The 143,856-nt window shown below is 43.2% G+C and overlaps 7 protein-coding genes and 1 pseudogene across 20 annotated transcripts in view; 5 read left to right on the plus strand and 3 right to left on the minus strand.

Annotated features, from left to right (window-relative positions):
* Positions 1-10,084: 10,084 nt before the first annotated feature.
* LOC120020210 (chromodomain-helicase-DNA-binding protein 8-like) lies at positions 10,085-38,496 on the plus strand. Its single transcript, XM_038963719.1, has 39 exons — positions 10,085-10,146; positions 10,843-11,110; positions 11,198-12,224; positions 12,384-12,653; positions 12,771-12,881; positions 12,997-13,490; positions 13,591-13,705; positions 13,970-14,191; positions 14,278-14,346; positions 14,466-14,521; positions 14,665-14,782; positions 14,927-15,010; positions 15,201-15,338; positions 15,429-15,550; positions 19,318-19,561; positions 19,745-19,921; positions 20,628-20,870; positions 20,987-21,146; positions 21,378-21,588; positions 27,900-28,095; positions 28,225-28,395; positions 28,506-28,799; positions 28,887-29,107; positions 29,268-29,470; positions 30,765-30,921; positions 31,000-31,089; positions 31,170-31,273; positions 31,406-31,529; positions 31,665-31,740; positions 31,838-32,112; positions 32,305-32,534; positions 32,680-33,348; positions 33,449-33,561; positions 33,980-34,207; positions 34,419-34,514; positions 35,215-35,358; positions 35,494-35,598; positions 35,706-35,810; positions 37,440-38,496. The coding sequence occupies exons 3-39, from the start codon at positions 11,301-11,303 to the stop codon at positions 37,782-37,784; spliced, it is 7,704 nt and encodes a 2,567-aa protein (XP_038819647.1). The 5' UTR covers positions 10,085-10,146; positions 10,843-11,110; positions 11,198-11,300; the 3' UTR covers positions 37,785-38,496.
* A 1,631-nt stretch (positions 38,497-40,127) lies between these two features.
* On the plus strand, positions 40,128-40,535 carry LOC120019814 (annotated as a pseudogene).
* A 351-nt stretch (positions 40,536-40,886) lies between these two features.
* LOC120020211 (TOX high mobility group box family member 4-A-like) lies at positions 40,887-50,070 on the plus strand. 6 transcript variants are annotated; one of them, XM_038963722.1, is made up of 10 exons: positions 40,925-40,956; positions 42,330-42,389; positions 42,582-42,647; positions 42,785-43,081; positions 43,210-43,464; positions 45,676-46,080; positions 47,945-48,025; positions 48,142-48,894; positions 48,982-49,136; positions 49,312-50,070. In XM_038963722.1, the coding sequence occupies exons 1-10, from the start codon at positions 40,951-40,953 to the stop codon at positions 49,367-49,369; spliced, it is 2,136 nt and encodes a 711-aa protein (XP_038819650.1). In that variant the 5' UTR covers positions 40,925-40,950; the 3' UTR covers positions 49,370-50,070. The 6 variants fall into 6 exon arrangements, with proteins under 6 accessions (XP_038819652.1, XP_038819653.1, XP_038819650.1 ...); XM_038963724.1 differs by lacking the exon at positions 42,330-42,389 and having other exon boundaries at positions 40,887-40,956; XM_038963725.1 differs by lacking the exon at positions 42,330-42,389 and having other exon boundaries at positions 40,887-40,956; positions 42,788-43,081.
* A 1,931-nt stretch (positions 50,071-52,001) lies between these two features.
* LOC120019970 (E3 ubiquitin/ISG15 ligase TRIM25-like) lies at positions 52,002-60,435 on the minus strand. Of its 2 annotated transcripts, none has more exons than XM_038963380.1 (8): positions 60,345-60,435; positions 59,871-60,152; positions 56,172-56,489; positions 55,071-55,163; positions 54,898-54,982; positions 53,021-53,110; positions 52,829-52,888; positions 52,002-52,722 (listed from the first exon to the last, which is right to left on the minus strand). In XM_038963380.1, the coding sequence occupies exons 2-8, from the start codon at positions 60,138-60,140 to the stop codon at positions 52,190-52,192; spliced, it is 1,449 nt and encodes a 482-aa protein (XP_038819308.1). In that variant the 5' UTR covers positions 60,141-60,152; positions 60,345-60,435; the 3' UTR covers positions 52,002-52,189. The 2 variants fall into 2 exon arrangements, with proteins under 2 accessions (XP_038819308.1, XP_038819307.1); XM_038963379.1 differs by having other exon boundaries at positions 59,871-60,155; positions 60,345-60,434.
* A 427-nt stretch (positions 60,436-60,862) lies between these two features.
* LOC120019797 (zinc finger protein 773-like) lies at positions 60,863-62,927 on the minus strand. Its single transcript, XM_038963211.1, has one exon. It carries the CDS (start codon positions 62,839-62,841, stop codon positions 61,951-61,953), a length of 891 nt encoding a protein of 296 aa, XP_038819139.1. The 5' UTR covers positions 62,842-62,927; the 3' UTR covers positions 60,863-61,950.
* Positions 62,928-65,865: 2,938 nt separating this feature from the next.
* On the minus strand, positions 65,866-82,029 carry LOC120019796 (calsequestrin-1-like). Its single transcript, XM_038963210.1, has 11 exons — positions 81,701-82,029; positions 70,999-71,092; positions 70,417-70,517; positions 70,144-70,255; positions 69,884-69,957; positions 69,647-69,777; positions 68,346-68,391; positions 67,591-67,645; positions 67,366-67,466; positions 67,177-67,251; positions 65,866-67,055 (listed from the first exon to the last, which is right to left on the minus strand). The coding sequence occupies exons 1-11, from the start codon at positions 81,935-81,937 to the stop codon at positions 66,789-66,791; spliced, it is 1,293 nt and encodes a 430-aa protein (XP_038819138.1). The 5' UTR covers positions 81,938-82,029; the 3' UTR covers positions 65,866-66,788.
* A 3,784-nt stretch (positions 82,030-85,813) lies between these two features.
* LOC120020212 (DDB1- and CUL4-associated factor 8-like) lies at positions 85,814-112,594 on the plus strand. 6 transcript variants are annotated; one of them, XM_038963728.1, is made up of 13 exons: positions 85,814-86,057; positions 88,643-88,713; positions 104,455-104,544; positions 104,735-105,372; positions 105,538-105,678; positions 106,494-106,588; positions 106,756-106,866; positions 106,993-107,123; positions 107,250-107,357; positions 107,632-107,762; positions 107,946-108,065; positions 110,238-110,354; positions 110,460-112,594. In XM_038963728.1, the coding sequence occupies exons 2-13, from the start codon at positions 88,677-88,679 to the stop codon at positions 110,565-110,567; spliced, it is 1,827 nt and encodes a 608-aa protein (XP_038819656.1). In that variant the 5' UTR covers positions 85,814-86,057; positions 88,643-88,676; the 3' UTR covers positions 110,568-112,594. The 6 variants fall into 6 exon arrangements, with proteins under 6 accessions (XP_038819656.1, XP_038819658.1, XP_038819657.1 ...); XM_038963730.1 differs by having other exon boundaries at positions 88,643-88,692; XM_038963729.1 differs by having other exon boundaries at positions 88,662-88,713.
* Positions 112,595-128,592: 15,998 nt separating this feature from the next.
* LOC120020214 (heterogeneous nuclear ribonucleoprotein C-like) overlaps positions 128,593-143,856 on the plus strand; it is a 24,461-nt gene continuing 9,197 nt past the window's right edge. The window contains exon 1 of one of the 3 annotated variants that reach the window (XM_038963735.1): positions 128,593-129,044. Coding sequence is in view for 2 of the 3 variants with exons in the window: in XM_038963733.1 (XP_038819661.1) it covers positions 142,576-142,580 (5 nt within the window). In the remaining variant the exon portion in view is untranslated. Of the gene's footprint in view, positions 129,045-142,433; positions 142,581-143,856 lie in introns of those variants that run through there. The other 2 variants (XM_038963733.1, XM_038963734.1) reach the window with 2 other exon arrangements.

Here is a 143,856-nt window from a genome sequence, read left to right on the forward strand (position 1 = left end):
CACCACCAGAGTTGGCATGGTGGCAGGGCATTGGCAAGGGGGGAGAGCATAAGGATAGTGAATAACGGACACTCCTCATAGGGCTACCAGTCGCGCACAAACAGATGGAAGCTTTGGCGAGCACACAAGCACGTCTTTGCCGGACTCCTGTGGATCAAGTGTGGTGTGCTGTCACAACCAGTCATTCACGCTTCCTTAATTCATGACAGACAGACAGACAGACAGACAGTAAGACACAGAGTTAGAAAAGCTAGAGGGCGCACTTGAAAAATACTGATTAGCGTGCATATAAAGTAAATTGGGTGGGACTGACCTTTTTCAAGACAATGTGGAAGAGTCTTGCGAAGTAGGCCTATCACCTCCTCTGTAGGTAGCAAAAATTTGCATTACAGCTTATGCTTTGCCATTCCCGACAAGAAATTGTTTGTAGAGCAGTGGCGCTTTCGGATGAAAATGATCAATGACATTGTACTGATACTAGGCCTACATTATATTTCCCTAAAATCAAATATCATCTTTAAATTATGACATTTGGTCACATTTGGCTACAGAGGGTAGTGCGTACGGCCCAGTACATCCCTCGGGCTGAGCTTCCTGCCATCCAGGACCTCTATACCAGGCGGTGTCAGAGGAAGGCCCTAAAAATTGTTAAAGAGTCCAAACAACCAAGTCATAGACCGTTCTCTCTGCTACTGCATGGTAAGCGATACCGGAGCACCAAGTTTGGGACCAAAAGGCTTCTTAACAGCTTCCACCCCCAAGCCATAAGACTGCTGAAAAGTTAATCAAATGGCTACCAGGACTATTTGTATTGACCCCCTTATTTTTTTGCACTGACTCTCTTGCACAAGCTCGATGTACACTTACTGGACTCTAACCACACATTCTACACTGACGGATACACACACACACATACACACACTCACACACACACACACGCATATTGACGTCACACACACACACAGTACATTCTTGAAAGTATTCAGACCTCTTGACTTTTTCCACATTCTGTTACGTTACAGCCTAATCCTAAAATTGATTAAATTGTTTCCCCCCTCATCAATCTACACACAATACCTGATAATGACAAAGCAAAAACAGGTTTTTAGTCATTTTAGCAAATTTATTAAAAATAAAAACCTAAAATATCACATTTACATTTAAGTATTCAGACTGTTTCCTCATAACTTTGTTGAAGCACCATTGGCAGTGATTACAGCCTCAAATCTTCTTGGGTATGACACTACAAGCTTGGCACAGCTGAATTTGGGGAGTTTCTCCCATTCTTCTCTGCAGATCCTCTCAAGCTCTGTCAGGTTGGAAGGGGAGCGTCGCTGCACAGCTATTTTCAGGTCTCTCCAGAGATGTTCAGGGCTCTGGCTGGGCCACTCAAGGACATTCTGAGACTTGTCCCAAAGCCACTCCTGCGTTGTCTTGGCTGTGTGCTTAGGGTTGTTGTCCTGTTGGAAGGTGAACCTTCGCCCCAGTCTGAGGTCCTGAGCACTCTGGAGCAGGTTGTCATCAAGGATCTCTCTGCACTTTGCTCCGTTCATCTTTCCCTCGATCCTGACTAGTCTCCCAGTCCCTGCCGCTGAAAAACATCCACACAGCATGATGCTGGCACTACCATGCTTCACCGTAGGGATGGTATTGGCCAGGTGATGAGCGGTGCCTGGTTTCTTCCAGACGTGACACTTGGAATTCAGGACAAAGAATTCAATCTTGGTTTCATCAGACCAGAGAATATTGTTTACCATGATCAGAGTCCTTTAGGGGCCTTTTGGCAAACTCCAAGCGGGCTGTCATGTGCCTTTTACTGAGGAGTGGCTTCCGTCTGGCCACTCTACCATAAAGGCCTGATTGGTGAATTGCGGCAGAGATGGTTGTCCTTCTGGAAGGTTCTCCCATCTCCACAGAGGAGCTCTGTCAGAGTGACCATTGGGTTCTTGGTCACCTCCCAGACCAAGGCCCTTCTCCCCCGATTGCTCAGTTTGGCTGGGCAGCCAGCTCTAGGAAGAGTCTTGGTGGTTCCAAACTTCTTTTATTTAAGAATGATGGAGGCCACTGTGTTCTTGGGGACCTTCAATGCTGCAGAACTTTTTTGGTACCCTTCCCCAGGTCAGTATGGAACGCCGTTTGGGTCTTTGCGTGTCAAAAAAGACATCAAATAACACTATTAACGGTTAAATAAGCTTTTAATTTGACATGTCAAATAACACAATTCTATTATACAATGTTTTGTGTGCTGAATTTGCACGTGCAAGCCAAGCGCCACCACTACTATCAGTAGCACTGTCAAAGCTGTAAAAAAAAATCTGCAAACAAGCACACACTGGCCACGAACAATGTGTTTACGTTGGTAATAAAGCATAATTTGTTGGACCGCTACTTCTGGGATAGCTAGGTAGCTTTAGCTTGGTACCTAGCTAGCACCAATACAACCTGCCTGAAAACAGTGACCAGTAGAAAATGCAGTCATTTTTATTATTCTTAGCAATGATTTAGGAATCCTTGTAAGTATTAGCTAGGTGGCCACTTGTTGTTTGCCTATTGACATTTAACTTTAGTTCATGAAAATAAATAGCTAGCCAACAACTTAATCCTGTTGGCCAAAACTAACATTATAAACAGCCAGCTAGCTTCATCTGGCTAGTGAGGCTCAACCGGACCGGATTATGTGTTGTGAAGTGTGAGGATCCGTGTTTATTGCGCTATAATTTAATATTAGCAACTGTTGGTCTAGGTTCCTGTGTGTGTGCTGGAAGTAACATTTTGCCCCAGATAAGTGTGCTGAGAAGCTGTGGTTAACCTTGAGCGAGAACAGTATGCTTTCTATGCAGGTGCAAATAGCTCAAACAATGTAATAGAACTGTCTGAACTCAGTCTCTAGGGTGTGGGAGCGTAATCTACACAGCAACAGCGCCGGACACCAAGGAGCGCCAAGAGGCTGGGACCAGCCTGAGCGCCGGCGATAGGCTGAGCAAGTTTAAACCCCGCTCAGCCTCTACTGTGATAGGCCAACAGACGGGTTGGAACTACGTCTATCACAGTATAAGAACAGCTGTTTACTTACATCCTGCCAGTTCTCTGTTCTACCCTGAGAGGTGTTACAGTGAACCCGTATATACGAAAATTGCATTTACCATTTATCGCTTGAGTTTAATAAAAATACTTAAAGTATATTCGGTGACTCTGAATCACATTTTGTCCTGATACCAGATTTGAATTGACGCAAATCCCTTATAGAAGCTAGCCACAATAAGGATTAGGCACAATAGTGGAATTTGTGGTTTGCCTTCAAAATAAACGTACCTCTTTGAAAGTGATGCAGAAGGTTAAAATTGGCGGAGTCATGCCATATTTAGACTAGATAATGTAAAACAATGTTTGAATGTGAAGCAATTAAATGGGGTATCAGTCTACTCGGTGACACCCACAGAACATAACTGTGAACTCTTTACGCAAATATTAGCGTTGTAGCTCTTATCGCGTGTGTGAAATCACCTCCCCAGTCAGCCTATTGTGTGTATTGACATTCATATTGCACTGTACAGCTTTACTTAAGGATTGGGGATCAATTAACTGATTGGTCAACAAGCTTATTTGACACGTCGTATCTTTTTTGACACGGAAAGACCCAAACGGCGTTCCATAGGGCTGTTCCTCGACACAATCCTGTCACGGCGCTCTTTGCTCTGACATGCACTGTCAACTGTAGGACTTTATATAGAGAGGTGTGTGCCTTTCCAAATCATGTCCAATCAATTGAATTTACCACAGGTAATCCAATCAAGTTGTAGAAACATCTCAAGGATGATCAATGGAAACAGGATGCACCTGAGCTCAATTTCGAGTCTCATAGCAAAGGGTCTGAATACATATATAAAAAAGGTATTTTTTATACTTTGGCAAAAATATCTAAAAACCTATTTTCTCTGTCTTAGTATGGGGTATTGAGTGTAGATTGAGGATTTTTTAAATTGAATGCATTTTAGATTAAGGCTGTAACATAACAAAATGTGGAAAAGGTGAAGGGGGCTGTATACTTTCTGAATGCACTGTATATTCACATTCCTTCACACTCTTCACATTGTTGCTTTTTTTGTTGTTGCTATTTTACTATTTTCCTTTAGTTTATTTAGCACATTTGTATTACTTTTTATAAACTCTGCATTGTTGGTTAAGGGCTCATAAGTAAGCAGTTCACGGTAAGGTCTACACATGTTGTATTTGGTGCAAATCTCTATGATATATGCCACAAGATCAAAATATAATATTTTTATGGTGACAATTTGGTCAAATTATTGCCATTCAGTTCCTTTTAAAATATAATTAGGGACACACTCTATTGGGAGAATAATAAAGGAGCCACATCAATATCTCCTGAGATGCGATCATACCGACTGCAATAAAGACAACCTGGAACATGTCCACAAACACACAGGGGGCTAGGTTACTTGGTTAAAAAGCAACCAATCGTAGTAACGCATTACAAGTAATCCAGATTACGTCGTTACGTAATCAGGCCATTGCAGTGCGCTTTGTCTGGGGTGTATTCATTACGTCTTGCAACGGAAACTGTTTACAGTTTAAAAGAACCAAACAGCACCAGATTAGACTACATCGGGTGCAAACGGAACAAACAGGGGGGGACCTACCTGAATTTGTCAAATAGAAAGTCTCGTTTTCGTTAATAAAAACTTCCGTTTGGAGTAAACTGTTTCTGTTTTAACAAACGAAACGTTTTGCAACAGAATTGCCGAAATGAATACACCCCTGTTTGAACGCTTGCAGTCTCGCACTAAATACGACACATTGCGCGGATAATTTCTTAAAAATGGATGCCGGTGCTCTTGCCACATCTTTCCATGTCTGGCAATATAGACAACATTTCATTTTCAAGGAATTAAGAGAAAAAAATATGACCGTCCAGTGTGTTCTATGCAAACCCAAAATCCGCATGTTGTCTACCTCCAAGAACTCGACATCAAATCTGAAGAAACATTTGGAGGTGAGTTGAATGCTTTCAATTAACATGTTCTATGGTGGGTTAAAAAAAAGCAGGTCGTTTGTAAAACATGTGGCCCGTACCAACTTTATAAACCACCTCCGGCCTAGCTACTAACGTTTTTTCACAATAAAATAATGACGGCTTTACTGTGTTTTGATTGGGTGCTGGTACATTTCATCGAGCCTATACGGACATTTCATTGGTTCCCTCATGCGTCGCCATATTCTTACCACACTAAACCTTACCATAACCATTTTACAGTTCAACGTCAATTGAATCCCAAGGATACTGTATAGCAAGTACCAAAAAAAGTCACTTGGAAATGAAATTCTAACATTTTAATTGAAATTATATTCAAACATTGCAATGCATCGTAATTTTCACCTACTCGAAAACTGCAACAACAAAAAACACAAAAACAGCAACAACAAATACATTTTTTGGGGGGGAGGGGGCAGTGTCTCAATACAGAGGCATGTATTCATCACGGCAATTCTGTTGCAAAACGTTTCTTAAATGTAAGCAAACGAAACGGGGATGGACCTACCTGAATTTGTCCAATAGAAACTCACGTTCCGTTTTGCAATGGTTTGGTCTAATGATTAAACCTCTGTATTTTGTGACTAGAAAAAGTTGAAAGTAAAGGGATAACCAAGTTTCACCTGACCTGTTGTTTCCTATTAGTAAAGATGAAGGAGATGGAGATGAGGCGAGGAAGCCACATAAGGCTATTGAGATGCACCCTTAATGAAATGTATATCATGGACATATGGGGTACTACTACTGGTGGTCAGTGTAACTGCCCTCTCAGCCTTGTAGTTTTTTGAATGGGCTTCAAGCGCCAACAAATTATGAAAATGTTCTAAATAAAAATAATCGCCGTAAAAGGTACAAGTAAATTAATCTACAAATATATCTTAAAGGAGCAGTTGCCACATCAATTTTTTGATTTTTTAAATTAATGATATGTACCCATTGATTCTTGAAGAATATAACTTATAAATGCCTCATAAGCCTAGTTCAAATGTTATACTCCATCAGAACCTGAAATATAAGCTTGTTTTACGCCAATGTTTGTAATCAAAGTAAATGTAAACAAACACTACATAGCCTCAACTTGGTTAAAACTATAATGGATGGCCAGTCCTCACATTCATAGCTCTGTCTATGAATTTGAGAGTGGTTACATTTCTCCAGCCCTGTCTCTCAGATTTTTACAGAAACAGGGGTGGGGAGTTTGCTTTGTTGTAGTTTCAACTGCTGATTGCCCCTTTAAATGAAATTTGATGATATAATCTTAAAGCACATTCAAAAGATTATGGGACAGTATCTGGCTCTGGTACATATGACAATAAATAGGTTGGGTGTTCTAGGGATGTTCTGATATACCGTAAATTAAGGTGTATTAATACATTCTTTTTTTTGACTATTTCAGAGAAAGCATGCAATCATGTATCTGAAGTCGCCTAAAGGTGAGATGGATGGACCCAATGGATCACCCACAGACTCTCCTAAGGAGCCACGCTACAAGAAATCCAAGCTGGAAAACCTTGTCAATCAAATGGCGTCACAGCCAAAAGTGAACACCCTGGTCTTCAACTTTATGGTGGAAAATGTCCAGTCGCTGTCTGTCTTGGAACAGCCTGCTTTCAGGAAGTTGATTGAGGGCTTAAGTGGAGGGAAGATGTCCATGACCCGAAATACTTTTATCAATGGAATTATGATGGCATACTCCAAAATGAAGGAGGAGCTAAAGGAAAAGCTGAACAGTGTACAATCTGTGTGCACTACAGCTGATATCTGGTCAGCTCACAACAGAAGCTACATTGGGATGACATGTCATTGGATTGAGAAGAATGAGCTGGAGAGGAAGTCTGCTGCACTTGCCTGTGCCAGAATACGGGGCTCGCACACATTTGAAACAATTGCAGCCAAAATACACGAGATTCATTTGGCTTACAATATTGAAAACAAACTTCAGGCTACAGTCACTGATAATGGCAGCAACTTCGTCAAAGTCTTCAAAGAGTTTTCAAAGGGGGACAATGAAAACTATGAAGATGACATTGTTGAATTTCAGGATGTGGGCACCATACTTGACGGAGCAGATGAGGCCATGCACCTCTTTCTGCTGCCGCACCAGAGATGTGCATCGCACGCATTGAATCTGATTGCCTCCCACGATCTAGCGCAAGTTCTATCACAGGGAGAAACTGCCCAAGTGTACTGCAGCGCAATGGCCAAATGTTTTGCCATATGGAACAGCATCCACCAATCCCCATTGGCTATAGCAGCAGTGGAGGACATAGAGAAAATGAAATTGACTGCTCCTTCTGTGAGTCGCTGGATTTCTGAATACTCTGCAGTGGAAAAGATGGTCTCTCTCCCTGAAACAAAACTAATGGATGTTTGTGACAGCTTTGGGGTCCCAAGACTGCTATCTTATGAGATAGCATTTTTAAAAGAATACATAAATGTCTTCAAGCCACTTGCTTTTGCACTGGAACTCTTCCAAGGAGAGCAAAAATGTTTTCTTGGACTGGTCATACCTACGGTACTCACATTGAAGAAAAAGCTATGTGAGAAGAAAACTCTTGCACTTTATCTCTTGGACGTCATCAACCCTGTTCTAGACGCGATAGATTCCCGTTTCAAACAGCTCTTTGCCAGTCTGGATGCAAAAATGGCGACAGCAACTACACCACAATTCCGTTTGTGGTGGCTACCAGAAGCTGAGAGGGAAGACATGCATTTGATGCTGGTGGCTGAGGCAACCCGTTTGGAGCTGACTGATGGTGCGCCAATCAGCAGCGACAGCGTGCAGTCAGAAGACGAATTCTTTAGTTTCGGACCTGGGACTGGCAACAGTGACGCAGAAGAGGAAGTCCGGAGGTACCTCGAGGGAACCAGCAAAAATCTCAGTTGCCTGAAATACTTCCAGAGAGTGAGAAAGCTGTTCCTCAAATTCAATGCCATCCTACCCTCAAGTGCTCTTGTGGAGCGCCTCTTCAGTCATAACGGGAACATTCTCACCCCTAAAAGGAATGGTTTGACTGATGATCAGTTTGAGCAAGTTCTCCTTTTGCGGTACAACAGCAAAATATGCACTCTGGACAAAATATTCCCTGGGTAAAAATGTAAAGGGATTTTTTCACAGATCATGTATCAGGCAAAAGAGGGTGGTGGGAGGAGCTATAGGAGGACGGGCTCATTGTAATGGCTTGAATGGATTTAATGGAACCGTATCAAACACATCAAACATGAGCAAACCACGTTTGACTCCGTTCCATTTATTTAATTCCAGCCATTACAAAATCACTCAGTTTATAAATATATTATACCACGGGTATGACAAAATATTACTTTTTACTCTTCTAGTTACGTTGGTCACCAGTTTATAATAGCTACAAGGCACCTCGGGGATTTGTGGTATATGGCTGTATCCAGGCACTCTGCGTTGCGTCATGCATGAAAACAGCCCTTAGCTGTGGTATATTGGCCATATACTACACCCCCTCGGGCGTTGCTTAAATATATACTTATTCAAAATACTGAGTTATGTACTAGTTAAATGCAAATGTCTACTTTTCTATTTTTTTTATTAAAAAAAATTACACAATGCTGCTAGCCTACTTTTTACACGTGATTACATAGAAAATGAGTCTAACGTAAATAAAATGGAACAGGTTAAAATAATTCTAAATATGCTTCTTTGTGATTTTATTAAACATGAGGTTCAAGTTTTTATTTGAAAAGAAGTCAAGTAATGTGTATCCAGTAACGGATTTTGTGTTTTCCTACTGTACAGTACATGACATTGGAGACCTCCAAAACAGAGGAACAGGCTCACACTCACAGTTCACCCACACAATCACCTCTAGGCGGCAATGTTGAGTTGTTAAATCTAGTTTGTGTGTGTGATTATATTTACTCTGTTGTCCACCTATCTTTAAATAAAGGTAAAATATATATGTTTATCATGGATACAGTATGTTTTAATAACATTGTATCCTCTTCATCTCTATAAGGTGCCTCACTGGCAGCATAGGAGTAAATGACCCCTCACAATTACCTTTCAAATGCCATGTTGTCCAGTAACTGCCTCCTGAGGAGATGATGTCCATACCAGAAAGACTCAGGCCTTCATCTCACTTTAGCCCAATTAGAAGAGTTTGTGTATGGCGCTCTCTTTTTAACTTTACACTGGGTATTGTCTTGTGTGTTTATTTTTGGGGTACACACAAACTGAACTGGCACACTACCTACTAAAAGAGGCCTCCTACTTTAAACTAGGCAAGTCAGTTAAGGACAAATTATTATTTTACAATGACGGCCTACCTTGGCCAAACCCTAGCCGGACGACGCTGGGCCAATTGTGCACCGCCCTATGGTACTCCCAATCACGGCCGGTTGTGATACAGCCCGGGATCAAACCAGGGTCTGTAGTGACGCCTCTAGCACTGAGATGCAGTGCCTTAGAACGCTGTGCCACTCGGGAGCCCCATAAGCCATGGTGCATTTCAGTTTTGATTTAGCCTGTAAAAATGCCTATGAAAATAAAATGTTTTTTAAAATAAGTATCTCTGGTCTGGGTATAGCTACAATTTTAAAGATGGGTTAAACAATGTGTGAGTGAGCAAACATGGTCTCCTTTTTGTAGAGTCTGAAAATGTAAGACTATGAGGTCACATTGTTTGATGGTTTGCAAAAAAAACACCATAGATAGAGAAATGATTTATGGAATATATGACATATCTTAAAATCGTACTCAAGTTTAATTAACATGCGGTAAACTCAGCTGCTGGTTTGACAGCAACATCCAACGTGTAGGACTGCTGAGCTAAATTGTCCCAACTAGGCCGCATTTATTGTTTTCTCAACCTAACTATGTCCATTACTGTCTTCCGCCCAGGATTTCGTTCATTGGATGATGGACAATCCATTTTAGCCAATGGCTTGTAGGGATGCTGTCGGCTAGTGTACATTCAGACCAATGATAGGCAAGTGGGTGGTATCCGAGGGGTACACTTTCAACGTTTTCGCTGGCAAGAACGTTAGTTCCTGCTCTTTCCTGGCCGTTTCCTGTAATCGTACAGTGTTGTGAGACGGAGAAAGCCATGTGTGTCGATGCAAAGGTAAATGTAGCACCCCGAAATGATAACTGAGAGAGTCGAGGCAGTGGATGGTTATTATGCGGTATTTTTTTTAAATGAATAACAGACGTAGTCCATCCCAAATGCCATTGCGGCCTTACCCGTGTCTGATCGTAGACAGGCTAGTATGGTTATTGTGGCACGTTGCTTTGGTTTGGTCCGGTTTGTTGATGAGATTGAAAGAGTGGATGGTATGCAGTAAATTATGAAGATGTTAGCTATTGACTGACATATTGCAGTAGTTATTTATATACCTTTTGAAATAGATGTTAATCCCAACCCCGCTTTATGTGAGTTATGCAATGCCAATAGCCATTCAATGCTAACGTTGTCTCTAACCGTTTTGCCGAGAACAACACAGTCAGAAACGTCTGACCATGTATAGACAGATGGGTTTCTCCCACTTGCCATTTAAACTATTAATTTCCATACAAATACTGCTTTTAAAATGGTCTATGATCATAATGAAGGCATGTTTGATTCAAGAAAAAACAGAAACCACAAGTTTGTTGTTATAGGTAGCTAGATGGCTAACTAGTTAACCAACTAGTTAGCTAACGTTACTAGCTAGCTACCACATGACAATTCAGACCATTTCACCTCACCAAGAGAGCAGTTTTAGCTTAACCACTTTTTCCTGGTTAAGCTAAGTCTTTATCTTCTCCTTTTCTGCTTTAGGAAAGAGACCTCAGCGAATGATCTCGCAGATGGGCATCCATCCCATCATTACACACAGCGCAGAGGACAGAAATAGGCACTGAAAACAAGGAAGAGGAAAGGGGTGAGGAAGAAGTGGAGAAACAGGGGGACTCCTCTTCCCTGAGCGTCTTTCTCTGGTATCTAGCTCATTTCCCCCACCATCTACACCACCACTCCAATATTTGTCATTGGAGGATACAATTCAATTCTCTGCACTGGACTGAAACCACAGAATTAGTCAATTTTAGTAAGTGAATTATATGTTATTGATATGCGTTCTCAGAATAATATTGATGATCTTGGATTAATAAAAAACTATTTTTTGTTTTTCCAGTAGTTTTTTTAAGTGCACATTCTGGGCAGATTTACGGATTCCCTGTCTTTCTGACTGAGAGCAAGGCTGTTTTGTTCTCTATATCTTCTGTGGACTGGGCAACATGGCAGACCCCATCATGGACCTCTTTGATGACACGCCGCTGTTCAACCTGGATGCTCTGCCAGGCGATGCCTTCACCCAGGGTTCCTCAGACCCTGTGGAGGAAGCTCTGAAGCTGGCTCTGGGGCAGATTGAACCCCCCTATGAACCCACCCCAGCTCTCAGCATACCAGCTCCAACCATCCCAGACCCGGTCCCTGTGCAGCAGCTGGCCCCAGTCCCATTCGCCCTCCCTCAGACTGTTTCAATCGCTTCAACAGTACCTCAGACAACACTCTCTGTAGCCAGTAACACTAGTCGGGCTGCCACAGTCCTGCTGGGCTCACCTCTGACTGTCAATAGCTCTGCTGGCACCACACAACAGATCACAACACAACAATTCACCACACAGCAGCTCACACAGATCGCACAGCAGCTTACTCCTCAGCAGCTAGCTGCCATCACCCAGCAGGCCGGAGGGCAGGGAGGCTCCAAGATCGTCATCCTGAAGGGACCTGGGGGGCATGCACAGGTGCTGCAGACTGTTCCTGGGACAGGCTCCCAAGCGGGGAAGGTCACCTTTGCCAGGGTACTGTCTGGAACCCAACTTAGGCCTGGCATGCAGATACTGTCTGGAGGAACGGTCCTGAACCAAGTGTCTCCTGGGCAGGGACAGGTGAAGGTGGGGACTGGGATACAGAGGCTAGTTCAGTCGCCCAACAGACCCCTGAAGCAGGTGCAGTTGATCTCCATGCCCCAGGGCCAGACGCAAACTGTCCAGATGCAAATACCGCAGGCCCAGCTTGCCCAAGCGCAGAAAATCCAGCTACAGCCCCAGACACAGGTGCAGCTACAGTCTACCATGCAAACACAGGTTACTGCCACTGCTACAGGCACCACTTCAGTCCGACCACAAGGGGTTACCCTCACTACAGTGCCACAGCAGGTAAGACTGCCCTTTGACCTGACCATCAGAATGATCAAATGCTTTGTTTTGAGTAGTCAGGAATACAGTGACCTGGTCTCCACCTCAGGTCTCAAGATTGTACATTTGTAATTTAATCAACATCTTCTCATTTCTAAATGATAATTGCTCTCACCTCAGGGTGAAGCTAAGAGGATCACCCTGGTGCTGCAGCAGCCCCATGGTGGCACGACCCAGGGGGGTGCTGTGACGGTGGGTGGGTCAGGTCAGCTGCAGCAGGGCCAGCAGCAGAGGCTGGTGTTGGGTAACCTCCCAGGGAAGCTGGTCCTCCAAGGGGGTCAGCTGGCTGCTCTCACCCAGGCCAGGGCAGGGCAGACGGGGGCGCAGCCTAAAGTACTTACCATCCAGCTGCAAGTGCAGCAGCAACCCAACCAACAGGGGGTACCCAAGGTAAGGAGGAGTGGCTTGAATTAGTAATTACAAAATGATCCTCATTTAACTAATCAGAAATACTGACCTGCTCTTTGAAGACTTTGATCTGTAACTTGAACTGTCTCTGTTTTGCAGTTTCAGCTGGTGTCTGGAGGGCAAGGTAGCAGCCCACAGGTGGTTCAGATCTCCCAGGGGCAAGGTGGACAGAGACTGGCCATGCCCCTCAAACTGCTGCTGCAACCACAGGTATACACACACATGCCTCATGTATCAATATATGTAGTCCTGAATTGCACATCTCACTAGTCAGTGTTTTTTTTTTTTCCTTACTCTTAACTCGTCCATCTCATCTCTTCCCCAGATGAGCTCCACCTCCACAGCAGGCGGTACTGTCTCCGTAGTGAAGGTCATCAACACCTCGGCTGCCGGCTCTGCCCCTTCCACCACCACCACCATGGCATCAACAGGGATACGGCTAGCCAAGGCCCAGGAGCCTGTACGGCGTGTGGAGACCCTGGGCAAGCAGGAGAAGGCCAACCGCATTGTGGCCGAGGCTATCGCCAGAGCAAAGGCCCGGGGAGAGAGGAACATTCCACGAGTCCTCAACCAGGACGAACTGCCTGCTGGACAGAAGGCTGCTGACAAAGGGGCTGCTGCGATGACCACTGGCACACCTGGAGCTAAGAAGAAGGGGGGAGGAGGCGGGAGTAAGAAGAAAAGCCCACCAGGGACAGGGGGGAAGGGCATAGCTTGTGCTGAGAAGAAAGGCAAGGCCAAGGCAGCAGGTGGAGCTGCTGTAGGGACACCTGTAGGGGTGGCTGGAACCAGTGGCAGCAAAAGCAAGGCAAAGATCAAGTAAGTTTGTTAGGAGCAGTTCTGTCATTTAATTTTGAGTGTAATATCTATTTTTCCGAAACTAACCATCTTTCTCGTCCTCCTCTCTCTCTCGCCCCAGTACGATCACTCTAGTGGGGGGTAAGAAGAGGAAGAGGAATGCCTCCTCAGACCACTCTGATGGGGAGTTGAGCCCTGCCTCTCCCTCTAAGGCCCTGGAGGAGGACATGTTAGCGGTGAGACACATCCCTCCTACTGACAAACCTACACACAACACAACCACTTTCCCCCCCCACACACAAGCATGACGCTACACTACACTACTGTATAGTATGATCTCTTTTTCTATCACCACTTTGTAAATGGCACTTCAATAAACGCACATCCCTGATTCGACGTTTATGAACATAATACGTTCAGTGTTGTACTGGCTGTTTGTGTTAGACTTCCTGACTGATGTCTGACTTGTTTGTATGTCGTCCCCCCCCCCCCGCCACCAGAAGAGGCGCTCTAACCGTCAGGTGAAGAGGAAGAAGTACACGGAGGACTTGGACATCAAAATCACTGACGACGAGGATGAGCCGGAGGAGGACGTGGACGTAACCACGACGGCAGCGGTGGCGTCCATTACCGGAGGGGCAGCGGGGCAGCTGATGGGAGAGCAGCTCAAACAGGAGCTGCAGTTGGACGGGGACGGCCTTTCCAGCATGCAGTTCTTTGTGGTGAGTGGGAGATCTCATCAAGTTTGGGCTGTTCTGTTTTGTTTATCACATGCAAATGACAGCTGTATAACACACATGTATCACAGGAAAACCCCAACGAGGAAGATGCAGCAATTGTAGACAAAGTCTTGTCCATGAGGCTAACTAAAAAGGAGGTGAGTGTGCTTACTGTGCTATTTATTACTTATTTTAATTGTTAGTATTTATCGACTTTGCTCATTTTAAGAAGTTGCAAATCATTATGTATCTTTGTTCCTCTCTCCATATTTTAAAGGTGTCTCCAGGACATTATATAAATGCTGAGGAATTCTTTGTCAAATATAAGAACTAGTAAGTGTCACTCCTTTTGTTCGTTACACTTTGGTGTGCTAATCCCTGATTACGGTCTATTGACTAAAATACTGGTGTGAGATCCATTAAATTGTTTGGGGTATCCATAGCTAACTCCTAAACCCTCCTGTTCCCTCTCTCAGCTCCTACATGCACTGTGAGTGGGCCACTCTGGAGCAGCTGGAGAGAGACAAGAGGATCCATCAGAAGCTGAAGAGATTCAAGATCAAACACGCACAAATGAGACTCCTCTTACAGGAGGTAAGGGAATGCCCATGGCCTCTTTCACAGAAAAGCAGTAGCCCTCCAATTGACAAGTAGATGAGAATGTGTATAGAGATGAACTCCAGGGATCGTAGTCAGTGTCTATTTTGTGTCTTCTCCTTTCTGTGCCCCTGTCCCCAGGAGGAGGAGGCCTTCAACCCAGACTATGTGGAGGTGGACCGTATCTTGGATGAATCCAACAGTGTGGACAAGGACAATGGAGAGGTGAGAGAAGTCCATACAATGCCTCTGATATCTGTGAGGATGCAGCACTCCTGCCTGACTAAATTCTGATTTCTAAAGGACAAATCTTGAAATCTGTTCTTGTAAACCATGAATTTAAACCACGAATTGATCTCATTGTGAAAATTCAGAGTCAGGATTATTTCTCTAAAAGTGTATTGTATCTCCTCAGCCGGTGGTGTATTACTTGGTGAAGTGGTGCTCTCTGCCCTATGAAGACGCCACCTGGGAGCTGAGGGAGGACGTGGATGAGGACAAGGTGGAGGAGTTTAGGAAGATCCAGGACCGCCAACCTCAGCTCAAGAGAACGGTGAGTGTCAGATGCGTCCCATGTGAGTGCCACTGCTCTAGTCTCCTATGTCATCATTCCTCAGTCTAAACCATTCACTCCTCTCATTAGCCCCGACCCCAAGCGGCTGCATGGAAGAAGCTGGAGGAATTCAGAGAGTACAAGAGTGGGAACGTACTTCGAGAATACCAGCTAGAGGGAGTCAACTGGCTGCTCTTCAACTGGTACAACAGGTACTGACATTTCTTTGTGCTTTTGAATGCATTTCATATCCCATTATTTACATACATACATACATACATACATACATACATACATACATACAACAGTACCAGTCAAAAGTTCAGACACACCAGAGTTTTTCTTATTTTTTTACTCTTTTCTACATTGTAGAAAAATAACATGTGGAATCATGTAGTAACAAAAAAAGTGTTAAGCAAATCCAAAATATATTTGAGATTCTTCAAAATAGCCACCCTTTGCCTTGATGACAGCTTTGCACACTCTTGTCATTTTCTCAACCAGCTTCACGAGGTAGTCACCTGGAATGCATTTCAATTAACAGGTGTGCCTTGTTAAAAGTTAATTTGTGGAATTTCTTTCTTCTTTAATGTGTTAGAGCCAATCAGTTGTGTTGTGACATGGTAGGGGTGGTATACAGAAGATAGCCCTATTTGGTATAAGACCAAGTCCATATTATGGCAAGAAAAGCTCAAATAAGCAAAGAGAAATGACAGTCAATCATTACGTTAAGACATGTAGGTCAGTCAATGCGGAAAATTTCAAGAACTTTGAAAGTTTCTTCAAGTGCAGTCGCAAAAGCCATCTAGCGCTATGATGAAACTGGCTCTTATGAGGACCACCACAGGAATGGTACACCCAGAGTTACCTCTGCTGCAGAGGATAAGTTCATTAGTTACAAGCCTCAGAAATTGCAGCCCAAATAAGTGCAAGTAACAGACACATCAACATCAACTGTTCAGAGAAGACTGCGTGAATCAGGCCTTCATGGTCGAATTGCTGCAAAGAAACCACTACTAAAGAACACCAATAAGAAGAAGAGACTTGCTTGGGCCAAGAAACACGAGCAGTGGAAATTTGTCCTTTTTGTCTGAGTCCAAATTTGATATTTTTGGTTCCAACCGCCATGTCTTTATGAGATGCAGAGTAGGTGAACAGATGATCTCTGCATGTGTGGTTCCCACCGTATTTAGAATTCAAGGCACATTTAACCAGCATGGCTACCACAGCATTCCTCAGCGATACGCCATCCCATCTGGTTTGCGCTTAGTGGGACTATCATTTGTTTTTCAACAGGACAATGACCCAAAACACACCTCCAGGCTGTGTAAGGGCTATTTGACCAAGAAGGAGAGGGATGGAGTGCTGCATCAGATGACCTGGCCTCCACAATCACCCAACCTCAACCCAATTTGGGATGAGTTGGACTGCAGTGAAGGAAAAGCAGCCAACAAGCGCTCAGCATATGTGGGAACTCCTTCAAGACTGTTTGAGAGAATGCCAAGAGTGTGTAAAGCTGTCAAGGCAAAGGGTGACTACTTTGAAGAAGATTATCAAATGATGTAAAACTTTCTTGGTTATTACATGATTCCATATGTGTTATTTCATAGTTTTGATGTCTTCACTAATATTCTACAATGTAAAAATTAAGAAAAGTTCTTGAATGAGTAGGTGTCCAAACTTTGACTGGTCTGTCTACTCAGCAAAAAAAGAAGCGTCCCTTTCTCAGGACTCTGTCTTTCAAAGATAATTAGTAAAAATCCAAATAACTTCACAGATCTTAATTGTAAAGGGTTTAAACACGGTTTCCCACGCTTCTTCAATGAACCATAAACAATTAATGAACATGCATCTGTGGAACAGTCGTTTTAATACATTTTCCCCTTTTTTTCAATTTCCGCCTGAATGACTAGCCCAAAGCCTGTTGCTCAGGCCCTGAAGCCAGGATATGCATGTAATTGGTACCATTGGAAAGAAAACACTTTTGAAGTTTGTAGAAATGTAAAATAATGTAGGAGAATATAACACAATAGATATGGTAGGAGAAAAACCAAACATACTTATTTATTTTGAGGGACCATCCTCTTACAAATGGCAAGTATAAGGTCACACTGAAAATTAGCTCCCTGGATGCAATTCCTATGGCTTCCATAGGTTGTCAGCGGTCTATGTTCAAGGTTTCAGGCTTGTAACGTAAGAAGCGAATAAGAAATAACAGTTTTAGTAGAAGGACACAGTCTTGGAAATTCGTGTTTGCGCGCGCCATGAAGACAGGACACACCTGCTAAAATCGGTTTCCTATTGAACATACTTCTTTCCGTAAGACATATTATAGTTTAATTACATTTAGGGTATCTGAGGAGTGAATAGAAATGTATTTTGACTTGTTGAAACAAAGTTTAGGGGTAGATTTTCGGATTCCTTTCTCTGCATGTTGAACGAGTGGATTACTCAAATCGGTGGCGCTAACTAAACTGACTTTTTGGGATATAAAGAAGGATTTTATCTAACAAAACAACACTACATGTTATAGCTGGGACCCTTTGGATGACAAATCAGAGGAAGATTTTCAAAATAAGTGAATATTTAATCGCTATTTGTGAATTTATGAAACCTGTGCCAGTGGAAAAATATTTTGTGGTGCACCGTCCTCAAACAATCGTATGGCATGTTTTCGCTGTAATAGCTACTGTAAATCGGACAGTGCAGTTAGATTAACAAGAATTTAAGCTTTCAACTGATATAAGACATTTGTACGTACCTAAATGTTTATGTCTAGCGGGACGCCTAGCCCTAAAAGGTTTTAAGACATTAACAGCTTATAGACGGTAGGCAATTAAGGTCACAGTTATGAAAACGTAGGACACTAAAGAGGCCCTTCTACTGACTCTGAAAAACACCAAAAGAAAGATGCCCAGGGTCCCTGCTCATCTGCGTGAATGTGCCTTAGGCATGCTGCAAGGAGGCATGAGGACTGCAGATGTGGCCAGGGCAATAAATTGCAATGTCCGTACTGTGAGACGCCTAAGACAGCGCTACAGGGAGACAGGACGGACAGCTGATCGTCCTCGCAGTGGCAGACCACGTTTAACAACAGGATCGGTACATCTGAACATCACACCTGCGGGACAGGTACAGGCTGGCAACATCAACTGCCCGACTTACACCAGGGAATGCACAATCCCTTTATCAGTGCTCAGACTGTCTGCAATAGGCTGAGAGAGGCTGGACTGAGGACTTGTAGGCCTGTTGTAAGGCAGGTCCTCACCAGACCTCACCGGCAACAACGTCGCCTATGGGCACAAACCCAACGTCGCTGGACCAGACGGGACTGTCTAAAAGTGCTCTTTACCGACGAGTCGCGGTTTTGTCTCACCAGGGGTGATGGTCGGATTCGCGATTATCGTCAAAGGAATGAGCGTTACACCGAGGCCTGTATTCTGGAGCGGGGTCGATTTGGAGGTGGAGGGTCCGTCATGGTCTGAGGCGGTGTGTCACAGCATCATCGGACTGAGCTTGTTGTCATTGCAGGCAATCTTAACGCTGTGCGTAACAGGGAAGACATCCTCCTCCCTCGTGGTATCCTTCCTGCAGGCTCATCCTGACATGACACTCCAGCATGACATGGCCTTTTTGGAAGAGTGAGGTAACATCTCACAGCAAGAACTGGTGCAGTCCATGAGGAGGAGATGCACTGCAGTACTTAATGCAGCTGGTGGCCACACCAGATACTGACTGTTACTTTTGATTTTGACCCCCCCCCCCCCCCACCTTTGTTTAGGAACACATTATTTCATTAATGTTAGTCACATGTCTGTGGAACTTGTTCAGTTTGTCTGTTGTTGAATCTTGTTATGTTCATACAAATATTTACACGTTAAGTTTGCTGAAAATAAACGCAGTTGACAGAGGACATTTCTTTTTTTTTTGCTGAGTGTGTGTGTGTGGCAATGTATTGAAACATCTTCTCACCCTACAGGCAGAACTGTATCCTGGCCGATGAGATGGGTCTAGGGAAGACCATCCAGTCTATCTCTCTGCTGTCTGAGGTGTCTGGTGCCGGGGTCCAGGGCCCCTTCCTGGTCATCGCCCCCCTCTCCACCATCACCAACTGGGAGAGGGAGTTCGCCACCTGGACCGACATGAATGCCATCGTCTACCATGGCAGCCTGGCCAGCAGGCAGATGATCCAGCAGTATGAGATGTACTGCAAGGACGACAAGGTGTGTGTCTGTCTTGAATTCTGTTTGTGGAACAGAAGAATGGATTACAGTGGTTGAGTCCTAGTGTTGTCCTGCAGTAGGACCTGTCGGAAGACATTGATTCTCTCATGTTCAGATTATAGGATTCTTGGTACATTGTCATCTAGCTCTTCTAACTAGTGTTGTATTACATTTTCTCTGTAGGACCATCTGATCCCAGGGGCATATAAATTTGATGCCCTGATCACCACGTTTGAGATGATTCTGTCCGACTGCCCTGAGCTGAGGGAGATCTCCTGGCGCTGTGTGATCATTGACGAAGCCCACCGCCTCAAGAACCGCAACTGCAAGCTGCTGGACAGCCTCAAAATGCTGGACCTGGTGAGTAATCATGGGTTAGAATCTAGCCCTTAGTCTATCAGATCCATGCTAGCCGACATCCGCGTAACGGTTGTTTTGGCGTGTCGGAGGTGGAATTGCATTAGATCTGTCAAATCCACAAGCAGCTCCTTGTGTTACCTTATTGCGAACACTGCTATTGGATGCAACCAAACCACCCTCAACCTTAATATCCAACATCCCATGCAGAAGTTAATGCAGCCGCGTAACAAGTTCAAACACTCAAATGTGTGATGTTCTATTGCCTACTACACCTCGATTAGACTGATAGGCTTTAAATCTCCCCCCATCCAAATTGACAAGAAAACATGCGTGAGCTTGTTGTTATTTCCGCCATCGATAGTGTTGACTATCGGCGTATTAAACTTTTAACGCAGTAGGGATAATAAGGAAGGAAGGGAGTGGTTGGTGACGCACGAGCAGCCGCTTACTGATTTGTCAGCTCTTACCGCGGTGGCACCATCAAAACGTCCGCCAATGCAGATGTCCGCCAATGCGGGTTAACGCTCGATCTGATTTAAATTGAGGCCTAAGGGACAGGGTGACAAATGTATTACTTGTGATGTGACAACATTGATCTTTTGTGTTAAGGAAGCGACAAAATAACTGCCTCTCCTGTTTTGCCCCTCACCCCTTCTTCATTCTCTCTCCTCCTCCCCACTCTGTTCCTGTCCTCCTTGGTTCTCAGGAGCATAAGGTGCTTCTGACAGGCACTCCCCTCCAGAACACAGTGGAGGAGCTCTTCAGTCTGCTGCACTTTCTTGAGCCAGCTCAGTTTTCCTCAGAGTTCGAGTTCTTACGTGACTTTGGAGACCTCAAAACAGAGGAGCAGGTCCAGAAGCTCCAAGCTATTCTGAAGCCTATGATGCTGCGCAGACTCAAAGAGGATGTGGAGAAGAACTTGGCACCAAAACAGGAGACCATCATTGAGGTAGGGTTTTATGCATAATATTGCACCATATAACCAAGGCGACCTTGTATATGAGCATGATATTATTTTTCGTAATGGAACATAACCATCAAGCTCAATACACTCTATCTACACAGGTGGAGCTGACAGATGTGCAGAAGAAATACTACCGGGCCATCCTAGAAAGGAACTTTAGTTTCCTCAGCATGGGGGCAACCAGCAACAGCAACGTCCCCAATCTGCTCAATACCATGATGGAGCTACGCAAGTGCTGCAACCACCCTTACCTCATCACAGGTACCTCACATCAACACTACACTACACGTCAATACCCTTCCTCCTCCAAAAACACAACCCCAATTAGCATCTCCTCTTAATGCAGCTAGCCTGCTATCACCTGAGACTTACCACAGGTTCTGTTGAACTAACATCAGTACAACCCATCACGGAAAACTCCTGTCTTCATACCTTTCCCAGGATGGTATGGTATGCCATGTTATAATAACCCCCGTCCTCTATTCTGTCCAGGGGCGGAGGAGTCTATTGTGGCTGAGCTGAGGGAGGTGTACGACCCCATGATCCCAGACTTCCACCTGCAGGCCCTGGTGAGATCTGCAGGCAAGCTGGTCCTGCTGGACAAACTGCTGCCTCGCCTGAAGGCCGGGGGACACAAGGTGCTCATCTTCTCCCAGATGGTGCGCTGCCTGGACATCCTGGAGGACTACCTCATCAACAAGAGGTATAGTCGGGTTAGCTGACAATGTCAAGAAAACGATGCCCGCAATTCAATGGGGCAGATATCTTAGTGTTGTGATTCTGGCTAGCCAGATAGCTAGCAACAATGACAAGAAGCTGCCATGTTGTGAATCATAAGTGGCTCGTTTCAGCTAGTTTCTAGGTTGTTCTTGATACCATGTCTTGTTTTGACTGATGTTTATGCTAATAGGGCTAGAATTCACTAGCTAGCTAACCAACTGTAATGATGTGTTTGAGACAAATATGCATCACATGCGCTGAATGTGTGTACAACAGGTGTAGACATTTACATTTGAGTAATTTAGCAGACGCTTTTATCCAGAGCGACTTAGTTAGTGCATTCATCTTAAGATACCTAGGTGGGATAACTGAGAAATGCTTACTTATGAGGCCTTAAACAACAATGCAGTTTAAAAATAATAATTAAGTAAAAAGTGCTAAATAAACGAAAGGAAAAATGGTAACACAAATAACGAGGCTATATACATGGGGTACTGGTGCAGAGTCAATATGCGTGGTACGGAGTATACGATGTAATATAGGTAATATGTACATGTAGGTAGAGGTAAAGTGATAATAAACAGAGTAGCAGCGGTGTGTGTGAAGGATTGTGTGGTGTCAATATGCGTGTGTGTGAGTTGGAATGTCAATGTAGTGTGTGAGTGTACATCGAGTCAGTGCAAAATAATAAAATACAAGTAGTCCGGGTAGTCATTTAATTAACTGTTCAGCAGTCATGGCTTGGTATGGCAACTGCTTGGCATCTGACCGCAAGGCGCTAGAGGGTAGTGCGTACGGCCCAGTACATCACTGGGGCCAAGCTTCCTTCCACCCCGGAAGCTGTTTAGGAGCCTTTTGGTTCCAGACTTGGCGCTCCGGATCCACTTGTCATGCGGTAGCAGAGAGAATAGTATGACTTGGGTGGCTGGAGTCTTTGACAATTTTTAGGGTCTTCCTCTGACACCGCCTGGTATAGAGGTCCTGGATGGAAGGAAGCTTGGCCCCAGTGATGTACTGGGCCGTACGCACTACCCTCTAGCGCCTTGCGGTCAGATGCCGAGCAGTTGCCATACCAGGCTGTGACGCAACAATCAGGATGCTCTCGATTGTGCAGCTGTAGAACTTTTTGAGGAAATGAGGTCCCATGCTAAATCTATTCAGCCGCCTGAGGGGGAAGAAGTGTTGTCGTGCCCTCTTCACTACTGTGTTGGTGTGTTTAGACCCTGAAAGGTTATTAGTGATGTGGATTCCGAAAAACTTGAAGCTCTCGACCCGCTCCACTGCCACAGCCCCGTTTATGTGAATGGGGGGTGTGCTCAGCCCTCATTTTCCTCTAGTCCACGATCCGTTCCTTTGTCTTGCTCACATTGAGGGAGAGGTTATTGTCCTGACACCACACGGCCAGGTCTCTGACCTCTTCCCTATAGGCTGTCTCATCGTTGGTGATCAGGCCTACCACAGTCTTGTCGACAGCAAACTTAAGGATGGTATTGGAGTCGTGAATAGCCACGCAGTCGTGGGAGTACAGGAGGGGACCCGGTGTTGAGGGTCAGCGTGACTGATGTGGTGTTGTCTACCCACCACCTTGGGGTGGCCTGTCAGGAAGTCCAGGATCCAGTTGCAAAGGGAGGTGTTCAGTCCCAGGGTCCTTAACTTAGTGATGAGCTTGGAGGGCGCTATGGTGTTGAACGCTGAGCTGTAGTCAATGAACAGCATTCTCACATAGGTGTTCCTTTTCTCTAGGTGGGAAAGGGCAGTGTGGAGTGCATTTGAGATTGCGTCATCTGTAGATCTGTTGGGGCGGTATGCGATTTGGAGTGGGTCTAGGGTATCTGGGATGATGGTGTTGATGTGAGCCATGACTAGCCTTTCATGGCTACAGATGTGCGTACTACGTGGTGTAGTCATTTAGCCAGGTTACCTTGACGTTCTTGGGAACAGGGACTATGGTTGTCTGTAGGGTTGAGCGATGTCTGGAATGACACATCGTCCCATCGACCTGTCCAAACATCGTTGATATACTATTGTATCGTCTTTATTTATCCGGGGCAGGGGGGAGCACATCATTCTGTTGCCTAGCAACACATTAAACAAGCTGTAATGCAGCCTGTCATACACAAAACACAAAAATAAAAGATTTTTAAATTGTTTTAAAGTCTAATCATTAGACTACGAGGTGGAAATAATTTTACCAATGGTGTGTTTTGTGTGCAAATAAATATAATGAACAAAAATATAAATTCAACATGTAAAGTGTTTCCTGAGCTGAAATAAAAGACCTACATTTTTTTACATATGCACAAAAAGCTTATTTCTCCTATGCCAAGATAATCCATCACCCTGCCAGGTGTGGCATATCAAGAATCTGATTAAACGGCATGATCATTACACAGGTGCACCTTGTGCTGGGGGCAATGAAAGGCCACTCATGTGCAGATCTGTCACATAACACAATGCCACAGATGTCTCAAGTTTTGAGAGAGCGTGCAATTGGCCTGCTGACAGCAGGAATGTCCACCAGAGCTGTTTCCAGATAATTTAATGTTAATTTCTATACCATAAGCCGCCTCCAACGTTGTTAGAATTTGGCAGCATGTCCAACCAGCCTCACAACCGCAGACCAAGTGTAACCACGCCAGCCCAGGACCTCCCCATCCAGCTTCTAAACCTGAGAGATCATCTGAGACCAGCCACCTGGACAGCTGATGAAACTGAGGAGTATTTCTGTCTGTAATAAAGCCCTTTTGTGGAGAAAAACTTATTCTGATAGGCCCAGCCAAACTCCCCAGGGGGTGGGACTGGCTCACAATTGGGTGGGCTTATGGCTACGCCCCTGCCTAGTCATGTGAAATCCATAGATTAGGGCTTAACAAATTTATTTTTGTTCAGTATAAATAAATATAAGACAATTTATATGGTGATATGTGGCACCGATAACTTTGAATGGTGATTTGGAACCAAACGTTGTAGGCCTTCAGTGTGATACGAGACCCTTTCAATGGTGATTTCAGACGATTTCACTGGGCAGTCTTCTTGGGAGAGTTAGGTAAACGGTCAGACTCAATGCGCAACACTAGGCCAGCGCAGAGCTCACATCCTACCTACCTTAAGATGTAATCGGAGGAGATGATGACCCATTGGCATGGTGGAGAGGGAACAAGGGTCGCTTTCCGCTCTTGGCCAACGTCGCCCTCAAATACCTCTGCAGCTGTGCAAAAGACGTTCCGTCTGTACGTGTTTTCAGTAGCCCTACAGCAGGCAATATTGTTACCTTAGGTCGGTTCATATTAAATACACTGCTCAAAAAAATAAAGGGAACACTTAAACAACACAATGTAACTCCAAGTCAATCACACTTCTGTGAAATCAAACTGTCCACTTAGGAAGCAACACTGATTGACAATAAATTTCACATGCTGTTGTGCAAATGGAATAGACAAAAGGTGGAAATTATAGGCAATTAGCAAGACACCCCAAATAAAGGAATGGTTCTGCAGGTGGTGACCACAGACCACTTCTCAGTTCCTATGCTTCCTGGCTGATGTTTTGGTCACTTTTGAATGCTGGCGGTGCTTTCACTCTAGTGGTAGCATGAGACGGAGTCTACAACCCACACAAGTGGCTCAGGTAGTGCAGTTCATCCAGGATGGCACATCAATGCGAGCTGTGGCAAAAAGGTTTACTGTGTCTGTCAGCGTAGTGTCCAGAGCATGGAGGCGCTACCAGGAGACAGGCCAGTACATCAGGAGATGTGGAGGAGGCCGTAGGAGGGCAACAACCCAGCAGCAGGACCGCTACCTCCGCCTTTGTGCAAGGAGGTGCACTGCCAGAGCCCTGCAAAATTACCTCCAGCAGGCCACAAATGTGCATGTGTCAGCATATGGTCTCACAAGGGGTCTGAGGATCTCATCTCGGTACCTAATGGCAGTCAGGCTACCTCTGGCGAGCACATGGAGGGCTGTGCGGCCCCACAAAGAAATGCCACCCCACACCATGACTGACCCACCGCCAAACCGGTCATGCTGGAGGATGTTGCAGGCAGCAGAACGTTCTCCATGGCGTCTCCAGACTGTCACGTCTGTCACATGTGCTCATGTGCTCAGTGGGAACCTGCTTTCATCTGTGAAGAGCACAGGGCGCCAGTGGTGAATTTGCCAATCTTGGTGTTCTCTGGCAAATGCCAAATGTCCTGCACGGTGTTGGGCTGTAAGCACAACCCCCACCTGTGGACGTCGGGCCCTCATACCACCCTCATGGAGTCTGTTTCTGACCGTTTGAGCAGACACATGCACATTTGTGGCCTGCTGGAGGTCATTTTGCAGGGCTCTGGCAGTGCACCTCCTTGCACAAAGGCGGAGGTAGCGGTCCTGCTGCTGGGTTGTTGCCCTCCTACGGCCTCCTCCACGTCTCCTGATGTACTGGCCTGTCTCCTGGTAGCGCCTCCATGCTCTGGACACTACGCTGACAGACACAGCAAACCTTTTTGCCACAGCTCGCATTGATGTGCCATCCTGGATGAACTGCACTACCTGAGCCACTTGTGTGGGTTGTAGACTCCGTCTCATGCTACCACTAGAGTGAAAGCACCGCCAGCATTCAAAAGTGACCAAAACATCAGCCAGGAAGCATAGGAACTGAGAAGTGGTCTGTGGTCACCACCTGCAGAACCATTCCTTTATTGGGGGTGTCTTGCTAATTGCCTATAATTTCCACCTTTTGTCTATTCCATTTGCACAACAGCATGTGAAATTTATTGTCAATCAGTGTTGCTTCCTAAGTGGACAGTTTGATTTCACAGAAGTGTGATTGACTTGGAGTTACATTGTGTTGTTTAAGTGTTCCCTTTATTTTTTTGAGCAGTGTATAAATAGTCCAAATTTTTGGTTTTGCATCGCACTTTTTATTTGTTTAATTTTTCAAAGCCGGTATTCACAGATGTGTCTTATTCGAAATAAATATAGTCTAGGCTAGAATATTCTGTGGTGTTCCTTACATTTATTTGGTTAATTTCGTCTTGTTTATTTTCGAAAGTGCTGCTGTGGGAGCTTATGTTATGCCCGTTGTGCAATTCAAGGATATGAATAAACACTTCCACAATAATATAAATGTCTGTTTAGAAGTTAAACTTGTACAAGTAACGTTTACTGAACATTTTATTGACTGTAGCCTAGTGACTATATTATGGTCTGTTTGGTTTACAGGGACTTTGTGGCAGCACACTTTGTTTTTCCTAAAACTTTGTTTAGGTGGAGGCCAGAAACTTAAGGTTTGTTTAAACTTCCCATTCAATTATTCTATCTTGCAATTGTTGGTTCTCTTTATTATTATAATATCATTTTATTTAGGCTATTCACAAAAGTTTCTGAGAGAGAACTCTGTTACTGGCCTCCTGGATTCATTTGAAAGTTGATCATGAAAGATCTGCTTAGGAAAATAGGAATAGGTAGGTCATTTGGCGTGACACCTGGCTGTGAGCTGCACTGTTGTGAGCTTCCCGACTCCGGCGGTGCAAGTCATGTTCAAATAGGTTATATCGTCTATAAAAAAAATAAATGTATACAAACTATCGTCTGTCACACCACGACATTGTTGCCATCAACGATGTCTGTCAAACATTGTTGATTTAATACTATATCGTCCAACCCTTGTGGTCTGCTTGAAACATGTAGGTATTACAGAATGGGTCAGGGAGAGGTTGAAAATGTCAGTGAAGACACTTGCCAGCTGGTCAGCGCATGCTCTGAGTAGGCATCATGTTTATCCATCTGGCCCTGCAGACTTGAATGTTAACCTGTTTTAAAGGTCTTACTCATATTGGCTACGGAGAGCGGGATCACAGTTGTCCGCAACAGCTGGTGCTCTTATGCATGGTTCAGTGTTGCTTCCCTTGAAGTGAGCATAGAAGGCATTTAGCTCATCTGGTAGGCTCACGTCACTGGGCAGCTTGTGGCTGGGCTTCCCTTTGTAATCCGTGATAGTTTGCAAGCCCTGGCACATCCGACGAGCCTCCGAGCCGGTGTAGTAGGATTCGATCTTAGTCCTGTATTTATGTTTTCAATAAACATTGGAGATGTAAACTACTTTTCATGTTGTCAACAATCTAAGCCAACCCTGTCTGTTTTTCCCCATAGTTGTGCATGTCAGTTTTGTTGCTTAACAACCAACCCGTCTATGGAGCTGTAGATAGACTACCTCATCAACAAGAGAGATGGGCATGTTGATTTAATAACTAGATTTTGTTGCGAAGAGTAATCTAGATGAGTAAGAAGTTGCCTTTATCATTGTTCTGCCCAGATACCTGTACGAGCGTATTGATGGCAGAGTGAGAGGGAACCTGCGTCAGGCAGCCATTGATCGCTTCAGCAAACCAGACTCGGACCGTTTCGTCTTCCTGTTGTGTACCCGGGCTGGAGGTCTGGGCATCAACCTGACTGCTGCTGACACCTGCGTCATCTTTGACTCAGACTGGAACCCTCAGAATGATCTGCAGGTAATGTCTGACCTTTGACCTCAGGCTCCCTCTTTTGTCTGGGTTCTTCTAATGTTTTATCCTAATTCCCTTACCACGCTGCACAAATTGCATCTGATTGATTGTACTAACCCTGCCTTCTCTCAACAGGCTCAGGCGCGGTGTCACCGTATCGGCCAGTCCAAGGCGGTGAAGGTGTACCGTCTGATCACCAGGAACTCCTATGAGAGGGAGATGTTGGACAAGGCTAGCCTCAAACTGGGTCTGGACCGGGCTGTACTGCAGAGCATGAGTGGCAACAAGGAGAGCAACGTCAACGGAGTAAGGGGGCCAAAAATATTGTTATTTACTTACGTACTATATTTTTAAGCCTGTGGTTTGTTTGGATGCCAACCATCTGGTTAATATCTCTTCTTCCAACCGCTTCTCAGCAAATCCAGCAGTTCTCTAAGAAGGAGATCGAGGACCTCCTGAGGAAGGGGGCGTACGCTGCCATCATGGACGAGGAGGACGAGGGCTCCAAGTTCTGCGAGGAGGACATTGACCAGATCCTCCAGAGGAGAGCCACCACCATCACCATCGAGAGCGAGGGCAAGGGCTCCACCTTCTCCAAGGCCAGCTTCGTGGCCACCGAAAACAGGACCGACATCGCCCTGGACGACCCCGAGTTCTGGCAGAAGTGGGCCAAGAGGGCAGACATAGACTTTGATTCCATGAATAGGAAGGTAATGTGAACGTGTCCATTCTGTGTGTGCACTACCTTTCTCAATGTGTTTTGTGAAAAGCTCATTTTTCTCCCATCCTCCCTGTAGAACACTCTGGTGATTGACACACCCAGAGTAAGGAAGCAGACCCGTCAGTTCGCTACCCTGAGGGGCGAGGGCGGGGAGATCTCTGACCCCGACAGCGACGAGGAGTACCCACCCGCCAATTCCCGGCAGTCCCGGTCCTCAAGGCGCTCCGAGCGCCACACTGGAAATGGCTACGGCCGCACCGACTGCTTCCGTGTGGAGAAACACCTTCTTGTTTACGGGTAGGTGGACCTGACTAGGGGCCTGGAGGTTTTTTTCTGGACAGGTGTAGTTACAATACACATGTGAGAGTAAAGTTATGACCGGATTTTCTACCAAAGCAAGCTCCACGCTATTGTGCCGGTCTCCTTTCTCACTCTGCCGCCTCCTGTGCTTGTCCAGGTGGGGGCGCTGGCGGGACATCCTGTCTCATGCACGCTGTAAGCGGCGCCTCGGGGAGCGTGACGTGGAGACCATCTGCAGGGTTATCCTTGTCTTCTGCCTGCTGCATTACCGTGGCGACGAGAACATCAAGAGTTTCATCTGGGAGCTCATCACCCCCCCAGAGAACGGCCGGGAACCACACACACTCCTCAACCACTCTGGTATGTATGACTGTTATAGAACCACACACTCTCCTCAACCACTCTGGTATGTATGACCGTTATAGAACCACACACACTCCTCAACCACTCTGGTATGTATGACCGTTATAGAACCACACACTCTCCTCAACCACTCTGGTATGTATGACCGTTATAGAACCACACACACTCCTCAACCACTCTGGTATGTATGACCGTTATAGAACCACACACTCTCCTCAACCACTCTGGTATGTATGACCGTTATAGAACCACACACTCTCCTCAACCACTCTGGTATGTATGACCGTTATAGAACCACACACACTCCTCAACCACTCTGGTATGTATGACCGTTATAGAACCACACACTCTCCTCAACCACTCTGGTATGTATGACCGTTATAGAACCACACACTCTCCTCAACCACTCTGGTATGTATGACCGTTATAGAACCACACACTCTCCTCAACCACTCTGGTATGTATGACTGTTATAGAACCACACACACTCCTCAACCACTCTGGTATGTATGACCGTTATAGAACCACACACTCTCCTCAACCACTCTGGTATGTATGACCGTTATAGAACCACACACACTCCTCAACCACTCTGGTATGTATGACCGTTATAGAACCACACACACTCCTCAACCACTCTGGTATGTATGACCGTTATAGAACCACACACTCTCCTCAACCACTCTGGTATGTATGACCGTTATAGAACCACACACTCTCCTCAACCACTCTGGTATGTATGACTGTTATAGAACCACACACACTCCTCAACCACTCTGGTATGTATGACCGTTATAGAACCACACACACTCCTCAACCACTCTGGTATGTATGACCGTTATAGAACCACACACTCTCCTCAACCACTCTGGTATGTATGACCGTTATAGAACCACACACTCTCCTCAACCACTCTGGTATGTATGACTGTTATAGAACCACACACTCTCCTCAACCACTCTGGTATGTATGACCGTTATAGAACCACACACTCTCCTCAACCACTCTGGTATGTATGACCGTTATAGAACCACACACTCTCCTCAACCACTCTGGTATGTATGACTGTTATAGAACCACACACACTCCTCAACCACTCTGGTATGTATGACCGTTATAGAACCACACACACTCCTCAACCACTCTGAATGTGTCTTACAACCTCCATCCACCCATTGTCTAAACGTTTCTTGCTCTGTTTTGGATAACTGTTTACATGTTTGTGTTGATGTATTTTCTGTCTAGCATTGCCTTCCAGGGTTGTAAGTTAAATGTGTCAATGTGTTTCTAGGTCTGTCCATCCCTGTTCCTCGGGGCAGGAAGGGGAAGAGGGTGAAGGCCCAGAGCTCATTTGACATTCAGAAGGTGGAGTGGATCCGCCAGTACAACCCCGACTCCCTGCTTCTGGACGACAGCTACCGCAAACATCTCAAGCACCAGTGCAACAAGTCCGTGTGTTTTCACCCTAGAGAGTACTGAAGTGTTTGTGCACAGTATCAGGGCATTAACCCTTTCCTTGTCTTCAGGGTGTTGCTGAGAGTGCGTATGCTGTACTACCTGAGACAGGAAGTCATTGGAGAACATGCCGATTCTGTGCTGAGAGGAGCCGATGCCAGGTATCACCCTATTAAAACTACTCATTACTTGCTACATGCATATCTACACACACATACTGATTCTGTCTGTGTCCTCGTAGGGATATTGACATCTGGATGCCTGAGATGGAGCAGCAGGAGGTGCCATCAGGCTGGTGGGATACAGAGGCAGACCGCTCCCTCCTCGTCGGTGTCTTCAAACACGGTCTGCGTTTTGAATGTCAACGTCTTTAGGCGTTTTGTTTACTTGTCCAGAATACCTTGTGTTTATCAGTAGGAAGGTGGCGCTGGGTGTTTTAGTGAGTGTGTTTGTAGTAACTCCAGTCTGTTGCTCCAGGGTATGAGATGTACACCACCATGCGTGCCGATGACTGTCTCTGTTTCCTGGAGAGAGCTGGTCGCCCTGACGACCAGGCCATTGATGCGGAGCAGCACTCTGCAGACGCGGAGCTGGGAGACGGGTGAGCTACACTGGCTAACCTTATTAGCGCTTCGCTAAACAACCCGCTGACTTTATATCACTAAACTCTTTAGAGCTGGCCTCTCCCCCATGAACTTGACAAATTGGTGGCTGTAACTTTGTTTTTGCCCCCCAGAGGAGACGATGACAAGTATTCTGAAGACCCAGAGTTCAAGCCTGCGTTAAGGCACACCAAAGACCTGTACGAGGAGGTGTGAATCAGTACTTAATATTCTTCATTGATTGATTTTGGTTAGAGAATATTGTTATTATATTCATGATAATCCCTCTCCCCCCCCCCCACCCCAGGCTGACTCCATGAACATGGGTGACGATATCTGTGTCGATGACAAGCCGGGGCCCGTTAAAACCAAGGGACCGCCTTCTGGCCTGTCAGGAGCCTGTGAGTGGCCGACCAGCTCGTCACTTACCGCGCGGCTCCGGCGTCTGATCACCGCATACCAGCGCAGCTACAAGAGAGAGCAGCTGAAGGTGGAGGCAGCAGAGAAGGGCGACCGCAAGCGCAGGAGGTGTGAGCAGGCCAGTAAGCTGAAGGAGATTGCACGCCAGGAACGCCAACAGAGGTACCAACTACTACCCTCAGCTATTAACTCTGCAAGCATATGTGTCCTGAATCTGAGGTACAGTTGTTGTGTTGGTTTAATGTGTCTGTATGCTGTAACCTTACACAATTATCTGATATAAGACTCAGAGTGAGTTTTAAGTGTTCCAATATTTTAACCATCTGTCTTGTGTGTCTTCACTTTCTCTCCTAGGTGGACCCGTAGAGAGGAGTGTGATTTCTACCGTGTGGTGTCCACGTTTGGTGTCGAGCGGATAAAGGAGCCAAACGCCCAAGAGGGGGAGGATGCTAAACTGGAATGGGCCCGCTTCCGGACCTTCGCCCGTCTGGACAAGAAGACGGACGAGAGTCTGAGTCGCTACTTCCGCTGCTTCATGGCCATGTGCCGGAGGGTGTGCAACCTGCGGCCCGCCCGCGGAGAAGGTCAGAACCGCGTCAAACAGTATTATTAAATACAGGATATTGAAAAGTGTAATCCCTTGACGCGGTCAAATATAATAGAGCACGGTGTTGGATATGTGGGTTGATTTGGAGAGACACCAATCCCTAACCCTCTCTCCCTCCCCAGACCCGTCAGAGTTGGGGCAGTCTATGGCCCCCATCACCGAGGAGCGGGCCTCTCGCACCCTGTACCGCATCAGCCTGCTGCGCCGTCTTCGTGAGCGTGTCCTGCCCCACCCCTCCATGGAGGAGAGCCTGCTGCTGGCCCCACTCAGCTCCGAGCTTCCCGTCTGGTGGAGCACTCCGGCCCACGACCGGGAACTCATGCTGGGCGCCGCCCTCCACGGCGTCAGCCGCACCGAGCTTTCAGTCTTCTCTGACCCGCAGTTCTCCTTCAGCCAAGCCCACCACGACTACCTCGAGATCCAGCAGAACCAGCCCGCCCCTGCCACTCCCCTCCGCCAACCACAGGCAGAGGAGGGCTCCGCCGTCAAGGAGGAGGAGGGACTGAACGGGGAGTCCGGCCTCCTTGGAGCTTCTGAGGCTCTTGGCCACTCCGATACCCAGACCACACCCCTCTCTCGCCCTGATGGGAAGGGACAGGCCCGGACCGCCTTGGGCTGGAAGAAGAGCAGGGGGAGGGGCCCGAGAAGCGGAGGAAAGAAAGGCGGAAGAAGTGGAGGAGAAGGAGGGACGTCTGATTTGGATTCAGACTCTGATTCAGGCTCGTCTACCTCCTCCAGGCGATCAGAAAGCTCTGACGACAGTGGGGACAGCGACGCAGAGAGGGAGAGAGGTGAGTAACGGCTCAGAGGAATCTAGAAGAGTGTGAGGATTGAGTTAGGACAACACGGGTAGAACACACTTTTTGTATTATTATTTTTGTCTGTTTTCAGTTGCTCTGAAGATGGAGGAAGATGGAGAGAACAGCTTGCTCTCAATGACTCCATCTCAAGATGGCGCGCCACCGGAGTCCCTCACTGACCCCTTCAGGGTTGACTGGCCCAAGGTATGTAAGGGGACGTGTACTGTCTGCAATTATAGAGCGGTGGTTCCCAACCAGGGGTACTAGGACCCCTTGGGAATACTTGGCCTTTCCACAGGGGGTACATGAGAAGATTCATAAGACCATAGGCTTACTGGTAAAATGCACATGAAGGGGTACTTCAGGGGTACTCCGGGCAGAGCAGAATTCAGTTGGAGGTACAGTAACCGAAACAGGTTGGAAACCACTGCTATAGAGTATGGATGGGTCCAGATTCAGTATGTGGATGATGTTCTGGTTCAACAAACCGTATTGTGTTTGTGTAAAAGCTTACACATTAGTACTTCAAATACAGTAATAACAGGACGTTGAATAATAAACTGTGCAGTAAAAGGTTTGGTTTGTTGTGTTGGTGGAGTGATTTGACCGGTTGCTCCCTCAGGACCGTGTGTTAATAAACCGGCTGGACAGCCTCTGTACACTGGTGCTGTCTGGGCAGTGGCCGACAGGGCGACGCTACGCCTCTGACGCCCAGCTCAACCCAGGCTCTGACGACCTAGGGGCAGGGGATGAGCTCAGCTTTGCACGGCTCATGCGGAAAAGCCACAGCACACCCGGTGGAGAAGGAGCAGATGGAGAGGAATCTGAGTTCACGGTCAAACTCCTCAAGGTGAGATGAGAGAAACATAGAATAGAGGGGTCGAATCAATTCTGGTCCTGGGCTTTTGTTCTAGCCCAGTAATAACAGCTGATTCATATTTTTAAGCCATTGTAGTAAATTGGGATAAAGCATGGGTGATGTGATGTACAGATGGGATGACTAAATTGTTGTCTGTCCTCTTTCTCCATCCCCCTTTTCTTTTACTGTCCAACTCTCTTAGGAGGAGGGGCTGAAGCTGACCTTCTCTAAGCATGCCTTGATGTCCAACGGGTCAGGGGGAGAGGGGAGCGGGCGCAGGAAGCGTAGGGACCAAGAAGTACGCATATAGACTGAGTATACAAAACATTAGGAACACCTTCCTAATATTGAGCCGCTTCCCCCTTGCCCTCAGAACAGCCTCAATTCGTCTGGGCATGGACTCTACAAGGTGTTGAAAGCGTTCCACAGGAATGCTGGCCCATGTTGACTCCAATGCTTCCCACTGTTGTGTCAAGTTGGCTGGATGTCCTTTGGGTGGTGGACCATTCTTGATACACGCAGGAAACTATTGAGCGTGAAAAACTCAACAGCGTTGCAGGTTTTGACCAAAAACTGGTGCGCCTGGCACCTAATACCATACCCCATTTAAAGGCACTTAAATATTTTGTCTTGCCCATTCACCCTCGGAATGTGCATGTGTGCCATTCAATGTCTCAAAGCTTTAAAAATCCTTCTTTAACCGGTCTCCTCCCCTTCATCTACACTGATTTGAAATGTATTTAACAAGTGACATCAATAAGGGATCATAGCTTTCACCTGATCAATCTGTCATGGAAAGAGCAGGTGTTGCTAATGTTTTGTACACTCAGTGTATACAATACTTGTCCACATTCTCATGCAGTCAGTGGTTAAGACTGCTCATAATACACAGATACTTGTCTGAGAACAGTAGACAACAATAAGTAACAAACTACATACTCAAATGTTCATTCAGTGTCTGCATTCATCAAGCCTCGCTCACTCTCACTTCCCCCTAGTTGTCAGATCCAGACGGAACGGTCGCGGTGGTCGATGCCATGACGGGCACAGTGCTGAGTGGGGAGCGGGCCCCTCGACGCAGGGACTTGCCCAACTGGCTGAAGGAGAACCCAGAATATGAGGTGGAGGGAGACATGCTGGAGGTACATTTTTATCTAGAAGACTATGGCTGGGGCTCAAACGAGACTCTGTACAAGAGTAGTGCACTGTGAGAAATGCAGAATAATTTGAGATTTCCACTGCTGGCTGTAATGACTCTGTCTTCTGCGAACCCCTAGCTCCTTGTGAACAGGAGCAAGAGGAAGAAGAAGAGGACGGAGAAGGCAGTAGCGCTGTCGGGCAGTGAGAAGATTAACATAATTGATATGAGGACAGGAAAGAAGGTGAGAAATGGCAAAGGATGAGTGCATTGGGGTTCCTCTCTCAAATAAATATTGATTTGTGGATGCTGATTGCCCGAGGGTTAATTTTTATTTATTTTATTGCTCAGGTTGGGGCTGCCCATGGACCTATGCTGCAGGATCTGAGGGAGTTTCTGGAGGAGAATCCTGACTGTGCAGTTGCACCAGAGTGGGCTGAGACTGTCCGGTGCTCTGTGAGTACCCTTTATTAACTTATTGAAAGGCAAGGGGATAGGTTCTATTTCAGATAGTAAAATATTTTTATACAATTGAAGTCAGAAGTTTACATACACTTAGGTTGGAGTCATTAAAACTCGTTTTAAAACCACTCCACAATTTTCTTGTTAACAAACTATAGTTTTGGCAAGTCTACTTTGCATGACAGAAGTCATTTTTCCATTGTTTACAGACAGATTATTTCTCTTATAACTCACTGTATCACAATTCCAGTGGGTCAGAAGTTGACATACACTAAGTTGACTGTGCCTTTAAACAGCTTGGAAAATTGGAGGTGTACCTGTGGATGTATTTCAAGGCTTACCTTCAAACTCAGTGCCTCTTTGCTTGACATCATGGGAAAATCAAAAGAAATCAGCCAAGACCTCAGAAAAAAATTGTAGGCCTCCACAAGTCTGGTTCATCCTTGGGAGCAATTTCCAAATGCCTGAAGGTACCACGTTCGTCTGTACAAACAATAGTACGCAAGTATAAACACCATGGGACCACACAGCCGTCATACCGCTCAGGAAGGAAACGCTTTCTGTCTCCTAGAGATGAATGTGCTTTGGTGCGAAAAGTGCAAATCAATCCCAGAACAACAGCAAAGGACCTTGTGAAGATGCTGGAGGAAACGGGTACAAAAGTATCTATATCCACAGTAAAATGAGTCCTATATTGACATAACCTGAAAGGCCGCTCAGCAAGGAAGAAGCCACTGCTCCAAAACCGCCATAAAAAAGCCAGACTACGGTTTTCAACTGCACATGGGGACAAAGATCGTACTTTTTGGAGAAATGTTCTCTGGTCTGATGAAACAAAAATAGAACTGTTTGGCCATAATGACCATCATTATGTTTCGAATAAAAGGGGGGAGGCTTGCAAGCCGAAGAACATCATCCCAACTGAAGCACGGGGGTGGCAGCATCATGTTGTGGGGGTGCTTTGCTTCAGGAGGGACTGGTGCACTTCACAAAATAGATGGCATCATGAGGTAGGAAAATATGTGGATATATTGAAGCAACATCTCAAGACATCAGTCAGGAAGTTAAAGCTTGGTCGCAAATGGGTCTTCCAAATGGACAATGACCCCAAGCATACATCCAAAGTTGTGGCAAAATGGCTTAAGGACAACAAAGTCGAGGTATTGTAGTGACCATCACAAAGCCCTGACCTCAATCCTATAGAAAATGTGTGGGCAGAACTGAAAAAGCATGTGCGAGCAAGGAGGCCTACAAACCTGACTCAGTTACACCAGCTCTGTCAGGAGGAATGGGCCAAATTTCACCCAACTTATTGTGGAAGGTTACCCAAAACGTTTGACCCATGTTAAACAATTTAAAAGGCAACGCTACCAAATACTAATTGAGTGCATGTTAACTTCTGACCCACTGGGAATGTGATGAAAGAAATAAAAGCTGAAATAAATCAATCTCTCTACTATTATTCTGACATTTCACATTCTTAAAATAAATTGGTGATCCTAACTGACCTAAGACAGGGAATTTTTACTAGGATTAAATGTCAGGAATTGTGAAAACTGAGTTTACATACACCTTAGCCAAATGCATTTAAACTTCCGACTTCAACTGTATATCTTCTTCCAGGGCTTTCTGCCAGACAGCCTCTTCCACCGGCTACTCTCCGCACACTCTGTCATTCCCAAGAGAGACCGTCACCACCGCCACCACCACGCTCCCCAGCCTGACCCGCTGGAGGACCCACTCCTGGGCGGAGGTGAAGAAGAGACCCTGGTCTCAGACGGGGCCTACATGATGGAGGACGAAGACTTGGAAGATTCTTCTTTCCTGACTCAAGCCTTTGATGTTAAGATGGAAGGTGGCGACAGCTTGTCACAAGGCGGATACGAGAGTTCTGACAGGGAGGCCCTTTTGGACGACGTCATTATGGCGCAGAAGGACTCGGACTCTTCCTCCAGCTCAGAGGATTGACCAAGCCTGTCTTGTCTAATATAGTCCCTGAAAAATCATGTTATTTTTTTTTATCATGATCTATATTGAATTATGGATTAATTTGTTTTTTTTTGTTCTTTTTACTCATTTGTTTTATGTAGATTTTTGGAAAGGAGCAGGTTTGCACCCAACTCTTTCCATTCATGATATTCCTCCTCCCTTCATGACCATCCACTTGGTAGCCTGAACCCCAACAAAGTGACTCCATGCCCAACTCTGTTTCTCATGCCACTGCTCTCCTTCTCCCTCAACTACCCCTCAAACCCATCCCATTCCCAGCCTCATCTTTAAGGGGAGCCCTGCTGTATTAGGAGCCCTTTTATCCAAGAACCTCCAAGCTGGTCCTCCAGTTTAACTGGACGAGAGGACACACATGTACTGAGCAGACCAGAACTTTGCTCCCATGATGCCTGAGTCTGATGTCATAGGACCTTTCTGCACCCTGTTGAGTCAGTGAACTAGAAGGGGTCCAATATGTGGATGTACATTTTTCTGAAAGGATGTAACTTTAAGGGGGGGGTACCGGTATATTAGTTAATGATCCAGTGCTAGGAAGATGGGTGTATTGTACAATGTAGAGCTGGTCAGTTGTGTGCTATGGTGCAAAGATGACCGCAATGAGTTATTATTGTTTTATGACCTGATTGTATCTGTGACATGAATTACAGCAATCTACAGTGAAAACAGCTGAGTCCTCTGGTCCTTGTGTATTTTCTTGACCGCATGTGTTCGAGTTTTTTTCCTGCAGTTTACACTCACAGTACCAGTCAAAAGTTTGGACACACCTACTCATTCCAGGGTTTTTCTTTATATTTACTATTTTCTACATTGTAGAATAATAGTGAAGACATCGAACTATGAAACGACATATGGAACCGTGTAGTAAACAAATCCAAATATATTTGCGATTCTTCAAAGTAGCCACCCTTTGCCTTGACAGCTTTGCACACGCTTGGCATTCTCTCAACCAGCTTCATGAGGTAGTCACCTGGAATGCATTTCAATTAACAGGTGTGCCTTGTTAAGAAGATGGCCCTATTTGGTAAAAGACCAAGTTCATATAATGGCAAGAACAGCTCAAATAAGCAAAGAGAAATGACAGTTCATCATTACTTTAAGACATGGCAAGGTCAGTCAATGTCAAAAATTTCAAGAACTTTCAAAGTTTCATCAAGTGCAGTCGCCAAAAACCATCAAGCGCTATGATGAAACGGACTCTCCTGAGGACCGCCACAGGAAAGGAAGACCCAGAGTTACCTTTGTTGCAGAGGATAAGTTCATTAGTTACCAGCCTCAGAAATCAACAATAAACTGCACCTCAGATTGCAGCCCAAATAAATGCTTCACAGAGTTCAAGTAACAGACGCATCTCAACATCAACTGTTCAGAGAAGACCGTGAATCAAGCCTTCATGGTCGAATTGCTGCAAAGAAACCACTACTAAAGGACACCAATAAGAGACTTGCATGGGCCAAGAAACACAAGCAATGGACATTAGACTGGTGGAAATCTGTCCTTTGGTCTGATGAGTCCAAATTTGAGATTTTTGGTTCCAACCACCGTGTCTTTGTGAGACGCAGAGTAGGTGAATGGATTACCTCTGCATGTGTGGTTCCCACCATGATGCATGGAGGTGTGGGGGTGCTTTGCGGGTGACACTGTCAGTGATTTATTTAGGATTTAAGGCCCACTTAACCAGCATGGCTACCACAGCATACTGCAGCGATATGCCTTCCCATCTGGTTTGCGTTTCGTGGGACTATCATTTGTTTTTCAACAGGACATTGACCCAAAACAAACCCCCAGGCTGTGTAAGGGCTGCATCAGATGGCCTGGCCTCCAAACACCTGACCTCAACCCAATTGAGATGGTTTGGGATGAGTTGGACCGCAGAGTGAAAGAAAAGCAGCCAACAAGTGCTCAGCATATGTGGGAACTCCTTCAAGACTGTTGGAAAAGCATTCCAGGTGACTACCTCATGAAGCTGATTGAGAGAATGCCAAGAGTGTGCAAAGCTGTCAAAGCAAAGGGTGGCTACTTTAAAGAATCGAAATCTAAAAAAATATTGATTTAACACTTGTTTTGGTTACTACATGATTTCATAGTTTTGTTGTCTTCTATTATTCTACAATGTAGATAATAGTTCAAATAAAGAGAACTGTGTTGTAACTATCAATTTAAATGTAGTCACTGGAAACCAGTCTAATGGGAAGGATGGAATCTGGTCTACCATCTTATATGGTACCTTCACATGAGTGTTTTTTTCCTCACCTTGGAAGCACCCATCAGACTTGTAGAGATCTTTAGCGTGAGCTCGCGACCATGTTCCCTCAGTTTTACCCTAACCAAAATGGAGAGGGTGTACACGCTGAAGGTAAGCATTTCCTGCGTATCAGTATACTTTTTTTTTTTTTTCTCAATATTTCTTTCCCTGGATGTGAACTGTTTAATTACACTCGAATGGCATTAATTGCGTAATTCTGTCCGCTTTTCATTCCAAATGGCTCTAACAAACCCATTCTGATTGCATAGTACTGTCCGCTTTTCATTACATATGGCTGTAACAAACCCATTATTTCAATCTTAGAAGGTGGACCTTCTGGGCCAGCCCACCAGCTCGGCCCATCCGTCTCGGTTTACCTCCGACGACAAGTTCTCTCGGCACCGAGTGACACTGAAGAAACGCTTCGGGCTCCTTCTCATTCAGCAACCAAGACCCGTGCTCTAGTAGTCTAGCAAAAACAGTATTAGCTGACTGTACACACATCAATTTCTTTGAGTTATATTGAGTTATGTGACCAAACGTCATCTGATCTGACATCACTTTTTGTATTACTTTGATTTGCACTGTTTAGGCAACACGTTTTCTTCAAATTGAGATTGAGTGAATAAAGCATGTTTTTGTTAAACAACCTTTCACGGTTCTGTTTACTCATTTGATTAAGTATGTGAACTAGGTTGTAAATACCATTCTTATGGCACGATTTGTCATACTTGTTTTAATTAAGTTTATCATCAGTACTAAGAAATCTCTACAGGAGTGACGTCATTTCCCCAGAATAAATCCAAGGAAACCCGGAAGCCAAGTATCGAAAAGAGGAAACACAAAATAGAGTTAGGAAAGCAGCGGACCGATGTAGTGAGGATGGAGGTAAGATATAGTTTACCAATATTTCGTTATTGAAGATAGAGTAGGATTGTTTGCTAAATCTACTGAACTCCATCTTTTGTACCATCTTGCCATTTGAACTAGCTTTTGGATTTATCCCCAAAAAATTGCCTCGGTTGTGTTAACTTCACCCACAGTCATTCTTGACACGACCATCACTGGCTGTCATTTGTTTAGCTAATAAACACTACATATCACACCACCTTTTTACTATGACAATATTTAACTAACTTGTATAAGTAGCTAGTTTTTCAATGTAAACAAGAGGTTCTCTCGCTGGACTCAACTCCTTTGCTTTGTCATGCAACTCCTACCCGAGCTGATCTCACACAGACACACACTTAGATTGAAGATCACGTATAACTAGCTATTTTCATGGACAACTTTACAAGTTAGGATAATCAGATCGTCTTGAAACATATTTAGTCCTATGTCCATCACAATAAAGAGTGTTGGATTGGCATTGGGGAAGTTTCCTGTTCTCACACCAATCAATTCCTTAAAATTCCACGAGGGGGAGTGTACACTTCGAGAAGTTGAGGGGCATATTTCAAAATTGACCCATATCCCAATTTCCTATACATTTTGGATAGGTCTGAGCAGAGTTGTATTACTATGTTGTCCAGTAAGGTTAAATAAATGGAGATATTCTAGAGATATTTCCATCGAACTATTACATTAGATAAGCATGTCTGTTCTTTAGTTTTGAGTACGCGATCGATTATGTTTACTCGATTAGACAGACTTGTTCGACTACTATATTAATTGACTAGATCACAGCGTCGAGCCTGGTCGAGTTTGCTGAATATGGACCCGAATTAGCCCGAGCAACGAGATTTTGACAAATTGCCTGATATCTAGCTAAATATCTTACGGTCAGATTTCGATTCTTATGGGGAACAAAGATCTTTACAATAATTTTAAAATATATGTAAAAAAATAACAGCAAACGTGAGCTAAATCCGAATGCTTCATTGGAAGCTAGCGTTAGCATTGTTGGCTAGCCAGCTAACGTTAGCGAATTGAGTTTTCTTTGATGAGCTACAAGTATCTATCTGAGAATGCTGAACAAATCAGTTATTTGCAATTTAATTTTGTAAACAGGTTACCCAGCTAACATTAGTTAGGCTAGCTACATATATTTCTGTACTGCTAGCGGTTATAGCTAGCACACCAGTTGAAAACCTGTGTCGATTGATTCGTCTTGTCTGGCATGATGGGGATCTCTAGCTAGCTACATTAGCTGCAAAGAGCTCGCCAATCTTGGTTGATCCGTAGTTAAATCGCACAATTTTGATTGGTGTGTCACGATGGATCTTAACTTTTACTCTGAACTTTCTGATGGCACTGGTCAGAATGTCGACCCGGAGTTCTTGGAAGCACAGGCTTATAATGGATACGACCCAATTAACAAGGTATGGGGCCTATTTCTAAACAAGGGGGAAAAGAGTATTCACACGAAATGAAAATAACATATGTTGTGTATGCGTCCGCAGGCGAGTCAAGTGACTGTCCCAATTGAGCCTGATATGGTTGGACTGAATGGAGCTGAGATCCACTGTACTGAGAAAACAACATAAGTACTAAATCCCATTTCTGTTTGGCAGTTTCCAGGGGGCAGTGATAATTACCTTACCATATCTGGGGCAGGTCATCCTTTTCTCTCCTCTGAGGTGGGTATCATGATCCTAGAAGCCTGCACAGTTTCCATACTACATATTATTGACATTGTGCAGTGTATTTACACGTAACATGTTCATGTAATGTATCTGTCCCATTAACAGTTGTCCTTCTCCTTCTCTCTGTTTAGCAGACATTCCATACCCCCAGTCTTGGTGATGAGGTGTTTGAGATCCCTCCAATCTCCCTGGACCCGGACACGGCACTCAGTGTGGGGGACGTGGTTTCCCATTTTGGGGAACTGTCAGGTGGAGCAGGGAGTCTCGCGGGTGCTGGAAGCCTGGCGAGGAATGCTGTGGTGGGGGGCAATGACCCCTCCTTTGCCTCCACCTATGTGAACACAACCTCTCAGGGCCTGGAGCACCTGAGCTTGGGGGTGATGAACCAGCCTGGAGGGGGGGCCCTGCTCAGTTCAACACTAGGGGTGGTAAGTAGTGTACTTTATGAATAGCTTTGTGCATCAAGAATGTGTTTTTCTCAAATGCTAATGCTTTGTTAAGATAGTTTTTGTTAAGCGCTACTGCTAAGTAAACGCTCATGGCCTTGTCACTCTAGGAACTTGGCCACTCCATTGGCTCCCATTTCAGCAGCTCATCTCCAATGACCATTGATGTCCCACTTGGTGACATGAATCATGGCCTATTGGGACACAATCAGCTAACCACTATTGACCAATCAGATCTGAGCGCCCAGCTCGGGCTTGGCCTTCATGGTGGGAACATTCTGTCTCGTTCCAAATCACCTGACCAGCTGTCTGTCACGCCCTCTCCAGCGGGTTCTCTCCAGGATGATGATATGGATGACTTCAGGGTGAGTGTCTATTTGTATGTTTGTTTATACAGTGCCTTGCAAAAGTATTCAGACCCCTTGGATTTCTACACATTTTGTGTTACAAAGTGGGATTCAAATGGATTTAGTAGTCATGTTTGTCAACAATCTACACAAAATACTCTGTCAAAGTGGGCCCAAAATTCTAACATTAAAAGATTAATACAAGTAAAATATAGTCGTTGCATAAGTATTCAGCTCCCTGAGTCCATAGATGTTAGAAACACCTTTGGCAGCCATTACAGCTGGGAGTCTTCTTGGGTAAATCTCTAAGAGCTTTGCACACCTGGATTGTGCAATATTTGCAGATTTATTCTTTTCAAAATTCTTCAAGCTTTGTCAAGATGTTAGGGATCATGGCCATTTTCAAGTCTTGCCATAGGATTTCAAGTAGATTTAAGTCAAAATTGTAACTTGGCCACTTAGGAACATCCACTGTTTTCTTGATAAGCAACTCCAGTGTAGACTTGTGTTGTAGGTTATTGTCCTCCTGAAAGGTTAATTCCTCTCCCAGTGTTGGGTGTAAAAGCAGACAGAAGCAGGTTTTCCTCTAGGATTTTGCCTATGCTTAGCCCTATCCTGTTTATTTTTATCCTGAAAAACTCCCCCAGTATTTGCTGATGTCAATCATACCCATACCATGCTGCAGCCACCACCAAGCTTGAAAATAAGGAGGCAGGTAATCAGTGGTGTGTTGCAATTCCCCCAACCTAGAGCTTTGCATTTAGGCCAAAGAGTGTATTCCTTTGCCATGTTCTTTTGCAGTATTACTTGTTGCATACAAGATGCATGTTTTGGAATATTTTGTATATTTGTGTTCTTCTTTTCACTGTCATTTAGGTAATTTTTGTATTTAACCTTTATTTAACTAGGCAAGTCAGTTAAAGAACATTCTTATTTACAATGACGGCCAAACCCGGACAACGCTGAGCCAATTATGGGACTCCCAATCACGGCCGGATGTGATGCAGCCTGGATTTGAACCAGGGACTGCAGTGACACCTCTTGTACTGATATGAGTGCCTTAGACCGCAGCGCCACTCGGGAGCCCATTATTGTGGAGTCAACAATGTTGTTGATCCATCCCCAGTTCTCTCCCATTACAGCCATTGAACTCTGTAGCTGTTTTGAAATCACCAATGGTAACACCACTGAGCAGTTTCATTCCTGTCCTGCAGCTCAGTTCAGAAGGACGACTGTATCTTTGAGGTGTCTGGGTGGTTTAATACATAGTGCACAACATAATTATTAACTAGACCATGTTTTAAGATAGCTATTCAAGGTCTGATAGGCAACAATAACCAATCTACCAATCAGTTCCCTTTTTTATGAGGCTTTTCGAAAGCTCCCTGGTATTTGTAGTTGAATCTGTGCTTGAGGGACCGTGCAGATTTTGTATGTATGGGGGACAGAGGGAAGGGTTAGTTATTTAAAAATCATATCAACCCATATTCATTTCACACAGTCAAATTGGACTCCAGAACTAATTTAGGCTTGCCTAAACAAGGGGCTGAATACTTATGCAATGGCTATCTATTTGAGTTGTAAATCTTTGGTCATTTTTGTAATCGTCACTACATAACACAGTCAAAAATCATTGTATATAAGCCCTACCCATTTCCACAATTTATCTTCTTAAAATTGTATTTTAAACCTAACCCTAACTAATGAAGTTTGATGCGTTGGACCACCAGACTTCCGTCCAATTGCGTAGGTATCTGCCTGTCTGGGAACGAGATTAGGTGTAATGGGACTAACGTGACTTCACTTTAGAGCGTATGCCATCTTTCAGCACGAAATGTCACGCTGTATGAAGCACATGTTTATATCATATTTGACATAGTGGGTTATTTCACATTTTACATGGGTGATTGTCTCAGTTATGCCACATTTATGAACCCTTTATAAAGCATGACATACGGTTATAGAAGCTTTGTAACACATTTATGTAGCACTTATGAAGGCTTTATGAAGCCTTTATAAGCTAAGTGTAATTTAAAGCGGTACCTAATTGGGTCACTAATTTCTTTTAATACATTTTTCTTCCACTTTACCATTAGAGTATTTTTTGCATCATTTTTTTTACAATCAATTTTAATCCCAGTTTAACACACGCTTTGGAAGAAATCCAAGGGGTCTGAATAATTTCGGCAAGGTGCGTCTTGCTAAGTCTTACTAAATCTGCTGATCTAGCCTTGTATCTTTCCCCGTCTCTCTCTGTCCACTGGTCCCGCTGTCACCCCGAAGAGTGTGCTGGTCGACTCTCCGATGTCCCTGTCTGTCTCCCCTGCGGTACTCTCCCACCTCTCCACCATGCCAGCCTCTTCCCCCATGCTCGCCTCCTCAGTCTCCAGTGCCTTGGTGAGGCGCGGCGGGGGCAAGCCTGCCATGGTGGCCGCTACGGCAGGGCCTGGAGGAGGGAAGAAGGGGAAGAAGAAGAAAGATCCCAACGAGCCCCAGAAACCAGTCTCTGCCTACGCCCTGTTCTTCAGGGACACTCAGGCTGCCATCAAGGGCCAGAACCCCAACGCCACCTTTGGAGAGGTGTCCACGATAGTAGCCTCCATGTGGGACAGTCTTGGGGAAGAGCAGAAACAGGTATACAGTACATACACTTTGACTAATACACATGTAGGTAACAGCCAAAATAAAGGAAACACTTGAGTAAATGAGGAATACAAAATATATTAAAAAGCACGTACTTCAAATGTATTTATCAGCTGATGTAAGAAGGGCTTTATATCTCAAAGTGCTGTACAGAAACCCAGCCTAAAACCCCAAACAGCAAGCAATGCAGGTGTAGAAGCACGGTGGCTAGGAAAAACTCCCTAGAAAGGCCAAAACCTAGGAAGAAGCCGAGAGGAACCAGGCTATGAGGGTTGGCCAGTCCTCTTCTGGCTGTGCCGGGTGGAGATTATAACAGAACATGGCCAAGATGTTCAAATGTTCATAAATGACCAGCATGGTCAAATAATAAAAATCACAGTAGTTGTCGAGGGTGCAACAGGTCAGCACCTCAGGAGTAAATGTCAGTTGGCTTTTCATAGCCGATCATTAAGAGTATCTCTACTGCTCCTGCTGTCTCTAGAGAGTTGAAAACAGCAGGTCTGGGACAGCTAGCACGTCCGGTGAACAGGTCAGGGTTCTATAGCCACAGGCAGAACAGTTGAAACTGGAGCAGCAGCACGGCCAGGTGGACTGGGGACAGCAAGGAGTCATCATGCCAGGTAGTCCTGAGGCATGGTCCTAGGGCTCAGGTCCTCCGAGAGAAAGAAAGAAAGAGAATTAGAGAGAGCATACTTAAATTCACACAGGACACCGGATAAGACAGGAGAAGTACTCCAGATATAACAAACTGACCCTAGCCCCACGACACATAAGCTACTGCAGCATAAATACTGGAGGCTGAGACAGGAGGGGTCGGGAGACACTGGCCCCATCCAACGATACCTCCAGACAGGGCTAAACAGGCAGTATATAACCCCACCCACTTTGCCAAAGCACAGCCCCCACACCACTAGAGGGATATCTTCAACCACCAACTTCCTGAGACAAGGCAGAGTATAGCCTAACAAAGATCTCCGCCACGGCACAACCCAAGGGGGGGGGGGGCGCCAACCCAGACAGGAAGATCACGTCAGTGACTCAACCCACTCAAGTGACGCACCCCTCCTAGGGACGGCATGGAAGAGCACCAGTAAGCCAGTGACTCAGCCCCTGTAATAAGGTTAGAGGCAGAGAATCCCAGTGGAGAGAGGGGAAACGGCCAGGCAGAGACAGCAAGGGCGGTTTGTTGCTCCAGAGCCTTTCCGTTCACCTTCACACTCCTGGGCCAGACTACACTCAATCATATGACCTACTGAAGAGATGAGTCTTCAGTAAAGACTTAAAAGTTGAGACCGAGTCTGCGTCTCTCACATGGGTAGGCAGAGCATTCCATAAAAATGGAGCTCTATAGGAGAAAGCCCTGCCTCCAGCTCCAGCTGTACTTCCACACAGGTGTGGTTCCTGAGTTAATTATTAATTTATTTTGATGACCATGGCTAGAAAAAGAGATCTGTGGCTTTGAAAGAGGGGTCTCAAAGAAGCATAGAGGGTTTAAAGGATGTGTGTCAGTCACCAGATCTCAACCCAATTGAACCACTTGTAGGAGATTCTGGAGCGGTGCCTGAAAGTGTTTTCCACCAGCGTCAACAAAACAACAAATTCTGGAATTTCTGGTGGAAGAATGGTGTTGCATCCCTCCAATAGAGTTCCAAACACTTGTAGAATCTATGCCAAGGCGCATTAAAGCTGTTTTGGTGGCTTGTGGTGGCCCGACACTCTATTAAGATACTTTATGTAGGTGTTTCCTTTATTTTGGCAGTTATCTGTACATTTAGAAAATGTCAAGGACATTTGTGGTAAATGTAGCCTTTACGCACGTCTTTACTTAAGTAAATATACCCTCTGTCACTATTAGGTGTATAAGAGAAAGACGGAAGCAGCGAAAAAGGAGTACCTGAAGGCACTAGCAGCTTACAGAGCCAATCAGCTCTCACAGGTAAGAAACTCTTGGCCTGTCTTCGCTTGGAAATCGTGTGACTATAGCTCTGACAATGTTTTACTGTAAATGTCTGGAAGCTATTATCTCTTCAAAAAATGTGCTCATTTCCCCAGCCCTCCATTGAAGTGATGGACACAGCTTCTTCACCATCACCTCCTCCAATACCTGAGCCAATGCCTTTGGCCCCCCTGGCTCCCGCCCGCCCCTCCCGTCTCCCCCAACACATCGCAGACCAGAATACCATCACCAACATCTGTGCCTCCAACATTATTCTGGACGTCCCCCAAGTCACCACGCGTTCCCGCACAGGAGCTTGCAAGCCCCCCACCCTGGGCCCCACAGCCACCCCGACCCTGACCCCCACCATCACCAAGATCATCATCTCCAAACAGATGCTCCAGGCCGGGGCTAAGCTCCATCAGATACCCAACTCCATGGTGACGGTGCTCCCTGGCGGCGTGCGCACCCTGCTGCCCTCAGCCCCACGCCAGCCCCCACCTCTGCTGCAGATGCAGCACGCCCCTCCTCCCCCGCGGCTCCAGCAGATGGTACACTCCCCAGCCCCGCCTCCCCTACAGGCCAAGCCCCGAGGAGGGAATGCCGGGCCAGGGCTTCCTGTGTCCATCACCGCCACACCTCCCCCTCCACTACAGATCAAGATAGTCCCGGCCTCTTTGCAGGCAGACTCATCCTTGCCTATTATTGTTACGACAACAGCAACCGCCCACTCAATTGGTGTCAACACTTCCGCCATGCCTGCATCAGCATACTCCACCCCTACAGTGGCTCTGCAGTTGGCGAAGTCCACTGACTTGACGGCGAGTGCAGATGAGGATTCGGTTACGGAAGAGTTCACTTCGGGAGAGGTTAGCTGTGGTTTCTGACCCAATGTTCATGTTAAATATACTTGGCGTTTCAATAATTCCTCTCAACTTTCACCTCTTTTTCTTCAGATGGAAATGGAGTTCAATGTGTCTCCACGTGCCACTGACGCTGCTTCTGGCCCCCTGACTCTCTGTGTACGAGTAGGATGCACCAACCCTGCAATAGAGAGCACGGACTGGGACAAAGAGTACTGCAGCAGTGAATGTGTTGCCACTCACTGCAGGTTTGTGGGTTTGGATATAAATGTATTTGTGTTCCTTTCTTTCTGTGAGAAAAGTTTGTCGTTTTTTGGGAGGTTTAAGTAGAAGTTGTGTTGGAATAGAAAAAGGAACGTGATTGATTATGTTGACTGACTTAAAGACTTGTCTTTTTAATTTTTTCCCCTTTCTCTCCTTCAGGGATATCTTCATGGCCTGGTGCTCCATCAGGAATCAGAACACCATGGTTGTCAAGTAAAGACCGGCCATACCCAGACAAGGGGAGAATTGTGATTTGCGTCTTGTTGGGTCAGGGGTGATAACAGGCCTGAGGTAGACTGAGTGGGATGAGAGGAAGAAATGGCGTTTGGAGGAGAGCAACTGGGGAAAAGAAGAGTGCCATGTACCACAAAGCGATCCAGTGGAAGGAAATGAGCACCATAAAAACACATGGGATTCATTTAGAGATGGACAGTGGAGACGGTGGCCGAGATAAAACGTGCGAGGACAGGGAGTGAAGTATATCTCTTTTTTGTGTGTTATATTGTTTGGACTTGCATACCTTTTACTGGATCCATTCACAATGATGGTGTTATGAGAGGATGTATACCATATGAAGGAACCTGAAATCATAGTGGGGATCTAAAGGGTTCTATTCCAGAGGGTATATTGGATCATAGTGCCGTCACATGTTGACTTACACTACATGACCAAAAGTATGTGGACACCTGCTCGTCGAACCTCTCATTCCAAAATCATGGGCATTTATATGGAGTTGTTCCTCCCTTTTGCTGCTGTAACAGCCTTCACTATTCTGGGAATGTTTTCCATTAGATGTTTGAACATTGTTGCAGGGACTAGCTTCCATTCAGCCACAAAAGCATTCGTGAGGTCGGCACTGATGTTGGGCGATTAGGCCTGGCTCGCAGTCGGCGTTCCAATTCATCCCAAAGGTGTTCGATGGGGTTGAGATCAGGGCTCTGTGCACTTCAGCATATGTCTGTCCCATTCTGTGAGCTCGTGTGGCCTACCACTTCACGTCTGAGCCGTTGTTGCTCCTAGACCATTTCCACTTCACAATAACAGCACTTGCATTTGACATGGGCAGCTCTAGCAGGGGTGAAATTTCACGACCTGACTTGTTGGGAAGGTGGCATCTTATGACGGTGCCACTTTGAAAATCACTGAGCTCTTCAGTAAGGCCATCCTACTGCCAATGTTTGTCTATGGAGATTACATGGCTGTGTGCTCGATTTTATACACCGGTCAGCAACGGTGTGGCTGAAATTGCCGAATCCACTCATTTGAAGGGGTGTCCACATACTTTTATTTTTGAAGTCAGTTTTGACAGGAAAAAGTATTTTTTTGTGATCCATGGCAGCCAAAAGCTTCATAAAAAGTTTTCCATCTTTATTCTTATCTATTTGGATAAATATTTGATACCCATCTTTCTTTTGTTGGTTGCCTTTAGGTTCTCGGGAAAAATTTCTCAGCGTCTCTTTTTTAAGAAACCAAGTCAGGAAATAGTGAAAATATCAGATTGAGGAAAGTGGCGTATCATGCTACGCTCTTGGTTTCTGTTCACATATAGTTTAGTGTGCTAGTGTGCTCTAGAGACTTTCTTACTTTTCATTATTGTAAAATATTAGTCCACTGTGTCTAGTCCGGCGTGAATAAATGACTGTAGAAATCAAGGTCAATTTGACTTTCATGTTATTCCATTATTTTTAAATAAAAGAGCAATGAAGATAAAGAGCTCAAACTCTGGTGTCTCATTTACTGTGAGTAGCGGGGAATGTTTGTGCTAAAAGGGATGGCTGCGACAGACCAACAGTAATTAATGAGCCTCTCACTCTGAATTTACTTAATACATCCTTTACAATAAACAAAACAAATATTCTCCACTCATATAGGAGTAATAAAGGCCTATTTTATTTTTTAATTGGGTTGCTATTTCCCATGGGTATGCACACAGGAAACAGCGCAGGTCCTAATCCAGGCACTTGTCATTTCCTGTTTGGACTACTGCAACTCGCTGTTGGCTGGGCTCCACACTTGTGCCATCAAACCCCTGCAATTTATCCAGAATGCCGCAGCACACCTGGTGTTCAACCTTCCTAAATTCTCCCATGTCAACCCGCTCCTCCGCACACTCCACTGGCTTCCAGTTGATGCATCTACTACAAAGAGCAGCAAGGGGAACTGCCCCTCCCTACCTTCAGGCTATGCTCAAACCCTACACCCCTGAGTACTTAGTTTTGACACCTCTGGTCTGCTGGCCCTCCCACCCCTACGGGAGGGCATATCCCGCTTGGCCCAGTCAAAGCCCTTTTCTGTTCTGTCACCCCAATGGTGGAACAAGCTTCCCTCTGACGCTAGGACAGCAGAGTCCCTGCCCATGTTCCGAAAACATCTGAAAACCTACCTCTTCAAAGAGTATCTTAAAACAACCCCAAAAAGTACATTAGAAAAGGTAAGGATGTTATTTTATTTTTTTAAATAAATTTAAACTCTCACTTGACTTCAATCTGTAAAGCTAAAGAGTTACAGATTCTGTGATAGAAATGTAAAGGTCATTTCAGATTGAACTGACATATGGCACGTTTATCTTGAATGGAGTCTCCGCTAAAGCTGAACATTGCCTTTAAATTGCAATCAAGCTGTAAAGCTGAACTTCCGCCATGGCGGATTGAATAGAGCCTTTTTTTTTTACTACTAGCACTGACTTCGCTGATAGCTACTTTGAGAAAAAAATGTACCTACTATGACTGATGTGGTAGTCCCACCTAGCTATCCTAAGATGAATACACTAAGTCACTGTGGATAAGAGCGTCTGCTAAATGACTATAATGAAGAAAAAGAAAAAATACAATATTGATGGACACATTAGGTAAAACAATCATTTCAACTTTTAATCAAGATGCAATAGAATCATGTCAACATTATTTGTATAATAGAAACCTGAGACAACGGGAGTTGTAGTAAAACATTTACATCTTTGTTTCAGCAGAGACAATACTTGGTTATTCTCTACAGTCATTGGTCCAGTGCTTTGTGATGAGTGTGCCGCATAGGGCCACTACTGGGTCTCTATAATGGCGACTCTACTGGGAGGATCTACGCGGTACAGGCCAAATCCCAGGCACACAGGCTGACTGAGCTGAGCATTGAACTGGTGCAGCTTGGTCAGGTTGATATTCACCTCAGAAAAGGTGATGGTTCCCTTCCCATAGTCTACCACCACTGTCACTCTGTTGCCTTTCAATGATTTGGCGATTTCACTCTTCATCTTGTTGTGGTAGGCAAACAGGTTTCCCTTTGCATTGTGTGTGATGCTCCAGGATTCCTTGTTGAGGCCAAAAACAGGGCCCTCAGTCCCCTTGCGCTTAATGCTCTGGTAGGACACAGCGATGTCCCAGTAGCCCTTGGCCTCCACCTCCCAGTAATGTCTCCCAGAGGAGTAGCACTGGGTGGTGAGAACCTGGGGGGCTTTGTCAAAGCGGGAGGGGTGGCTGGGGAGGGACAGTTTGTCCTCCACTCTCTCCACAGACTGGAGATCAAGGGACACTCTGAGAAAAGGGCTGGCCGAGTCTACGTCCAGAGTCAGAGCACCTAAGAAAGACAAATGGGGACACAGATCAGTGACACACATATGCACATCAGATCAGTGATAGACTGACGCACACACACACTATAGACCCATTGTATCACTGCTTACGTTGGGCTTCTCTGGTGTCTGCATTTCTGTAGCCCTTTGGTGGATTATCAACTATGAATTCTGTAAACAAATACATCACATCTCTTATTACCACACAGCAATAAAGATGTATTGCCATACTTATTTCTACAGTACAGGAATCTTCAAGTTTGATCATCCACAAAGAACAAAAGTTATTTATTTGCTTCTCACCTGCCACGGAGGAGTAGACATCGTGCAAGAGAGTCTCCTGTTTCTTCAGTGTGTCTGTGAGGGTTTGATTTTCCAGAGAGGAACTATATGCTGTGATGGAGACAAAATGTTCATCAGACACACACACACACACACACACACACGTGTGCACCCACCCACTCAGGCAAGATGGCCACCATTATGCCTGTACCCAAGAAGGCAAATGTAACTGCTTAATGACTATCGCCCCTCTGTCATCATGAAGTGCTTTGAGAGACCAGTCAAGGATCATATCACCTCTACCTTACCTGACACCCTAGACCCACTTCAGTTTGCTTACCGCCCCAATAGATCCACAGACGATGCAATCGCCATCACTCTGCACAATGCCCTATCCCATCTGGACAAGAGGAATACCTATGTAAGAATGCTGTTCGTTGACTATAGCTCAGCATTCAACACCATAGTACCCTCCAAGCTCAACATTAAACTCAAGACCCTGGGTCTGAATCCCGCCCTGTGCAACTGGATCCTGGACTTCCTGACGGGCCGCACCCAGGTGGTGAAGGTAGGAAACATCACCCCCACTCCGCTGATCCTCAACACTGGGGCCCCACAAGGGTGCGTGCTCAGCCCCCTCCTGTACTCCCTGTTCACCCATGACTGCGTGGCCAAGCATGCCTCCAACTCAATCATCAAGTTTGCAGACGACAACAGTAGTAGGCTTGATTACCAACGATGACGAGACAACCTACAGGGAGGAGGTGTGAGCTCTGGGAGAGTGGTGCTCAACGTCAACAAAAGGAGATGATCGTGGACTTCAGGAAACAGCAGAGGGTGCACCCCCCTATCTACATCGACGGGACCGCAGTGGAGAAGGTGGAAAGCTTCAAGTTCCTTGACGCACACATCACTGACAAACTGAAATGGATCACCCACACAGACGGTGTGGTGAAGAAGGTGCAACAAAGCCTCTTCAACCTCAGGAGGCTAAATAAATTTGGCTTGTCACCTAAAACCCTCACAAATTTTTACAGATGCACAATTGAAAGCATCCTGTCGGGCTGTATCCCCGCCTGGTACGGCAACTGCACCGCCCGCAACAGCAAGGCTCTCCAGAGGGTGGTGCGGTCTGCCCAACGCATTACCGGGGTCAAACTACCCAACCTCCAGGACACCTACAGCACCCGATGTCACATAAAGGCCAAAAAGATCAACAAGGACATCAACCACCCGAGCCACTGCCTGTTCACCCCGCTATCATCCAGAAGGCGAGGTCAGTACAGGTGCATCAAAGCTGGGACCGAGAGACTGAAAAACAGCTTGCTGCTGCCTATAGGTATAGACTAGGAATTACTGGCCACTTTAAGGTATGGAACACTAGTCACTTTAGTAATGTTTACATATCTGGCATTACTCATCTCATGTCTATATACTGTTTTCTATACTATTATACGGTATCTCATTCACTTAATAATGCTTACATATCTTGCATTACTCATCTCATATGTATATACTGTTTTTTCTATACTATTCTACTGTATCTTTGTCCGTTCCATTCTGACATCGCTCGTCAATATGTATATAGTCTTAATTCATTCCTACTTAGATTTGGGTGTATTGGGTATATGTTGTGTAATCTGTTAGATATTACTGCACTGTCGGAGCTAGAAGCACAAGCATTTCGCTATACCCGCAATAACATCTGCTAATCACGTGTATGTGACCAATAGAATTTGATTTGATACACCCACACATACACCTTGCTGAAGTCCAAGTGTATGCAGGTCAATGACTGACAATGTTATTTGGGGCAAGTAAGAGAGTAAATGACACATTTCATACTATATAAAGAAATCAAAGACGTGACTGACTGCGTCATTATCAGATCTACTCACCATAATAAAGGACAATGAACCAGAGGCACAGCAACACCACAGTTACACTGTTAATGCGGGAGTCTTTGGAATTAGAGTTCTGCCTCTGTGCACAGAGAAATAAAACTATGAATCTCACAAGAAATCAAAAACAATCAAAGCATTACAGTAGAGTACACAAACATAGAACTAACTTCGTTTTTGAAGTCTTCTTTCAACTTGTTGACAGAGTCGTTGCATTCCTGTAGCTTTCCCTCTAGCACCTGGAACTGCTGCTCCATAAATGCCTGAAACCCATTTACACACATACTCACAGATGTAGACTGAGTATACAAAACGTTAAGAACACCTGCTCTTTCCATGGCAGACTGACCAGGTGAATCCAGGTGAAAGCTATGATCCCTTATTGATATAATTTGTTAAATCCACTTCAATCAGGGGAGGAGACAGGTTAAAGGTTTTCTAAGCCTTGAGACAATTGAGACATGGATTGTGTATGTGTGCCATTCAGAGGGTGAATGGGCAAGACAAATAATTGAAGTGCCTTTGAACGGGGTATGGTAGTGGGTGCCAGGCGCACCGGCTTTTATTAAGAACTGCAACGCTGCTGGGTTTTCCACACTCAACTATTTCCTGTGTGTATCAAGAATGGTCCCCCAACCAAAGGACATCCAGCCAACTTGACACAAGTGTGGGAAGCATTGGAGTCAACATGGGCCAGCATCCCTGTGGAACGCTTTCGATACCTTTTAGAGTTCATGCCCTGACGAATTTAGGCTGTTTTGAGGGTAAATGTTCCTAATGTTTGGTATACTCCGTGTATATGTACTTGTGTTTGAGGAGTGCTATTATTCCTGTGTTTGTTTGTCTGCGATATTATACATTACAATATTGTGCCAATCATTCTGCATGTGCAGAGTGTCTTGGTGGTGTGTGTATCATTCTGTTTTATGGTTTATTTATTTGTGTCTTTTAAGCACATGAACAAACAAAATTTCCCCCTGGTGGGATAATAAAGTCGATATAGTTTGTGTTTGTGAGACAACATTTTTTGGATTAAGACTGGAAGAACCTCACTTCATTCTCAAACCCGGGATTTCTACAGTACATACAGTACCTGCCTGGAAGTGTACTATGTGTATGAGAAAGTCTCTGCCCCCAAATCCTACCCCGCCACACCACGCCCCATTTACTCTGGTTGAATGAGGGTAACAGAAAATAAATCAAATATGTAAAACTAGCATTCTACATATTTCTCCTATGGCTATCCTTAAGAAGAGAGGTGAAACACTCACAGTCAGTTTTCTCCCCAGAACGTTGGTGGCGTCAACAGTGAGGTTTGTCTGCTTCTTGTCCATGGCACAGATATTACAGATGTAGGTTTTCGACATGGAGCAGTAGTACCTCAGCACCTCATCGTCATGCTCAGGGCACCTCCTCCTGCTCAGGTCCCCCAGGGGTTTGACCAGAGGGTGTCCCATGTAGGCAGGTAGTTGCAGGTGATCCTGGACATGCTCCTGACACAGTGACACCTCACACTTCAGACATGTCTTCACTGCCAGGCTCTGTTTCTCTGGACAGCAGTCACAATACGCACTCTCTGTCTTCTTAGCCTTCAATTAAATCAGAAAATCAATCAGTTAATCATGGTTAATTTATAAGTCAACAAAACCAATCTAGTGACAGGTAGCAGGGCCAGAGTTATGGGCCCACCCTACCGTACTTCCTTGCCCTCCCAAATAAGATATTGAAATATTTATAATTTTTTTGACTGAGAGACCCATCAATCTCAGTTAAAGCATCCAAGCAAGCGAAGCAGTGTCCCTCGGTCTCAGTATGTGTAGACCATGTATTTGATGCTGTCTGGATCAAAAGAGTATGGCATGTCATGCTATTTCTGTCCAGACAGCATCAGATACATGGGCTATATATAGAGGGGCGCTGTTTCGCTCACTCGAATGCTTTCTCCGGTGATATAGTTTCAGCAGAGAGGAAGAGGTGAAGCGAGAGGGCTCACAAAATCTGTCCAGTATAAGCCTAATGTGTTTCTACGGGAATAATATGCAGACCTAAGCTTGTTGCCTGTCTTCCCGCCTTTGGGACAAAGGCGGAGGGCGGAGACATGAGCATCTCGGTTTTGAGTCCCATCTGTTTAGGAAAGGGAAGGGGGGGGATATCTAGTCAGTTGTACAACTGAATGCCTTCAACTGAAACGTGTCTTCCGCATTTAACCCAACCCCTCAATCAGAGAGGTGCGAGGGGCTGACTTAATCGACAACCACGTCTTCGGCGCCCGGGGAACAGTGGGTTAACTGCCTTGCTCAGGGGCAGAACAAGAGATTTTTACCTTGTCAGTTCAGGGATTAGATCTTGCAACCTTTCTGGTTTAGCTCAAATAAAAATGTATACAATAATTCCAAAAAAGGTTGTGCCTGTTCTGCATGTTATTTTGGCATTAATATGTGTCATATCAGTTTCTAAACACATTTATTGAGTTAATAAAGCTGCAGGTGTTGCAGCCTAGCTCAGTGCTGTCTGTGGTGGAGGGGCAGCCAGCGGAAAATACAGAGCGTAGGGGTTGGTAATCTTCTCTAATTGCACCGGGATTGGCTCAGTGTTCTCTCATTTATGGGGACACTACGTCACCGCAAAATCTACAGGGAGAGATAGAAAGTTCAAGTCTACTTGGGTGCTGTCATAGATTTACATTAGAAGTGCCCATACAAGATTGCTCAAGGTCATTGGCCACAGATAAAATGACGTCAAACCACGTTATATCTACAGTAGCTTTGATTTGACTGATCCTGTCAACATCATACTTTCAAAATCTTAGCTAGCAGTCATCATCATGAATCACATCGACAATCTACTGGCAAATCCATTTCAATCCTTGTCATATGAAGAGAAATTCGAGATAAAAGGTATCAGTGCTCACCGGCCATTGGACATAAACATTACACAAGTTGGAAATCGCAAATTCAACAATGAGTGGTTTGGAAGGAATCAGTGGCTAACTACAAGCGTTGCAAAGCAATCACTATTTTGCTTCCTCTGCCTGCTATTCAGTGGAGAGTGTGTGTGGTCCAAGTCTGGGTTTAAGGGTCTATTTTCCAAGCTTAAAAGGATAATTCACATGCAACACCGTGGGCCAGAAAAGGTTGAATACATTGGCCCATGTGCCTCACCCTAATAATTTGGTCACTTTCCCCCTTATAATTTAGCCTACTGTTCTAACTTGGTGGTGCACATGTAGCCTATAGCCTGTTTTAGAGAAATGTCATCATTGAATATTGTAAGATAAGCCCCCTCTATTTATGCTACGGTTCTGATTTATACAGGGAGAATACTGTAAGAAAGGCCCTTGGATTCTGAATTCTGTCGCTATACATTTCAAAAGTGCTGAACAAATAGTTATATTGTCTATGTCTGTTCTAGCTCGCTAATTAATGTCTTAATCAAAATTACGGATTGCCTCATCTACTCTTCGTCCCCTTATGCCATAGTTTTTACATCTCAATTGTCAGTAGAAACCACATTTGTTTAAGCATGTCAGCCATATCAGCTATGTTTTTTAAAAAGGCAGTAAACGAGGCTGAATGAACTGTTTCCCTGTCAGACAAGGCTCTGCTGATAACCAGGTGTAGCAGTGGTAAGGGTTCACTCCATGGTGCTGAAAAGAAATCTCTGCTGTTGGGACAGCTTTATGTAGGCCCTAACAGTTTGTAGGCACCGTTTGTCACCGTTATAGTGCAATTAATGCATTATTTTGTGTTTTTTATTGGCTTTGCTGGCCTGTATATAAAAAATATATATGTTGAGTTTGCCCCACCAAGAATTACATGCTAAAATTGCCACTGGTCTTAACTCACCATGTACAACACCATTTTTTCTTTGCCTCACACAAGTCAACAAAGTATATTTTTTATTATTTTTTTTACAGCCATTGGGAATGATAGTTCCTCATTATTTGAAAATCTTTCCAACACTCCCGGCCTCAATAATCACCAAGCCAGTGTGTGAAAGAGCAAAATATCATGAACTGATGATCCCATATATCCAGTGGAAATGCCATAAAAACAGCTTTCTGTCCCAAGCTCACCGGAAGGGGATACAGGGAAGTAGTTTAAGGAGAATACGGAGTATAACGTTATTAGATATAGTCTCAAATATGTGGTTATCTTGTTTAAGAGTAATGGGGCTGGCAGATAGGATTTAGTTTCTCCCTGTCGCTGGCCCACACTCCATTGCAGTAGGTGGCGGTAATGCACCATAACGTTGGATGCCAACCCCGATAAACCCCACCGAAGAAGAAGCTCACTGGCGCAGGAAACTTTGAGGTGATAAACTGTTCCAAGTTCGTTCGTTACAGCTTCCGGTCGGAATACGTGATAAATTGATACAATGTTGAACTTCACTAGTAAAAACTCAAGTCAAGACCGATAGAAAGGGAGGCAGACAGGCGGAGAAGAGAGATGAATGTGATTGAAACAACCGGAATTTTCATCAGGATATTTTCTACTGTTTTTATTATGCATTTTAATTAGTTGATAATGGAAGTTACAGGCTCTCTTGAGTTCTATGCTCTCACTTATTTAGCCGCCAATGGATCCATGTGGCAGAGGCTAGTGCTCTCACCATAGTTGAATTTGAACTTTTAGATTTCATTTGTATGATTCACCACGTGACAATGATTTTGAAAAACGAAAACGTTATTATTGAAAGGAAACTGTTCCACGAAAATGTGCATATCAGTAGAAATTGTAGGATAAATTGTAAGCTACCCCAAACTTGAAACTCATGGTCTTTGCTATTACACCCATTTTTTAAAAATCGTTCACAAATAGCTGGCCAGCCTATGGAAATCAAATGTCTGCCTGGCGTAGTGATTCATAATGGCCCCAGGTCTGACAGATAAAGACACAAATTATGATACATGTAACAGAAGTCTTGGCAGAAGTAATAAACCAGATCTGTGAACAAATTGAGAGGAGCACCTTTAGGTTTTCTCTGAAGTCCTCTGCGATGTTAGCCAGGGTATAGCTCTTCTGGACGTCAATCGTGGATCCAAAGTAGGCCCTGCAGTCTGGGCAGCGGAAGGGCATGTTTGAACCGAAGTCTATTATGCCCTCCAGACACACCATACAGTAGCTGTGCCCACAGGACAGCTGGTGCGGGTCTTTAAATATGTCATGGCACACTGGGCATGTCAGCAACACCTCAAGCTGGGTTTTGCTTGACAGAGGAATGGTACAGTCTTCGTCCATCTTGCTCCCTTCCTGCTGTTCAAAGATTGGAGTATAAGGTTAAAAGGAAATGAAGTATCCCCTGACTGCTGTAGGTGGTGCTCCAAAATGTCCGTTTCAAATAGTAGCCAGCTGCTGAAGTGAATGGCATGTTAACGCAGTAGGCAATTAGACATGGGAAGGTCTGTGTACTGCCGCTAAATCACACAAAAGGCAATAATTTACCTGTAATGTCAGCTTTCAGTCCTTGCCTGTGTGTGCTTCCCTGTGTACAGTTCAAACATTCAAAAGTGAAAGCAAAGCTCTCTGTTTATACTTCCTTTGGAGGCGGGGCTAGACTCAACTGTCATTGGAGCCACTTCACAACAGGGAAGTAGTCTGCAGTTATATCTTTGGAGCTGGAATTTTTCTATAAGCTATAAAATAAACTACTGTATCATACATGAACTTTTGTAACAAAAGAGACGAGATTCACACAACCAGACACTTCTGATGTGTCAATTTTTATAAGGCATTAGTGAAACCAATAATACAAGTGGTGTTTTTTTATTGCCAGACAAAAGGGCCAACCACAGTACATACCATAAAACAGACCTTTTCACGCAGACACAGGGAATTACAGTGCATTAGGAAAGTATTCAGACCCCTGGACTTTTTCCACATGTTATGTTACAGCCTTATTCTAAAATGGATTAATGTTTTTTCCCCCCTCAATCTACACACAATACCACACAAGGACAAGCTCTGTCAGAGTGACCATCAGGTTCTTGGCCAAAATAATATATTTTTAATTGGAACACAGATAAGTGTTAAGGGTTAAAACAATTTTGTATTAAACATAAAAGCCATGTAGTCATATTTGTAACATCTTCAGCAAATCACAAGCCATAGAAATCAGCTTCAATCAAAAATGATATATGAAATAACTTCTCTCTACAGATAACATTCAAATGTGTATTTGCAAAATTAAAGGCTGCATCATACTTCCCATTATTTTAATTTTTAAACTAAGTCATGTGTCTTTAGATAAACTTCCCTGACATCTACACAGGAAAAAGTAAGGAGGGTGTTCTCCTGACAAAAACAGCACTATGAACAAAGAGGAGAGGCAGTTGCTGCATTACTATAGTATTTGGCATAATGGTTCAAGATAAAAGTATAAAACAAACATGCAAATTTAAGCCTACCTTTAGAACTACTTACAAACCAAAATACACAAAGGAACAATCTGTTTGTATTTACTACAAAGTGAAAAGATGTATCATGAAAACAGATTGCTGTCTGAGAAAGACCTCAAACTAATCTCAGCCCTGGCCAATGTACAACACTCTGTATTCTTCAAAGAGACATGCAACAGTTCCATGTCCCTTGTGTTTTGGCCAACGAAATACAGTGTAAAGACCTAGGGCCAGTTTCCAGACCCAGATTAAGCCTAGTCCAGCATGCTCAATAGAAAATCTCCATTGAAATAACTTTTTGGTTTAGGACTAGGCATTATCGATGTCTGGAAAAACATTATGGCTATTAATAACATCAGTGTCCACTAAAGCTTTACTCAGATGATCATTCTGGACAATCCAAACTTACGCAGGATGGTTGACTGCCTCATTTCAGATCTTTCCACTGTCCCCATCTTCCGTCATAATGGTTATTTACAATCATAGTATCTTTCAAAAACAACAAATGCTGAACGATAGGTTATAAATGAGGAATGGACATTTAGTAGTTTCAGTTAGAGGTAGATAAGCTTTGTAATGCGGCTAACACAACCAGCCGATAAAGGCTGCTAGGTGCTAATGCGTAGGCACAGCTCTCTTTGTCGGAAAGTGAGCTACTTCGCTGTCACTCCCAAGTGATCAACGCTGTGTTCCTCAAGGTTCCTGAGGATTCTGAAGCTCTTGGAGCAGAAGGAGCAGGTGAAAGGTCTCTCACCTGTGTGAAAGCGCAGGTGAGCCTTCAGATTGTCCCTAAGCCGGAAGCTTTTCCCACACTGGAGGCAGCTGTGAGGCTTGTCCCCCGTGTGGAACCTCTCATGCCTGCGGAGGCTTTTCCGCAGGGCGAACATCTTTGAGCACTGGTAGCATGAATAGGGCTTCTCCCCGTTGTGGAAGCGCTCGTGCCTCCTCAAGATCTTCCTGCGTTTGAACCTCTTCCCGCAGATCTTGCAGCCGTAAGAGCGGATCGGAGAGAGGACGCTTTGAAGCCGCCAGACCCCGTTCCCACACTGAGTGAAGCAGCACAGGCGCCGGCCTGTGTGGAGGCCCTGGTGGGTTTTGAGGTCCTTGGGCATGGGGAACCTCTTGCTGTTGTGACAGTTGCTCCCATTAGCCTTCTTCCCTCCAGAGTTCTTGTCTCCAGGCACCAAAAGCAGGTTCACCAGCAGCACTGAGCAGGCCCTCGTCAATTTGTGCTCCAGGGAGGTCTGGTCCAGCTTGAAATCCACCTTCTTCATCATATGGTCCAGCTTGAAATCCACCTTCTTCTTCATCATCATCTGGTCCAATGCACCCATAGATGTCAACTTTCGCTTAGCCTGTTCAGGAGCCAAAGCCCCATCTGAGGAAGACGAGCTATAGGCGGTCTCCTTTGCGGTGCTGACACTGGCCTGCTGGGGCTCCACCTGGGTAGGCTTTTCTTTACAATTAGGCTGTGGTGTTGAATACTGCTTTTCTGCCTTTGGGACCATTTGGCAGATGACTTTAGTCACCCTTTCTGTGTTCATTCCGTTCTCTGATTCTGTCTTGAGGGGCTGGAGTTTCTGCTTAATTTGGGAGCTTTGAACAGTACCAAAGAGGTGGTTTGGATACACAGGGGCTAGAGGATAGAAAATAAAATAGTTGTTAGATGGTAACCTCAACCCTTTATATACAAAGTCTTTATAACAAATATACAGTGGGGAGAACAAGTATTTGATACACTGCCGATTTTGCAGGTTTTCCTTCTTACAAAGCATGTAGAGGTCTGTAATTTTTATCATAGGTACACTTCAACTGCGAGAGACGGAATCTAAAACAAAAATCCAGAAAATCACATTGTATGATTTTTAAGTAATTAATTTGCATTTTATTGCATGACATAAGTATTTGATACATCAGAAAAGCAGAACTTAATATTTGGTACAGAAACCTGTGTTTGCAATTACAGAGATCATACGTTTCCTGTAGTTCTTGACCAGGTTTGCACACACTGCAGCAGGGATTTTGGCCCACTCCTCCATACAGACCTTCTCCAGATCCTTCAGGTTTCGGGGCTGTCGCTGGGCAATACGGACTTTCAGCTCCCTCCAAAGATAATCTATTGGGTTCAGGTCTGGAGACTGGCTAGGCCACTCCAGGACCTTGAGATGCTTCTTACAGAGCCACTCCTTAGTTGCCCTAGCTGTGTGTTTCGGGTCGTTGTCATGCTGGAAGACCCAGCCACGACCCATCTTCAATGCTCTTACTGAGGGAAGGAGGTTGTTGGCCAAGATCTCGCGATACATGGCCCCATCCATCCTCCCCTCAATACGGTGCAGTCGTCCTGTCCCCTTTGCAGAAAAGCATCCCCAAAGAATGATGTTTCCACCTCCATGCTTCACGGTTGGGATGGTGTTCTTGGGGTTGTACTCATCCTTCTTCTTCCTCCAAACAGGGCGAGTGGAGTTTAGACCAAAAAGCTCTATTTTTGTCTCATCAGATCACATGACCTTCTCCCATTCCTCCTCTGGATCATCCAGATGGTCATTGGCAAACTTCAGACGGGCCTGGACATGCGCTGGCTTGAGCAGGGGGACCTTGCATGCGCTGCAGGATTTTAATCCATGACAGCGTAGTGTGTTACTAATGGTTTTCTTTGAGACTGTGGTCCCAGCTCTCTTCAGGTCATTGACCAGGTCCTGCCGTGTAGTTCTGGGCTGATAACTCACCTTCCTCATGATCATTGATGCCCCACGAGGTGAGATCTTGCATGGAGCCCCAGACCGAGGATGATTGACCGTCATCTTGAACTTCTTCCATTTTCTAATAATTGCGCCAACAGTTGTTGCCTTCTCACCAAGCTGCTTGCCTATTGTCCTGTAGCCCATCCCAGCCTTGTGCAGGTCTACAATTTAACCCTGATGTCCTTACACAGCTCTCTGGTCTTGGCCATTGTGGAGAGGTTGGCGTCTGTTTGATTGAGTGTGTGGACAGGTGTCTTTTATACAGGTAACGAGTTCAATACAGGTAATGAGTGGAGAACAGGGGGGCTTCTTAAAGAAAAACGAACAGGTCTGTGAGAGCTGGAATTCTTACTGGTTGGTAGGTGATCAAATACTTATGTCATGCAATAAAATGCAAATTAATTACTTAAAAATCAAACAATGTGATTTTCTGGATTTTTGTTTGAGATTCCGTCTCTCACAGTTGAAGTGTACCTATGATATAAATTACAGACCTCTACATGCTTTGTAAGTAGGAAAACCTGCAAAATCGGCAGTGTATCAAATACTTGTTCTCCCCACTGTATTTATGTATCTATAGCTTCACCGCCACCTAGAATTAATGTGTTTACTGGAATAGATAACTTGTTCTCCTTCTGGCTCAGTGGTTGTTGGGGATTCTGGTTCCAGACTGCTCCCCTTCACCATCTCCACATCCTGACAGATGGATGACAAGCCAAAAATATAACTACTTAGCTCTTGTAATACAGGTGTCAGCAACTCAAATTAGCCAACACTACAGGTCAAAAGGCCATGGGTTATTTTAACAAACACAAAATACATCTTATGGTTCACAAATCACATTAACCCCAAACACTGACCTTGTCTTCTAGAACATAGCACTTTAGGTCAGCAGGCTGATTAGCCTCCAGCAGGGTGATATGAAGTGCAGGACCCTCCTCCTCACTGCTCCTTTTCAAAGAACCACTGCTCACCTTTGAGAAGGAGCACTGTTTTGGGGCTAGAGGGAATGGAAGGGGGGGGAGAGCAAAGCACACAAACATTCCATTGGTTTGATCAGCATGGTTTGATCAGCACTGACATGACTAACAATGTAGAGATTAAATAAATCACTAATTGTGCATAACTTTATTTTTTGCCTCAAATGTTGTTTGTTGACATTTTGTCAGTCATCTATATTTTGCAGTATCCTAATTGCTAGAACATGATTGTACTACTTGCTAGTATCCTGCAGCAAGATCCGTTTGATGAGATTGTAAACTATGTTTCACTGGGATCTTAACAGCAACAACGTTACAGTGTGATGAAGTAACACTTTCATATACCAGGTAACTCCTCATCCACTTGAACTCCGATACTGCGAAAACATTTCTTGCCTGACTTTTTGACAGAGTCCACCGTTTGCAGGATTTCATTTTGCTCTGTCCGCCCTTCAATGAGAACGGTGGTTCCTGTAGCTGGGAAGTGACACTCGAACAGTTTCGTTATTTCCACGGCGGCCACTTTTGTAAGTGAATCCAAAACAGACACAATCTGGGTTTGAAAATTCACGTCGACCGACACAGACATGCTGACAGCTGTTAATGAGCGCACAGTTAAGAAAATGTTACAAATGTTGAAGCCAAAAAGCATGTCACGAAAGTGAACTGTGTTTATATCAACCACATGGTAGGAGAAGCTAGGGGCGTGTCTCTGACGTTCCATCATCAAGTTCGCTCAGCGGCTCGCGCCAAATTCACCTTATTTCCGGGAAATCGTGGTGCGTAATATGGTAATATGTTATCATGTCATATAAAATAAAATAATTCTAACAGTGAGACATATTTCTTTGATCTTTTATAGTTTTATGGTACAGTTTCAAAGCATGACAAATAATAGAAATGACTATAATAATAGTTTATTCTCTCTGTCTCGCTCGCACACAAGAGCACACATGCGCACAAGAATCCAGAACACTAGTCATTTTTGTATCTTTTTCCAAGCTGTCATTTATTTTAAGACTTTACAGTATGTTTAAGTTTTCTTGTTTAAAAAAATAGAATACTGTTGTTGTTATATTTCTTTATCAGTAGAAAACATCCATGTGATTTACAGCACTTTTCAGTGCACAAGAAGAAAAAAGCTAACCGCCCTTTTCAAGTAAAGTTACAATAATTTAACTGAGTAGGCTGGTATGACCTATGACCTGCAGGAAAAGCCGGCTTGCACCCTTGGATTTTACAAGTTGGGAGAGGGGCGAACGTTTATTCCAGAGAAAATAAAACCCAAATAAAATACATCCAAACAACAAGTTTACAGATGGCCTTAGACTTAAAATGCATCAACAGAGTTAACCCTTCTATTTGTTTGAAATATAAAATCAGAAGCATTAGGTGTTTTTAGGTTAAGTGCTAGTGAATATCCAATAATTCAGTTGTGAAAATATTATTTTCTAAATCAATGTTTTATGTTTTCCCTTTTCATATTGTACGGATGGCAGGTGTGAATAAAAAATGTACTGGGACTGAGAAGTACTGTATTTTATGAATTCAAAGCAAAAGGAGTTTAGGATAGCTTGGGAAATGGAACAATGTTTTTGCAAGATGCTCTGAGTGAGGTTGTTGAAAACATGAAGATGTCCATATGAGTTTACAGATTTAACCTAATGACTTATTTCAACTGAGGACAAGTAAGATTTGAGGAAGGTGATGATGTTGATTGGCCAGATTATGTTATATTGGCCAGATTTATACATTGATGACATCAACAATTTACTCATCATCATCATCATCATCATCATCATCATCATCATCATCGTCGTCGTCGTCGTCCTCATCGTCGTCGTCCTCATCATCGTCATCATCATCGTCGTCGTCATCATCATCGTCGTCGTCGTCATCATCGTTGTCATCATCGTCATCATCGTCATCATCATCTGGATCAATTTCATCGGACAGAACATCTTCGATCCATTCCTCAAGCTCATCTGCGCTTGGCAGGTCGTCATCATCGTCGATTTCCATCCATACACTGTCAGCCTATAGAGATACACAAAGTAATTTGGTGCCAAAAATAGACAATTGGATTTTTTTTAATGCTAGTGGAACCACAAGGCTCCTCGTACATGACAATTTGGATCATAACAGGAACGTTACTCACATCTTCAACATCCACAACACCAATCTGGGGAGAGCTGAGGTCAATTCCAAAGGTCTTCTCCCAGTATGGGACAAGCTAATGAGGGAGGATAATATTCCAGGAAGAAAGCAACAGCAATCAGAATCTCATATCTTTGGATAGATGGATCTTATTGTATTGATAAGTGGCCAGCCATGACCATGATCTTACCAGGGGGAAATCATCTGGGTCAATCCAGACAATGCTGAGGTTGGGATTATCATTGTGCTCCTCTGCTACTTCCTTCAGGATTTCCAGAAACTCAAAACCATCTGGGAAGTCAAAGGTCAAGGGTTAAATGCAAATTAAGCCTTATGAAACCCCTCTTGCTGAAAATGGTTCCTTCCTCCCCTACCCAGTCCTATTGACTCATTAGTTGCTCCTTTGGTTCTGTACCTGGGTCGTCCTCCTCTGCGAACGCAATGATGTGCTCGCCATTGATGTCGTCCTCCTAAGAAAAGTATGCAAAGTGAGATGGGGAATATAGAATGCATCGAGCTGTCTGTTTAAACTACTAGCACACAGCTCGGACACCCATGCATACCCCACAAGACATGCCACTAGAGGTCTCTTCATAATCCCCAAGTCCAGAAAAAGACTATGGGAGGCGCACAGTACTGCATACAGCCATGACTACATAGCACTCTATTCCACATCAGATAACTGATGCAAGCAGTATAATCAGATTTAAAAATCAAGATTAAAAATATACCTTATGGAACAGCGGGAACTGTGAAGAGACAAACAGGAAGGTACAGACACACGCATACGCACACAAGCGCTAGAACACGCACTTTACACACACATACAGTACATGTAGATATGTAGTGGTGTAATAATGTTATATGATGTACTGTTTAATATGTAATGTAAGTGCCTTAATATGTTTGGACCCAGGAAGAATTGCTGTTGTCTTGGCAGCAGCTAATGGGGATCCATTATAAATACATATAGACTACCCACTGGCCACAGATGGAAACAACACTGATTCAACCTGTTTGTGCCCAGTGAGTACCTACAAGTATATTTCCATCAGTATCTGCACATTTAGGTCACAGAAATACTTTGCTTGATATCAATTACAATTGGGGAGGTATGCTTCCATTTTGTTTTGTAGGGTGATTTTTATGGGAATAGTTTGTATAGCTTACCCAGATCTCATACATGTTATCTGGTTCCATCTTCCTCATGGTTGGTCTGCAAAGAAATAGGACGCAATATATTTTTTATTGTTCATTGAGGAAGTTTACACTTTTAAAATTTGGGATTCTACTGCATAGCATATTTTCTGTGTTTTCCCTTTCTGCAATGTACATGATTTCCAGTGCTCTATTAGTGACACACAATTTGTGTATGGGTTGGTGGTCGCTAGACTTGTTGCTGAATGTTATGGATTATTCTCCTATCGTTTGATAATGATTGACGCCAGAGCTACTGAAGGTACAAGGACCGAGGACACACTGTGATTCTGTAGCAGCTGGCAAAGTCACTGTCTTTTGTTTTGACTTCGTACAAACCTCTCGGGTTGATGTTTAGAGAACATTTAGTACTGTCTCCAAGAGGCCCGTTAGACATTATCTCTGGAGGTGTCTCTCAGTTGCAACTGTTGATTTTGATCACCTGAAAATTCCCTTTACACCTAGTTATAGGGCCTGGCGTTTTTACAGGTCAAATCACACAGCCAGGACAAAATGCTTGGCTCTCCTCATCATACACTATATATTCAAAAGAAAGTGGACACCCCTTCAAATGAGTGGATTCGGTAATTTCAGCCACACCCGTTGCTGACAGGTGAATAAAATCGAGCACACAGCCATGCAATCTCCGACGGACTAATCTGGGTTTGGTGGATGCCAGGAAAAAGCTACCTGCCCCAATGCATAGTTCCAACTGTAAAATTTGGAGGAGGAATAATGGTCTGGGGCTGTTTTTTACTGTTCGGGCTAGGCCCCTTAGTTGCAGTGAAGGGAAATCTTAATGATACAGCATACAATGACATTCTAGATGATTCTGTGCTTCCAACTTTGTGGCAACAGTTTGAGGAAGGCGCTTTCCTGTTTCAGAATGACAATGCCCCAATGCACAAAGCGAGGTCCATACAGAAATGGTTTGTCGAGATCGGTGTGGAAGAACTTGACTGGCCTGCACAGGGCCCTGACCGCAACTCCTTCCAACACCTTTGGGATGTATCGGAAAGCCGACTACGAGCCAGGCCTAATCGACCAACATCAGTGCTCAACCTCACTAATTGCAAGTCCCTGCAGCAATGTTCCAACATCTAGTGGAAAGCCTTCACAGAAGAGTGGAGGCTGTTATAGCAGCAAGAGGGGGGACCAACTCCATATGAATGCCCATGATTCTGGAATGAGATGTTTGACGAGCAGGTGTCCACATACTTCTGGTCAAGTAGTGTATATTGTGCCATTCTGGCCACTGTGTTCATTAATCTCACCTGTCGTGATCCTCAATGTACGCAACAAGTTCCTCCTCTGTGTAGGGTTTTCCAGGGATGACTATGGGTTCATCTATGAAGGGCTCATAGAAGTCCACTTCATTCACCTTCAGGCCCAGATCTTTGGCAACCTGGAACACAGAGGATTGGTCAGAAAGAGCAATGGGCTACTTTTTGAGTAGAGTACAGCTCCGGTGTAATTTTTAGGATGTAGTTGTTAGTGGGTAGGTTGTTCACCTTGGGAGTGAATGTAGCAAAGAACTTGATGTGTGGATGGAACTCCTCAGCCGCGTCCACATAGGCCAAATAATCTGAAATGTTACAGGCATCTGTTAAGACCTTATTAAATATCTTAATAATTCCAATATTTACTTGACAAATACACTATAAATACATTGTTTTATCCATAAAATATTATACACATGAGCAGACTTATACCATACAGTAAAAACATGTGCGAAATTACAATGTTAAAGGAATAGATTATAGATTCTTACGTTCAGACTTTTCACTCTTAAAGTAGCCCACCAGTTTGATGTCCTCCTCATTGTTGTGGAAACCTTTAACTTCCCCATCTTTCTCAATGATCTCAACTGGGTCTTCAAGAACCTAGAACAGAGTAAAAGAGAGATGCATGGTGGAGGGAGATAATGGTGAGGGGAAAGAGAAATAAACAGTACAGGATATATCAGTAGTGGACAAATAGTCTGTTTCTACAAATTGCAGCTAGGTAAAAGAGGGCATAACTGGGTGACATTATTCTCACGTACATCAAAGATGAACTCCACAATTGTGTCTGCAGCAAGCTCCCCATCGTACTCAATGATCTCGTCCTCGGTGAAGATATAGATGCTGTCGACCTCCTCCAGTCCTGAGGAGAAAACAGAAGTTCTACTCAGGGGTTACATATACCCTTAAATCCACTAGAGGTCAGGCTTTCTTATGGGCTGCCTTAGCACAGTGACACAAGGGGTGCATCTCAATAGTTTTGTGTCTTAAATTCGTTGTTTCCTTTCCTTCATCATCACGGAGATGAAATAATTAAAAAGTTTATGTCTCAGTGGGTGACGGGCGTCAACCATATTGCTTTCTCTTATAGTATGTTTCCTGATCGGTGCAGATGAAGGAGGCAAGACGCAGAGAGGAATCCACTTATGACTATTGAGATGCATCCTGTGAGACAGGTCAGGTAGTTTTAGTTTATTAGGTAGTTTTGTCCACCTGGTCAGTGGTGACGCTTAGATGGATCATGTTGAAAGATGGTAACATTTCGTCATAACTGACATCAGAACTTTAAATAATCAAACCAATCTTGAATAAAGGTAATAGTGTCCATTTCAGTGTGTATTTACCTAGTTTCTTAGCAACAATACTGCCCTTCTTTTCATCAACAAGGCAGAATCCAATTTCCTCATCGTCAAGGTCGTCAAGGACCTGAGCTGCAAGCTGTGAAATAAGATAATATGTCATATAACTGAAGACATACAATGGCACCCTTAAGCCTGAGCAGGAATATCTTCTGTGCCATGTATGGACAACTTATAAGGACTTATGGGGAGTTTGTTTTCCAGGTTTATTTATCAGTGTTCTGTAAGGACATGTATATATGCATTCACTTCCACACCCTCAGTTTTGTGGGTTTGCTGGAGGGATAGGTGTTATACTCAGTTTACTGTGTACACACTAAAGTAAACAAAAATGTTGTTGTCTTCTCTTATGTCTTGTCTTATTTCACACATATTACCCTCCAGTTCCAACACCATAAAAGCCTGGGACTCAGAGCGCTGTCCGTGCACTTTCTAAATCTGTGTGAAACTTGACCGTTATGTCTGACAACCAGTTCAACCAATGATGTTGCCACATCTGTGGCATGCATACAGAGGGGGCGGGATAACAGTTCTGCAGACTGTGTTGGGGTAACTTGGTGTTTGGATAGCAACAGGTGCAACCCTGCTTTCACAGATCTCTCCTCACACTTCATAAAGGAGGTGCAGGCACCCAAACATACATACACACACACACACACACACACAGACTGGCGTGAAGGACCATTTATCAGTGCTTCTGTTCAGTTACTTTTATTGCATATCAAAGTTCCATAACCAGGGATGTTCCTGTCATGTTCCACAGCATGGCAATGATAATAGCTGGCCTGGCACTGACTGTATGCCTATAGATCCTAGCCAGTAACCGTAGGATGCAAGCAATAGTGTCTTTTTATGCAGTTTGATATTATGTACCTGTTTAGAGAATCTTTAGTTCTGAGTAAATAGAAAAGAGTGGCCCAAATATCAGAGCTGCATTATTATACAGTGTTATAATAGTATAATAGCAGACTGTCCCAGGAAAGTTGATTTTCAGTATCTACACTATTTACTTCTCAGATTAATAGGTTTTACCCTGTAGACACGTCCCATTGGGCACAAACTGGTTGAATCAACGTTGTTCCTATGTCATTTCAACAACATAAACATATCTAATGACGTTGAATCAACGTGGAAAAGTCATCAACCTTTCACCCATCCTTTGACCTAAATCCAATGACATGGTTCGATTTTTGTTGTTGATTTCACATTAGTTGACCACTCAATCAAATATAAATCAAAACTAGACATTGAACTGACGTCTTTGCCCAGTGGGTTATCTGTCCATATTTGTGATGGGGAGGGGTATTCAAATGAAGAGGACCTAAGGGGTCAGGGCCTAGATATGCCTGATAAACAGATTGAGGGCTAAACTCAGCTGAAGGCTTTTAGCCAAACAGATTACTACAGCTATATAAGGTTGCTGTGTGGGGCCATGAGTTGACAAGAGGACAGATTTCTTGCCTGACTGCAAGGGGAGAGTTCGCTTTATGACAAATCAGGGAAGGGATCTAAAAGAGCTGACATGCTCTCCTCTTCTATTCCCGTTGACTGACCTAGAGTACACTCTCTCTCTCAGCAATAGACCAAAACAGAGTGCACAGCACATTAGTTTCACATAATGTCATGACACTACTATCTAGCCTACAACACTATTCCCCATAGAGGGGAATCAGGGCAAAAGATCCCAGGCCCAGCTAACAATGTTCTATCTACCCTATACATATAAAAGATACACAGCATACTAGTGATCAAACCAACAGCAATCCGAGTTGAATCTAGATGCTCCAGATTGAGTATATACTCTGTAAGAAGCAACACAGCAGTATACAGTGCATTTGGAAAATATTCAGACCCCTTGACATTTTCCACATTTTGTTACGTTACAACCTTATTCTAAAATTGATTAAATTGTTTTTTCCCCTCATCAATCTACACACAATACCCCATAATGACAAAGAAAAAACAGGTTTAGAAATGTTTGCAAATGTATAAAATAAAATAAACTGAAATATCACATTCACATAAGTATTCAGACCCTTTACTCAGTACTTTGTTGGCAGCGATTACAGCTTCGAGTCTTCTTGGGTATGACGCTACAAGCTTGGCACACCTGTATTTGGGGAGTTTCTCCCATTCATCTGCAGATCTCCTCGAGCTCTGTCAGGTTGGATGGGGTGCGCCGCTGCACAGCTATTTTCAGGTCTCTCCAGAGATGTTCAATCGGGTTCAAGTCCGGGCTCTGGCTGGGCCACTCAAGGACATTCAGAGACTTGTCCCGAAGCAACTCCTGCGTTGTCTTGGCTGTGTGCTTAGTGTAGTTGTCCTGTTGGAAGGTGAACCTTTGCCACAGTTTGAGGTCATTAGCGCTCTGGAGCAGGTTTTCATCAAGGAGCTCTTTGTACTTTGCTCCGTGCATCTTTCTCTCGATCCTGAATAGTCTCCCAGTTCCTGCCGCTGAAAAACATCCCCACAGCATGATGCTGACACCACCATGCTTCACTGTAGGGATGGTGCCAGGTTTCCTCCAGACGTGACACTTGGCATTCAGGCCAAAGAGATCAATCTTGGTTACATCAGACCAGAGAATCTTGTTTCTCATGGTCTGAGAGTCCTTTAGATACCTTTTGGCAAACTCAAAGTGGGCTGTCATGTGCCTTTTACTGAGGAGTGGCTTCCGTCTGGCCACTCTACCATAAAGGCCTGATTAGTGGAGTGCTGCCGAGATGGTTGTGCTTCTGGAAGGTTCTCCCATCTCCACAGAGGAACTCTGGAGCTCTGTCAGAGTGACCATCGGGTTCTTGGTCACCTCCCTGACCAAGGCCCTTCGCCCCCGAATGCTCAGTTTGGCCGGGTGGCCAGCTCTAGGAAGAGTCTTGGTGGTTCCAAACTTCTTGCATTTAAGAATGATGGAGGCCATTGTGTTCTTGAGGACCTTCAATGCTGCAGAAATTTTTTGGTACACTTCCCCAGATCTATGCCTCGACACAATCCGGTCTCGGGGCTCTATGGATAATTCCTTCGACCTCATGGCTTGGTTTTTGCTCTGACATGCACTGTCAACTGTGGGACCTTATAGAGAGAGATGTGTGCCTTTCCAAATCATGTCCAAGCAATTGAATTTACCACAGGTGGACTCCAATCAAGTTGTAGAAACATCTCAAGGATGATCAATGGAAACAGGATGCACCTGAGCTCAATTTTGAGTCTCATAGCAAAGGGTCTGAATACTTATGTAAAAACCTGTTTTCACTTTGTCAATTTGCAGTATTGTTTGTCAATTGATGTGGAAATTCAATGATTTACTCCATTTTAGAATAAGGCTGTAACATAAGAAAATGTGCAAAAAGGGAAGGGGTCTGAATACTCAGAACGCACTGTAGGATGCACAAACAGCCACAACAGCAGCACTAGATAAATATAGACCCAAAGCCACACCGACCCAGGACTATTTTGGCAAGGTGCTGGTGACGCTCAAGTCTCTAGGATCTGCTGACAGTTACAGTAATGCAGCTGTCAGTCAGCCAGCCCAGTTAGCCGACACCGCAGTACTGGGGCCAAAACCTGCTGTACTGCCCCCAACCCTGGGCTAGGCCTCAATGTCTATAACATAAAGAGGAAAGTGTGGGGGGGTGAACACGCATTCTCAGATGATGATTAACATATCATTAATCAAAACCCCCTGATGAGTAGACATATGTCTCACACGCACACGCACCTGCGTACATGCAAATACGCACGCAAATACACACACCCACACATGCACGTGTTCGTTTCCTGAAGTGTTTGTTTCCAACTGTGGCACCTTGTCATGGCACCAATTCCAAAAGGTGTTTTATATCTCCATCAGACTTTGCTCTATTTGTTGATTATTCCATCTCCTGTTGATTAAATGAGTCCAAGGAAAACAAAACCATACAACTCCTTAAGAGGCAACAGTCTCAAAATAGATTCTCCACCATCAGAGCTGTGTTGTGTTTCTCTTTCAGGGAGTTGTAGTCCAAAGTAGTCAAGTTGCAGTCCTATAAAGTTGGTCCATTTATTTAACTAGGCAGAGCTGGATTTGAGAGCTCATGACAAAAGAAACCGGCAGGCTCTACGGTAAGCCCTGTATATCAGAAGTCCTTGTCAGCGCTGAGAGATACACTTCTTTAAAAAATGTACTGATTGCTTTATCACCAGTCAATATTTTATTTATATTTTTTTATTTAACCTTTATTTAACTAGGCAAGTCAGTTAAGAACAAATTCTTATTTACAATGGCGGCCTACCCCGGCCAAACTCTAACCCGGACGACGCTGGGCCAATTGTACACCGCCCTATGGGACTCTCAATCACAGCCGGGTGTGATACAGCCTGGAATCAAACCAGGGTCTGTCCAGGGTCTGTAGTGACACCTCTAGCATTGAGATGCAGTGCCTTAGACCGCTGCGCCACACGGGAGTCCCATAACAGCCTTTTCTTCTCAGTTTCACACCATCCAGGGGGCCTATGGGTCTCACTGCTGAATGAGATAATGTTTCATGCCTCCTAACATGGTTATTTGAAATAAAGGTTGACATTTACTGTGGTGACAAAAATAATTAACAATGCACACATTCTTGACATCCATATTGCTCAGATTAAGATTACTCCAACTGAAATTTGACTTCTGCTTTTAACCCAACCCCTCTGAAAGTGGACAGAACATTAGGAACACCTTCCTAATGTTGAGTTTCACCCCCTTTTGCCCTCAGAACAGCCTCAATTTGTCATGGCATGTACTCAAGAAGGTGCCGAAAGCATTCCACAGTAATGATGGCCCATGTTGACTCCAATGCTTCCCACAGTTGTGTCAAGTTGGCTGGATGTCCTTTGGGTGGTGGACCATTCTTGATACACACAGAAAACTGTTGAGTGTGAAAAACCCAGCAGCGTTGCAGTTCTTGACACACTCAAACCGGTGCGCCTGGCACCTACTACCATACCCCGTTCAAAGGCACTTAAATATTTTGGTTTGCTCATTCACCCTGTAAATGGCAAGCATATTACAATCAATGTTTCAATTGTCTAAAGGCTTAAAATTCCTTCTTTAACCGGTCTCCTCCCCTTCAACTACACTTGATTTCTTTCACCTGGATTCACCTGGTCAGTCTATGTCATGGAAAATGCCGGTGTTCCTAATGTTTTGTACACACAGTGTACATATACATAGATAGACACTGTACATATACAGGTTTTGGAGAGGTGTGGGGGGGTGCCACACTGGGCTTCCAGGGAGCTGTTGTTGTGGGCGGTTAAGTGCCTTGCTCAAGGGCACTGCAGCAGGCAATGGCATCAAGGTTTTGATACCAGCAACCCTCTGGTTGCCAACTCACTTCGTGACAGATTTTTCCCGTCAGACCCGGGATTTGAAATGGCAACCCTTCAGTTGCTAGACTACACGCCGCCAACAGATGTGAGTGAATAAGGAATAGCTCCAAATATCTCACTGTACGTATAGACATTTTGGAGTTCTCTAACTGATTTACAATGGAGTGGTGAAGCCATAGAAATATAATTACTGATTTTATTTATTTGGGGGAAAGTCTATTTCTTTTTATGGAGGAACTGGACTCTGAAGCAGACCTACTGTGTAACTATCAGAGACTGTTGAAATGAGATGATGACATGGCAGGCCAGTTGTAAATCAAGGAGAGAAACAGGGCAGGTGAGTGTGTGATATATGTAGTGAGGGGCGTACTTCAAAGAACAGGGTCACATAAAGAGACACACACTTACACTCACTCACACACACATGCACACACACATATCAACATAGAAATATGCCCATGTACACACATCTGGATCAACTCAAAATACCAATATGTACAGAATATTCAGTAATGTACATTTCTGATAGATGTTAGGAAGAAGGAGATTATATTTTGATGGATTGTAAATCAGATCAGCTGATGACTTGATGTCCTGCTACTTCTGTCCATGTCATGTTTGAGACATGCCCATCCTTACCATTATCCCATTTAATCTAAGACCACAAAACCATGATCAGTCTTAAAACAATACATCTCAGGGACATTTCCAGCAACCAAGAGATTCCTGGATCAGCAGGTGGGTCAATATGCTACCCCCTACATTTCCCATCAGGCAGTAGCGCTCAATTGAAAATGTATAGTATCAGCTGATTATTCATTCCTGTTGCTATTAGTCCATGGGCCAGAGGGCCACATGTAACAAATTTGTCCATATTTTGGTATGATAGCCATGTGTCGGAGGTAGCTAAATGTGGCTATCACTGCATTATATGTTATGACCCCTATGCGGTTAGTTGGGCCAACAGGATTGAGGGTATGAAATGTCATTTTGTATTATCAGGGAACAATCTTCTCAATCCAAGGCAATTGACATGTTATTACCTTCATAAGGTATGAAACAATTGGAATGGTAATGACATATCTATGGGCCCACCTGGGGCGGGGGTGGGGTCAAATGTCATACATGTATTCATTTTGGGGAATATCGAGCCAGAATGGACAGTATTGAGATTTGCTCTATTATCACATGGTACCCTAGATGATAACTACACCAAATTACACACAGAACAAGGAGAGCCATTGTTGTTGTTTTTTAGGTTTATAGAGCCATCATAGATTTTGTCAATGATCAGTCCCAGGAGCCTATTTTCAAGATGGCCGCCATTCATTTCAATGGAAAGGAACTGCATTTTGGGGTGGCAGGTAGCCTAGTGGTTGCTGAATCGAATCCCCGAACTGACAAGGTAAAAATCTGTTGCTCTGCCCCTGAACAAGGCAGTTAACCCACTGTTCCCCGGTAGGCCGTCATCGTAAAATAAGAGTTTGTTCTTAACTGACTTGCCTAGTTAATAAAAGGTAACATTTTGCATGGCCATAACTTAATGATTGATGTAATAAGACCAATAATGGCTTAAAATGTGTTACAATGAGGATGTCCCAAGTATGTCAGTTAAATGTATTTAGCAAATTATTACCAGAATAGTGGTAAAAACATGCCAAAAAAACTGTCAGAATTTAAAATACATTAGATTAAAACACTTAGAAAATGTTCTAGAAGCATTCACTGTTGTCTAATAATTAAAACAATACACTATATGATTCTATAAATTGTGCTAACATCAAGAAATATGAGGTGAAACCTGCCCCGTACATTGCACCCTATATTAAATCCCATTGGAATGCATCACGTCCAGCAAAGACATACAGCTAAACCATTTTTGCAAAATGTGTACCAAACAATACATAAAGCTAGGAAAAGTCTAAACAATGATGCCTAGCTATTGCTAATTTAACCATAGGGTACACATTTTCCAATATGGCCGCCAACTAGCTCCATTGGTTTTAATTGGATTGGTCTGTCATTGCCACAATTCTTTCAATAATAGGTGGAATATGCCTAATGATAATAAAACATATATTATAGATATGCAGATAACACAACCAATTTAGCCAGGTTTGCTAAATATATAATATTTGTAAAATATTAGCAAAGGTTTTCTCAAAATTTTCCAAAAACACTATTCATGAGACTGTTTTGGTCAGTATTTGGTTTCCTAATTTATCTATATTTTATTTTCAAACAAAAAAAATGTGTCTATATTACTCATAACAGGATCGTTCACTGGTTTGTAGTAATGATTATATATATAGGGTATGAAACACACATATACAGTACCAGTCAAAAGTTTGGACACACCTACTCATTCAAGGGTTTTTCTTTATTTTTACATTGTAGAATAATAGTGAAGGCACCAAAACTATAAAATAACACACATGGAATCATGTAGTAACCAAAAGTGTTAAACAAATCAAAATATATTTTATGTTTGATATTCTTCAAAGTAGCCACCCATATGGACTTGGTCTTTTACCAAATAGAGCTATCTTCTGTTTACCATGCCTACCTTGTCACAAGACAACTAATTGGCTCAAAGAAGGAAAGAAATTCCACAAATTAACTTTTAACAAGGCACACCTATTAATTCAAATGCATTCCAGGTGACTACCTCATGTGGGAACTCCTTCAATACTTTTGGAAAAGCATTACAGGTGAAGCTGGTTGAGAGAATGCCAAGAGTGTGCAAAGCTGTCATCAAGGCAAAGGGTGGCTACTTTGAATAATAATAAAATGTAAAATGTAAAATAAAATGTAAAATATATTTTGATTTGTTTAACACTTTTTGGATACTACATGATTCCATGTGTTATTTCATAGTTGTCTTCACTATTATTCTACAATGTAGAAAATAGAAAAAATAAAGAACCCTTGAATGAGTAGGTGTGTCCAAACTTTTGACTGGTGCTGTATATAATTAAATATAGAATCTATGTCTTGAAACCTGTCATGTACACTGTATTCCGACATAACATTCTAACAAACTGCCTGACGAGGGCATCAACTTACATAGCTGGTGAAGTATTAAAGCCTTAGGTTTACAGCCTTTTATAGATGGTGTCTTGTTACACTATTTATGTAAAACATGTATATTGTAGTATAGGGTCTACTGAAATATGCATTATTAGTGGCTGCTGAGGGTTGTCGAGGGTATCAGCAATGGCCCAATTGCTAAAAAGCTGGATTTTCTAATAATTTCTATTAAATTAGTCAACCAGCCACTGAACTAATGGCTCTAAAGTGATTAGCTAACATAAAGTAAGCTCCAAAAAGTATTATTTTGTGCCCAATAAAAATGAATGGTAAATAAAATATTGTGTCATTTTGGAATCACTTTAATTGTAAATAAGAATAGAATGTGTTTGTAAACACTTCTACATTAATGTGGATGCTAACCTGATTACGGATCATCTTAAATCAATTGTGATTAATGATGAGTGAGAAAGTGCACAAATACAGATGCACAAATATCATACATTATTTACCATTCATTTCTCTTGGGCACAAGATAATCTGAAACACAACTAAAACAAACAGCAAATGCACCCTACAAATGTGTAGAGTCACAAGCTTCATTTAGTGATTGTGTGTTATGAATATGGGACCAAATACTTAATTTTTTACTACTTTAAAACATATATAAGGGAATTTGTCCCAATACTTTTGGTCCGCTAAAATGTGGGGACTACTTACAGAAAGTTCGATTCCCGTGACATGGATGAAAATACCCTCAAAATAAAGCTGACAGTCTGCACTTCAACCCCATAGTCATTGTGTCATTTCAAATCTAACCTGAAGGTCAGAGAGCATAATTTTAAAATCTTGATGGTCAGGGACAGAAGAGATTAGAGATGATTGTGTTTACCTAAATATTTGTGTTAACTTGCTGGGACAACTCAACAAATGACAGTGCACACCTTTTATTTTAGCTGAGTACTGCTGAGTACTATTACAGGTGGCAACTATAAAACCAATACGCTACCAGATTTTGATCTGTCGGGCTTTGTAACATTGTTTCAATGATGTGCCAGTCTAGGTAAATCATTAGATCTGTTAGCAAAAATTTACCAAATTCCATGGTTTTTAAGATGAGATCCACCCAATAGAATGTCATTGGTGTTTGACACAGTCGTTTTCAATAAGCATGTGAACATTCCTTTATCAGCAACAATATATATATATATATATATATATATATATATATATATATATATATATATATATATATATATATATATATATATATATATATATGTGTGTGTGTGACAAACGAAAAAATATACTATTTTGGAGTGGCTATCATATATATATTTGATCAGGGGCTTGTGGGGAACAATTTAATACCATCAAACATTTGCCACCCCAGAGTGGACGAATGTTTCTGCAGGCCCATGGACTATATCATCTGCCTCTACCCATCTACCTTGATGACCAATTCAGCCTCTAAAAAGCCTTTAAAATGTAATGAACTTTGTCCAAATCGATTTAATAGTCTGACCCTTGCAACTGTTGCTTCTGATCTCTTGCCTTGAACATCTTAATTTCAATCATCATCATCATCATCATCTTTGTTGTGAAAATTGTCGCAAAGGTCACATTTGAGTTGTTATGCCCTTAACAACAACACTAGTTACCTGTCAATGGTGTCTGTATCCACCTAGCCCTTATTACACACTTCTTTCACAGTCCATAATGCTTCAACGCATTGATCAATTATAGCAGAGATGGTGCATCCCTACCCAGGCACTGTGTCCCACTTCTACCTCCCAGTTACCCCTTCCCTTCCCTCTCCTCACCATCCCCTACCCAGTTGCCCGAGTCCTCCCAAATGCCTGACCCAGTCTTCCCAGCCCTCTGACCCAGTCCTCCAAGCCCCCTCACCAAGTCTTCCCAGTCCCCTGACCCTGTTTTCCCAGTCCCCTGACCAAGTCCTCCCAGTCCCCTGACCAAGTCCTCCCAGCCCTCTGACCCAGTCCTCCAAGCCCCCTCACCAAGTCCTCCCAGCCCCCTGATCCAGTCCTCCCAGTCCCCTGACCAAGTCCTCCCAGCCCCCTGACCAAGTCCTTCCAGCCCTCTGACCAAGTCCTCCCAGCCCTCTGACCCAGTCCTCCCAGCCCCCTGATCCAGTCCTCCCAGTCCCCTGACCCTGTTTTCCCAGTCCCCTGACCAAGTCCTCCCAGCCCCCTGACCCAGTCCTTCTAGCCACACAATTCGGTCCTCCCACTCTCCTGACCAAGTCCTCCCAGCCCCCTGAACAGGTTCTTCCAGTCCCCTGACCCACCTCTAGGGCCAGTTCCTCGATCTCAAACTGTTTCTGGGAAACGGTGTCTGTTCCAGGATGCTCATGGTAGTACAGAACCATCACATCATACTTCTTCATCACAGACTTGTAGTTCTTGGCAGTCAGCTCGATGACCCGGTCCGTGCCATCGTACTCAGGGAAGTCCAAACCCTCCTCACCCCATGACGGTCCCCCGCAAGACAGAAGGACTGCCACAACCACCCAGCTCCAATTCATGTTTCTTTACTTATTTGGGAATTAATATAGTTTCAATGAGTTAAAAAAAAGAATAAATAAATAATTTGATAAAAACGAGGAAGGACTTCCGATCCCCACCACCCAGAACAGAGCAAGACCAACTCCTGAGCCCCCTTATTAAAAACCTCTCACATGGGGAGCTGGAAACAGGGCAGAGTGAGCGAGAGGGGGTGGGCTTAATTCTGGATGTAGGTGTGTGTGTGTGTGTGTGTGTGTGTGTGTGTGTGTGTGTGTGTGTGTGTGTGTGCGTGTGTGTGTAATAAGGTGGGAGGGGATTAGAGCGGCTGTTGAGGTGACAGGGCTGACGAGAGTAAGGGACCGATCCTGTATGCGTGCATGAGTGTGTGTGTGCGTGCGTGCGTGTGCCTGCATCTGCGTGTTTGTGTGGCAGGTTAAAAGTAGGTGGCATAAGAGAGGAGGAACAGACTCCCCCCCCCCCCCACCTCTTCTTCAGTAAAGAAGAGGATCGTGAAAGATGGAGAGTTTGAAAAAGAAAGAAGTGATTGAATGACAGTCCACTACCTAGAGGGAGACAAATGAAGAGAGACTAGGAATGATGGGCAGGGGGATGGTCAGAGATAGTCCTGGAGATCAGAGACACTTTTCCCATATTTAGTTAAGATGGGCTCCGATCCTGGCTAAAAATAATAGATGTAGGACGATGAGGGTCATGTTGGCAGGGGTGCTGGTGTTCAGTTTGCTTCTCTTGGCACTGGCCCGGCACTACAATGTGGCACTAGGATACACAGGGACAGGGGTGAGGTAAGGGTGACGGTTTGGTGTCACTAGACATAAAGTACATAGGTCAGTTAGCCTGCCCTGGGGGCTATTAGTCTTGACTCAGTGATAACCAACAGATAGTTTTACTATGGTAAAAGCATTTTTATTTGTCTGTGCTCTGTGAATTTGTCGACTTGCAAGTGTCTGTGTGTGTGTGTGTGTGTGTGTGTGTGTGTGTGTGTGTGTGTGTGTGTGTGTGTGTGTGTGTGTTGCCTGTGAGATAAGTTTACAAATTGAAAGGGGAGAGGTGAGTTATAAATAAAAGTCTGCTACATGATCTCATACTAACTCCCCCCTCCCTACGTATTCAGTGGCAAGCAGTGCTAATTCCTATTTAGTCACCACCGGCTCTTGTGGAGAGGAATATGAGGGGGAACGGAATGTAGAGATGGGGAATGTGTACTGTAAGGGGACAGGACGACAGGAGGAGTGTTGACTGGGATGCCAAGCATATCTGGTTGACTGTAGAAAATGAAGGCCGTTTGCTTAACCCATGGCCTGTTACGTTTCATTTGTCTCTGTGTTACTGTATCTGAGAGAAATAAAGGGAAAGGAGAATGTTCTTTTTTGGGGGGGGGTCCTTTTAAAACTCACACAATATTGCTTTTGTAAGTATTGTGTATTTCAAACAACTGTTTAACCTAATGTGTCCTCATTGGTGTAAGTTGTAGAGGAGAAAAACACAGCATTTCAGCAGCTACATGGTCATTCTGTGATATCCACTGTGATTGATGTAAACTCATGCTACTGAAATGCATTGCCCACGTCTAGGCAACAGCAGCCTCTAGTGGCATGATATGACATGGCAGAAAATATGTGCAGTAATTTGGAGCCAAGCACAGTCTCCCATAGTCTGGCAGACACCAAACTCGAAGTCTTCCTGATTTGATGTTGTAGGCACAAAGCGTTGATAATGAACGGGGCTGTGCTTTTTTTTTACTGATTGGTTCTCCTCTGTGTCTTTCTCTCTCAAACACCCACACGGACAAGCACACACAGCCTCTGAGCTCCTCCCGCTTTCAATACAACTGTTGTTTTTTCAAATCCAAACAACGAGAGTTCACAACCCCCCTGAAAAAAATAAACGTTTGAGATAACCAATCAAAGTTGAGTAAATGTTTACGCGAATATTGCACCAACATTTTATTTTTTATTTTTTATTAACAAATATCAACTAACAAAAGAGGAATAGTTAGACGCAAACAAGCATACAAACAAACTATTTACATTGTCAGGAATCCTAAACAAACAAATCATAATCATTAATAATACAACAAGTTTTAATTGCTTTTTTGTTTTTCATTTTAGTTAAAGTAGTACCATATTGTTTAAACTAATTTATAAAGTGAAAAAAGTTAGGTTTTGAATTAGACCATTTGCATTTGTGAATATGAAATGTACTTAGTATTATTAGCAGTTGAATTAAATATACTACATCTTTATCTATGTCAGAATTTCTGAAAATATTGCACCAACAAACTGACTTGACCAGACCATTGTGTCATGGCTCTCCTTCGCTCTGTACCACGAGAGTCGCGTCAACCAGGCAGTCTCCCAGGGTTGCTTATCTTCTTCAGCCAGTGAACTGTTGTCTCTAAATGAATTTACAATTCAATCAGATACAATTTTATTGCGTTGATATCTTGACTTGATATAATGTGTGAGACCTACGCCGTTTAAATGTAACCAATAGAACATCAAGACTTGAATTTATTTTAATAACTTTTTATTTTGGTCAGCAACTAATATAGAACACGATTGGTCAATGTAAATGGATTTTGGAACAAAAAATCCCTATTAAAACAACTACCAGAAATTACACTTGACTCTCAAGAAAAGTGAGTTCAATGATAAAGCAGTAAATAATACTGAATTGTGAAAAAGCAGTAAAAACTTAAGTCATGTGCATTATTCAATCGCCCTCCATTTAACCCTAATCTTTAACCAGCATCTCAGTATGGGGAACTGAATCACTATTATTTGGTCATGATGATAAACCTGAAATGTAATTCCTACCATTTAATCCTGACCCTCTCATTCCCTTTCAGTCTTTCTGTTTCTCATTAACATACCATGTTCTCCTGCATAATGCTTTCTCTACTACTTTTTCCTTTGGAAATGTCTGAACTTGTTCTATATGGCCAGGGAAGCTTCCTTAGTTTCAGAGGCCTCCAGATCGATGTCAATCTCCTCCTGAGTTAAATAAAATGGAAAAATGAATTAAGCTTTATGCCACATCTTTTTAAGTACGGACGCATCATACCTTTTTGCTTATCTGAATTTACGGGTTTTACGCACCAACCAAACTTCTGGGAGAGCGCGAAGTCACGTATCATTTGTACATTACTATATACAAAATGTAGGGATTCGTAACATTTGACCATGAACATTAACATTTACTTATTTATCTGAGAGCGAGACGGATATATATACACTGAACAAAAATATAAATGCAACAATTTCAAAAAATGTGCTAAAATAAAAGAATACACGTTTTCACTTTTTGGGGTAATGTGTGTAGATGGGTGAGAAAAAAAAATCGATTTAATAAATTTTGAATTCAGGCTGTAACACAATAAAATGTGGAATAAATTAAAGGGTAATAATACTTTCTGAAGGCACTGTAACTATAGATTTTCTGATTAATTAAGAAAGCTTAACTTAGATATGCGTTTTTGGTTGTTGAGTCAATTAGACCATGCACATTTCAAGCGTATCCTTGTAAAACATAAAAAGTTATTTCAGAATATTTAGGCAAGTTAGCTGGCTAACTCATTGATTCTGCTTTGTAGTAAACCCCTCTGCCCGACCTCCCCATCGCTAAAGGTTATTCAATTGTAATAAATAAAAATAATAACATAAGCTATTATGCGCATCATGATGCCATGTTAATGGACTACAGGTGGGAAACCATGTTCACCTAACTTCACTTATTGTTATGTGTAGGACAAATATGATCGATTACAGAAAGTACATTGTATAAATATTTAAAATATTTAGATTAGATGACACGGTGCATTGCACTGTATAATAAGAACGGTGCATTGTTGTACACACAAACTTCCGGCGAAAAAAAGTCCTTCGCCGGAAAAGGAATTATAAAAAAACAAAACAAGCTGAACGTCAAAACATAAACAGAGCAAACACGCGTCGTCTTTAATTTGACCGCCTCTTTATACACACATTCCTCATGTCGTGTGTTTTTCCAAGATTTTCTATCCAATATGCTATAGCTAGCTAAGTAATAGCTTGAAGACAATACATCTGCACCGAAGATTAGGACTGAACGACGTACGCCTCGGTGGGCCTACGACTAGAGGTAACATTAGCTAGCTAGCATGTTTACATGTAACGTTAACTACCGTGAAATTGGTCAAAGTCCTGAACAATATTTAACTAAATGTAACAATGTGTAGATTAGCGTTTCAAATCAACCAACAGAATACTTCGTGCACGATAGCTAGCTATCTCTGGTTAATTTTAAGTAACATGGTGGCCTGTCAGCTGTTTTGTTAAATGTCAGTGTTGCTGCAGCAAGTAGCTAAGATTAGTTTGACAGTTACTGTTAGTTAGTTTACTCCGTCTGATTAATCAGGCTGTAATACATAATTAATTGGTATGTATGCACAGCCTGAAACTAATGACTGCAACATCGTGTAAATAAATGTTCCTTACAAGCCAGAATGTTTTATAAAATTGCATTTTAACGTACTCTACCGGTTGTCCGTGGTGTTAGTCCTTCAGATGGGAGACATTTTTTTAAACAAAATATTGACAGGAAAGTAATGATTACCCGACTTTTTAGAGCGCCAGTACTGAAGTTGACATTTCTATCACCTGGCACATGCGCAAAACCATGTAAACGACTGTTGACTTAAAGGCAGAGTTCAGTTCATTTAAAACGTAATAGAACGTTCAATGAATGGAAACGATGCAGTTGAAAAACGGGGAGGGGTTGGGTTGTAGATTCAAAATGCACCGCTACCCTTTTAAAACGTCACTCATTGCTTCAAGCCAAAGCCTGTCCGTTCAAAAACTACAATAACGTTTTGGGAAAACGTGCCATTCAGTACAAACCGTTTAGCAACGTAGCAAACTTTCAAGCGAACTCAACGCACCCTTGTTAGTGTGCATGCATTGCGTGCATATACTTCAATCTTGTACACATTAGTGATGGGGGGGAAAACAATCCATACAGTTACATATCGGGATATTGTTTTTCGAGGATGTATCGTCTTGACAATATTGCAGTATTATTTTGCTCAAGTTGGCTGTACCTGCACCAACCATCATCGTAGCCTTTTCTCCATCTTCTTTTTAAATAGGGAGCCAATTTTGTTTTAAGTGCTTTTATTTCATTGACTGACAAACTTATTTTCTCATGGCTCTTTCTTGTCCCTCTGCAGCAGACATAAGGTGAGCAATGTGTTTGAAAGAACTAATTGCAATAAAAATCATATTGAGTCGCTATACATATATAATCATGAGAATCGCAATACATATAGTATCATGATAATATCATATCGTGAGGTCCCTGGAAATTCCCAGCCCTAGTGCACGTGCCTTTGGTCATGAACAAACATGTGCACATGATGCATACATACTAACTGAAGTCAGCAGGTATTTACATGGTTTTGTGCATGTGCCAGTTGATAGAAATGGGTAAACAATACTTTCTTGTGGATATATTGTGTCAAATTTTGAGCAGCTGAAGGGCAAACCGCACAGATAACCGGTAGAGTACATTGAAACGTAATTGTATTCAACATTCTGACTAGTAAGGAACATGTACACGATTTTGCAGTCAGTTCCAGGCTGTATATACCAATTAATTGTGTATTACAGCCTAGCTTACTAAACCACTCCATGGTGAGGGAAACTTCTGATGAACCACCAACAAAATGGAGCAGAGACCAGGCTTTGTGGAATCTAGCTCAGACTACAATGATTCGCCTCAGATCAATACTTCAAAACATTTAAATTATGAACCGCTAACCTTGTACCTATGTTTGTCCTCTGTAGTTGCATGCCATTTGCAAATGTGCAGGTGCTAATTTAATCTCAAATAGGAAACAGTGGGCCATTTTTATTAACGTTTATTGAAAAAGTATGCATTTCATCTAACACAGACTACAAAGGACAAACATAGGTACAAGGTTAGCGTTAAGTAGTGATCTTGGGCGAATCAATGTTGTCTGAGCTAGATTACACAAAGCCTGGTCTCTGCTCTAGTCCGTTGGTGAATTTCATCAGAAACTTCCTTCACCGTGGAGTGGTGTTAAATCAGCTAGCTTACTCCAAGTTACTGGCTGCAAAATTAGATACACATGAAACTAACTGCCAGTCTATAGGTGCACACTTGATTTCATTAAAGGAAAACTCCACCCTAAATCTATCTTTTGGTATTTGTTTGAGTAGTCCATTGTTGATATAGTCCATAAATGTTTTGCATGTCAGCAATCAAGTCTTCAAGATAAATAACTTTCAAAGTACGGAAATACAGCCGGTATAATGCATTTTGCTGTCTGTATTTTGAAACGCAAATATATCTTAACCTGATTGCTGACATGCAAAACATTTTCGGACTATATCAACAATGGACTAATGAAACAAATACCAAAATAGTTTTGGGGTGGAATTTTCCTTTAAGGCCTAGTTGCTGATGTGTTTAGCTAGCTAGTTTGCAAGATTTCAATCATACAACTTAATTTGTTCATTAGTCACCTTAGCTAGCTGACTAAACTGGCTAGCTGTCTTGAGTGATGTCTTGCTACATTGCTATAACTTAGAAGGTCAAGTCAGTTGTTTGGACATATTGCAATTATTGACCATCAACATAATTAGGTGTCTTCAAAAGCAGCCAGCAATGTAATTCACTTGACCCTGTCTCTCTGTTCATTCCAGGCTCTCCTTCTGTCCACAGGAAGAAAGAAACAGGATGGCAGAGGCAGATGGTAAATCCAGTGTGCTTAACGGTGAGGGATCACACAGGCCTCACTGTTGCATAGTTTTCCATAAGCGCTGGCTGTCGGCTGAACAGACTATAACAGAATCATTGTCAGTCGGCTACTTTTTCCACTTTATTATTTAACTAGGCCTCATTTCATAAAATTGTTTCAATTTTCCAGTCAGAAAAGTCTTTATATCCTTCTTCCGCTAGAATAAACTATATAGATATTTTACCGATCTATCGATAGAACAGGCGCCTGTCAGTCACAAAGCGAGCGACGACAGGGAAACACTGCTGGTTTGTCAGTCTGCTGTCTGTCCCGCCTCTCGGTACCCGTGTTATTTTCGTACGCTGTGGTTGGCTGTAGTCAAATGTATTTTCACACAGGGAGAGCATGAGTCTCCTGTGAGTGAATTTACACGTCCCATGTAATGTAAGTGTGTTACGCACGCCTCTATGAAGAGGGAACGCAACTCCCTGCTGCAACTCAACTCTCCGCGAAGCGAAAGAGGTATGGACCGTAGGTGCGAGAAAGGACGACAAAGGCAGAATTTACCGTTACTAGGATTTATTTCCTACACGGTAATATGGGGAAAAGGAGCTGGACGGAACCAAAGGAAAGAAAGTAAATATCAAAGCTCCCCCTCCTATCTAACCTGCCTACCCACTTAACTTACCTAACTTAGCACCACCTGGTGCCCTAACCAAAATACAGGGGGTGGTCCGCCCAGGTCTTACCTAGTGTGCCTAGACATTGAATATACTACGGGTATATGTATGCCCTCGGGCCTCTTGCCTAAGCACTCCCTAAGTGCCTTCCCCTTCCCCCCTGGGAACAAATGAAACAGAATAATTATTAACAATTTCACAAACACTTTACAACAAAACTGAGTAAACTAACTCAGGCCACTAAAGAAGCTTTGACAAAGCAACAAACACAGAACTCTTTCTAATGATTTCTCCAAAACATTCAATCTCCCTCTAATCTTTTCTCCAAAATATTCAATCTCCCTCTAACCTCCAATCATTTCTCATGATCTCCTGAACAGAACACTGGCTTTATATCTTCAGGTGGCAATGGTGATTAGAGTCAGCTGCTTCTTGACGAGGGGGCGGAGTCAGCTCCAATCATCAATTAGCCTGGGGTCGACCAATCAGCTGGTTGGGGAGGCTTCCAGGAAGCCATCTCCTGAAACACACACACTCAAATACAACACAGAAACTGGGGAACGTAACAAAGTGGTAACGATGAGTTGAAATCCACTTAATTATTGTTTTGTTGCAGATTCATATAGCCTTCTACTGAGTCGGGGCGCATAGGCTATTTACTGTGCTTTGATGACCAAACAGCTTGTGTTGACTCGTTTATAAAATGTGTCGAACTGACTGAATAAAGTCAATCTCTTAAATCCCTTTGCTATTCATAAATCATACAATGTATTCATGACCATGGTATCACATCAGGACAAGTAAACAAAATATCTTGTTTGTATTTTCCTAGGACTCGAAGCCCGTGTCGAGACTTGCCAGTGACCTTTAAAGTGACTCGTCAGTGTAGCCTAGTAATGGGTTGTTCGCGAACGAATGGCTCTTTAAAAAAAATAAAAAATGTTTAGGTCAACAGAACGAACCCGAATTGCATCAGTGAGAAGGCCGTTCATTTGGCTCCTTAATTTGCATACTGGTAGGCTACTACTGCTTTTTGGCAATTATCTGCAGATAAGTTATGAAAAAATGTGATGAAGATGTTGAATCCTCACTGCAGGAACCATAGGTAGTGGAGAGACAGCCTCATTCAGTGTTTTTCATTAGCGCCGGCCGTCGGTTAATCAGCCACTTACAGACTCATTTTCAGCCGGCTACTTTTTCCACTTGATATTAACAAGGCCACTTTTCATATAAAAGTTTCAATTGCTAGTCCGTCGAGCCCTCTCCTCCTAGATAAGCATCTTCTAGCGATATATTGATAGGTTAGGCACGTCAGTCACAAAGCGAGCGATCACACGGAAGAGCAGTCTGCCGTGTGTCCCGCCTCCGGGTACAATTTGTGTATACGGTGGGAGAGAGGAGAGCATGATGCGAGTGAATTTGAACGTCCCTTGTAATGTAATGTTTGATTGACAACTGAAGAGCAAGTGTTGACTAGTTTATAAAAAGTGTTCAACTGACTAAAAGTCGATCTCCTATATCCCTTTGCCATTCATAAATCATGCAACGTGGTTATATGTCCATGCTAACCCATCGGGACACGCAAACCAAAATATTAACTTTCCTAAGATTTCGGTGCTTGCCAGACAGTGACGCTAAAGTGAGGCCAAGGCTTTTGGTGATTTATCTGTAGATAAATTATGAAAACATTCGATGAAGATGGCTAATCCTCACTGCAGGATCAATAGGTAGTGGAGAGCCTCATTCAGTTTCAAATATAATAATTAGGATGCTCACGGAATCCAACAATATTCAAAAATGCATTGACCTTAGTAGTGCATCAACTAAATATTTTGAAAAATAATTACTTTGCCCAAGTTCATCATAAGACTTGAAAAGAATGCATCAGTAATTCGTATTTCCTGCAACTTCCTGAAGAGGCAATGAGAATGCCCCTGTCTGTGTGTGCAGTGTCTACCACTTTTTGTAGCCGTTAGCGTTGATGCTAATGAAAACAGTCTTCTGGTAGATGAAAAGGCTTTCCCAAAATCCCTCTGTTAAATGTTAACTACAAAGTAATCTTTGCTTACCTGGCAGAATGATATCATGATTATTTTAATCAACCCAGTGTAGCAAACTCGACTATCACATGTGCTCTACAAAAACACAGCTAAACAACAGCCTCTTGCTAGATGTGCACTTGAATTAAAGGGTAACTACACCCAAAAATCTAAATTCCCAAGATTTTTCTAAGACCTCAAAAGTCTCCTGATGTGTTTTAGTTGTACTATTTTCTACATTGTAGAATAATAAAGACATCAAAACTATGAAATGACACATGGAATCATGTAGTAACCAAAAAAGTGTTAAACAAAATATATTTTAGATTCTTCAAAGTAGCCACCATTTGCCTTGATGACAGCTTTGTACACATGGCATTTTCTCAACCAGCTTCATGAGGTAGTCACCTGGAATGCTTTTACAACAGTCTTGAAGAAGCTCCCACATTATGCTGAGCACTTGTTGGCTGCTTTTCCTTCACTCATTGGTCCAACTCATCCCAAACCATCTCAATTGGGTTGAGGTCGGGTGATTGTGGAGGCCAGGTCATCTGATGCAGCACTCCATCACACTCCTTCTTGGTCAAATAGCCCTTACACAGAACCCAAACCGGCTGCGCGCCTGCGCCATCGTGCATACATTTATTTTGTCCTCCTACACCAAATGCGATCACGACACGCAGGTTAAAATATCAAAACAAACTCTGAACCAATTACATTAATTTGGGGACAGGTCGAAAAGCATTAAACATGTATGGCAATTTAGCTAGCTAATTTGTCCTATTTAGCTAGCTTGCTGTTGCTAGCTAATTTGTCCTGGGATATAAACATTGAGTTGTTATTTTACCTGAAATGCACTAGGTCCTCTACTCCGACAATTAATCCACACATAAAACGGTCAACCGAATCATTTCTAGTCATCTCCTCCTTCCAGGCTTTTTCATCTTTAAACTTATATGGTGATTAGCATCTAAATTTTCATAGTATTACTGCGACGACCGGCAAAACAGTTCGTCTTTCAATCACCCACGTGGGTATAACCAATGAGGAGATGGCATGTGGGTACCTGCTTCTATAAACCAATGAGGAGATGGGAGAGGCAGGACTTGCAGCGCGATCTGCGTCAGAAATAGGAATGACTTCTATTTTAGCCCATGGCAACGCAGACGCTCGTTGGCACGCACGAGCAGTGTGGGTGCAATAATTGAATAACATGGATTTCAAAATTTATTTTGCAACGCTCGCGCACGCGACGTGTCCGATCTGGTCAGCATGTTACACAGCCTGGAGGTTTGTTTTGGGTCATTGTCCTGTTGAAAAACAAATGATAGTCCCACTAAATGCAAACCAGATGGGATGGTGTATCACTGCAGAATGTTCTGGTAGCCATGCTGGTTAATTCTAAATAAATCACTGACAGTGTCACCAGCAAAGCACCCCCACACCATCACACCTCCTCCATGCTTTACGGTGGGAACCACACGTGGAGATCAATCGTTCACCTATTCTGCGTCTCACAAAGACATGGCGGTTGGAACCAAAAATCTCAAATTTGGACTCATCAGACCAAAGGACAGATTTCAACCAGTCTAATGTCCATTGCTCGTGTTTCTTGGCCCAAGGAAGTCTCTTCTTATTGGTGTCCTTTTAGTAGTGGTTTCTTTGCAGCAATTTAACCATGAAGGCCTGATTCACGCAGTCTCCTCTGATGTTGAGATGTGTCTGTTACTTGAACTCTGAAGCATTTATTTGGGTTGCAATCTGAGTTGCAGTTTCATCATAGCGCTTGATGGTTTTTGCGACTGCACATGAAGAAACTTTCAAAGTTCCGGATTGTCTGACTTTCATGTCTTAAAGTAATGATTGACTGTTGTTTCTCTTTGCTTATTTGAGCTGTTCTTGCCATAATATGGACTTGGTCTTTTACCAAGTAGGGATGGCCCTAGCCCTCACCCTCTGATCCAACAGGTCCCAGACGTGCTCAATGGGATTGAGATCCGGGCTCTTTGTTGGCCATGGCAGAACACTGACATTCCTGTCTTGCAGGAAATCACGCACAGAAAGAGCAGTGTGGCTGGTGGCATTGTCATGCTGGATGGTCATGTCAGGATGAGCCTGCAGGAAGGGTACCACATGAGGGAGGAGGATGTCTTCCCTGTAATGCACAGTGTTGAGATTGCCTGCAATGACAACAAGCTCAGTCCGATGATGCTGTGACACACCGCCCCAGACCATGACAGACCCTCCACCTCCAAATCGATCCCGCTCTAGAGTACAGGCCTCAGTGTTGGGCTCATTCCGTCGACGATAAACTCGAATCCGACCATCACCCCTGGTGAGACAAAACCGCGACTCGTCGGTGAAGAGCACTTTTTACCAGTCCTGTCTGGTCCAGCGGCGGTGGGTTTGTGCCCATAGATGACGTTGTTTCCGGTGATGTCTGGTGAGGACCTGCCTTACAACAGGCCTACAAGCCCTCAGTCTAGCCTCTCTGAGCCTATTGCGGACAGTCTGAGCACTGATGGAGAGAGTTCCTGGTGTAACTCGGGCAGTTGTTGTTGCCATCCTGTACCTGTCCCACAGGTGTGATGTTTGGATGTACCGATCCTGTGCAGGTGTTGTTAAACGTGGTCTGCCACTGCGAGGATGATCAGCTGTCCGTCCTGCCTCCCTGTAGCGCTGTCTTAGGCGTCTCACAGTACGGAAATTCTAATTTATTGCCCTGGCCACATCTGCAGACCTCATGCCTCCATGCCTAAGGCATGTTCACTCAGATGAGCAGGGACCTTGGGCATCTTTCTTTTGGTGTTTTTCAGAGTCAGTAGAAAGGCCTCTTTAGTGTCCTAAGTTTTCATAACTGTGACCTTAATTGCCTACCGTCTGTAAGCTGTTAGTGTCTTAACGACGGTTCCACAGGTGCATGTTCATTAATTGTTTATGGTTCATTGAACAAGCATGGGAAACGTGTTTAAACCCTTTACAGTGAAGGTCTGTGAAGAAATTTGGATTTTTACGAATTATCTTTGAAAGATAGGGTCCTGAAAAAGGGACGTTTCTTTTTTTCCAGCGTTTATGAATGCCCTGAATTCTATTGAGGCCATATCACCGTAAATGCTGCATGGCCAATGCAGACGTCGGATTGACCATGCACCCAGATGCACGAAGCCCTTCTCTCTCCAGAATGTGCTCTCTTCCGCCAATTTGTGCACATTCATTGTTTCATAACTTCATTGTGTGAATTGTTTGCGTTTGATTGTTAGTGTATGTCAATTCCCCATTACGTAGATCACCTGTAGTACATTTACCGTTAATTCCTATAATTTCTAACCTACAATGTTTTTCCTTTGGTTATGGTAATTATTTTAATGCATTCAATATTATTATTCCAGTTTTCTCATTGTCTGAGTGAACATATTGTTTGCAGAGTACACAACCTATGCTATACTTGTGAAACACCAAGTTTTGTTTAATTTCATTCCATTCATGAGTTTTGGCAATTTAGTCATTGTCTTTTGTTTGGAGCGCTCCTGTCAATGATGAGTAAGAACGCACACACATAGAAGTAGGCCTATAGGCTACCTGAAAAATCTTTCCAGCTCTCTCCCTTTCGATAGCCAGTCGGCGTGAAAGCGAAAAATGTCATGCACTGATCCAGTGGAAACTTCGTAAAATAGGCCTACCTGATTACTGCTTATCAGTGCTTGACTTGGACTGAAATAGGTTCCGGTACTCATTTTGGGTGCTGGTACTGTTTATATTTAGGGGGCGGAGCTCCACAATACCTTTGAGCTGATATTCTATTAGAGGAACAGGAGCACAGTAGAACATTTGAGGTGCCAGTGTTGTGCCAAAAATGTCCCCCCCCCCCCCCCCCCCTCTCAAATTTCCTTAATTTTGTCAAATACTTTCTGTGGCACACATCCGAGTCAAGTACTTTCTATAGAACATACTTCACGTCAGGGTAGGCAACCACAATGAATAATTCATGTATGTGTGTTATATTAAACATAGAGGTAGTAAAATGTTGGCAAGTAATAAACATTTCAGAACAGCTATGGCTGAATTATTATTGTCCTTACACTTTCAAAAATACTAGTCGAATAAGACATGGGAGAGATGATGAATTTTGGCAAAGATATTTATTTATAGACTAATACAAATCAGTAGTGGATTTAGGTACATGGGCAGTCGCCCAGGGCGGCATCTTGCCGGGGGCGGGCGCTGAAGGGTGGGTTCGCCCAGGGCGCCATACAAGCTAGAACCGCCATATACACTTCCAACAAATAGCCAAACCGAAAACTGCAGACAAAAATGCTTTCTGGTACTAAGATCAGTGAAATGTAGGCTAAACTGACAGCGGGGTGAAGAGCAGAAATCTCAACTAGCAAGCAAGTCGCAGCAATGAAGAATTCGAAGGGGGGGAGAATTCTGGCAGGGGGGAGATTTTCTGTACTGACACCTGTACTCCGCTCCGGTGAGCACCTGCCCAAGTCGAGCGCTGCTTCTTATCCCTTGCGCAAATAGCCTATAGCTGTGTCTGTCCCGAGCTCACTGGCAGGGAAATAACTGAGGGCCCAGCATGTTTTATACGATGTTGCAAGTTCGCTAGCGCAAACTTCGGGGCTGGACACAATTGTTGATACAATGTTTCAAGTTCGTTGCAGACAGGTCATGTGTTGCCAATGTCATTAATAGGATATTTATTTTTATCAGGATATTTTCTACCTACAGGCTGCAATGTTTTTATTTATGTAGGCTATTTTTACATCGTTGGCAATGGTAATAGAAGTTACTTTTTAGGTTTTCATTTAGATTTGGATATAATTTTTATTAACCACATGACAATGATTGAGATATGAAGATGTTATAAGTTAAATGAAACTTTCACAAATGTGCATATGAAAACCATAAATGGCACGCAGATCAGTAGAAATGGTAGGATAAATTGGCTTTCAACATGCGAAAGGTTGCCGACTACCTTACTCGTGTAGCGTATTACCGGCTACTTCAGCAGAGTAATGGCAGAACCGGCGAAAGCCAGCAGAAGCGAGAGGAGAATGGTTGGGTCTGGTTAAGTTTTTTTTTAAATTCTGGTTATCTAGATCTCTAGCGCCCTTGTGAGGCTTTTGTCTTATTGATTTCATCAAACCGTAAGCTTTAAGCATCAGACAAGCTCAATGTCTATAGTTGATTCTATTAAAACACATAGGGTGTGTCTATATGGAAAAATATACTTTTAAAAATGTCGACCAATTGAACAGAGGACTTATGGTTGACCAAGATTTTTTTTTTTGTCAGGACAGCCTTAAGACTTTTCAATTTGACCTATTAATTTATTTTTCAAGATAATGTGGGCTATTTATTTAATTTCTTATCTTTAATTAAATGCATAATTTGAAGAACAAACATTGTAGCAATAAAACGGTAAATGACATAAGGTCCAATGCATCTGTTTATATCAAATCATGATGGTGATGCCACCAGGCAGGCCAAAACTCCATCCCACCAAAACAGGCTAACATTTCAGGCAGCCTTTTCAAACAGCTCTTACACTAAAAGGGCATTATCATTATTTTCACAGTATTATTCCAACCTAAGTGTGGAAATGTATATAAACACAGGAAATCTAGTTTTTGATTGCACTGGGCCTTTAATCTCAAGAGAAGACCGATTTAATGTTCTCTTAATTAGAAAATTGTCCTGATCATATAGACCTAGACCATATCCAAAACAACTAACAAAACACTGAATTCATACATTGTTCAGTAATTTAAATTGTAAAGTGATGTCTTTCTACACAATACCACATCTACATTTTCCAATATGGGAGGTAAACTCTATAAAGTATTGTCGTGACTTTACTTTCATTAATCTGATGACTGTTATTTATCTAATCAACTATGTTTAATTGTTACCCAATTTTAAATTAATCATGTAACAATGAACTCATTAGGAATTTGGGGCACCACGAGAGCAGTTCTTTAGAGTTAAATTCGGGAGCTGGTAACTCTTTAAAGGTCTTTGCCTATCACATCCATAAAACAGTCAACATATTATAACAGTCAAACAATGAGCTACTCGCCTCCACCTCGTGTTGATATTCAGAGTTGGAACCACTTTGGATGTGAGCTGCAGCTACACGCCTCTCTGGTCTAAATGTTAATATCTTGAACAATCCTTTTATGCAATCTGGTCGAAAGGGACGGTTTTGTCAGGCTAACACGCTCTCTGACCTTACTCGGGGCGTGGCTACTTACTGTGCAAAGTTTATAGCCCGAAGTCCAGCACGCTATCGACTTTGCCACAATTCTTTTCTTTTTTTTCTCCCCAATTTCGTGGTATCCAATTGGTAGTAGTTACAGTCTCGTCTCATCGCTGCAACTCCTGTACGGACTCGGGAGAGGCGAAAGTCGAGAGCCATGCGTCCTCCAAAACACAACCCAACCTAGCCGCACTGCTTCTTGACACAACGCACATCCAACCCGGAAGCCATCTGTACCAATGTGTCGGAGGAAACACCGTACACCTGGCGACCTGGTCAGCATGCCCGGCCCGCCACAGGACTCGCTAGTGCGCGATGAAACAAGGATATCCCTGCCGGCCAAACCCTCCCTAACCCGGACAACGCTGGGCCAATTGTGCGTCGCCCCATGGACCTCCCGGTCGCGGCCGGCTACGGCAGAGCCTGGGCTCGAACCAAGAATCTCTGGTGGCACAGCTAGCACTGCGATGCAGTGCCTTAGACCACTGCGCCACCCGGGAAGCCCGACTTTGCCCAAATTTATTAATTGGTGTTGGGGCCGATCGTAGCTAAAAACACTTTATCAATTGGAGTCTTTAACTTCTTATGGCTGCATGGGCAGTATTGAGTAGCTTGGATGAAAGGTGCCCAGAGTAAACTGCCTGCTCCTCAGTCCCAGTTGCTAATATATGCTTATTATTAGTATTGGATAGAAAACACTCTGAAGTTTCTAAAACTGTTTGAATGATGTCTGTGAGTATAACAACACATATGGCAGGCAAAAACCTGAGAAGAAATCCAAACAGGAAGTGGGAAATCTGAAGTTGGTCGATTTTTAACTCATCGCCTATCGAATACAGTGGGATATGGATCAGTTTGCACTTCCTACGGCTTCCACTAGATGTCAACAGTCTGTAGAACCTTGTCTGATGCCTCTACTGTGAAGTGGGGTCGACGGAGACGGGAATGAGTCAGGTCTGCCATGAGCTGACCATGCTCTGACCATGCGCGTTCACATGAGGGAGCTCTGTTCCATTGCACATCTGAAGTCAATGTAATTCTCCGGTTGGAACGTTATTGAAGATTTATGTTAAAAACATCCTAAAGATTGATTCAATACATCGTTTGACATGTTTCTACTGACTGTTACGGAACTTTTTGACATTTCGTCTGCTTTTAGTGAACGCGCTTCCTAACTTTGGATTTATTTACCAAACACGCTAACAAAAATAGATATTTGGACATAAATGATGGGCATTACCGAACAAAACAAAAATTTCTTGTGGGAGTCCTGGGAGTGCATTCCGACGAAGATCAGCAAAGGTAAGTGTAGATTTAGAATGCTATTTATGAGTTTTGTTGACTGCACAATTTGGCGGGTAACTGTATGGCTTCCTTTTGTTGCTTAACGCTGTTCTCAGATTATTGAATATTGCGCTTTTGCCGTAAAGCTTTTTGAAATCTGACACAGTGGTTGCATTAAGAACAAGGGTATCTTTAATTCTATGTAAAACATGTATCTTTCATCAAAGTTTATGATGAGTATTTATGTTATTTGACGTGGCTCTCTGCAATTTCTCCGGATATTTGAGGCATTTTTTTTTTTTTCAATTTAAAGTTTAAAGTTTTCTTTTTTTTCAATCAACCAACAAAACACATTCCACATTCACAGATGTGACAGACTTAAAGAAAAAAAATAATAATAATAATTTAAAAAAAAAGTTATATATATATATATATACATACACACAAAGAATAATTATTACAACATTTAAAATATAGGACTTGCAGCAGCACTATCAAGGTTCTTATTAGCTATTTCCAGCTTTAGCTGAGACAACGAGCAAATAATTTGTTTTTAGATTTTACAACACCTTACACAACATGCATCTGCTCATCTCCCTAATCACCCCATTCACTCTGTCCAATTTGAAATATAGTTGAGTAGTGGAGGCCAGAGTCTATCAAACTTGGGCTGTCTCTTGCGGAGGTCATAAGTAAGCTTTTCAAGAGGGAGAAAGTCAACAATCTGGTCAATCCACATTTTAAATGTAGGAGAGGTATTAGAGGCCCACAATAGAAGAATACATTTCTTAGCAAAGTATGTAATGGTCATAAGCAAATTTTCTCTGTCAGGATCAAGAACAAAGTCCTGCTGGGCATTAAGAAGATAGATACACGGGGTCATATCAAACTGTACATCTAGTATTTTCTGTGCAGCAGTATGTATAGATTGCCAAAATCTGGCAATCTCTCTACAGCTCCAAAATACATGCATATAGGTTCCACTTTCAGAGGTTCATCTTTTACAGTTAGGAGAAATGTCTCTTTTCATTCTATGGAGTCTCAAGGGAGTGTAATAAAATTTGTACAAAAATTCGTAATTAGATTCTTTCATTTTTACATTAGTAGAGGAGCAGTATACACTGTTGCAAACCTCCGCACATAACTCATCACTGATAGTCAGACCAAGGTCCTTTTCCCAGATTATTTTCAAAGGAGTAAAGGAGGAGCCTCCTTTCTCAGAAAGGAGTCTATAGATATAAGATATTTTGCCTTTAATGGATTGTGCTGTGACAAGAAGGGTTTCAACTTCATTCAACTGAGTTCTAAACCTCCTCTTGGAAGTAAATGAGGAAATGACATGTCTAATTTGAAGATATTTTTTAAAAATGGGATCTTGGCACATTGAATTCACTGCAGAGCTCTTGAAAGGATTTCAGTGTAGTGGTCTTCTGATGAAATAGGTCTGAAAAGGTCCTGATTCCTAGAGTATGCCAAAGATTAAAGTTGGCATCCCTCAGGGCTTTTGGCAAGTCTGGGTTGCCTACTATAGGCGAGTGAGAACATATTTGGGAGGAAATGCCCAGGTATCTTACAGTCCCTCCACGCTAGTAGGGTGCTGTAAATCACAAAGGTTTTGGCTATGTTGTCCACTTCACTAAAGTTATTAATGAATATAATTGAGCTTAGTGGCAATGAACCACAGGATTGGGCTTCTATCTGAATCCACATTGACTCTTGTCTGTTTGTGATCCATGTTAGCATGTTGCGGATTTGGGCAGACCAGTAGTACAATTGAAGGGAGGGAAGGGCAAGACCACCCTTAGATTCAGGTTTTGATAGAGTGGAGAACTTGATCCTAGGTTTTTTTTATTGCCCCATATAAATTTGGTGATGCTTTGGTTAGTTGTTTTGAAAAAGGAAGCTGGGAGATAGCATGGGAGCATCTGAAATAAATAGTTCAGTCTAGGAAGGATGTTCATACGGATGACATTAATTCTTCCTACTAAGCTAACTGGGAGGGAGATCCAGGTTTGGAGATCGTTCTTGATTCGATCCAGGAGTGGAAGAAAATTCTCCTTGAAACGGCTATTCAGATCTGGTGTTATGAATATCCCAAGGTATTGAAACCCCTGTGTCTTCCATTGGAATGGACATTGTGACTTCATAGAGCCTTTCTGGGAGGGCATTATGACCTTTATAAATATTATTTTGGCCTTTATTCAGATTACAATTGCTCACTTTTTTAAAATGAAATAATCTCCAAAATATCATTTTTTATATATATATTCCTTCCAGCTGTGGATGTCTATTTCAGCACCGTTTCGCACTGCTCTGAGACAAGCTTGTTTACTATGATTACTTGTCACACTGCACAGTAGCCTAATAAACAAATGCAGGTGGCTTATCTTCAAAATGCTTTCAATGCTTTATTATCCAAATATAAAAGCATATACTGTACAGTACTGTATTTCTTCATCAACATCTTTATGCTTTCAATCAAATAATGATAAAAATACTCTTTCAATATGCAGATGTTGATTTTAGTTATGGATTCATAACAAATTACTATGTGAATAAATATCACTGATTTACAGAAATATTGTGACAAAGTTGTCTAATGAAGGCAAACAATTTAGAATCCTCCAATCCTCTTATGCTGTAGCCTACTCCCGACCGTCGTGTTGTACAGTGCCATATTTTCCATTCCATCCTAACAGAAACCTTGAGGGTTTCGTTTTTCTCTAAATAGAAACACCATAATATTAATCAAATTTATTAATCCAAATTTATTAAAATCAATCCCATGTACTATGTTATTACAAAAAGGTTTTAAATTCTCTAGTAATGCCAATATTGGAGACTATCAAATGCTTCTCAAAGATGCCCTCTGGTGGTCAAACTAGCACTAACTTGCATTAACATAAAAAATGTCTGACAATGAAATAACGTGCCATAGAATGCTGCAGCAGCCTGCAAGGTGTGCTGCAGTATGACACAACTTTTAAAGGAGGAACCACTGTATAGCTCACTACTGACCATTCCCCACGTTCTCTGTTAGGAATATTTTTGCAGTATTCGTGTTAGAGTTTCGGCGGGAAACCTCTGTGTAGACCAAGCACATTCCTCTGTGAAATTTGGAGAGGGATGTTCTCTCCTTGATTTACAACAGGGCGTGAGGTGTCGACCCCCCCCCCCCACCAGCTCCCTCCACTTTCTGTGGGTGAGAGAGGGTCTGGCTACTGTCTGATCTGACCCTTTCAGATCCTCACAGGACAGTATTTAGTAATTTCGCTGTTTACTAGAGGCCACCAAAATAGAGCTCCTTCAGCACAGATATGTAGAACCCTGTAGTTTTTATTTGGCTGGCTACTCTAGGCCTACTGATTTGAGTAAAATGTTGACAATGGAGTAGTCAACTGCTTCTTTCGGTGTAGCAAAGCCCATGTTTAACAACTGCCTCATTCTTCAATCCTACCTGTAGGTCTATTCATGGGTGCCTGACTTTGTGTAAAAGTGGGGGTGCACAAACCATTTTCCTGCAATTCTATATTGTTTCTCAACAGGGAATCCACGTTTAGTTGACAGAACACAGCCTTTTTTCTTAGGTTTATGCCACAATAAACTAAATTGAAAGAGTAATCTAGATTTAGTCTTTGCCACAATAAATACAATTGAAAGGGTAGACTAGATTTGTTTTTCTGACTAGATTACTAATCTACCACCTTCCACCCACAGTGATTGATTGACCGGTCTAAAACCCTACCAACTGTAAATATGACTTGAATCACATTTTTTTAACATTACATCTGTCTTACTTAGAAAATAGTCCTGATCATATATACTGAACAAAAATATAAACGCAACATGTAAAGTGTTGGCCCCATCGTTCATGACCTGAAATAAAAGATAGCAGAAATGTTCCATATGCACACATTTGTTTACATCCCTGTAAGTGAGCATTTCTCCTTTGCCAAGATATGCCACACCTGTCAGGTGGATGGATTATCTAGAAGCTGATTAAACAGCTTGATCATTACACAGGTGCACCTTGTGCTGGGGACAATAAAAGGCCACTCATATGTGCAGATTTGTCACACAACACAATGCCACAGGTGTCTCAAGTTGAAGGAGTGCGCAATTGGCATGCTGACTACAGGAACATCAACCAGAGCTGTTGTTAGAGAATTGAATGTTCCTTTCTCTACCATAAGCCGCCTCCAATGTAATTTTAGAGAATTTGGCACTATGTCCAACCAGCCTCACAACCGCAGACCACGTGTAAGCACGCCAGCCCAGGACCTCCACATCCGGCTTCTTCACCTGCGGGATCGTCTGAGACCAGCCACCAGGACAGCTGGTGATGTCCTAGCTCCCCAGCGGGTGGGCCTGGCTCCCAAGTGGGTGGGCCCTATGCCCTCCCTGGCCCATCCATGGATGCGTCCCTGTGCAGCCATGTGAAATCCATAGATTAGGTTCTAATGAATTTATTTCAATTGACTGATTTCCTTATATGAACTGTAACTCAGTAAAATCGTTGAAATTGTTGCATGTTGCGTTTATATTTTAGTTCAGTATAGGCCTAGATGTTATCCAAAACAACTAACACACTGAATTCATAAATGTTCAGTCATTTTAATTGCAAAGTCATCTTTCTACTCAATACCACGACTCATTTTACCAATTTGGGAGTTAAAGTTAAAGTATTCAATAGCTGTGTGTTTCAGATGGAATCAAGGCATTATAATGTACCAGAGGCTACCAAAATAAAGTTCAATCTGCAGTTTATTGTGGGGGCATGCCCCCCGGACACCTGAGCCAGAATATGAGAGCAGAGGAATTGTTGGAAATCCTGGAGTGGTTTTTGCTCACCTCTCCGGCCCTCAACGTCCTTTCCCGCTTCCCAAAAAATAGCTCAGCAGGAAAGAAAAATGCAGCTCCAAATTAGCTCCATTCATTTTTTTGCTTGAAAAGATAATTTAACAAACGCCCCATCTACTTTTGTGACTATGTACCATTTGGTTTTGAAGTAGGCTATCGTAAGAAGCTTCAACATTTCAACATCATGTCGTAGGCTATTAAACAAGGACCTACCTGGTGAGATGCGGCCGCTGTGTTAAAAAACAAATAGCTTTTTCTCTACTCTATTGATTATCAGATACTTCAGTTGTAACTGGCTCTGTGGCGATTTCCATCTGACAGTTGATAGACAACTTTGAAACTGCTAAACTATTTTTTTAAATAAATACAACAGAATAGGCCTAATTTAAAAGAACAATGATGAAGGAAATGAAAAATGCTGTGCAGAGCATGCCCAGAGCTCGTGGCTGAGCAGTACCGGAGCGAAAGAGACGGCAGACAGCCGCTCCACTCCATTCACATCCTCTGGCCCAAGCCCGGAATTCCCTTGCTGGCTACTTTTTCTATTTGGCTGGCTACTCCATGTTCTGCTTTTGGCCGACTGGAAATACAAACTCCACCAGAACCTGCTATGTAAAACTAATGTGGGCATCTCTGTATGTTTGTTTTTCAGATGGGTCTGAGGAGCCAGATCCAGGAGAAGACCAGCGAGGGGAGGGAGATGCTTCTGCAGCCACAGAGGGCCACTCTGGCTCTCAAGCAGGTAGTAGAAGAGGACTATAGCAAATAGCTGTCATAGTTCAACATCTAGCCACGACACAGGACACCATGACTTTGACATTATACACTTAATATTTGTTTTACAATGGATGAGTTTCCTCAACACTTCTTGACAGTAACTCTTTTTACTCAATGTGTGACAACTTGCTCTCTTGTCCAAATGCTTCCCTTAGCTCCCAGAGAGGCAGGAGACGAGGCTAAGGACAAGCTAATGCCAGATGCTAAGGTTGCAAGGGTGCCTGGAGAGGAGGAGGAGGAGGACACAGATAGCATGGACGGCAGTGGCCTCTACTCCCTGACCGAGGAAGGGGAGCGAGAGAGCGAGGGAGGTAGAAGAGAGAGAGTGAATGAGAGGGATGCAGGAAAGCGGGCCGCCAGAAAGAGGAACCGCCCAAGTGGTGGCACCACCCACCACTCCTCCAGCTCTGACGAGGATGACGATGATGAGGAAGAGGAGGAAGATCAAGAGGAGGAAGAGGATGAGCAGGCCATGGACGCGTGGTTGGGGGCGGAGCTGCGTGACCTCAGCGGGCCGTCATGGCGGGCGGTGCCCTCCCTGAAGTCGAGGGAGATTGGCCGGGGCTCGCACCAGTTTGTGAGGCGTGTGTGTGGTGCACGAGGCTTGGTCCAGAGGCTGGAGCTCCAGGGGCGCCTGGAGAGACACACTGGCTGTGTGAACACCCTGCACTTCAACCCCTCAGGCACACGCCTGGCCTCCGGCAGTGATGACCTGCGGGTGGTAGTGTGGGACTGGGCACGTCGCCGTGCTGAGCTCGAGTTTGACAGCGGGCATAAGAGTAACGTCTTTCAGGTTAGGGGAGAGGACAATCAGGCTAGGGTAGGATGGGATTGTAGAAAAGGGCAACATTTCTGGTGTTGACAGACAACCATTTAACAAGCCATTGTAAAATGAGAAAGGTAAGCTATAAATGTGGTCTTTTGAGAGATGTTGAAATGTACCTTTCTTCCTCCCCAGGCAAAGTTCCTGCCACACAGTGGAGACTCCACCCTGGCCATGTGTGCCCGGGATGGTCAGATCAGAGTGGCTGAGCTCTCTGCCACTCAGCGCTGCAAGAACACCAAGAGAGTGGCTCAGCATAAAGGGGCAGCACACAAGGTATGGAAACCATGTGTATACCTCAGGAGTGTGGTTGTATTCGTGATAATGAGTTTAAACATTTGTCCAAGAAGCCAGACTTCGGTCTGCGGCTCAAATGAAACCCTATTCTCCATATATTACATAATTTTCGACCAGAACCCTACAAGGAGTATATTAAACATTACTAAGAACACCTTTCTAATATAGTGTTGCGCCCCCCCCTTGCCCTCAGAACAGCCTCAATTCGTCAGGACATGGACTCTAAAGGTATCAAAAGCATTCCACAGTGATGCTGGCCCATGTTGACTCCAATGTTTTCCACAGTTGTGTCAAGTTGGCTGGATGTCCTTTGGGTGGTGGAACATTCTTGATACACACGGGAAACTGTTGAGCGCGAAAACCCCAGCAGCGTTGCAGTTCTTGACACAAACCTGGTGCGCCTGGCACCTACTACCATACCTTGTTCAAAGGCACATCTTTTGTCTTGCCCATTCACCCTCTGAATGGCACGCATACACAATCAATTTCTCAATTGTTTCAAGGCTTAAAAATCCTTCTTTAATAACCTGTCTCCTCCCTTCGACTATACTGATTGATTTAACAAGTGACACCAATAAGGGATCATAGCTTTCACCTGGATTCACCTGGTCAATCTGTCATGGAAAGAGCAGGTATTCTTAATGTTTTGTACACTCAGTGTTTGTCAGCTTTGGTCAAAAGTAGGGCACAATGTGGGGAACTGGTTGTCATTTGAGATGCAGTAGTTCTAAGCCTTTTTAAGCTGAGACCTGAGATGATTTAAGTGTGTTGTGTTTGTTCTGTCTGTGTGTCAGCTGGCCCTGGAGCCAGACTCTCCCTGCTCCTTCCTGTCGGCTGGGGAGGACGCCATAGTGTTTGCCATCGACCTGCGCCTCGACCGGCCTGCCAAGTGAGTGAGAATGCCTTACTGCAAGATCACCTGGACATTACTGTACTAAGGTCATTTGTTTTCCCTGACCATGTGACCAGACCAGGAATAACTCCAGGCCCAATGTATAACATAACAGCCGTTTAACCCTTTACCCACTTTGTTTTACTCTTTTCCTTTTCTCTCAGTAAACTGGTGGTGGTGAAGGAGGGGGATAAGAAAGTGGGGTTGTACACCATATTTGTGAACCCTGTCAACACACACCACTTTGCTGTGGGTGGGAGAGATCAGTATGTTAGGTGAGACTCAAATCCCTTTTTATAGGTGTATCGTAAAGCAGAGGAAGTGCAAAGTGCATTCTCTTGGATTCTGCACATTCTTACTATGTTCTCTCTCTTACCTCTCCTCAACTTCAACCTTTTTAGGATCTATGACCAGAGGAAGATTAATGAGAATGAAAATAATGGCGTACTGAAGAAGTTCTGTCCATCTCACCTGGTATCCAGCGAGTCCAAAACTAACATTACCTGCTTAGTGTACAGTCATGATGGCACAGGTACAGCACATGACTCAAACACATTTTTATTCACAAGTCTGAGGTCCTCTGGCTCTTGCTGTTATGACTGTTCTCATGTCTGTTCTCCCCATCAGTGACCATGTCTCTCTCGGTCTGTCTGTTCAGAGCTCCTCACTAGTTACAACGATGAGGATATCTACTTGTTTGACTCCAGCCACAGTGACGGTGCAGACTACCGCAGGAGATACAAGGGCCATCGCAATAACGCTACAGGTACTGGGGGAAAAAGGGGAAGGAATGATTATGAACTAGTCAATTATAAGTAAAGAAAACAGCACATACACCGGATAGGTGCAGTTAAATGTGTTATTTTTACAGGTCAGCCATTGTAGTACGGCGCCCCTGGCGCAAATTAGATTTAAATGCCTTGCTCTAGGGCACATTGATGGACCTTTCACCTTGTCGGCTCAGGTATTCGCACCAGCGACCTTTTGCTTACTGGCCCAACGCTCTAACCGCTGGACCTCTCTATTTCTCCATTTCACAGTGAAAGGGGTGAACTTCTACGGCCCTAGCAGTGAGTTTGTGATCAGTGGCAGTGACTGTGGACACATCTACCTGTGGGACAAGGTCTCCGCTCGCATTGTCCAGTTCATGGAGGGAGACCGAGGAGGAGTGGTGAGAGAGGAAAGGAGGGATGGTGGGTGGGAAGCTGTCTGATGATAAAAAGGGCCTCAGTGCTTGAAGAAGCTGGCGAGCGCAAGCAATACTCTCAAACAAAATTGTACAGTATCAGTTTCAAAGTTTCACTCATTCATCTCAATCTGTCACTTCACGCTTTGTCTCATCCTCTGTTCCCAGGTCAACTGCCTGGAGCCCCACCCTCACCTCCCAGGTCTGGCCACCAGTGGTCTGGATCATGACGTTAAACTGTGGTCCCCCACTGCCGAGAATCTCACAGGGCTCAAGGGCCTCAAAGACGTACGGTTCATACCATTCTATTCACACAAACCACAACATATCACCAATATCCCAAACATTCCCACGACATACAGGCTTAATGGCGCCGAAGAACATGGCTGACGTTTTACATTCTCCCAACCAATTGTGCTATTTTGTTATTTTTGTTTTGTGTAACTTATTTTTTTACTTATTGTGTACATAATGTTGCTGCTACCGTCTCTTGACCGAAAAAGAACTTCTGGACATCAGAAAAGCGATTACTCACTGCGGACTGGAAGAAACTTTTTCCTTTAACGAGTCCGACGAGAAGGATATCCTGCTTTCACTGGAACAGGCCCAGATCCACGCCTTTTGCGTGAAGAAAAGACGCCGGAAAAGAGGCCGCAGATCGGGGATCCTTCTGAGAATCCGGAGACGAGCGAGTAAACTCCCAATGCCTTCCATTCGTCTTGCTAACGTGCAATCATTGGAAAATAAAATTGATGACCTACGATTTAAGATTATCCTACCAACGGGACATTAAAAACTGTAACATCTTATGTTTCACCAAGACGTGGCTGAACGACGATACGGACAATATAGAGCAAGCAGGATTTTCCATACACCAGCAGAACAGAGACGCTACCTCTGGTAAGACGAGGGGTGGTGGTGTGTCAATAACAGCGGGTGCGCGATGTCTACTATTAATGAAGTCTCGAGGTATGAGGTAGAGTACCTTATGATAAGTTGTAGACCATACTATCTACCAAGAGTTCTCATCTATATTATTCGTAGACGTCTATTTACCACCACAGAACGAAGCTGGCACTAAGACCGCTCTCAACCAGGCAATAAGCAAAGAACTAGGCAATAAGCAAAGAAGAAAATGCTCACCCAGAAGCGGAGCGGCTCTCCTGGTGGCCGGGGACTTTAATGCAGACAAACTTAAATCAGTTTTACAACATTTTTACCAGCATGTCACATGTGCAACCAGAGAAAAAAAAATTCTAGACCATCTTTCCTCCACGCACAGAGATGCATACAAACCTCTCCCCCGCCCTCCATTTGGCAAATCTGACCATAATTCTATCCTCCTGATTCCTGCTTACAAGCAAACACTAAAGCAGGAAGTATCAGTGTCTCGCTCAATACAGAAGTGGTCAGATGCTACACTACAGGACTGTTTTGCTAGCACAGACTGGAAAATGTTCCAGGATTTATCCAATTGCATTGAGGAGTTACCACCTCAGTCATCGGCTTCATCAATAAGTGCATCGACAATGTCGTCCCCACAGTGACTGTATGTACATATCCCAACCAGAAGCCATGGATTACTGGCAACATCCACATCAAGCTAAAGGCTAGAGCTGCCACTTTCAAGGAGCGGGAGACTAATCCGCACGCTTATAAGAACATACAAACATACCAAGACAGTCGTGAAGAGGGCATGACTAAACGTTTTCCCCCTCAGGAGACTGAAAAGATTTGGCGTGGGTCCCCAGATCCTCAAAAGGTTCTACAGCTGCACCATCGAGAGCATCCTGAATGGTTGCCTCACAGCATGGTATGGCAACTGCTCGGCATCTGACCATAAGGCGCTACAGAGGGTAGTACGAACGGCCCAGTACATCACTAGGGCCAAGCTTCCTGCCATTCAAGACCTATATAATAGGCGGTGTCAGAGGAAAGCCCATAACTGTCAGACTCCAGTCACCCAAGTCATTGACTGTTTTCTCAGCTACCGCACAGCAAGCGGTACCGTAGTGCCAAGTCTAGGACCAAAAGGCTCAACAGCTTCTACCCCCTGAACAATTAATAAAATCGCAACCATACCATTTACATTGACCCCCCCCCCTCCCTTTCGTACACTGCTGCTACTCGCTGTTTGTTATCTATGCGTAGTCACTTCGCCCCCACCTACATGTACAGACTAGTTGAGGTAATCTCTACCCCCCGCACACTGACTCGGTACTGGTGCCCCCTGTATATAGCTTCGTTATTCTTATTGTGTTACTTTTTTATTACTTTTTACTTTATTTGGTAAATAATTTCTTAACTCCTTTTGAACTGCACTGTTGGTTAAGGGCTTGTAAGTAAGTATTTCACGGTAAAGTCTACACTTGTTGTACTCGGCGCATGTGAAAACGTTTGATTTGAATACTGCATACCAAAGCTGTTAGTTTTGATGTGACTGTTGTTGTGGTTGTTCAGGTGATGAGGAAGAACAAGCGTGAGCGTGATGAGGACAGTGTTCGCCATGGAGACCAGTACGACACACAGCTCCTGTGGTTCCTCATGAGGCACATGAGAAACAGACGGCCCCAGAGGGTAAGTCGAACACACCACAACCCACCCACCATGTGTAATCTCTATTCCAGTAATCAAATCAGTACACCCCCCGCTCTCTCCCTCTCCCTCCCTTTTCTTTTCCAGACACGTCGCGAGGGTGCAGAGGGAGACACTGATGAATCGTGGAGCTCTCCAGATTCCTCTGATGAAGAGGACGGAGGGCCAGACCACGTCCAGTGCATGTCCTCTTGAGCCAAAGAGACATGCGAGAGTACACACACACACACTCTTTATTGTCCTAGAATTTATCCACATAGGCAGGCACTATCGACACACATGAACACTGAGAGACCATAAGTAACAGTAAAGGTATTCACATACACACACACACACACACACACACACACACACACAGGCAGGCAGACATAAGTACATACACACAGCTGAGGGGTAGGGAGGGTGACTAGTATAAACCAAGACACAAAATCGAATTTCTTATCCGACAGGGAGTGAATTATAGACAGTTTTGTTCATACAGTCTGCTGATGCAAATAGTCTCAACCCTGATTTTGTTCTGATCTGTATTAGAGGTTGGCTGATGAATGCTCACATCCCTAGACAACCACTTGGACTCGTACACCCATACATGTGCTCTGCCAAGCCCCTAAGAACATAACCACTTCAACAACACACACATTTCACAATCTGCTAAATGTCAGAGCACACATTTACCCCACTCTCCTTAACAACCTCTCTCCCTCATACTTTTATGTTGGTGATGGCAGAAATGGAGGGATGGGAAATACACCTTCTAACCTCTGATCATCCCCCAAATGTGATTCACTCCATAGATTTGAAACCCGAGCCCCTTACACTTTCTACACCCTCTTCTTCTCGAAGTTAGCTTCAGAACATCAGCACGGGGCCAATCAGTTTAGCCTCCAGATGGCTTATACCAGGTGACTTCTTCCCTTCCACTCTGCTGTGTTGCTTTTCGTCTCCCTCAGCCCAACCCCCACCCCCCTCCCACGCTACTGAGTGCACTTTAATCAGGGATATATGGTGTGAGTTTCTTAGACAAAGTGTGCGTTTGGCGGCCAACCATGCAATGTTATGAAACATTGGCTACATTGGCCCCCGGAACAACCTCGGTGACGTCAAGGTGTACTCTCTTCCTCTGAGAGTACATTTAACTCTAGTTGTTTAGTTTGGGATTTGCACTTAGCAGGAATGTCTGAAACAGAGCTCCGGCTGGAGCAAGGAGAAAGAAAGATTCCCTCTGCTTCCACCAACTTAACCTCCCCCATCCTTCTCCTCCTTTACACTCCTGGACGAGCACCCTGACCTCAGCCCCTCCCTCCCTAAGCCATCCTCTCTTCCGTTGAGAGTACATTTAGCTGAGACGGTGAGCTGGAGGGCTACTGAGGACCACCTGGATGGTCTCATTGCATAATGCATACAGTATATACATCCAAAAGGTTTCTCACTTTTCTGTTTGAGGAACCCTGATGATGAGGCCCTAAGCCTCGGGTCCTGCTACCTACATCCACGGCTCATGCCAGCCGTCAGCCTCTGCCAGGAATCAGACTCCATAAAGAAGGAACGAGGTTTGATCAGGCTCTGGAGATCAGATGTAGAGACTGCTGTTTGGCTCTCTTTTTGACCTGTGTGGGCTTTCAGAAGCCATTCTCTATATCTGGGCCCATCTGCCCATTCAGGCCTCTGGGTCTGTGTTATAGCATTCAGGCCAGGGGGACAGAAGAAGGGAGGATTGATCTGCTTGCCATTTTTTTATTTTTTTTGTGGCAGCGATAAAGTCCAGCTTTTTTCTCATTTTGTATGAGAATTATAGAAGTTAGATCAATTGATATGTACATATATTAAAACTGTAAAGAAATCATCTTTAGCAAATTGTTTGACTTTAGAAATAATTTGTCAAAATATTTGATTGGTATTGATGCAGAGGTTTATATTATATATGAGGACAAAGTACTTTTAAAATGAAGAGACAAAGATGACGTAATTTGTTTTTTCTTTTGTAAATTACCTTCCCAATTGTTACATTAGCCTATATCGGCAGGATTCAGTTGAACAGTGAATTGAGTTTGGTTCCTTTTCATTTTCAATTTTCTCCCTTCAAGATCTTGACCTATTTTTCTTTGTTCTTGAATGCATCTTTTAGGCTTTTGATCAATGATTTATTCCACTGCTGCCTAATATTGTGTTCTACTGGTGCAGTTGGAAACATGTACGATTTGTGCAATAAACAGAAGACCGTGTCCCTTGTGTTATTTTGACATTGGTTGTTTCAGGCATCAGAGGGGTATTCCAGAAAGCCAGATTAGTGAGTTAGCGAGATCTGTCAAACCAGAATTTGAGCAAACTCAGAATTTCCTGTTTCCAGAAAGAGAGCTTGACATATAGCCTGATCAGAAACCATAGCAACAAATGCTCTGTAGCAAACCTGCTACCTACTAGGTTAACTTGATCTTAGCCTGGCCTGGTAAATAAAGACGGGGCTCTTGGCCAATCAGATTCTTGTTTGTCACTATGGACTGTCCATTTGCGGAAAATCCAAATTACATCGGAGCCTGCATTGTCCCCAATGCATTACAAAGGGAATTCATTATTGGACCTCGAATAGAGCCCGTATTGTTCGCCGTGCATTACAAAGGGAATGAGTTATTGGACCTCGAGTAGATCCTTTTGAGAAGAGATGTTTCAATGTCTTTGTTGCATTCCCTGGGCATCAGAATTGCAGGTACAGTTGGCTCCGGTCAATTGACTGCCAGTGATGCTTTGCTAATCTCAAATTGATAAGACTAGACAACATGATAAATAGCCTAACTTATCTCGCAGATTCCAAGCGTCATTGGTTCTATAGATGGGACACATCCTCATTCAAAGACCCTCTGGGCCAGATGAGAGAGACTACGTGAATAGAACATCTTTTCACAGCATTAACAGGTAGCTATTGAATACTGTAGCCTACATCTTCACCAAACCAAGTCATTTTCAGAAAGTCATTCAACTCAATGATCTTCCTTACTTTTTTTTGTCAGATCTGCGACTCCCATGGGGTTACAACTGAACATAGTACACATTGTTTCCCGTGTTGTCATGAAAAGTATTATTCATCCTACATAGGCTATGGAATGGGCATACCATTGCAACTGTGGCAGGCTACTACAATTTACACACAGTATTTATCCAGAGCCTTGACATGTAATATCACCAGTGTTGAAATAAAACTTCTCTAAATTGAAAGCTTTATTACTAATCAGCCATGTGTGTAAACTAGGCCTATTAAATATTAAGTTTGTGATACTTCACTTACACATTTACTCTGTAATTTTCTGCCAGGCTCCCTCTTGCTTTTGCGGCAGGGGATTAATTACTTTTTTTGGTAAATATGTGAACATATTTGTTGTATGTTACAATTGTTTCTTGTTCTGGGCTATGCCTTTTGACTACATATCTATCATCTACCTTTTTGAATGTTGCATGCAATTTGAGATTCGCTTAGCCTAGCTACTTAAACGAGAAGCAGACGTTCTGGAACCAAGAATTTCCGGACTCCCTTATCTGGTTAAGAAAAGCCGGATATCTTCAGAGAATCCTGCATTTGTTAAACCATCTTTCTGGAATACCCCCCAGGTTAAGCTTACTCTTTTAAAGCAAGGTCAACACAGAAGTTCTCATTTGACCCACACATTGGTCAAGTTTTGTCTAAAATGTACTAGAATAGAAGTCTTCACCCACCAGAGATGCAAAACATTTTTATATTACAACTAATTTAAAAACAAGAGATTCACCAACAAATTACATTTCACGTGGTTGTACAGTGGCTTTTGTATAAACTTGTCTGGGGACAGAACAAAAATGTATATCCCAGGTGGTCTGTGTGTCCTTTAGCCATCTTCTGTTATTTATTGAGCGGACGAGGAGTTTGCTAATGCACAAAATGATCTAGCTACTAGGCTAGAGACTACCCACATAATAGCTCAAACATACAACTCCACACACACTATTGAAAACCACTTGCTCTTTTTTTCCCGGCAAGATGAAGACAAGAATTCAACAATCAAATGTATTTTATAAAGCCCTTTTTACATCAGCAGTCAGTGGTTGCAGGTTCACCTGCCTCATGCCTCTTATTTTAGGGTGCTGCTATAGGCCACCAAGAGGAATGTATTTTCTTGGTGACCTAAACATTGACTGGTTATCATCTAGATGTCCTCTCAAGAGGAAGCTTCTTACCGTGACTAATACCTGTAACATAACCCAGGTTATCACTCAACCAACTAGAGTTTATACCATAGTGTCGCATCTGTGACATCCACTTGTATTGATCGTATCTTCACCAATGATGCAGAGCTTTGCTCCAAAGCAATATCAGCTCCCATTGGCTGTAGCAGTGACCCTAACATTGTGGCAATAACAAGGAAAGCCAAAGTTACAAAGGCAGGGCCTAAAGTTATCTGTAAGAGATCATACAAAATATTTTCTCAGGACTCTTTTGTTGAAGATGTAAAAACATTTATGTTGGTCTGATGTGTATAAGGAGGAGAATCCAGTTGCAGCACTTAGAGTATTTGTACAATTATTCTTGCCAATTGTTGACAAACATGCACCTGTTAAGAAAGTAACTGTGAGAACTGTTAGAGCTCCCTGGATCGATGAGGAATTGAAAATGTGTATGGTTCAAAGAAGTGATGCAAAGGAGGTGGCCAACAAGTCAGGTTGCTCAGCTGATTGGTTGACACATTGTAAATTGAGAAATTTTGTGACTTAACTTAACAAAAAGAGAATAAATGATATTACCAAAACAAGATAAATGGCATAAAAAACAAGGGGAAAGACTAGAATATCTTAAATTATATTATGGGCAGAAAACCCAATTCATCTCCATCGTTCATTGAAGTCGATGGGTAATTTTTAACAAAACCTTTTGATGTGGCCAGTCATTTATCAATGACTATTACACTGGTAAAGAGGACAAACAGAAGTGAAATGACAACATTGAACAGTGAACTATCATATTTGTGTATTGATGATCTAATAATGAAAGAGAAGGATTGACGTTTTGAATTTGGTCAAGATTGTGTGGAAGAGGTGGAAAAACAGTTGTTATCCATCAATAATGATAAGCCACCAGGTATATACACCCTAGACAGGAAACAATTGAGAATGGTAGCAGACTGTATTGCCACCCCTATTTGCTGTGTCTTTAACCAAAGCCTAAAGAAGTGTGTGTCCACAGGTGTGGAAGGAAGCTGAACTAATTCCACTACCTAAAATAAATTAATAATACGATGATAGTTGGAGCTGTATTGTTAGATTTCAGTGTAGCCTTTGATGTTATTGATCATTTGTCATTGAAAAACTCACTTGTAATGGCATTATATCACCTCACATGGTTGCGGTGTTAACCAATACAACTCAAGAGTATTCTTCAATGCAAGCTTCTCTAACATCAGATATGTACAGTGCGGTATCCCTCAGTGCAGTTACTCTATTTTTAGAAATGATTTGCCACTTGTCTTACGAGAAGCTAAAATGACTATGCATGCTGCTGATTGCACACTCTACACATCAGTACCTACAACCAGTGATCTCACAGACTCTTCGCAAGGAGTTACAGTAAGTGTCAGAATGGGTAATTAACAATAAACTGGTCTTAAATACATATAAAACCACTTTGGATGGACAGTATCATGGTGGTCATATTGACCAAGTTGTTGAGAAGATATTCTGTGTTTTTGACACAAAGATCAAATGTACTAGTTCAAGCTTTGATCTTGTCGAGTATTGATTACTGTCCGTTAACATGGTCAGGTGCAGCAAAGAAAGACCTAGCAAAGCTGCAGCTGGATCAATGCAAAGCAGCACACCTTGCCCTTAACTACACAAACAGAACTAACATCAACAAAATGCATGATAGTCTTTCATGGTTGAAGGTTTAGGAGAAATTGACTACTTCTCTTCTAGTCTTATTAAAATCCATTCCTAACCACTTGTATAATATTTTCAGGTCTCCAGAGATGTTCGATCTGGTTCAAATCCGGACTCTGGCTGGGCCACTCAAGCACATTCAGAGACTTGTCCCAAAGCCACTCCTGCATTGGTAGACTGGGACAAATCCATTGACGACACCACTGTCTCTCCCTCCATGCATGCAACATTGGCATCATCATGGACTCCACCCTCTCATTTGACCACCACATAAGACACATTGTCAAATCCTCATTCTTCCACCTCCGCAACATTGCCAAAGTCAGGTCCTCCCTCTTCCATCCTGCTGCTTAAACCCTCATACATGCATTCATTTCCTCCCGTCTTGACTACTGTAACTCAATACTCTCCGACATCAACTCAAGCTTCCTCCATAAGCTCCAAATGGTTAAAAACTCTGCAGCCCACACCAAGTCCTGGCAGCACATCACCCCTGTCCTTCGTTCGTCTCCCAACGCATTGATTACAAGATCCTCCTGACCTACAAAGCCCTTCACCACCTTGCCCCCCCCCCCTTACCTCTCAGACCTCCTCCCCCACCAATCCACATGCACACTCCATTCCGCCACAGCAGGCCACCTTATTATCCACAGGTCGAAGCTCCAGGGCTTCGCCGACAGGGCCTTCTCCAGGGTTGCTCCTAGGCTCTGGAACTCCCTCCAGCCATCCGTGACTCTGAGTCCATCACATCTTTCAGTCCCTCCTAAAACCCCACCTCTTTGACAAGGCCTACTCTTAAGCCCCCCCACCCCACACACAAACGGATTACAAAAAGAAAACCAGCCCCGTCGCGGACATCAACCATCAACGTCTTGCTCCTAGGCAAATTAAATAACTTCTTTGTTCGCTTTGAGGACAATACAGGGCCACTGACACGGCCCGCTACCAAAGCCTGTGTGCTTTCCTTCACTGCAGCCAACGTGAGTAAAACATTTAAACGTGTTAACCCTCGAAAGGCTGCCGGTGCAGACGGCATCCCTAGCCGTGTCCTCAGAGCATGTGCAGACCAGCTGGCTGGTGTGTTTACGGACATATTCAATCAATCCCTATCCCAGTCTGCTGTACCCACATGCTTCAAGATGGCCACCATTGTTCCTGTTCCCAAGAAAGCGAAGGTAACTGAACTAAATGACTATCACCCCGACCCCATAGCATTCACTTCTGTCATCATGAAGTGCTTTGAGAGACTAGTCAAGGATCATATCACCTCCACCCTACCTGATACCCTAGACCCACTCCAATTTGCTTACCGCCACAATAGATCCACAGATGACGCAATCACCATCAAACTGCACACTGCCCTATCCCATCTGGACAAGAGGAATACCTATGCAAGAATGCTGTTCATTGACTACAGCTCAGCATTTAACACCATAGTACCCTCCAAACTCGATACCCTGGGTCTCGACCCCGCCCTGTGCAACTGGGTCCTGGACTTTCTGACAGGCCGCCACCAGGTGGTGAGGGTAGGAAACAACATCTCCACCCCGCTGACCCTCAACACTGTGGCCCCACAAAGGTGCTTTCTCAGCCCTCTCCTGTACTCCCTGTTCACCCATGACTGCGTGGGCATGCACGCCTCCAACTCAATCATCAAGATTGTAGACGACACTAGAGTGGTAGGCTTGATTACCAACAACGATGAGACGGCCTACACGGAGGAGATGAGGGCCCTCGGAGTGTGGTGTCAGGAAAATAACCTCTCACTCAACATCAACAAAACAAAGGAGATGATCGTGGACTTCAGGAAACAGCAGAGGGAGCATCCCCCCATCCACATCGACGGGACAGTAGTGGAGAAGGTAGAAAGTTTTAAGTTCCTCGGCGTACACATCATGGACAAACTGAAATGGTCCACCCACACAGACAACGTGGTGAAGAAGGCGCAACAGCGCCTCGTCAACCTTTGTCTTGTCACCTAAAACACTCCCAAACTTTTACAGATGCACAATCGAGAGCATCCTGTCGGGCTGTATCACCGCCTGGTACGGCAACTGTTCCGCCCACATCCACAAGGCTCTCCAGAGGGTAGTGCGGTCTGGACAACGCATCACTGGGGGCAAACTACCCGCCCTCCAGGACACCTACACCACCTGATGTCACAGGAAGGCCAAAAAGATCATCAAGGACAACAACCACCCGAGTCACTGCCTGTTCACCTCACTATCATCCAGAAGGCGAGGTCAGTATAGGTGCATCAAAGCTGGGACCGAGAGACTGAAAAACAGCTTCTATCTCAAGGCCATCAGACTGTTAAACAGCAATCACTAACATAGAGTGGCTGCTGCCAACATACAGACTCTTGCCAATTTAATAAATTGAATACATGGATTTAATAAAGGTATCACTAGTCACTTTAAATAACACTACTTTAATAATGTCTACATATCCAACATTACTCATCTCATATGTATATACTGTATTCTATACCATCTACTGCATCTTGCCTATGCCGCACGGCCATCGCTCATCCATATATGTACATATTCTTATTCATCCCTTTACATTGTGTGTATAAAGTAGTCGTTGTGAATTTGTTTGGTTACTTGTTAGATATTACTGCACTGTCGGAACTAGAAGCACAAGCATTTCGCTACACTCGCATTAACTTCTGCTAACCATGTGTATGCGACCAATAAAAAGTGATTTAATTTGACACACACAAGCAAGCAAAGAAATACACTACTAAGACACTCCTCTGCATCATACTGAGCAGCACCTAACACTTACCCTACCCCCTACACTAAACCGGGTTCGTATCCAAATCCCAACCCTCACCTCCCCATACACTGATACATCACACTCTTTCTCTTCGTTGAGCCCACCCCTGTTTTTACTCATGTCTCGTCTAGTCTGGTGTTTTGTTTTGAGTCCTGTTTTGTTGTTTTTCTTTTTAATTTCTTTAATTGTAAAAAGACTTTGGGTCCTTGAAAAGCACTATATAAGTCACATTTATTATTATTATTAGATAAACTGGGACACCATTATTATAGTCTTAATTTTACTGCAATGACAATTACATTTTGTGTGATTAGGAAACATCTGAGGATTTCAGAAATGTGTTGGGCTAATATGTTGGATAGATGTCTGAAGAGGGTTTACAGAAGACAGAAATGTGTTGGGCTAATATGTTGGATAGATGTCTGAAGAGGGTTTACAGAAGACAGAAATGTGTTGGGCTAATATGTTGGATAGATGTCTGAAGAGGGTTTACAGAAGACAGAAATGCAAAATGTGTCCCACTTTTTTCTGAATTCACTGAAATGACAGTACTAATAACAGTAATAAGAACATTTTTAAAGGATATAGTACAACAAGAACCAGAGCCCTGCCTACCCTGAGGGAGTGAATGTTATTTATAATAAGGGTTACATGGAGAAAATCTGATCTCTGGAATGAAAATGGATGGCCCTCCCTTCAGGAAATATATTTTCCCTAAACCGTCCCCGAATGCTTGAGAAAAAACAAGTGACCCTCCCCAATACCCCAAATAATAATTTAAACATAAAGTGGATAGCAGAGAACATTTCTACCATTTACCCTCACTTCTTGGACAGACCAGAGCCTTAGAACTGCAGTTTTAGAAACTGTTCTTTGTCCTGTAAGCATTGCATGGCAAAGCAGGAATTTTGATAGCGCACAGGGCTGCGGGCCAGAAGGTTGTGTGTTCCCATACCGCTGTGGACAAGAGTAGGGGTGGAAAGATCTCCTTTATAGTAAAAGCATTTCATGAATCTATCATTGTATTTGCAGGTCTGGGGAAAAAAAATAGCCTTTTAGAAACATTTCATGCAATTGCATTTGATTGTACATATCAGAATCTTTTTTTTTATACCATACAAATTACAGAAATTACAGGCTAAGAATGGACAGAGGTAGGTCTGTGTTCATCTTATCATTTTTCTCCAACGCCAAATCAGTGTGTCTTGTTTGCAACGAAACTGTCCCTGTTTGCAAATGATTAAATCTGAGATGTCATTAGGAATCTGAGCATGGTACTGTCAAAAGTTAGGCCTACCGATGAAAAAAAAAAAAAAGCTTGAAAGGATCCGCCCCTTTTTTTCAATTTTCGCCTAAAATGACATACCCAAATCTAACTGCCTGTAGCTCAGGCCCTGAAGCAAGGATATGCATATTATTGATACCATTTGAAAGGAAAAACTTTTGAAGTTTGTCTAAATGTGAAAGGAATGTAGGAGAATATAACATATTAGATCTGGTAAAAGATAATACAAAGAAAAAAACAACTGTTTGAAAAATAAAAATTGTACCATCTTTGAAATGCAAGAGAAAAGGCATAATGAATTATTCTAGCGCAGATGCAATTTAGACTTTGGCCACTAGATGGCAGCACTGTATGTGCAAAGTTTTAGAGTGATCCAGTGAAATCTTGCATATCTATTCAAAATGTTGTATCAAGACCAAATGTGCCTAATTGGTTTATTCATACATTTTCAAGTTCATAATTGTGCACTCTTCTCAAACAATAGCATGGTATTCTTTCACTCTAATAGCTACTGTAAATTGGACAGTGCAGTTAGATTAACAAGAATTTAAGCTTTCTGCCCATATCAGATATATCTATGTCCTGCGAAAAAAAAAAAAAAAAATCTTACAACCTCATGCTAATCACATTAGCCTACGTTAGCTCAACCATCCCGCAGATGGGACACCAATCCTGAAGAAGTTCTGCTGGCTACTTCTGTGGCTTAACCCAACGAGAGAAGGTCACAACTGTTTTCCTAAAAGCTGTCTGGGTTTAAACATCTTCCATTGTACAGAAAGTGAATATCTTAATCAATTGATAGTGACAGAATTAGATTACTTCCCATGCAAGTCAATGTTTTGTCTCCTCAGCTGTAGAAAGTTGTAGCTCAGCCTCTGAATGTAAAAGAAACTAACAATGATATCCTCATATGCATCGGAGTCACGTCTTTCCCAGGTATTTTACAGCTTGTTTCTAACATAAAGCATTGTAGACCAAAGTGCTGTTATATAATTGGATCAGTTTTATTGTAAGCTAACAAAGGGTAGATCTGTGCTTTTTGCCATTTTCTAAAGTAAACCTATGGCATACCCTCTCATACTCCCTCAATTTGAGTCTTGGTTTTAACTTTAACAGCCCTTCACTGACACGGAGATAGGCTATTTTATGGTGGGTGGAGTGCATGGTGGGTGGAGGAATGCAGGCTGCTATATAAAATCTATGGATATAGCAGTCTATAGCCTAATTTTATCTGTCAAACAGGTAGGCCTACCTCTTATTTCTTAAATAGGAAGAAACAAGCTCCAACACAAAGCCCTTTTGTTGTTAGTAAGTCTAAAATAAGAGGGTTTAAATGAATTATGCCTACTACAATTTGCCTACTTTCAGCACCATGAGCTGTCCATTTCTGATTGATTGTGCCGCGGCTGCTGCTTCAAGTTTCAGCACCGCAATGTAAGTTACTCGAATCTAGCTTATTGTGAGGTCAATAACTCTGATAAATAGGCCTACATCATGAGCAAGAAACATATTCCTCATCTTCACACTCTCCTTCTCAAATTGAACAGAACATAGGCTATAGGCTAGTCCGCATAAATGTTTTGGACTAGGCTTAATCAAAAACAATTTTTGGAAGAAGCCTTTGACTCCTCTTGAACTGCCACCGTAGGCCTACACAGCACAGCCATTGGTTAGGCAGCGCACAAAAAAGTTTTTGATCAGCAAGAGCAGAACAGGCCGGGACTCAGGGTTGGAATATCCATCCCTTACTGTGGCATGCATAGTTCAGTACATTGCGCAAGTAGGCCTATGGCAAGTATTTATTCTAGTCAAATATGCTGCAAAATACTAAACCCTCCCCCTGACTGAAATTGAAAAAGCATGACCCTCCCCCATTTTCCTCTGGGTAAATATTGCAGGGGAACAACTTTCACTGGGGACGGTGGGGACATGTCCCCCCACATTCTGAAATTGCATTTTTGTCCCCCCCAGTTTTAGAATTGGAATGTGATGCAAAACGAGGCAACGGTGTGTTTTAGGACCATGCTGACGCCTCCGAGCGGTCGGGTAGGCTGTTGAGTGTTTATCTGACCAGATAAAAAAAATATATTAAAAAAACAATTATGTCCCCTCCACTTCTAAAACCAAAGTTGCACCCCTGAACTATTGTGTAAATTTCATCTCTCCCTCAGGAAGTAGATTCCACTTAAGATATAGTATATTTATTAGAATTGATTTCCCAATTAATTTGATTATGAGAATGTTGGGTTTCCCAAGTTGTTTGGTGCTTACTGCTCAAACCGGCTAGCTAGCTAAATAGACGGCTCTGCAGTGGAATCGCAAACAGAAGGTCCGTAGTAGCCAATCACAACACTGGACTGGCCAATGGCAGGAATTTGTACGTTCGTCCATCACTCCACTGAAAGTGACCCTTAGGTGTCAAGACTTGAGAGAAAGCGATTTGAGAAATTTTTACACATTTGAATCACAGATCTTTGCTTACTGTTCTATATGTACTATTTAATACATTTTTATTTTTGATCTGTGACTGATGTTCTGCTCGCTTAAAGTTACACAAGATCTCAAGTTTAATTATAGCGCTCTCGACTGGCCTGTGCACACGCGGGACCCGTCCTCTGCTCGCTCGACCACATTTCTTCTCTCTCGACTCAGTTTGCTCGTGCAATGGTGTTTCATCTTGCTCATGCGCACCATCTCGTGCATGTTCGACTTTTGAATCGGATTTGCACCCATACTGGGCCGCCAGAAACGTGTGGTGAGGTGGCATTTGCCACAGCACTGGTGATTTAGTTTAATAAAATATATTGATGCAATGCGTTAAAAAGAGGGACTCAACGTCGACAGTGAAGAGGTGACTCCGGGATGATGGCCTTCTAGGCAGAGTTGTAAAGAAAAAGCCATATCTCAGACTGGCCAATAAAAAGAAAAGATTAAGATGGGCAAAAGAACACAGACACTGGACAGAGGAACTCTGCCTAGAAGGCCAGCATCCCAGAGTCGCCTCTTCACTGTTGACGTTGAGACTTGTGTTTTGTGGGTCTATTTAATGAAGCTGCCAGTTGAGGACTTGTGAGGCGTCTGTTTCTCAAACTAGACACTAATGTACACCGGGGCCTCCCGCTCCTCTTTCTATTCTGGTTAGAGACAGTTTGCGCTGTTCTGTGAAGGGAGTAGCATACAGCATTGTACGAGATCTTCAGTTTCTGGGCAATTTCTCACATGGAATAGCCTTAATTTCTCAGAACAAGAATAGACTGACGAGTTTCAGAAGAAAGTCTTTGTTTCTAGCCATTTTGAGCCTGTATGTCACGTGCGTTGAAAGATGGATTGGACCAAGGTACAGCGTGGTAGGCGTACATCATCAATTTATTAAATGAACACCAAAAACAAGAAAGAATAAATTACACGTAAAGTTTTGTAGCACTAACACAGCAACTAACCAAAAACAAGATCCCACAAACTAAAGGTGGCAAAAAGGCTGCCTAAGTATGATCCCCAATCAGAGACAACGATAGACAGCTGCCTCTGATTGGGAACCATACCCAGCCAACAAAGAAATAGAAAAACTAGAATTCCCACCCAAATCACACCCTGACCTAACCAAATAGAGAAATAAAAAGGCTCTCTAAGGTCAGGGCGTGATACTGTAATTGAACCCACAAGTGCTGATGCTCCAGATACTCAACTGGTCTAAAGAAGGCCAGTTTAATTGCTTCTTTAATCAGAACAACAGTTTTCAGCTGTGCTAACATAATTGCAAAAGGGTTTTCTAATGATCAATTAGCCTATTAAAATGAGAAACTTGGAATAGTTAACACAACGTGCCATTGGAACACAGGAGTGATGGTTGCTGATAATGGGCCTCTGTACACCTATGTAGATATTCCATTAAAAATGAGCCGTTTCCAGCTACAATAGTCATTTACAACATTAACAATGTCTACACTGTATTTCTGATCAATTTGATGTTATTTTAATGGAGAAAAAATGTGCTCTCATTTTAAAAATATATATCTTTTTTTGTGACCCCAAACTTTAGAACGGTAGTGTAAACAAATATCTAACTCATCATATGAGCTCCACTGCATGGGCATCTACTACCTTAACGTGACAACTAAGCTGTCAAAAGGAAAATGAGGCAATGTATAGCCTATGAATATCTGCACCTAGTAAACATGACAAACCATAACCTAAGCTCAACAGATAAACACAAACTACTCTAGCCTTCATTTCGGTGGCTAGTTAGCAGGTTGTCTGTATTGCTAGCTAGTGAAAGTGACAGCTGAAGTTGACACTTAGTGAGCGTTGCCCAAATTTACCGAAACCCACAACTTTTCTTGCCTGACAGACTAACTAGTTAGCTAGCTAGCTATAGCAAACAGCTTGAGCCGTTCCCATATGAATTACAGTACCAGTCAAAAGTTTGGACACACCTACTCATTCAATGTTTTTTCTTAATAGTAATAGTAAATACATCAAAATTATGAAATAACACATATGGAATAATGTATTAACCAAAAAAGGGTTAAACAAATCAAAATATATATTGAGATAATTCAAAGTAGCCACCCTTTGTCTTGAAAACAGCTTTGCACACTCTTGGCATTTTCTCAACCAGCTTCATGAGGTAGTCACCTGGAATGCTTTTCCAACAGTCTTGAAGGAGTTCCCACATATGCTGAGCACTTGTTGGCTGCTTTTCCTTCACTCATTGGTCCAACTCATCCCAAACCATCTCAATTGGGTTGAGGTCGGTTGATTGTGGAGGCCAGGTTATCTGATGCAGCACTCCATCACTCTCCTTCAGCCTGGAGATCTGTTTTTGGTCAATGTCCTGTTGGAAAAACAAATGATAGTCCCACTAAGTGAAAACCAGATGGGATGGTGTATCGCTGCAGAATGCTGTGGTAGCCATGCTGGTTAAGTGTGCCTTGAATTCTAAATAAATCACTGACAGTGTCACCAGCAAAGCACCCCCACACCATAACACCACCTCCTCCATGCTTCACGGTGGGAACCACACATGTGGAGATCATCCGTTCACCTATTCTGCGTCTCACAAAGACATGGCGGTTGGAACCAAAAATCTCAAATTTGGACTCATCAATCAGACCAAAGGACAGTTTTCCACCGGTCTAATGTCCATTGCTCGTGTTTCTTGGCCCAAGCAAGTCTCTTCTTATTATTAGTGTCCTTTAGTAGTGGTTTCTTTGCAGCATTTAGACCATGAAGGCCTGATTCACGCAGTCTCCTCTGAACAGTTGATGATGAAAATGCGTCTGTTACTTGAACTCAGTGAAGCATTTATTTGGGCAGCAATCTGAGGTGCAGTTAACTCTAATGAACTTATCCTCTGCAGCAGAAGTAACTCTGGGTCTTCCTTTCCTGTGGCGGTTCTCATGAGAGCCAGTTTCATCATAGCACTTGGTGTTTTTTGCGAATGCACTTGAAGAAACTTTAAAAGTTTTAGAAATGTTCTGGATTGACCGACTTTCATGTCTTAAAGTAATGATGGACTGTCGTTTCTCTTTGTTTAGTTGAGCTGTTCTTGCCATAATATGGACTTGGTCATTTACCAAATAGGGTCATCTTCTGTATACTACCCCTACCTTGTCAAACACAACTGATTGGTTCTAACGCATTCAGAAGGAAAGAAATTACACAAATGAACTTTTAACAAGGCACACCTGTTAATTGAAATGCATTCCAGGGGACTACCTCATGAAGCTGATTGAGAGAATGCCAAGAGTGTGCAAAGCTGTCATCAAGGCAATGGGTGGCTACTTTGAAGAATCTCAAATATAACATATATTTTGATTTGTTTAAGCCTTTTAGAATCTGAAATATAAAATACATTTTGATTTGTTTAAGCCTTTTTTGGTTAGTACATGATTCCATGTGTTATTTCATAGTTTTGATGTCTTCACTATTATTCTACAATGTAGAATATTGTAAAAAATTAAGAAAAGCCCTTGAATGAGTAGGTGTGTCAACTTTTGACTGGTACTGTATATAGGGTGCATTTGGAAAGTATTCAGACCCCTTCCCCTTTTCCACATTTTCTTACGTTACAGCCTTATTCTAAAATGAAATAAATACATTTTCTTCCTCATAAATCTACACACATACCTCATAATGACAAAGCAAAAACAGGTTTTTCGAAATGTTTGCAAATTTATTACAAATAATAAACTGATATCACATTTACATAAGTATTCAGACCCTTTACTCAGTACTTTGTTGAAGGAAATGTCCACCAGTGCTGTTGCCAGAGAATTGAATGTTAATTTCTCTATCATAAGCCGCATCCAATGTCATTTTAGAGATTTTGGCAGACCACGTGTAAGCACACCAGCCCAAGATCTCCACACCCGGCTTCTTCACATGTGGGATTGTCTGAGACCAGCCACCCAGACAGCTGATGAAACTGTGGGTTTGCACAACCAAAGAATTTCTGCACAAACTGTCAGAAACTGTCTCAGGGAAGCTCATCTACAGGGCCTTGACCTGACTGCAGTTCGGCATCGTAACTGACTACAGTGGGCAAATGCTCACCTTTGATTGCCACTGGCATGCTGGAGAAGTGTGCTCTTCACAGATGAATCCCAGTTTCAACTGTACCAGGCATATGGCAAACAGCCTGTATGGCATTGTTTGTTGATGTAAACTTTGTGAACAGAGTGCCCCATGGTGGCGGTGGTGTTATGATATGGGCAGGCATAAGCTACGGACAACAAACACAATTGCATTTTATCAATGGCAATTTGAATGTACAGAGATACTGTGACAAGATCACCTCATTTTTCAGCCCTATGTCGCAAGGATCTGTACACAATTCCTGGGAGCTGAAAATGTCCTTGTCCTTCCATGGGCTGCATACTCACCAGACATGTCACCCACTGAGCATGTTTGGGATGCTCTGGATCGACGTGTATGACAGCGTGTTCCAGTTCCCTCCAATATCCAGTAACTTTGCACAGCCATTGAAGAGTGGGACAACATTCCACAGGCCACAATCAACCGCTTGATCAACTCTATGTGAGGAGATATGTTTTTTTATTTTATTTTAATTTCATCTTTATTTAACCAGGTAGACTAGTTGCAACTGCGACCTGGCCAAGATAAAGCAAAGCAGTTTGGCACATACAACAACACAGAGTTACACATGGAATAAACACACATACAATCAATAATACAGTAGAAACATCTATATACGGTATGTGCAAATGAGGTAGGATAAGAGAGGTAAGGCAATAAATAGACCATGGTGGCGAAGTAATTACAATATAGCAATTGAACACTGCAATGGTAGAATGTGCAAGTAGAGATACTGGGGGAGCAAGATAAATAAATACAGTATGGGGATGAGGTAGATTGGATGGGCTATTTACAGATGAGCTATGTACAGCTATGTTGCACTGCATGAGGCAAATGGTGGTCGAACCAGATACTGACTGGTTTTCTGATCAACACCGCTACTTTTTTTAAAGGTATCTGTGACCAACAGATGCATATCTGTATTCCTAGTCTTGTAAAATCCACGAATTAGGGCCTAATGAATTTATTTCAATTGACTGATTTCCTTAAATAAACCTTAACGCAGTAAAATCTTGATATTTTTGCATGTTGCGTTTATAGTTCAGTGTATTATTATTATTAGTTAATGTAATCTTTATGTAACTAGGCAAGTACATTCTTAAATTCTTATTTACAATGACGGCCTACACCTGCTAAACCCAGACGACGCTGGGCCAATTGTGCGCCGCCCTGTTGCACTCCCAATCACAGCCGGTTGTGACACAGTCTGGAATCAAACCAGGGTGTCTGTAGTGACGCCTCAAGCACTGAGATGCAGAGCCTTAGACCGCTGCGCCACTCAGGAACCCTATTATAAACAAATGTTTTGTGTGTGTGCGTCGTGAGAAATTCTTTGGAAAGAAATTGCGTCCCCCAAGTTGGAATACCACTGCTGTAGGGAGAGGTCTTGCGTTTTGAACACAAGCTTGACCCTGATCAACACGACCTATCAGCTGCAAGGTTATAACAAAAAAAGCAGGTGACAGACATTGTAATCAACCACTGACAGGAACGGCTTGGGTTTCACAACGAGTAGCCAATCAGATTTGATAGATGTCTACTAAAGCGGATTTAGTCAGATAGGAAGAGGCGAAGCGAGAAGCTTAAATCCGCCCCATATCTATCCGCGTGATAAGTAAACAAAGTTGTTTTTTTCTTCTTCTTTCTCTGGAGGTCTATGAGAAGAGTGTCGAATTTGGTCAACTAAAAATGGAATTCGCTACGTGAGGCTTATTTGATCGATTATTCGTTTCGTAATGTTTATGTTGTTACACATTCTGATATAGGTGGGTGCACGTGGCCTTCCAGTAACTTTGAGAAAAACGATTTTATATCAGTTGTGTCCGTCGTTCACACGCGAATCTGCCCTCTCATTGGCTAGAATGTTCCCACCTGATCGCGCCTCCCTTCTACCTTTGCGGACATGTAATTCCATTGTTAGAGCGGTCAGTCGACTATCTTGTCAATATAGATAATATTTGATTTAATACATGTCTTGACTCCCTCCTCTTTATGTGCTGCGCCATTTCGTGCAGGGTGTAACCCGTTTCTTATAGCTACAAGAAGTCTACATCAGCACTATATTGACAGATTTTGCTGAAATATAAGTCATTTTAACCTTTAAGCTCCTGGTGAGTATTTTGATTCAAGACTGTTTTGAATTTTTTTTCTCTGACTCCAATATCTTTGGAATTTAATTTTTTTTAACGCCATTTATTTTTCTATTTGAGCGAGCGGTTAGCTAGCTAACTATTAGTTAGCTCATCATGGTTCCATCAGAGTTTTTAAACATACTGATGTAACGTTACTTACTGAATTTGGTTCCATTAGCGTTTTAGCAAGCTAGCTAGCTAGTTGGCCCGGCAACATGCTGGCTAGAAGGATCCTTAACATTTTTGCTAGCTTTTTTGCCATCTCTTTTGTTGTTTTGCAAATTAAGTTCATGATTGTGTAAGTTGAGCTAGTTATATTTTTATGACTATCTGCGAATAACGTGCTCTGTCTGGACAATAACACGCTGCATTGCAGCCGTTTTGCAACTAACGTTAGTTAGTTTGGCTGGTTGGCTATGCTGCAAGCTAAAGTTAACCTTGTGGAATCTGTTTTTAACGTTAACATTTTTTTACTAGCAATCTTCCTTGTTGCACTTTGATTTTGGCCGGTGGTGGTTTTTACATTTTTGTGATTGATTAGCTGGTTTTGGAGTCCTTGGATATCCACAGAAAGACTGATACAGGAACGCTATTTTTGCGGGAATTGTTTTTTTTCTGCAAGAAATGCTGGTTGGCCATTTTTTTTCCTGGACTCGTTTTTCACATAGATACGTCATTGATATTTTACTTAGATAATATTAATGTGGCAGAACACAAGGACATTTGTACTTTTTGTTACCACTAATTAAACGTTACTTTATGAATAATGCAGTTATGTACTCTGTCCTTACTCAGTCTCACTTTGCTAGACCCTAAACCAAGGTATAGCTAGCTAGATCACAGCTTTGTATATTGTTGTATTAGTGTGCCGATTGTGAGTTTATTTAGGCCTTCCTGGCTAGGGGTGTGTTTTTTCAAACCGGTCCAGATGGAATAGTAATTATTTTAATATACCTGATTTGATCAAGTTTCTTCGTAGACTAAACAATAGCGGTAGGTGCAGCTCAAAAACGACATTGACAGTCCACTCTCCGTTTTGATAATAGCTAGTACAGTAGTTACATTTACTTTGGAAGTGGTGCTTTGCCTCAGGCCCCCTCCCTGCCAGAGACCTCGGCGTTGATTGATCAGGTTGTTTGTGTGTCTAATTACTGGGACAAGTGACAAAGTCTCTAAATCTTTGTCATACTAATTGTTATTATTTGGAACGGTAACATGCTGGTTAGAAGGATCCATAAGCTAGAAATGTCATTCAAACTTTAAAATGTGCATAGAGGTCAGGACCATTGTGCTTTGTAGACAACTTTTTGATATATTTTATACTTTTTATGATTACTTGTGTGCTCTGGGCAGGATTGAAATGAACCCAACTTTCATTTACCATGTGAAATACTCTGGTACAAAACTCTGTTTTGGATGAGACTTTACTTTATGACCAATTATCCTATTTACACGTAGTCAATTTGTAGTGTTTCTGACTCGTATCTATTCCTCGTATGCTGTTTTCTAAATGAGAGGTTTTAGGAGCAATTGCTCTAAGCTTTTTGTCCAATTTTTAAAGGGATTTATTTCTTCAACATTCTAACATGATGACTAAACCGTCTCAGCGTGTGCATGTTGATTTGTATATCCCCCTAGACACATTCATGGACATTTAGTTAGCTTGCTGTTGCATTCTAATTTGTCCTGGGAGATAAACATTGGGTTGTTTTACCTGCATATTAGGGATGCACCGATATAATTTTTTTGACCGATATCCAATATTTTCCTTGCCAGAAAAACGATACCGATTTTATTTTAAATTTAGTTGGTTGAAACATTCTGATCAAAAAGTTTGTTGGCATTTACTTATGTCCCAATTACCAGTAAACAATCAGCCTATTTATTTCAATTACTTGTTGTTCACTTGTTCAGTCGCAACCAGGATTTCATCATGTCAAGCATTTAAGTTTCAGCTTTGTCCGTGGCCTCTTCCTCGGTGTCACTGTGTCCGTTTCCATCTTGTCCAGCTGTGTAACATTTCACGTAAACCCTGTTTCTTGCATTGAAGAAGCGGTCCTTGTACCTAGCATCAAGCTTGGTGGCGACACAGTAAAGAGGCTGAGAGAATGCCACGGAATCGCTTGTCCACAGCCTCTGGTAGAGTACTTTTGCAATTTGTGGAAACTGGCAGTTTTGAGCAGGCAATTCAATACCATGACAGAGGATATCACATCTGCTGCAGATGCAGTTGTTCGAATGGAGCTAGCGTGTTCATGTTCTCAAATGCCATTGAAATGGCAGCAGCGGTATGAGAACCAGCACATTCTTGAGCATGCAATACGGCTTTCCTCAGTACGAAATCCTCGTCGACCTACTGTGCTGTCAGGCTCAGCATGCTCGCGGGGCTGACATCGCTGGTCCAAATGTCAGTCGTGAAGCTATTAGCGGTGACACCCATAGCAAGTAGCTCATGGATGTGCTTTCCAACAATACTGTGAAACTCCGGTTGAGCAACATCTGAAAAGTAGAGCCTACTTGGTAGTGTCCGGGGCTCGAGGTGCTTGACCAGTCGGCGAAAGCCAACATCCACGACAGAGAACGGTTGATTGTCAAGGGGAATGAATTCCATTATCTTGGCACTAATGCATTTCGCCTTTGAGTTGTCTCGCTGAAATGTTCTTACTCTTTCAAATGATTGCTCGACTTGAACTTGTTTAGTTATTGGAAGTGTGCGCTTAGTATTTTTATGCATTTGTTCTGTGTAGGGCTGTATTTTTCGTGGCGTCGTTATATCTACTTACATTACATAGGTATGAACGTCAGCTTTGACATCGGTTTTGCACATTGGCGTTAAACTATACAGGGCCGATGTTGGCCTTTTTGGCTAATATCGGCCGATTCCGATATGCTTACCGATATATCGTGCATCCCTACTGCATATGGTCTTTTTTTTTGCTGAGTCTTTGTAGAATTTGACTTATTTTCAGTCGCACCATGTGTTCTCTACTCCAACAATTAATCCACAGATAAGATGGGAAACCTAGTTAGTTTTTAGTTTCCTTGATTAATCTCTCGTTCATTCTTCTGTAGATTTTATATGGCTGTTGGCAACGAACTTTAAGGTATATTACCGCCAGCCACCGACTGGTATGTGGACCTCGTTAATCTTTCTATCACTCATGTGGGTAGCCTATATGCTCATAAAAACCAATGAGTAGATGGAAGAAGCGGAACTTGCAGCGCATTAGCGCCTGGCTACACAGACGCCTGCAAGCAGTTTGGGTTAAATTATTGAATAACGTGAATTTATTTTGCAAGCTATCACACAACGCAGGTGGTCTGGTAAGCATGTAAAGCTCCCCATTGTTAGTCACATGATTTCCAACATTCCATTCAGGTTTGGAAATTAACAACTGCCGAATGCTGGTAGATTGTCACTGGCGGGTCACAGAGCATTTGGGAACAGTTTTAATCCAAAACCCACATGTAGAAGTTGGTCGAAATTGACAAAGGCTAATAAAGTGTGACTTTCTCCTCGTTTCATGACCAGTTACGTAGTTTAGTTCGCGTTCTTGGTTGTTTTTCAATGTTAGTTTGAGTTTGCCGCAACTGTCTACATCTAGGAAGTCAGAGATTTACCATGGTAACGGCTTGTCCCTTAAAGGGCCAGCTGAAAATGTTTCTCAACTAATGTTTGTGCTTGATTGAGCATGCGTCACTCCTAAACTTGTATTCATTGTTCTCCTAGATTTAATTGTGTCTACATTTCAACTTAGGAGCACCTCATGTACTCGTTGTAAAAAATGTTAGCGTAGAGCCCCGAACTATAATAATGATAAGCTGTATCACTCAGCTTTTTGGCAGGGCAGGCTTGATGTTCAGTTCGAGCCGTTTCTGTTTTTATTATTGGCTCTGAATTGTTTCTTAACATGCATTGGTTAAAAGACGGAGGTCACAAAAAAGAAATGAAATTAAGCAATGTACCCCATTACTTATTACTAGTAGTACATTTCTTGTTTTTGAAACATTAGAAAGCGTGCTCATTTCTTTTGTGTGCAAATAATGAGAAAATAATTTTTAAATTATACAAAATATTTTAAAAAAATCTACCTGCCACAGGTGGACCTAGTAGTTAATTTCCCACCCTGGTTCCTTTCACTGTGAACAATGCAACTTTTGACACATCTACTTTGACAACTTTCCCAACAAGTTCAACAAAGTTAGTGTGTGGGATCTTCCTCCACTGCCATTAAAATCTGGAATCCAAACAACTTTTACAGATCTAGAGGTACACATGTTTTCAGTGTTCGTAAGGTCATGGAATTTTTAAATGGTGTTTTCCAGGTCCGGAAAAGTTTGGGAAAATCCTAACAGTTTTGGAGAAGTTATGGATTTTAATTTCTGTTAATATAATTTAGGCATAGTTTAAAATATTGTATCAATTAAATAAAAATCTACATCAGCCAGGATCAGAATGACACTTTAGCGCATCTGTTTATGCACATCACCTGCATGTGTGCGAGACGAGTAGGCCGTTGCTCAAGGAGAGCGAGACAATCGGACATAACAGGACCGGGTAGGCCTATATAGCCTATACAATATGATAGAGAACAGACCAACTAGGTAGCCAATTCAAACATATCTTGTACCCTGTAGTTAACTGTTTAGCTATTATTAGCATGTATTGATGTTTTCGTCATGGCCCAAAACTTTCCACTGACACTCCTGAATAAGGCCATACAAAATTGAATCATTTAAACGATAAATACAATGTTGATTAATTTGAACCAGTGTTTCCCAACCCTGGTCTTCGAATACCCCCAACAGTACACGTTTTTTTTGTAGCCCAGGACAGACACACCTCATTCAACTCATTGAAGGCTTGATGATTAGATGACAAGTTGAATCAGGTGTGCTTGTCCAGGGTTACAATGAAATGTGTACTGTTGGGGGTACTCCAGGGTTGGGGAAACACTTGATTAAAAAATATATTTTTTTGACAAAAACAAATGATTCACTTCGCCATTGTATTAGTTGGGATTTGGTTCAATCGTGATGAATCGAAATGTGAAACAAAATAATAATTTGACAATTGCGACCAGTAATTTTAGGAAAAAAGATTACATGTAGCCTTTTGGACTATGTGTCTTCAACTTGTTATAGATACTTCCAGTTGATTTGGGCATCCAATGTATTGGACATTGCAACTCAATAGATGCTTCTCAGTCTGCAAAGTAAACACTTCTAAAGTAGCTAAAATTGACTAAACTAGAAAATATAAATTTCCTGTAAATTTGTGGGCTTGCTTCAGCTGAATAAAAATATTTGTAGCCTACCACAGCCATTTGATCTTTGATATGAAATTAGTGAATTACTTCAAGGCATAACTTATTTGGTTGTAATTAGTGAAGCACAGAGATGGAATTTGTCCGATTCCGATATTTTCCTTGTAATTTTTTTAAACAGATATTTTAACATTTTAGCGGCATTCTAGTACAGTTAAATAGTTAGACCACTGCATCCATGTGTGTTAAGGCACTGCATCTCGGGGCCAGACGCATCCACTACAGTCCCTAGTTCGAATCCAGGCTGTGTCACATCCGGCCGTGATTGGGAGTCCCATAGGGAGGTGCACAATTGGCCCAATGTTGGCCAGGGTAGGCTGTCACTATAAATAAGAATTTGTTCTTCACTGACTTGCCAAGGTTACACACACCACACTGACCCAAAAGTTATTTAGTTGGTATTTACGTATGTCCTCATTTTACCAGTAAAACATAATCAAAACCCATTTATTTTGCTTGCTGTGCTGTTTCGTTCAGTCGTTTCATTCTCAACCAGGATTTCATCATACAGTACATGTCAAGCAGTGAAGTTTCAGCTCTGTCTGTCCGTCTCCTCTCTTCCTCTGTGCGTACTGTCACTGTGTCCGTTTCCATCTTGTCCAGCTGTGTATGTAACATTTCACGTAAACCCTGTTGCTTGTCTGCATCGATGTAGCGGTCCTTGTACATAGCATCGAGCATGGTGGCGACACAGTAAAACGAGAATGCCACCGACTCGCTTGTTCACAGCCTGTGTAGACAGTTTTGTTGAGCAGGCGTTTCAATGCCTTGACAGAGGGTATCACTTCTGCTGCAAGCGCAGTTGATGATCTTATTTCTCGAGTCAATTGTTCGAATGGAGCTAGTGTGTTCATGTTCTCAAATGCCATTTGAAATGGCAGCAGCGGTATGTCAACCAGCACATTCATAAGCATGCAATATGACTTTCCACAGTACGAAATCTGATGACCCACTGTGCTGTCAGACTCAGCATGCTCATGGGGCTGATATCGCTGGTCCAAATGCCAGTCATGTAGCTAATAGCAGTGGCGCTATTACTGTGTAACTCCGGCAGGGCAACATCTGAAAAATGGCGCACTTGGTAACGTTAGTGTGTTTAGGTGCTCGACCAGTCGGCGAAAGCCAACATCACCCACGACAGAGAACGATTGATTGTCAAGGGCAATGAATTCCATTATCTTGGCATTAATGGATTTCGCCTTTGAGTTGGCTCGCTGAAAGGTTCTTACTCTTTCAAATGACTGCTTGACTTGACTGCTCGATCCACACAGCAGACATTGTGGGCTAGGTTAGGAATGCTGTGTTGCACGTGTAGGGCTACATTTTAAGTGGTGTCATTACGTCATGTACCTACGTTATATAGGTATGCATGTCAGCTTTGACATCGGTTTTGCACATTGGCGTTAAACTAGACACCGGGCCGATACCGACGTTGCCGTTTTTAGCTAATATCGGGCGATTCCAATATGTTCATCGACTATATCTTGCATCCCTAATTAAAACCCTTGAATGAGTAGGTCTGATCCCATGTACCATCTTCTGTCATTGTACAAGGCACTTAACCCCACAAAGTAGAATACCTGTTAGGCAGCTGTGTAAAACACGTGGTCAACTGGGGAGCTACTGGGTGTGCAGGTTTTTGATCAAGCCCTGCTCAAACAGCCAATTTCTCAAGGTCTGGTTGATCAACTCATTTCTCAAATGTGGTTTGTTAGAGGGGGACTGGAATAAAAGCTTGCACACCCATTAGCTGTCCTGGAGGATGGTTGGCCACCCTTGATATAGAACATTGAAACTAGGGATGCACAATATTAAAATATTTATAAAAATTGGTGACGATATCGGAATCGGCTGATATTAGCTAAAAAAAATGCCAACATCTGTATCGGCCCGATGTCTAGTTTAACGCCGATGTGCAAAACCAATGTCAAAGCTGACGTGCATACCTATATAACTTTAGCCCTACACGTGCAACACAGCATTCCTAAACTAGCCCACAATGGCTGCTGTGTGGATTGAGCAGTCAACAAGTCAAGCAGTCATTTGAAAGAGAATTCAGCAAGACAACTCAAAGGCAAAATTTATTAAAGCCAAGATAATGGAATTCATTGCCCTTGACAATCAACCTTTCTCTGTCGTGGGTGATGTTGGCTGTCGCCGACTGGTCGAGCACCAGTACACACTAACGTTACCAAGTGCGCTATTTTTCAGATGTTGCCCTACCGAAGTTACACAGTAATAGCGACGCTGCTATTAGCTACACGACTGACATTTGGACCAGCTATATCAGCCCCGTGAGCATGCTGAGTCTGACAGCACAGTGGGTCATCAAGGATTTCGTACTGAGGAATGCTATATTGCATGCTCAAGAATGTGCTGGTTCTCATAACGCTGCTACCATTTCAATGGCATTTGAGGAAATGTTTGAAACATGAACACGCTAGCTCCATTAGAATAACTGACTCGAGAAAGATCACCTGCGCTTGCAGCAGATGTGATACCCTCTCATGGCATTGAAATGCCTGCTCTAAACTTTCCACACAGGCTGTGAACAAGCGATTTGGTGGCATTATCGCTTTACTGTGTCGCCACCATTCTCAATGCTATGTACAAGGACCGCTACGTCGATGCAGACAAGCAACAGGGTTTACGTGAAATGTTACATGCATACACAGCTGGACAAGATGGAAATGGACACAGTGAGAGTGTGCACCGAGTAAGAGGCCACGGACCAACAGCTGAAGCTTCACTGCTTGACATGTACTGTATGATGAAATCCTGGTTGAGAATGAAACGACTGAACAAATGAACGGCACAGCAAGTAAGTGAAATAGGTTTTGATTGTTTTTACTAGTATTGGGGACATATGTAAATGCCAACAACTTTTTGGTGTGTAACCTTTATTTAAGTAGGCAAGTCACTGAAGAATAAATTCTTATTTATTATGACGGCCTACCCTGGCTAAACCCGGACGACGCTGTGCCAATTGTGCGCAACCCTATCCTATGGGACTCCCTATCACGGCCGGATGTGATACAGCCTGGATTCGAACCAGGGACTGTAGTGATGCCTCTTGCACTGAGATGCAGTGCCTTAGGCCGCTGTGTGTGTGTACTATTTAACTGTTCTAGAATGCTTATAATGCTGCTAAAATTTGTTATCGGTATCTTTTTTGTTTTGGCAAGGAAGACATCGGCCAAAAATGTAATATCGGTGCATCACTAGTCTATGCTACATCAAAACTATGAAATAACATATATAGAATCATGTAGTAACCAAAAAAGTGTATCAAATCAAAATATACACTGCTCAAAAAAATAAAGGGAACACTTAAACAACACAATGTAACTCCAAGTCAATCACACTTCTGTGAAATCAAACTGTCCACTTAGGAAGCAACACTGATTGACAATAAATTTCACATGCTGTTGTGCAAATGGAATAGACAAAAGGTGGAACCCCCAATAAAGGAGTGATTCTGCAGGTGGTGACCACAGACCACTTCTCAGTTCCTATGCTTCCTGGCTGATGTTTTGGTCACTTTTGAATGCTGGTGGTGCTTTCACTCTAGTGGTAGCATGAGACGGAGTCTACAACCCACACAAGTGGCTCAGGTAGTGCAGCTCATCCAGGATGGCACATCAATGCGAGCTGTGGCAAGAAGGTTTGCTGTGTCTGTCAGCGTAGTATCCAGAGCATGGAGGCGCTACCAGGAGACAGGCCAGTACATCAGGAGACGTGGAGGAGGCCGTAGGAGGGCAACAACCCAGCAGCAGGACCGCTACCTCCGCCTTTGTGCAATGAGGAGCACTGCCAGAGCCCTGCAAAATGACCTCCAGCAGGCCACAAATGTGCATGTGTCTGCTCAAACGGTCAGAAACAGACTCCATGAGGGTGGTATGAGGGCCCGACGTCCACAGGTGGGGGTTGTGCTTACAGCCCAACACCGTGCAGGACGTTTGGCATTTGCCAGAGAACACCAAGATTGGCAAATTCGCCACTGGCGCCCTGTGCTCTTCACAGATGAAAGCAGGTTCACACTGAGCACGTGACAGACGTGACAGAGTCTGGAGACGCCGTGGAGAACGTTCTGCTGCCTGCAACATCCTCCAGCATGACCGGTTTGGCGGTGGGTCAGTCATGGTGTGGGGTGGCATTTCTTTGTGGGTCTGCACAGCCCTCCATGTGCTCGCCAGAGGTAGCCTGACTGCCATTAGGTACCGAGATGAGATCCTCAGAGCCCTTGTGAGACCATATGCTGACACATGCACATTTGTGGCCTGCTGGAGGTCATTTTGCAGGGCTCTGGCAGTGCTCCTCATTGCACAAAGGCGGAGGTAGCGGTCCTGCTGCTGGGTTGTTGCCCTCCTACGGCCTCCTCCACGTCTCCTGATGTACTGGCCTGTCTCCTGGTAGCGCCGCCATGCTCTGGACACTACGCTGACAGACACAGCAAACCTTCTTGCCACAGCTCGCATTGATGTGCCATCCTGGATGAGCTGCACTACCTGAGCCACTTGTGTGGGTTGTAGACTCCGTCTCATGCTACCACTAGAGTGAAAGCACCGCCAGCATTCAAAAGTGACCAAAACATCAGCCAGGAAGCATAGGAACTGAGAAGTGGTCTGTGGTCACCACCTGCAGAATCACTCCTTTATTGGGGGTGTCTTGCTAATTGCCTATAATTTCCACCTTTTGTCTATTCCATTTGCACAACAGCATGTGAAATTTATTGTCAATCAGTGTTGCTTCCTAAGTGGACAGTTTGATTTCACAGAAGTGTGATTGACTTGGAGTTACATTGTGTTGTTTAAGTGTTCCCTTTATTTTTTTGAGCAGTGTATTTTGTATTTGAGATTATTCAAAGTAGCCACCTTTTGCCTTGACAGCTTTGCATACTCTTGGCATTCTCTCAACAATCTTCACCAGGAATGCTTTTGTCTGCTTTTCCTTCACTCTGCGGTCCAAACCATCTCAATTGTGTTGCCGTCGGGTGATTGTGGAGGCCATGTCCTCTGATGCAGCACTCTATCACTCTCCTTGGTCAAATAGACTTTACACAGCCTGGAGGTGTGTTGGGTCATTGTCCTGTTGAAAAACAAATGATAGTCCCCCGATGCACAAACCAGATGGGAAGGCGTATCGCTGCAGAATGCTGTGGTAGCCATACTGATTAAGTGTGCCTTGAATTCTAAATAAATCACTGACAGCGTCACCAGCAAAGCACCATCACACCACCTCCATGCTTCACTGTGGGAACCACACATACGGAGATCATCCTTTCACCTACTCTGTCTCAAAGACAGTGGTTGGAACCAAAAATCTCAAATTTGGACTCAGACCAAATGACAGATTTCCACTGGTCTAATGTCCATTGCTTGTGTTTCTTGGCCCTAGCCATGTCTCTTATTTAGTAGTGGTTTCTTTGCAGCAATTTGACCATGAAGGCCTGATTTCACAGTCTCTGAACAGTTGATGTGTCTGTTACTTTAACTCTGTGAAGCATTTATTGTGGCTGCAATTTGAGGTGCAGTTAACTCTAATGAACTCATTACTTTCCTGTGGTGGTCCTCATGAGAGCCAGTTTCATCATAGCGCTTGATGGTTTTTGCGACTGCACTTGAAGAAACTCGAAATTCTTGAAATGTTCTTGATTGACTGACCATGTCTTAACGTAATGATGGACTGCCGTTTCTCTTTGCTTATTTGAGCTGTTCTTGCCATAATATGGGACTTGGTATTTTTACCAACTCTTCTGTATACACCCCTACCTTGTCAGAACACAACTGATTGGCTCAAATGCATTAAGAAGGAAAGAAATTCCACAAATTAACTTTTAACAAGGGACACCTGTTAATTGAAATGTATTCTAAGTGACTAACTCATGAAGCTGGCTGAGAGAATGCCAAGTGTGTGCAAAGCTGTCAAGGCAAAGGTTGGCTACTTTGAATCTCGAATATAAAATATATTTTGATTTTGTTTAAGCCTTTTTTGCTTACTACATGGATTCCTTGTTTCATAGTTTTGATTTCTTCACTATTTTACTATGTAGAAAATAGTAAAAATAAAGAAACCCTTGAATGAGTGTCAACTTTTGACTGGTACTGTACTTACATGGACGTTTGGTTGACTCATGGAGAAGTCATGGGAAAAGTCATTAAATTCTATTTGTCAAAATGTGTATGAGCCTTGTTTTATTAACCGCATGAAATCTTTACAACAACTGCCGTTTTGACCACTTTTCCAACAAGTTACATGACAACTTGGGTATGAAATCATAGTCTGCTTTTCAAATCCCAACACTTCCACAAACATTTGAAGTGCTAAAGCAAGCCCCAACCTGCTTCACTTCATGTGAAATTGCCATCCTAATTAGGGCTTGGAATTGCCGGGTACCTCACGATATTATCACGATACTTGGGTGCCGATACAATGTGTTGCTCTTTGATACTGATTTTATTGCGATTCAATGTGCGGAACATTTTGCTCACCGTATGTCTGCTGCAGAGAGATGAGAACGAGTTTTAATATCCCGATATGTAACTATCGATTTTTCCCCTCCCCCATCACTACTAATAATAATCATGCCTAGTACAGGGCAATTCCACAATGAGAGTGATGCTGAGACTAAGATTTCACTTTAAAATGTAGGTCAAACAAAAACCAATGATATCAAAGTTAACAAACCATACAACTCTATGCACAATGACTATTAACAATTTCCACAATTATAAAAACACATTTACTTCAGGAACGATGCCACTGCAAAGTTGGGTAACATAATTACGGTTTGTGCCGTGAATCTTTTACCAGACTTTGCATCTGCGCTTTTCATGTAAATGTGTTTGTAAAATGTTTAAGTTGTCCTTGACGTTGTGGTTTGTTTAACTTTGCAATCAGTGGTTTTAGTTTTGTTCACTTTAAAATGTATGCCAATCTGATTCTCCACATCACTGTTACCCCTTACACTACAGTCTTATTTTCACTTGTATCCTATCAAATTTTATTTGTCACATGCGCTGAACAGGTGTAGACCTTACCGTGAAATGCTTACAAGCTCTTATTAACCAGCAATGCAATTATGAAAATAGAGTTAAGAAAATATTTACTAAATAAGGTAAAAAAAATGTACAATTAAATAACGAGGCTATATACCGAGTCAATGTGGGGGGGTACAGTTTAGGTGAGAGAATTTGTACATATAGGTAGGTGTGAAGTGCATAGATAACAAACCAGTGAGTAGCAGCAGTGTAAAAACAAGGGGGGGGGGGGGGGGGGGGTAAATGCAATATACCTTCTCTGACAAATGTTGTAATTGTCCACTTGGGTTGCTTGAAATAAGGGAGTCGGGACCTTCAGCTCTATAGTACTCACTCCAAGTCCCTGAAGTGCACCACCCCACGCAGTGCTGCTGAAGGCCCATAAGCAGCTTGAGTGTTCTGGTGGCCCCTGCACAGAACATTCACTGTTGGGGAAATCCTCAAAGTAGGCATAGGCCCGCCTGTCCTCTTTCACATTCAGACTATTTAGCTTCTCAGTGTGTTCATGCAACATAACGTCCCAATGTTATTTCCCTGTGTGCATCACACATGACTGCTCGTCTAGTACATTTTATGAGTCCTCAGCTATTACCACATTACCTCCCATTGCTTATCCCCTTAATTGCAATTAGAGCTAAGTATGTCTAGGCCCACTGTCTGTCGGTGGAACTTAGTCTTGCAATGGATGCCTGACCCATAATTAAAAAAAAAATCAATGAACATATTGATGCTGTTGCATAATCTGTCATTAAAAGTACCTGAAGTATATTGCATCTCTGTCTCCGAAACAAGTTGATAGGCTAGGCAATTACACATCAATAGCAGAAAGAGTGTCCCCTGAATGTGCTCCTCTATAGGATTGCCCTGAACCCTGTTTTTCTCTGTATTTGGCTCATAATTGAATTATGTACAAAACCCAACCAGGTAAGACTGTGATAACCCTGTACATACAATGTCACTGAGGTGTGTTCTCTGTCGCCCGCCTTAGTATAAGTCGTGGGGCGAAGTTCTGCGTTCTGAGAGGGTGCTGATGAAGTTGTAGTTTTTGCTGAGAGCACCCAAGACACCTGCCCGCACACACTGGCCCTGCGCTCAGTGTCAGAACTGACTGACTGACAGACGATCGCCCTGCACACAGACACTATGGAGTGAGTGATTGGTTATTTAACCCCCAACGGTTGTTAACGTCTCCTTTTTTGACACTCAGGTTGTATGCAGTGCCAGTGAGATCTCACTCCCTAATGTCCGATTTGTGCCCAAACTCCTTTGCCCAGCTTTCCTTAAATTACCACATGTGCCACTAATATTATAAGCATCTAATTTGTACACACTCGAGCCCTTTCCCGACCATATGCTTACAGTGCTAAATAGTAGCCCATAGTGTGACATTCTCAATGTTCAAGCACTTATCCATTTACTACTTTGAGACAATTGTTAACTATGGCCTCAGATGTGAAATTCAGGCAATATGAAACAAACCCTGCAACAACCTGCTACAGGTGGATTGGAACACACACATTGCCCCATCCACACTGTGCTAATATAATACCCTGTTTTCTGAAGTCATGGACACCCGTGTGCATCTGTTTCTGCCTGGAAATGTGAATTGTATTAAGCTATTGAATGAGTTTTGGTTTGTGTATGAAATGGGGTGTGCAGGTTCTGTAGGTCAGCATAAATACGACGTTATGGTAACAGAAGTTGTCTGATTATTTGTGCTTATCCTGGATCCTTTTTTACAGCAGGACCTCCTGGATTTGTGCCATATGCACCACACTAGACATACATACCGTATATGTACTACTGATATTAAAGGGATACTTCCAGGCCCTTTATCTACTTCCCCAGAATCAGATTAACTTGTGGATACCATTGTTATGTCTGTGTCCAGTATGAAGGAAGTTCAAGGTAGTTTTCCGTACCAATGCTAACTAGTGTTAGCATAATGACTGGAAGTTCGTGGGTATCTACTATACATGCTAGCAGAATGCGCAATGACAAAGTCTATGGGTAACGTTAGTTAGCATTGGCTCGCAAAACTACCTCGAACTTCCTTCATACTGGACACTGAGACAGCAATGTTATCCACAAATTAATCTGACTCTGGGGAAGTAGATATAGGGTCTCATTGCCAAAATCCAAAGTATCCCTTTAAGGCTAATGGTTGTTACACTACCAACACATGGGACATCGGAGACTGATTTTAAGATACGGCACAAACAAATTTGTGCAAGCTACATGGCTGGAGCATGAGATGCTTAAACTATTTTACATATTTTGGTGATACTGTTGATATAATATTACACTGAACAAGGTCAACAGTGTTCATTCTGAACATTCCCTGCCACTCGTTTTGTTTGTATATAAAGATGGTTGAGTAGTTTTATCTTGTATTGACACAGTTAATAATTGGTTTCGCCCGTC

The sequence above is a fragment of the Salvelinus namaycush genome, chromosome 25 (assembly GCF_016432855.1).
Source record: "Salvelinus namaycush isolate Seneca chromosome 25, SaNama_1.0, whole genome shotgun sequence".
NCBI lineage: Eukaryota > Metazoa > Chordata > Actinopteri > Salmoniformes > Salmonidae > Salvelinus > Salvelinus namaycush.

Bases quoted from the DNA above. Each gene is read 5' to 3' on its own strand.
- LOC120020212 (XM_038963726.1), top strand. From the start codon at position 87,120: ATGGCTCTTTCTTGTCCCTCTGCAGCAGACATAAG. The intron at 88,714-104,454 runs GTGAGGGATCAC...TTTGTTTTTCAG, and splicing joins TAAATCCAGTGTGCTTAACG to ATGGGTCTGAGGAGCCAGAT. The intron at 105,679-106,493 runs GTATGGAAACCA...TCTGTGTGTCAG, and splicing joins ATAAAGGGGCAGCACACAAG to CTGGCCCTGGAGCCAGACTC.
- LOC120020210 (XM_038963719.1), top strand. From the start codon at position 11,301: ATGGCAGACCCCATCATGGACCTCTTTGATGACACGCCGCTGTTCAAC. The intron at 12,225-12,383 runs GTAAGACTGCCC...CTCTCACCTCAG, and splicing joins TCACTACAGTGCCACAGCAG to GGTGAAGCTAAGAGGATCAC. The intron at 31,274-31,405 runs GTCTGCGTTTTG...CTGTTGCTCCAG, and splicing joins CGTCGGTGTCTTCAAACACG to GGTATGAGATGTACACCACC.
- LOC120019970 (XM_038963380.1), bottom strand. From the start codon at position 60,140: ATGGACGAAGACTGTACCATTCCTCTGTCAAGCAAAACCCAGCTTGAG. The intron at 56,490-59,870 runs GTGCTCCTCTCA...ATTTAATTGAAG, and splicing joins ACTTCAGAGAAAACCTAAAG to GCTAAGAAGACAGAGAGTGC. The intron at 52,889-53,020 runs GTGAGAAGCAAA...ATTTGTTTACAG, and splicing joins TGTCTACTCCTCCGTGGCAG to AATTCATAGTTGATAATCCA.
- LOC120020211 (XM_038963720.1), top strand. From the start codon at position 42,285: ATGGATCTTAACTTTTACTCTGAACTTTCTGATGGCACTGGTCAGAAT. The intron at 43,082-43,209 runs GTAAGTAGTGTA...TTGTCACTCTAG, and splicing joins TCAGTTCAACACTAGGGGTG to GAACTTGGCCACTCCATTGG. The intron at 46,081-47,944 runs GTATACAGTACA...TGTCACTATTAG, and splicing joins TTGGGGAAGAGCAGAAACAG to GTGTATAAGAGAAAGACGGA.
- LOC120019797 (XM_038963211.1), bottom strand. From the start codon at position 62,841: ATGAACACAGAAAGGGTGACTAAAGTCATCTGCCAAATGGTCCCAAAG.
- LOC120019796 (XM_038963210.1), bottom strand. From the start codon at position 81,937: ATGAATTGGAGCTGGGTGGTTGTGGCAGTCCTTCTGTCTTGCGGGGGA. The intron at 68,392-69,646 runs GTGAGATTAATG...ATTTCTTTGCAG, and splicing joins TACATTGAGGATCACGACAG to ACCAACCATGAGGAAGATGG. The intron at 67,646-68,345 runs GTAAGCTATACA...TACTTTTCTTAG, and splicing joins ATAACATGTATGAGATCTGG to GAGGACGACATCAATGGCGA.